Below are 144,179 nucleotides of genomic sequence, written 5' to 3' on the forward strand. Positions count from 1 at the left end.
CTGCTGTTGGTAAGTCATGTCGTGTGGTGGGTACTGGCAAGGGGTACCTGTGGTGTCCCTCAGCACCCAGCCCCATGGCTGCCAGGAGCAGACTTCAGAGGTCCTGCTGCAGAGATGTGCAAATGACTGAAAGGTTACTGTACTGTCCAGACCACAAAGAAGTATGCAGGAAAAAAAGAACTAATTATGTAATGAAACTCCCTGCTCTGTTATGTAGAGACACAGTCGTAGTGTAATCAGGCACATTTTACTCCCTTCTGATCATTTAGCCACTGGGGTGCGGTCCTCGCTTGCAGGAAACCAGTGAATTGCTGTGCTGAGTTCTGGAGGGCTGTCATGAGAGTGTGCGTGTCCCCTGGCAGGAGGGATGAGGACAAGACTCGTTTTTGAATAACCATGCTTTCCCATAGCCATTAATTTGATCATTATCCGACACTGTACTCAGTCTTCATGTTGTTGGCAGGTATTATCCACAGCAGAATATAATGGACTGTTTTTCAGTTTTGTATTACTTTGTATTACACTTCGGTATGATTCTGTCATTTTATGAACAGTTTAACCTATTCACTCATGTGTAAATGGACAATGGTTGAAGATTACAGAGGCTTCATTTGCTATGAAGAGCTACTATCTTGTCTCAAAGGAAAAAGAACGAGTTGACCTAGATGGTAGGTCACCTACTTCTTACTGTAGAGGTATCACAATATCATCACAGAGCTGGCCTATGTGTATAGTAACAAATACGCAATAGCACGGCTGCACACTGATTTTTAGAGGCTAGGAAAGTATAAACAGCTATTTCAGTACCTAAATATACAAATTAATATCCAGGATGATTCATAGGCACATACGATGTGTTTTGTGTTCTCTTCTAAAACCAGTGCTGTAATTGCTGCTGGTCAAACGTTGGACAAGATGTTCTTGTTTGAATGTGTATTTGGAAGAGGAAGTAAATTTTGTGTAACTTCCTTCTACATACATTTCCAGTATTTCTTCCATTGCCATATTCTTGGTCTCAGATTGTTCCATCAGACAGTGTTTTTCTTATAACCCATCAGGTCTTGCTGTTTTGTCAGTGATTTCACAGCACCCAGTCCCACATCCCTAACCCACATAAGCAGTATCACCAACTTCATAAAAGCAGATACACAGAAATGCTGAAACTACTTACTGCAATTCTGTAATCAGCTTTGCATGATTATTGAAGTGAAAGTCCTCTTCATAGAATCATATCATAGAATCATAGAATCACAAGGTTGGAAAGGACCCACTGGATCATCGAGTCCAACCATTCCTAACGCTCCCTTAAACCTTGTCCCTAAGCACTTCATCCACCCGTTCCTTAAACACCTCCAGGGAAGGCGATTGAAGGAAATTGTCTGATGATAGAAACTGAGGTATTTTCATTAGATGGCCAAGCTTTCTGTGACAAATAACACTGCCACAGCTTAATTGGCATTTATACAAATATTCAGGCCTGTAAATGACACAAGTGCAAGCCACAGCTACAGCTGGGATTGTCTGCTTATGGTTACTACACTCCAGATAGATAATTCCTTCCTTGGAAAAGTCTGTTTTCATAGTAACGTAGTTACAAAGCAGACTCCCAAGTGTCACTGTGTCGGGAAAGCACATCACAGACAGAAGGTAATGACTGCTGACACCAGACCAGCTTTCCTCTTGTTCCATATAAAAGCCAGCAAACTGTAAATCATCAGTGCAACCATGCTGCTTACCTGCCCCCATTGTTCGAGCATGTCTTTACAGCTGGGAGCTACATCTATCAAAACACAGTTTAACAAAAAAATTTACTGCACAGTGTATAGAAGTCTGGCTGGCTGGTCTGAGAAAAATTAAACTGGGATTAAGATTTCAACAACGAACAAATGCTACCTAAGGAACAGCGCTTTGAGAATTAATTCACAAAAACCACCAACCCAAATCAAACAGCCCTCCCTCAGAAAAGTCTGAAGTGGGATGGTCTTAAAATTGTGCATGTCCTGGGCACGCACCATTGTAAGCTTTATGGGAAAAAGAAAGATTACAGTAAACAAGTTATAAAATACTGTTTGTCTAACATTTGCAGTAGTTATAGCTTGTGCACTTAAGCCTGGAAATCCAGCATGTGTATGTAGAATGCCCTTTCTGGTATCTATTAGTTATCATTGGTTCAAATGACAGCTTGAATATGAAATGTTTGTGGGTTTTAAAATTACTTTCATTTCTCAGAGTTAGGATTAGGAAGCCGTCTCATTCTCATTGGAAGATCTTTCTGTGCAGTGGGGAACCAAACAGCAGCAAGCTGTTCAGGAAACAAGGATTCAATCCCTAATTTGGCCACAGGGCACTGTTGTGACTTTGGCTGATTACCTTAATTTTTTTCTCAAGGCTCCTCCAAGACTAAAACCAGTAAAAACCAGTAAAAACCAGTAAAAGCACTATCCAGCACACTTACTGTGCTGGATACGGAACACCAAGTCAAGAGGGTCTTAACCTTGACTGGAGAGCCACTGCCATGGAAATGAGAGCCACAGCTTTTCGAATCAGGTATTTGCCTAGTCAGTTGTTTGCTGTATGGCATTATACTAAGAACTTTAAATTTTATCTGCAACTATCTCTACTGTGCTTAAGTCTAACTGTTAACTGTAGTAGTTCCAACGTAACACTGGAGAAACTTGTAAGATTTTTTGCATATAACAAGTCGCATATCGGGATTTTTTTATATAATTCTAGATACCATAAGGTGATGGAATTAAATGCCACCAAAGTGATGAAGTGTCCAATAGGACTTTTCAAATGTTCCTGGCAATGTAGAGATATCTGAAAGCCTGGCCTGAGTTTGATAATACAAACTCAAGTCAAAGATGAAAATAAACCACTTGAATTTCGTCCTAAACTGAAATAGCTATTGAATTTCAAAATTTTACATCTAGTATAATTGATTATGAATAATAACCCTATGTACTTTGAAGTTTTAAGCCTACAGTAAATCCAATAGCACTTTGTACTAGAAGTTGTTCTGTTGATCAGGAGACCTTAATCAATACAATTTAGTTCCTCTCAGGAACTGCCACTCACCCAGCCTGAGTTGGGCTTGAGCCAGATGGCTTGTAGTGTCAATATAATGCTCAAATATATTGCCTCCAAAACTCTCCAGATACCTCATAACACAAAGCCAATAACAATGTGGTGTTACTGACAGCTGTATTCTGTATCTTACAGTAACGTAAAGATTTTGTACCCGCTGCAGACATTTTAAAGAATCTGTGCTAGTAATCATCCTCAGAGAGTTTGAACTAAGCTAGTTTATCACTTATTTGCCTGCTGAAGAAAAAGAAAAGATGTGCTTTAACACTTTAAGATGACACACAAATCTCTGTGCCTAGCAGAGATTGCTTGTTCTGTTACCAAGAGCTTGGTATTACCGGTTTACTCTCCCTCTATGGATTAAAAATGCAGGAATTGGCTTTGTTTTGGTTTTCTGTCTAGCTGGAAGTCTCCCCTGTCACAAGGCAGGCTGTGCTCCAGGATCCTGGGATGATTTTTATAGCAGCAGCTTTGTTCTCAGGGTAACAAAAGAATTGATTTATCCATGTATTTGCTAAACAAAGCATACAAAAAGTGTTACTAAAGAGCTACAACACTGCTCATGGGTTGCAGATTCAGTTTAGTATCATCTTAAGTGAATCGGTCACTTTTCAATCTGTCAACTCAAAAATTTGACACCTTTTCTCCTACCTTTTCAGCATCCTGCCTCTTTACGCTCAGCCTTACACAGGAGATCCCTTGTTATGTGCGCAATGAGCTTCCAAACAAACCAGAGCCATGCTGACTTTGGGCAATACCTATACTGACAATAATCAACTCTTCCTCCAATTGCAGTGACTCTTATCAGCCAGAAAAAAAAAAAAAAATTGCTGAAATACATGACACTGAATGTTGAAAATACTTGTATACAGCATGAAAAAAATTGAACTTGTTGTGCTGTTCCTCTTGTAACAGTCCATCTGAAAGCCCTTGGCAACAGACTGACACGTTTGAGCTGCATTAACAGCAACAGTAGCACAAAAGTACATTTTAATGGGATTTGAGGAAAACTTAAGCCTTCTGGTTTATACTTTTAAGTCTATACTTTCAAGTCTACTTTCGAGTATTTTGTGGTTTAAGGACTCTTATTTAAATTCCTAGGACTCTTGCAGCCCTAACTCCTCAGTTCATCAAGTTGACAAGTCCTGTTGTACCACTGAGCCATCTACCCAGATAAATACAACTCATCGTTTGAGGAAGAGATGAATGTTAGCCATTAACTCAGTCATCCTACACTGAAGTACATGGTTTTGTCTGACCTCTCCCATGAATGTAAAACTCAGGTACAAAATAAGTGACTAAACTATATAATAAGAATTGCATGGAAATGCTGTCTAGAAGAAATGGAAGACTCCTCTATTCTATAACCAATAAAAGTCAAATTGAGCCCAGGGAAAACTTGCTGATAAAATTTTAGAGGATGTATCCTTACAGCCACATCATAAATTAATTTTTACTAAACTCGCTGGCTCAAGCCAGAGATTGTGGTATGGAAAACTATAACTAGGCAGGAAAAAAATAAATCTATATGGATGACTAAAAAATGATTGAATGCACTAAAACTCACTCAGACTTCTCTTGCGTTTTCTCTTTATTAGGCTGAGAGGAACTTAAGTTGAAAATGTTAAATCTGACTTTAGTCTTCCATGTTGCACTTAGGCTGTGCTCATTTCTTAGTTCCCTTCTTTGTGCTTCTGTAGGTCAGACAGTGCTTTGATAGTGGGGATGTTCTGCTAAAGTGCACAGGGTGTCTTGCAAGGGCTGACTGCTGACTTAGTTGTCCAGTCTGGGTCATAATGTGATTTTATCCTGAGTAGCAGGTGAATGTACATTAGAAACAATGATGGTATAAGAAAGATTGGTTAATGCAAATAATGAATCATTACAAGGAAGTTAGGATCTATCTCTCAAAGCAGAAGAAAACCAAAATACACTGCTTTATGTTGCAGGCTTTGTTCCATGCAGCTTTTACAACGCATTTCTCTTTCCAATAAGAAGTTATCAGGCTGGGCAGGGGCAATCAGGATCCCTGCCTGTCTATAACTGTTAGAAATTAAAAAGTTACTTTAAAAAAACAGCGAGGAGTAAAAAGAAAATTCCAGAAATGTCATTCAACCAGGTGTGGTCAAAAGCAAGGTCTCAAAGTCCTTGGGTCAATTTAACACAGAATAGAAGGTCTACAGAGTTTGGAAGTCTCCCTGTGACTTAAATTATAGATGATTTCCTGGAGTTTCCTTAATAAAATTTGTCTAGGGAGGAAATATTGGTGTCAGTGAAGGGAAAAAATCTGATTCACGGAAAATGGAAAAGAGAAAGGCAGCTTCAACCAGGAGCTAGCCATCAATCTATTTCTTAGACAGAGTCTTGGCAAAACCCATTCTCCTGGTAGAACTTGCCTGGAGTAGACCAGATTGATTTGACAGTCTCTTAGCCTAATAAATGCTTGACCCCGAGGTCTGCTGAATTCACTAAATTCACAATGCAAAGAGGATTGGGAACCAATCACCTCTTGGGAACATCCTGTTCTGCAGCCCTCCCCCGATAAAGGCCTTGACTGCTTTCAGCCTTATCGAGATGACTAGATGAAAGCTGCTCTCAGAAGAAGAAAGGTTAATCGACTACGCTGCTGTTAATCAATCACTTGGAAAGATTCAGCACTTACAATAGGTAGGTCCCTCTTTCTGCCAAGAGGTTCTTGCATGTTAACCAGGGACCATCTCCTCCAGTTTGAAGGATGAGTAATAGACATAAGCACAATCCAGATAGATGCCAGGCGCCTGATCCAAAGCCAGCTGAAGTCAATAGAAAGACTCCCAGTGAGTTCAATGGGCTTGGATCAGACCCCAGAGAAAGACTTATTATCCACGGTTTATTCTGCATATAGATATCGAACTACTTTTAGTAGTGAAGGATCCTGGAAAAGAAGCAGATTCATCACACTTTTGCCTCCCTGTGAAATCAAATTTCTTCAAATCAGTGCATTCCATTTACCCTGACTGTCAGATATGGCTGACATCCAGCAAAGGGAAATTACCTGCCTGTGACAGCAGACACACACGGATACATTTCAAAATCTCTAAAGAGTACGGAGAGAAAAAACACCAAACTCCTAACATTTTCCTGGCCTTTCTGAAATTGCCACTAGTCAAAGTGATGGCTTTCTCAGAAAAAGGAAAAGTGAGATAATTTTTGGAAGGACAAAGGAAAATTGAGGGAATAAAATGAAAAAGATCCTGCCACGGGGAAGAACAAGTTCAGTGCTGAACAACCAGTGGCTTTGCAAGGTGAAGCTGACAGAGCAAGAGGGGAAAAAAACCACAAAAGAAAATGCATGCTTAGAAACTTCCCCTGAGAATTAGGCTTTTCTCTAAATTAACAGCTGTATTCAGCACCAACATCAAGTGATGACAAAGCAGTGGCTATCCTTGATGCTCATTTAAATGCAAGTAGAGAATCTTAGGCTGTTGTTACAAATCCAGGCCTGCATATCCCAGAGAAGAACCACTTGATAATGCACCTGCTGCACCACACAACCAAAAAGACGGACAGTTGAAACCAAAATAGACACACCTTTAGGATATCTACAGCTACAAGCACCAGGTTTTAGTTTACTGCTGAGTCTAGCACAGACTTTGCTTCTTTAATGCATTGCTTCTAAGGCATTAACAGCCTTATTCAAGGCAGACTCCTGGCTGAACTTATGCCAGTCTTTACTCATCTAGCTCCATCTGCTGCCAGAAGGCTTCAGGCTGCTCAAATCCTGGAACAAAGCTGCTGGCTTAACATTTATGCTTTTTCACTTTTATCCCCTTTTCACTAGAGGCAGATACCTGAAGTGGAGAATGACAGTGGAGAATGTATCTGTCCTACTTAGTGAAGATGTGCCAGGTCCTTCAGAAGGCCAGAGAGCAATCCAGATACAACAGCTAGTGTCTGCTCTTCTGAAGTGCATGGCACTACAAAGCATCCCAGGCAGTGGATATTTTCTCCTTATGCAGTGACAACAAGCAATAGATCAGTGAATGAGAATATCTAAGGTGCTCTATATATATGCTTTCTATGGCCTCCACAAAAACGCTTTATCTGATCAACTTCTTAAATGTAGCCACGTTCTTTGCCAATAAACAGCTGTGGTTGCCCAAACTATTTTCATTGTCTTCTCATCGCTGGCTGAAAACAGCCCCACAAGAAAGATCCTGCCTCTACATCCAAAAGGAAGGACTGGTATTTAGTGACTTTTTTACCTTTGGCTCAATGCATAAAATAAGCAATATTGCAAGCAAAGCAGGACAAATACCATTAAAGACTGAAGGTGCCTGGGTATTCCATAAGGGAACCTGACAAGAAATTCCACATAAAAACCAAGAACTAGATTTAAAAGAGAAGCCTTCTTCCCGGAACAGACTTTAGTATATCAGCCTTATGAATCTGAAAATTTCAGCCTAAGTCCATACTTACACGTAATGCACATTCTAAGTAGCTCTCTGCTCTAAGAGCCTAAAATCTGTTGTCTATAACCTTTGCATCAAAATAAGTTAACAACCTGCTAAGATAAATGGGGATACTGTGGGTTTCCAGGTCTTGCGTTGTGTAACTGCAGCTGCAAATTCATGAAAACAATGCCTTACCTTCTCACGTTTGAAACTGGATTTTCACAGCCATATTTTGAACAGGATTCTGTTATTATATAGTGCATTGCACAAAACAAGTAGGTCCTGTTGCGTTTGCCACACTGCTGGCATACACTGAACCATACTCCCCTGCAGTTCTCTTGCCAGTGGTGGATTCCGCTGGAGCCACAAAACTGAGAAGAGATGCAGATAAAATTGATATATTTCATCTTTGACTATTCATTTCTTAACCCATAGTGGATGAGCATGAGGTACCTGCAGTTTTTTACTAATGACTAAGTGAGGAAATACAAAGGTTACTGCCTAATTGATTTTTCCTCATGTCATCTGGAATAGCATCCTATAAGGCCTAACTGCACAAACTTTGTTGCACTGAATTATAAGATCTGAAGACAAAATCTTTTGTCTCTAAAAGGAATGGGAAGATGGATGGCAGAGAAATGGAAGGAGAAGTCCAAGTGCTTTATCTGACCTCCTGTGAATGGTAAACAATAAAAATTTAATGAGAAATAGAAAAGTCCTTACTTACCTATATCACTGCCCCCAAACTGTTAATGCCACAGAAAAATGCAAAATTCCCTTAAACCACATATTTAAAAATCTTGCAATTTTATTTGCATATAAAGGCCGCTAGATATAATATCACAATAAATTTAAAGAAACAACTGCTTTTCTAAATTCCATTAACAAGGTAACATAAAACAGAACAAAGCTCAATAGCATTTACAGTGGTAGAACAGAAGTAACTATCAATATTTTGTGCTAGCGAGATTGCATTTACACACAGTGCAAAATAAGAAAAAGGAAATAAAAAGACAAGAAGGATATTTAAATATAAAGGACAACTAAGCCTTATTTTAGTTAGGCTTGATTGTATCCATTTGACTCTATACATGCCTGAACTACGATACAAGATTTAACTCGGGCTCTTGAAGGCCTTGAGCACTTGGAAAATGTGTCACATCCTTCATAATTTAGATGTGCTGTACAGCATAATTTTGTAGATGCTATACTGGCAATATTAAATCCTAGCTTAGTTATAATGCACAAAAAATACATATATATATAAATTCATATTTAAAAGGAGTCCGCATTTACATTTTTTTACTGCATGAAATACCTGCTCTTTGCAGCTTTCACCCCCAGTCTTTTAAAGCTAAAATAATTTAAGAACAAACAATACAAGGCAGATATCACATACAGACTGTGACTATCTGTACCAGTCTTTAACGTATAAAGCAAGTAGAGACAAACAACTGAGAAGTCTATTCTCCCCTTGCTGCATTCTACCGTTTATAGAAACAAGTTGCAGTACATGCACACATATCAAGAGGTAAATGGACCCCAGACCATTGTTTGTGCCACTAAAAAAATATGATGTAAATGGAGATGTAAAGCTAACATTTAGATCTAGGGAAAAGACACTTTAAAACCCCAACAATAACATAAGTTGTGCAAATTTGAGTGTTTTTAAATGCTGCCTATTTTTTAGCTTATAATATAATATTAAAATAAGGTCTCTCACTTATTAAAAGAAAGCTTGGCTGTCCTTTTGAGAACACTATAACAATTTACAATGGCAAATTTATTGGAAAAGAAAATTCATTTTACAAATTCACAATGCTTTATCAATTTAAAATGAATGCTGCATTTCCAAAAAGCACAACCTCTAACTTCTCTTCTTGTTTTTTTTTGTACCAGCAATTTACAAAAAAAACCCCGAAAGAAAACAAAACCCTACCCCAAAAAAACACCCCCCAAAAATCAACCCCAAACACACCCCAAAACAAAAACCCCACAGTCCCCCAAAATTCTCATCCACCTCCCCCAATTTAGAAATAAACATGGTACAGTATGCAAGTTTTATAATTAGAAAATGGCAGTTTATCGACCTTCCCCCAGTTCCAAATGTGCAGTAGTGCTTCATGATCCTTGAGGGGTTGGGAGGTCAAATATAATTGGAGGGTTGGTTGGTTGAAAGCTGACTGTACACGTTGAAGCATTGATGTACGTTGTGTAACCGTCTGTCATAATGCCATAACCTGTAGGGAGAATGTGTCACACTTACTGTAACATAAACAAACAATACTGCCCATGGGCAGCCACACTGAAAGCTTGTTGTGGGATCAGTGCTTTGGAATAAAATTAAATTAATCCCTTCAAAATGACACAAGCTCTTAAAAGTTGAGCCAAATACTTGATTGAAAAAAATACAATGAAATAAGAACTGATGCTTTTGTTTTACGTACAAACTTTTTTCCCTCATGGATAACCCTGTTGCAATCAGATACAACAGAAACAGAGACAAAGCCACACATACTTCTCCCATTTACTTAATCAGTGAGATGTAGTTTGCATGTATGTCGTAAGAAAAAGACCAAACAGGAGCAAAAGATTTAGAAGTAACTTTGGGTTTGCCTACAAAACCCCAACTCTGGACAATGAACTGAACCCAATAAGCTTTCCTCATCCTAGCTATTTTCCTTTTCCCCTTTTTTCTAGGGGTGCACCATCCCTGGAGGTGTTTAAGGCCATGCTGCATGAGGCTATGAGCAACCTGATCTAGTGGAAAGTGTCACTCCATGGTTGGAGCTAGATGATCTTTACTAGATGATCTGGTCTTTCAACCCAAACCATGCATGAGTCTATGATCCAGTTCCTCATCACAGAACTCTCAAGCTGGTGTTCACGGTCAGAAACTCATTAACAGGTTAAAAATATATACACATAAATATTTACTTTATTTTATATATGTTATCTACCAGTGAAAATCATGACTACAGCAAGGAAATCTCCTGCTATAAACACAACAGAGCACTGGAAGTCAATGTATGACCCCAGCTTAAACAGAACATTGAGGTGAAGGCTAGGTAGATGACTGCTTTTCATGATGAATGAATTCTTATAAGTCATTCAAAATAAAGAAGCTCGAAGAAGCAAATATTAATCCCGTGTTTTTTGGAATGCCAAGGACTTTAACCGCTTAGCAACACTGTGGCATAATTTTCAGGATGATGAAGACTGTTCTTGACCTTCTGAATATCTGATCAGCAATACTTATGTTCAGAATGTGTCTGAGGAACTAGCAGCAATGCCATTTCTCTGCTGGCCTCTTCTCTCCCACTTGCCACACAAGAATAGGACATAACAGAGGATTGTGCAGTCCAGTAAATTTGGGCAAGTGGATGAAACTACAGCAACCCATGAACAGAGTCACACCTAAGCGTTCATTCATTTGCCATTGTTTTCAGCTGGCATCCACAGAAAGCTAACAAAGAAGCTAGAAAAAAATCTAGGAAGAATTTGGTACTTTTTTCAAAACAAAAAAGTATTAGAGTTTCATGGAGGAAGAGAACTTCCCGTTGCTAACCCACAGGGGCAAAATGCTTTTCTTTTAAACTATTATGATACAGTACAGATCACTGCTGACTGAAAGCTAAGATAAATACAGCTACCCACAGTGTCTATCAGAAAGAATAATCACTTCAGAATTGCTTCACTGTCCGCCTGCAATACTTCATTTATTTAGACTAGCAATTTTGATTTAGATGATCTCATGGTGGGAAAAACCTTGTTTGTGGTTGTTTGTGCTTATCAACCAGGAAAAAAATCCGCATCACCAAAATGTGTGTATAGCCTCTGCTGACTTAATGGAATGTGGTGTATGTTCATCTCAGCTGGAGTTGGATGAGAATTAATTGCACCGCAAGATAATGTTCTTAACACATGGCTATTTCTTTCTGTACTGAAATAAGCTGTTCTTATGTCTTCTGCATAAGCACTAAACAAGTTTTTAACTTTTTGCTAGCTGTGTTCTAAGAATGTCTTTGAATGTTCACTTTTAACATGTACTAGCATCTTTTCTATGAGATTTAAAGCTTAGGTGCTGCACATGGTTCCTCAATGCTTTCTCATAATAATGATCTTATACGCTAAAATACTTTCCTCACCCATTACTTAACACTCTAACAAACAGAAGTTTTGTCATCCAGTGTGTTTGCAAAGGCTGTAGACAATTTACATGTTTTAGCTGGAGGTCCCGCTGTATTAACTTATTCTTAGTATGCAAGGATTAATATTTATACAAAATATCCAATCTTTTCCTAGGTGCACTAAAAGACTGCTATTCATACCACTGTATAATCATGTCAGTATTTCCACCATGAACCCTTTGTTTACAGACACCGGGCATGAAACTCATTGAAGTAGCAAGGGCTTCGGAAAAACCAACACCACTAGTTGAGAAAGCTGTCCTTTTTAATTTTTTTTTCTTTTATGAAGTCCTCCAAATCTTTAAGCCTACAGAGAACCTAATTAGAGTCAATGGAGAAATCTCCAGAGGGGACAATATAAAGTATTTAATGTATAATTTTGAGTTCTAGGGTCACAGTCTTACACTCTCTCTCAGGCAGAACTCCTACTGTTTGTCTCAAAGCCATATGAAAGCACAAAATTGTATTAAATATTTAAGTATCTCCAAAATGGATTTAATCTCTCAGCCTCTTACACTGCCACAAACTGAGCTCATTGTTTCTGAAGCTTTACACTCTGCAGAACCTTGTGGGGAAATCTCTCTTCTAAAATATGAGACTACTGGAAGGTAACATACACAGTACAAACTGTATTACAGGACACTTTTAGAAATGCATGCAAAGTGAGTTCTGGCAATCTCTCCTCCTGATGTCTGATTCAAGATGCCCTCCTTTCTGCTTTTCCTTAAACAGTGAGGGAGGTGAGCTGAGATAGTAAGTTGTCTTCAATTTTTTTTTTCCTAGCACATTTCTTGGCTCCTGTACTTGGAATAATGGGGATAATTTTCATTTTGGCTTGCAGGGGTGGGGAATCTCATCTGTTACTCTAACCAAGTTTGTCAAAATTTGAATTGCTTTCAAATAACCTGTACAGAACAACCTTTGCGCAGTGAAACATGTAGGTGGCGAAATGTAGCACACGTTCCTGAAACAGTCTGTTTTAATTCTGGCATAAATTTACAAAGTGCTGTGCATGCCATCACTTCCCTCAATTCCCTCTCTACTTTAGTCCAACATGCCATTATCCATCCTCTGCAATACACCATTGAAATGTGCTCCTTTGACATCAGCCTGAGACCTAAGAGGGGAGTAGTGCTGCTCCTTACCTTCATGAATCCCACCGAAGACGTGGAGTTTGGGCCTTACTCGCCTCTGCACCGTGTTCAACAGTTCCACACAACCCACTCTCTGCAGCTCCTTTGGAACCCAGTCTCGAAAACCTGAAGACAAAATGCAATCAATACTATTAATTTTCTCTGTTCGGGTAAAGTTTCACCTAGTCTTTCAGGAAGTCATAATTCATAGAAGGTTTATTACATTATTTGTAGTCATAACCTCTCCATTAAAACACACAAAGGCTTTTAAGAAATGTTTCACTGTCACTTTGTCTTCCTTAAGATTTCCTTCCTCCACCTTCATTAATATTTTTCTGGGTGTGATTTGTATTTAAAACTATAGGTTTAAACTCACCTTCCACCTTGAAACCCTGGGACATTTATTCCCGGCACTGCTGCAGATTTTTATTCCCCCTCCCCTGGCTCTTACAGCACGTAGCTTCCCAAGCTAGCTAGGTGGTTACTCTCCAAATAAAGCACTTTGGGAAGATCAGCTCACCTACAGCCCAATACCTCTGCCACTCAAAAGATTTAAAATACAGTCTCCCACAACTTCCAGAGGACCACGGTCTGCAAATGTCCTGGTGCTTCTGAGTCCCTGGTCACCAACAACAGGCAATGCAGCAAAGTAGCTTTTAACAAGCTACCACTAATTGTCCACATTGCCATTCAGTCCTACAGATAATATGGAAAAATGCACAAAACTTGACATCAGCTATTATAGGTAAGTCTGCTGCCTGGACTAGCACTGGTTAGGATCACTAGGGCAAGATGAGCGAGGAGTAAAAGGGAAGTCAAGAGCCACATCCAAATAAGCACCATTCTTCTGACTTAAAAGTAGTTACATTCTGTGCCAAGTTTATCCTGGGTAGTAAAAACATGTTGTGACAGGAACTTGACTGAATTTTGGAGAGAAGAAAAGAGTCCAGTTACAGTTCTACCTCCTTTAATATCATGTAATTTAAAAAGCAGCAGTTTGTCAATATTATCATGCAGGCTGAGACATAGATCCTCCTTGTTTCAGGCACAGTACTAGAACCTAATCTGCACCTGTAGTTATAATACAGGGTCAACCTTTTGAAACTGAACTTCTTATCTCTATCAAATCCGAAATTTAAGTACACTTATTCAATTAAAGCACTCATTAGTGTCTGCAGCATCACAATATTTCTTTATGAACCCTCAGAGCACATGGATTAGCAACCCATTTAAAATAGCACCCATGAAACATTATAAACATGCTTGTGCAGTTTTTTGCTTCTTCAGGAAAATAAACAGATTAAAAGAGTGCCATTCTAAGCACTTTTCAACATCCAGTACGCTTCACTTTCAGTGGATGGTGTATCTCTGCTTTATCAATGCAGCACGTGCTGGTTGATCTAGTAAAATTAAACAGAATTTGCAGATCATCTTATAACATGCTTTAAGTAGTATTAAAAGAGTAACAATGCTATAAAAGAGCAGTAAGTACATCGCTGGTCAAAACTTTCTGTAATTCTGCACATCTGACCCTTTATATTTCAAAAGCTTACTAATTCCTTACAAAAATCACAGTCTACTAACAATAAGGGTACTGTAAAAGAGACTGACACTCTTTCTTATAAGGGCAGATGCTCAGCTGTATGGTCCTACACTGCTTGCCACTCGTCTTAGAGGAAAGCAGTACACAATAATGTGACTCTATCTTGGGGGGTATTTTCTTGATAGGGAAAACCAGTAAGAATTTTCATATTATTTTAGTGTGGACTTTAATTACTTTAGATATGCCAAAACTGAACACCCCTGCCTCTGCTGAATGGTCATCTTAGTGTCTTTTTGAGATCACCAAAACTTAGGCTAGAACTAAGAATTAAAGAGGGGATCAGTGAATTGCTTTCATTTACAAGACGTGCAAATTTTAACTAAAGAGAAAACCTCAACTACTTAATGAAAAAACAAATTATACATTCATATACTTGTGCTTGCCTGTCATTAGTTTGAGTAAGGAATTATCATCTGAGATCACAATTCTATTCCTTCACAAATTTGTCATTAAAAGTACTGTTACATATTCTAACTTTACAAGGACATTCTCAAGGAGAATATCTGACTACATACTCCTGAACTCCTGACTGCGTAGTTTAAAACCTTAAGAAAACATGTTATTGTAGTGGAAAATATTTTAAACTACAATCTCTGAAAAATCATATGGGATTGGAAACTGTTTTGTCAGATGAATACTGTCTTTAAATAAAATATCAACATATAATGGCTATGGAGTCAGATATTTGATCTTCCCTAGCTTGAGTTTAACAAAAAAACCCCAGTTTTTAATAAGAAAACAGCTGAAAGCTCAACAGATCTGCTAAGCCAATAATCACTTCACACTTCATCCAAAATGGCTTTTTAATTCAGAGTTTTGAAATAGGGTGTGATCACGGTATAGCTTATAGTACTATTAATTTTTGCTTATTTTGAAAGTAAAATTCTCATGCAAAAAATCACACACAGCTTTTGTTTCACTTACCAAGGGGAGGTCCATGTGTCATTAGTATATCAATTCCCTCAGGAATAAGGTTCCACTTGTCTAGCAAAGACTGACCTCTGGGTAGGTTAAAGCCCCATCCATTAAACCACGGTGTCCTTTGGGGAAAATAAAATGAACTGTATCAGTGTCATACAAAGATCTCTTCCCTTTTCCCATTTTTCTGAATAAAAATAATTTCTGTGCTTCAGAGACTACTGACAGACAGCTTTTGTCAAGGGGATGTCTTAAAACAAACTGGTTCACATACAGACATACACTAATCTGGATGTTTGAATACAGATTAATATCCTATGCCTTTCTTATACTTTAAGAGTATTCAGCCCTGCAGGTATTTATTTACCCACCAGAGAAAGGGGGAAGAAAGTTAAACCAACACAGTCTAAATCTAATATGTTTTTTTCAATATTTGGGAATTTTCAGACAGAACTCTTGCCTCATGTTACCTATCAAACTAAACAAAAATCTAAGAAGTTTTTTCTCACAGCCCAAGGCAGCTGGTGAGTAACAGTTCAACCCGAAAGGTGTGTGGTGCAGCGGTTATAAGCATCACCTGTACTACAGTGTTTCCCTAAACTCAAACTTGTTCTTCTAGCACTTTTAATATCGGAACATTGTCACATAAGTTGGTTTAGAACTCCTGAGCTTCCTAGAGGTCTTGATCACACCATGTTTGGATGCATAACGACTTTTAAAACAAATCTTATAACTTAAAATTCATATAGTATTTCTTAAGGAAACCTGAGATCCTCAGACTCCTCCACCATAGCAGAGCATTGTTCTAAGACATTAGTTTATCCATCAACCCAAGAATGTAGTGATGAAAGGTGGACCATTTATGAGTACTTTTTGTATAATAGCCAAATTGAATAATTTCGATGCAGGTGTATTATAAGAAAGCCTTTCCTTATCACGGAGGTTCACAGAACAATTGTTCTGAAGAGATAATGTAATATGTATGCCTGTTACTAACAATTTTTTATGCAGTTGTTAGAACTGTACTAATTTTAAGAGCTTTCATCCACACCTGTGTTTCCTAGAGCTCAAGCAACAAATTTAGACTGGACTGTTTCATCTTCTAGGTAGGATACTCCTGTCCTACCCCTAGGCATTTGGGACCATCTTTCTGAGAGCTCAAGCTACTCCTGCAGTCTTCTGTGTACTGCAGTTCTAAAAATAAAACCTAAAAATTTAGGGCAAAAAAACAACCCCAAACCAACTGTAAAGAAAAACAAACTTGTTAAAATGAGAGAGATCATTAAGTGTCTTACATCATTTCTGTATGTAATCTGCCTCCTGCACCCTTTAAATTATGCATATTTTCAACCTCAAATATGCATTTAAGTGGAAATTTCCTGCTGAGATTACATCTCTTTCTCCTTTGTTTTTTTTAAACTGAAGTATTATGTTTTCCAGAAATGACAATTTGACCAGTGAAGAGTATACACAGTCATATGTATGGTCTAAATTCCTGACGATCGGCAGTACTGAAAACAGCAGGCACTGCTAATAGAGGAGCAGGAAGGTCACTGGTGTCTTAGTAACAAATAATAGACATATCCCATGCCGTCCTACTGAACTAATTCTTATACTACACACATATAGGAACTTGTTCAACCTAGCAGATTTTCTGGATGCTGGATGAAGGCTAACAAGATAGCAAAATCAGATATTAGTTAAACATTTTATGTAAGTTATGGGTTCCTCATGTGCACAACAATGAAACGTCACTTTTCACTGCTGGCTTACTCTACACCCACTGAAACATTTAGAAAAATTCATGTGTTATAAAGTAAGGTCAGAGTACCTCACAGGAGGTTGGTAGTCCATGAATTAAAACTGAAGCATCTGTCTTAGCTTTAGCTAAATCACAAGTGTTTCTGCTTTTCTAAGACTGACCTTTCTGAAATACTTATCTAAATTTCCTATAATGTTCCTAGGCTTTAACATATCAAGATTATCATAACCTTCAGGGCTGCAGTTAAAAGGTAAAATATGGTTTGGCTAAACATTCAGCTGCTTAAAGAAACAAATACACAGGCATAGGTTGAACTTTTCACTGTCAATTAATGATTCTTTCCCCACTTGCCTTTCTCCTGCAGATAATACTGTAGTTATTACACCATAGTTAAACCTGAAACATGAAACCACATCTGTGATCTCTTTGGAGCTCTTTGGAGACTGCAACCACAGAAAAAGCTGGATTTGTCTGCAGGTTTTTTATTTTATTTTCTTCTGAAGCACTGTGGGAGGAGGAGGAGGGGAACCTGAGCTCCAATATATTCCTCATTCACCAGCCTCTGTAATTAGCTGTGACTAACAGGCACCACATGGGAATCCACTTGTAAGAAAACTTTCAAGAAACCTTCCCCATTATGCAGCATGTGCACAATAAAACACGGTCAAGTTCTTCTCTAATATACTAAATATTTTCATACAAAATGAATAAATCAAGGAGAAGAACGGGCATGACTGGAAGAACACCTGGATTACAGATTTAGGTTTCAGGCATTAAAACCTGAACGTGCATTGCAGATTCACTGCACCCTGACTAGGCAAACCTAGAGCTGTCGAACCCTGTGTCTCAGAGGTGGTTTGACCCTCATCAGAAAAGCCAAGAGGAAAGAGTATGTGTTCAGAACACCACCAGGAAGAAAAGCAGCTTTATGGCACAGATTCAGGTTTAGATGAGATCAGAAGGAAGGTCATCGGATGTTTGTGCTAGGCTGTGTTGCAGTGCAGACAAAACAGAGATGCGCCGAGAATCCCATGAGGGGACAGATGAATAGCTGGTTACCCCCAGCAAAATTTAAATATGTGTGGGGATGACAAAGCCTGCACAGCAGGCAGGTAGCATCCTATCAAGGGATGTCGGATAGGGATCTTTCACTCCTGTTAGTGCTCCCTTTTGCATACGTAAAAACAGACTCACTCTCAACTTCTAAAGAATATAAAGGAAAAGAATTGTGTGCATAGTTACATTCCTTCAGCAACATATTTTCAATCAGATGACTTACTGAGAGAAACCACCTTATATATAGGAAGAGACATCTATAATGAACTTTGGCTGCACCCACCTGTGGTAAGTTGCAATCAACTACAAATAATTAGTAAAGGCTACTTAGTCACTAGTAACCCTATTTAAGATCTGATTTTTCTTTCCTATGAAGTTCTAAGTAAAAGACTTCAGTTAATTCCTAAAACCATTATAGTATACTTCATTTTGAACTAGCTTGCAAGAAAAGAACGCTATCAGCTGTTGAATAATGCCACAGGGGAGGCCACAGGGGTAAGTAATAAGAGATTACAAATGATTTTGTCATTTTATGTTTGATGGACCAGAACACTTCCTCATACCCGATGCATAGCATGATGTGGGTCCTGCTTACCCAGTGTATCGGCCCGTGTCTGGGAAAACCTAATCGAGCCCCTGCTCATCAGGAACCACGTTGCATTTCACAGCATCCTTCACATGCCATCAAACCGTCATGATAATTCTTGATCCTCAGCTCACCTGACAGCTCAACCCTCCTCTGACTGCAAAGCTTCCTTATCATTTAGGGATAGCAGTTACGCTGGCACCAGATGTGACACAGGGAATATCCTCATCAAAGGCAGACACCTGGCCTATCGTTACTCTCTTCAGTTCTTCATTTCTATGCAAGAATCCCCAAAGATCCCCTTCCACCTGGCATCTTGGAAGTTACAATTTTTGGTAATTAAAATAATGCTTATGCAGTAGGCTGCATATTATCTTCACTCCTTGTGCTGCAGGAGACGCAGACATCACTTGACATAATACCAAGAAGGAGGGGATCTTAAGCTGCATGACAAAACTCACTTTCCCTTTGCAGGTGCATTGGGAGAACCCCCTGACAAGACACACAAATCCATCTGCTTTTAGAGGCAGTGCACTGCCTCTTGAGCATCTCTCTTCTTCCAAGTAATATTGCAGTTTTACTATTTTACTATTGCATTTAAAAAAGCCCCAACAACAACAACAACAACAAAAAGCAAGCACCGTTAAGAAGCATTATTTTGTGGCACAAAATCACAACTGCTCCATGGCGTGTACACCTCACAAGTGATACTGTCACATGGGGAAACAAGTGACGCAAGGCCATGTCGCAGTTCATCCAGATGATACAGGAATTTCAACTCCTTCTGGAGCTCAAACATTTTTAAAGGATGGCATCTCCTACTATCTGCTTTCATCTTTCTCTGTCTTGTTAATTTAATTACTTGATCCTTAAAGTTCAATACTCAAAAGGCAAATGTACAATGAGACCCTCCAGTTACAAGTTTTGCTTTCACCTTCACCAGTAAATCCTTTTATTTAAATAGTTACTTCTAAACAGGATTAGAAAAAATAAATTATCTCACTGTTTTTTAATCTCATTTATTCATTCATTTTTAAGGCTACTGTTTTAGAAAACCTTCAGTTTTATCCTTAATACAATGAGTAAAGCGCACAGTAGACAAAAATCTCAGTCTGTTTCCTTCCACAGGACAGCAGCCAAGGCGATGTCTAAAAGGCATTACGCAATTATTAACAATAATGAAATGCTCTTTATTTTTGTCAGCCTTCAAAGACCTGGCTTATGAGGGAGACATTTCCCTTAATAAAACAAAAACAGTAGGACAGGACACTGATGTGCACTCCAAGACTTGTTCTGTTACCAGACTGACCTACAAGCACATCCTCGAAGTATCTGTTACAGTGATGGCCGAAAGCTGCAGCAGTGCAGCAGACTAGCACAGAACAAACAGCAAAGGGGGAAAAAAGAGTGACCTTTGTGCGCAGCAAAGAAAAGCCTTTCAATCCTCCTGCCTCCACCCTGAACGCCGTGCACAAATGTTTGTCAGGGCAGAGCCACGCACACGTGTCCATCTCCATTCAGTCAATGCAGAGCGTGCCTAGCGGGAATACACAAAAAAGGATTGTAGTGTGGGGTGAGGGAGAAGGGGGAAGGAGGAGAGCATGTGTAATCATGGAAACAAAAGGCTGAGTAGGGCAAGTGCATAATGTATTAAGGAAGCACATTTTACAAGATAAGCTCTTACTTATAGTGAATATTCAAATGCTTGTTCATAATGTAACAGCAACCAGGAAATCTTAAAGGCTAAATGGTTTCCTAAACGTGCTCATTATATGCAATGTTGGGATATCAGTAGAAGGCATAGTCTGGTGGCTCGAGCTGTATTTCATTCCCACCGGCATTTACCTGCTGCCTCAGTGTCCCACTTAGAAACCAAAAGAAGCATCATGGGGTCTGGATCCTTGGGACTTTGCTTATTCTGCATCTTTACAGATGCAGAAACAGATGAAGCTCTCAGAAAAGTGGGTTACCAGTACTGTGATTATGTTAGCCATGTTGCTGCATTTATCTGCTTATTACTGACCTGCAGAAAAGGCAGGGAGTCTCTAAAATATAGTTCTGCTATTTTTACTGTTACCAAAACGTGAACCCTCAACAGTTGCTGGTATTTAGGGTTAGGGCTTTTTGCAGGTCTTAATGCTCTCTTTCAACTTACTACAGCATCTAAATACTGGTTGTCTGTCTAAATGAGAAAACATTAGAGAAACGCAACCCCCACCCATGCAAGGTTTGGAGAGAGAGCACACAGGTTGCCTTTTCTCTACAAAACAGTCCTTCACAATAAGAAGTTACAGCAATCACCTCATCACCACAAGCTATTCCAACCTGGTATACTTCTTGAACCAACCTGTCCTCAATTCTTCCTCAGACTGTACAAACTGTTCAATGGAGGTTTTAGCCCAGGCTCCCATCAGAGACCCATGCTTAGATCTCTGAGAGGTACGAAACAAAAGGTCAGGACCTCAGCTGCTGTCATCTAACCTGTTCTATGGATATGTTGTTCCAAGGACAGATATAGAAGTAAATGAAGCTTTCCGCATCCGTACACTGGGCAAACAGCACACAAAAAGAATTCCTTTGTGCATTTTGCAATTCTGTCTCCCACTCTCTGTGCATCTCTGCCTTTGCTGCTTCCAGCTTGCCCCCAACGTTTACTGACAAATAACTGAGCTCTGGTCCCCAAATCTAAAGCCTGCTACCACAGTGGATACCTTTCAGTGTTTGGTTTTCCCATACCAACCACTGGCATCTGTGCCTTGAATGGTTAGTGACGCATTTTGGAGGAGGAACATAAAACATCTGCTCAGTTCATATGTTTTCTGTTAACAATACCAGAGCACCACAGAAAGTATTTAATATCACAACTTGTGTTCTGTGGGGGAAGACATTTTTTTTAAAAAAAAGAAAACAGAAGGAAGTTGTGTAGAGAAATACATAAAACCAAGCCAGCATTTAAGAATCTTAAGGCCAAAGAAGCAGAAATGCAGGCAGTTAAAATACTAGCAATGTCATGGAGGATCACAAGATACTGAGGACAGCAGGATGCAGAGCATAGTGTCCCCTGAGGACAGGGGGAAAGAATATACAACAAAGCAGAGGAGGGGATGGTACCATGAAACCAGTGGATACTAGAAAGGAGAGGAACGGAGCATGAATTTTTAAAGTTTCTGACTCAAACAACCTTTGCTGAAGTATCTGAACTGCTCATCAAAGAGGAAATTTCCTCCGAATCTTCTGAGGTTTTCCAATCCCTAACTGTATTGCAATTATTTTATTTAGGGCTTTACTTAATGAGATCTGGGAGATATTTTAATATCCAAAAAAAATGAAAATAATTCAAACTTGACTCAAGGGCTAATTTCATTCTACTTTTAAAAAGAACAGAATTACAAAGGCCTACTAATAGAAGCAAGTATTAGACCTTGCATATTTCTGTACCGCATATGGTTGAGGATGGCTTGAGGACAGACCTGGTCTAAGCCAGCACCAACCTCAGCTGGGTTTCACGTACACTGCATTTTCCTGCACGGTGATGGGAGCATTGTGGCAGCACCTCAGGCCTAAGTACCATGCTGGACTGATTTGCAGAACCTCTTCTCGTACTACTGCAGGCACATTCTTCTTTTCATTCCCATAGTGCATTCCTCTGCAGGGTACATGCACCTTTGAAGTGTAAAAGTATGCTTTGGGATTAAGAAGATCTTGAACTCCTCTAACTGTTATGCTAGAATTTTGCAGTCTTTGTAGAAACATAGAGAATCATAGAATATCTGTCTCGAGGAAGGAGTTCTTCAGCCCAAGACCTCACCACAACATAAATCCAATGACCATTCTGATGGACAGGCCAGGGGGAAAGGGAAAGAAAAGGAGAAAAAAAAAAACAAAAGCCCAGCTGGCTGGAATTTTGGTTTGATTTTGCCCAACAACATGTTATGGAATGATGCTTAGTTGTCTGTTTTCTTCCAGTAAGTGTGATCATAATACACTAGTATTATGATCTTAAACTAATTTTCTGTGTGCCTCTTATCCGTGCAGGAAACGCAAACTGACAAAACTTCCACCCCAGGTAGATCTGGAAGAGGGATTTATTAGTAGCCTTATTTCTGCAATGACAACACACATTAAAGTAGAACAAAAGCGAAAGGGAAGTAGACCTCTCCAACACACACATATTTGTGCATATTTTTTATTCACCTGGGGAACGTGTGTGCCTGTGACATATAAAAAAGCAAAATCTGTACTTACGTCATTGCATCCTGTACCTTCTGTTGAATACTTATATATTTATGAAGAAGCATCTGGAAAATACTAACTGAAGATGGCTACCTTTAAAAGAAGCAAGCTATATTTCAGTGATTTGTGAAACCAGTGTTGAAAGGTAGAACTTAGTAGAAACCACTCAAAAGTAGTTATGCTTGCCTGCCCTATTGGTAGATTTGGTCCTTTTGCTCTAGAAATGCCATGTTTTTGAATGCTCCTCAGAATTCTTTAGAGTCACTGGGGAGTCTCTACAGTTCCTCTGAAAGGCTATGCTGGTTACAGAAAAACATGATTGCTTATTCATTAATAAATGCCGAAAAAATAAAACAGAGGAATTCCAGATAGATTATTATATGTAGTGTTTCAGCACCTTTATGTAACTTTACACCTGCACCCTGTACTGCTCTTACTATATGCACAAAAGGTGAATCTTCCCTCAGAGAAATAGTTTTCCCAAGAGCCACTGAACTAAAATGCAGAGCTCCCCCCCCACCCCCCACCCCCACCCCTCATCAGTCCTTGCTCCAGCTCTTGCAGAGCCTGTTTGAAGCCTGGCTAACAGATGAGGGACAACACTAGATGGTATCACTGCTTCTACAGGCCATGGCATCAAACCCAGCCACAGATGGAGAAAGAAGCAATAGCTGTGCTACCTGAGAGTACTTTTCTCATTCTGTTGTTCCCTGAATATAATCCTCTGAAGACAGAAGAGACTTGCTGTTATATGCTTACAGGAATACCTGCTAGAGATTATATCTATGTTTTGAGCCACCTCAGAAATGAAATCCATCGTTACCACTCTTACGCCCTCGCAGTTACACAAACTGTGGTTAGTACACATCTGAAAAAGGACTCTGAGTTACAAAGTCTCCCAAACAATGGGCTTACATCAGAGCCAAATTTAGCCCTTGGTTTTGCACTACTTTAGAGCTTTCCATAGAACATATTTCCATGCTCTAGCACATAGAATAAAGAAGAAAAGGTTTTGGTCTTTGTGCTCTTACATTCTGAATGTCTGGGCTACCCTTGTTTTTCATGATGTAGTTTTCAGAGTTAACACAACAGTTCGTTGTTTCTGAAAAGTAAAATCAACCAAGAATAAACCCACTAAGCACAAATCTGCATCACAATCACAGGAACTCTAAGACTTTCAGAAACTCTTTTCAACTATCTTGCAAGTAATAATTAATTTAGCCTCAGAACATTCTAGATAGAAAACTGTTTATAGGGGTACTGTGTAGAAAGACTGACTACACCAAGAATAAGTTTGCCAGAATATATGCCTAAGTGACTTTCTTAAACTCAATCAGATGGCAGCGAATGTCACCCTCCATGATTTTCACTATTACTCTTTAACAATAAGCCAATTATCCTTATCTACTCCAATGATTTAAAATCAGACACTGCGATTGCTTATTGCCAGATGGTGCTGTTTATCTATAAATACCATTACTATTTTTATTTATGTTTTGCTCAAAATGCTGCTTAGCATTCTTCAAGAAGAAACCAAAACTTTCTACAAGGTCTGGTAGGAAAACCAAACGAGTGACATGAATTAGTCTTCCACGCACACATAGCCCACAATATTTAATTGTAGGAACTAGTAACATAATCTTCTGAAACTTTACAAAAAATAATGCAGTTAGTTATAATTAGGCCATAAAATAATCCCAGCATTTCTTGTTTGTTTGAAGTCAGCGCTACTTTCCATTTCAGCTAAGTTGGATGTTGAATCGCTTATGCTCACTCACCAGATGAAAACAGCCAAAACAGGCTTTCCAGTGTCACAACACACACTAATCTGGCGTTTTGGTACAGTATAAAACATCATAGCTAGACTTTTAAGCAATGATACTGGTTTATTACTTAATTACAACTTTTAGGAAATATAATTTATTTTAAAGATATGCAGATTTGCTTCATTTTGTTCACTTATTACAGCCTTTGCTCTGGTACAGAGATTTGACATCTGACCTACTCATAATTTCACCTTTACTGAAAACTGTGATCCTTCTTTGGAGTCTGCAGGAAGGGAAAGTTAGCAACTCCTGTCCAATCTTCATCCAAAACCACTGCTACTTAATTTGTCAAATCTGTCAACCAAGATACTAAAAAAAAAAGTCATCTCGGGAAAGGGGTGATTATGGATCTCCAAATGCATATCACACCTCCTTCTCAGCTCAGGAAACCTCAGGAGACTTGTATGAAAACAAAGTTCACACGTATAAAAATCCTGTACCCAATATTACATGCATACAACGCGTGCATGTTTGTGAGTATATATATAAAAGTATAAAAATACATTTATCTCCTGTTGCTCTGCTTGTCACAAGAAGTCCATCAAACATCTTGAAGAAATGCTGCAATACACTCCCAAGCCAATGAAAACTCCAACTGCTGTAGCACTGAAGCATGACCCTAGTAATATAAGCTAACATTTTCAGGTTATTACATGGAGGAGCTGTCTTATGTATGCGCCAATTTAGCAAATCAATTAAAGTAATACAGTTACGTGATCACCAGATGAACACAAAGAAAAAGAAAACGACAGGAGACACTGAGGAAAAAACCCACAAGGGTCATAAAAGAAGCAGAAGCTGTTTAAAAGACTGCAGAGAGCATTTGGCATCACAGAGGTAAAAGGAGTATTATTTTAATTGAAAAGGATCTGTTTAAGCATGGGTCACTTGCTTTTGTTAGCTTCAAGATCATTAAACAAGGAGCTCAGATTACGTGCAGGTCAGTTTACACAACATTTAATTTTAGCCTCATCTACCTTCACATTGTCCCTTCAAAGAGGTTTGTGGGAGATGTAGATCACCACAGACTGAATAAGAGCTAGTTTGACTCCTTCCGTGAAAAAAATTAGCATGAAAACTTTAATCAGAAACAAACACAGTATATTTTTCATCTCAGTATCAGTGACTCCACTTGATTAACAAAGTGCTATTGATGCTCTTTCCACTTCTCACCTGGATGCAGAGAGGATTTTGACCCCCACATCTCTCCAAGGCAACACACAACACCTAATTCCCCTCAAGAGAGTGTTAATGGAATGTAATTAAGTGCAAGCAAGCAGCAGGAAAAATGAGGTAGGGAAGATATATGGCTCTCTCACTGACCACGAGTGAAAACTCCAGGATTTATTAAAAGTCTTAGATGCCTCCTACTTGGATTGCAACATTGTTCAACCCCCACTGCATAGCTGGTGACCAAACTGCTTCTGCTGGAAACACAAAGCACCAGCCCCAGTCAGGGGCACCATCGGGTGGGCAACGTGCCATGCTATAGGTTCACAATTACATATTCATCCCTTGGGAACACACGCTCTTGTATTTTAAAAATACACTTCCAAAGAAAAGTTGTGAGCTCATATTCCGAGTTTTCACCTGAAGTAAATTTTTCACTGATGAGTTACAAGACTGTGAACTGCTGGCTTATAATAGAAAGGCAGAGTGACATTTAAATAGAGTGGCACTAGAATAATGGCTTTACATTAGTATTTTATGGGAGGCTGAATAACCACAGAGTTAACACACTGTATTTTCTGGCAATAAAAAAATCTGTTGAAAACAAAAGGTCATTTATTTGTTAATGTAAACAAATTAGATTTGTATTGTATCAAGAAAGAAAAGGAAAGATTAATTCTTAGAGGAGAAGTCAATATATCAGGATAGATATCTAGGATTGGTTTGATTTTAATTCCTCAACCATGTCATAAAGCCTGCGGTTCATAACCCACAGCCGTACGTTGCTGTTCACTGTAGGTTTTTATACAGGCCCTGGACTTCAGTCTGATCTGATAAAAATCTGAAACTTGCAGAAGGCCATTATGTGGACAAACTATTCATTTTATATTCACCTCCTTGTCGTGTCAGTGCAGAGGTCATCTAAAGAGGGGGCCTAATTAATCAAAGTGTCAGAGCCAATGAGGAGGAGCATGTTAATAGGACTTTTATTTCACCCAGGAAAGCAGTGGTCTGACAGGAACCAGAAAATATGGCCTTGATGTTGCTGTTTATTAGCAATGCTGAGATCAGTGGTAATAGGTGCCAAGCAGCCTATGTTTGATAAAGCGCTGAATGTCAAGAACCTGCACCAACTAGAAATTAGACTGACAAGAGGCAAGAACCTCAGCATATTGATAGGTACCAGAGAACAGGTACAGTTGGGATGTGATCACAAAACCACTACCTGCACAGGGCACGTTTTCATTTCTTCAAAAGTAAAGCAAGAAAACCAAACCCCCAAACACCTCACCTCACTTCCAAATACCAAAACCTACCAGCGTGCACTTAAAGGTGAAGTCTTGCAATATTTAACTCCTATTTGCCATACCCAGCAGCACAGAAAAGCCCTAAATTTGGTACAATGGTGCTGAATGTAAAGGATTACCTTGATGGGCTCCCATGGTGGCTTAAGGTCCTATATCTGTGTTATCCTTTGAGAGAACAGGCAAGACTGCAAATGGTCTAGGCTTAATTTAACAACTCCGACTGATCCAGATCAATGCAGAGGCTGCACTGGCTGAAGGAAGCACGGCACAGGTAGCAGTTTGATCTGTGCATCTCTTGCCTATGTTAGATTGGGCACTCAAGGAGTTAAACCCTGGTCCCACAAAACACAATGATAACGCTAAAATAAATGCGGTGAAGATTTCGCTTCTTACCCAAAGCCTTTCCACAAAACTGATGCTCTCAAAACAGAGTGCATGCCCATAGTAAAGAAGAAAATAAGCACATCTAAAAGGGAGTGAGTGGGAGATACAAAAGATGCTCACAGTTTTTGAAGGGCACTGGACTCGTTTTAGCAGCAGCCATGGCATTTGCTGTGTGGGTGACATATGTAAAATCTTACATTAATTATTTTAGTAATGCACCCCTACGTGATTTCTCAGTCTGCAATGTATTTTGCACTTCAGGCCATGGTAGGCTTTATAATTAACTACTTTCTGAAGCTGTTTTAATTAATTTTTTTTCCCCAACACCATTATTTCCAAATGAATAGAGAGCTAGCATTAAATAGCCTTCTAAATAGAGAGCTGCAGGAATCTACTCCTGTAGGACAAAGCACTCAGAATCACACGCCTAGCAATGCCCCCAGAAAGCTTTAAGCAGAGAATGTAACAGCCAAAGGGAAATGCACTGCCAAAAAGGAACCTCGGACACTGACAGGGCATGCAAGTCCCTGACTAAGTCAAAATGTTTCTACAGGGAAGAGGAAAGCTGTTGTGTTTATGGCTGCTGCCATGGATCCAAATATCCTCATCCTGAATAATCTTCTTTGTTTTTCTTCCTTGAGAATATTCCATTGTCTGGATCTTCCTCTTAAAGCCAGCAATACTAAAATTGTAACCAAATGATGTAGAACTGAGTTCTGTGCCTCTCACTCAGCCTCCTGGGCAGCTCCGCTGCAACCCGGAGCTCATAGCAAGCTGTTGCAAATGCAAGAGCCCAGGGTTAGTCCTGCCTTCTGCGCTGTGGATAGCTGTCCCTTGTGAGTGGACTAGCACAAATCACTCCACAAAGACAAGAGAGAGATGCTTGCAGTTGGATATTATTCTTTGGCAGCAAAACAACTTGGGAAATCTCTCCTGAGCCTCCCTGCTCCTCCATGCCATAGGCAGCCCTCTCTTCTGGTAGTACTGCTGAGGATGAGATGGGGTCACTGAAATTAACTGTATTTAAAATAAATTGGAAGATCTTTCCAGGTATTTGGTTTTATAGGATTCAAATCTTCAACAGCACAAATACAGGAATGAAAAGTGGTAACACTGGGCTCAGGGCTGGTTATTCTGGGCAGGAACTGCTTCTCCGATAGCAAAATTCACTTAAAGCTTTACCATCAAACTACAACTTTAAAGATAATAATGCACCCCTACCATGAAGGAAACCTATGAAGAATAATTAAGATGCTCCTCCCTTCCTAATATTCTGCTGTTGACAATGTCCTTTTGAATGGTTAAAATTATATTTATTCCCCCTTACAGTTTCATACTTTCTTTTTTTAAATATAAGGCAGGGCCCCTATATTTCACAAAAAAAGTCAGATTGAAAATAAACGCACAAAGCTAAAATGTGGTCCAACCGACTACCTTATGGAGCTTTAGATGGTTGTTTTTACAGCTATAAGAAAAGTAAACGTTGGTGGGTAGAATCTTAATGGTTATGAGTCTCATTTTCGCATTTCTTATTGGCAGCATTGTTAAAAACATATTAAATTCAGTTCACCATTAGCATATGACGTAACACAAAGATCTGGAACTATGTTAAATGAGTATCTAAGTATTGAAGAGTGTTTTTCTGCCATTGATAAAATATTACTTAGCCATTAACATAGTATTGTATTAGTCTTGGGGTTTTATTACCCGTATATAGTAATATAGGGGGTAGAGGGGCAGTGGTGGTAGTCTTGATTTTTTTTATGTCACACCTTCATTTACGGTCATTGCAGAGTCAGAGTATGACCAAGCAACTATTTCTTCAAAGGCTTTGTAAAAGCATAATCTTTAAATTGCTTGCCTAACTTCATGGAGATATCGCTCCTATTTTGAAATAAACAACAAAAAAATATCTGCACATTGGTCCCAATGACATTGCTGTAGGAACCTTATTTACAGTAGGATTTAAAAAATGGTCCTTTCTTACAGCCTCATTAAATCTAAGCCTCATTTAACTACTAGGACATTTTTACAATGGGTTTACTGACATACTATGATAAATGTCTGTATAACATCCTTCAACAATAGCTCTGACTATAGCCATAACCACAATGTGTATAAACACTGCATCAGTTTTAACAATGCGCTGTCCTGAATAGTAGGAAATGAAGTAACACTAAACACATTTTTACTAACCCCTACATCTCCAAACCTGCGTTTTGCTTTATGTTTTTTTTCATTGGTTTCTGTTTGGTTTTGAGGGGCTGCTTTGTTTTGTCTTTTCCATGGGAAAAAGAAACATTCCCCTTATGAGAATTAAGATGCTAAGCTTTTTAAATATTACAGGATCCCTTTGAAATTTTGACCTAGGCAGAAAGGTTTCCTGAAATTTGATTCTTTAACAATAAAAGAGTTGGCAGCAGGATGAAAGCAGCCCTACCCTTTTTTCCATGTCAGAGAAATGAATGGAATAGCTTATGAATACATGTAATTCACCCATTCAGAAGCCATGCTGGTGCCTATTTGTCCTGGAATATCAGTGTTAGGTTACTGTGCAAAGCAGAATAACTGTTAGCCAGTATGAACTCGATCCACAAGAACAATAAGGGCCAGAACAAGGTTTTTAGAGACTTAAACTTTTCAAACTTCAAGTAACGCAAGGAATTAGAAGACATTTCTGGAGGAAACACTTTTATTAAATGGTTAGCCACCGTAACTTACACTTGCAAGGAACAGAGATCAGGAGTACCAGAACTGTGCAACAAACTACAAGCTCAACTGCTTTCAGGTTCATGGCTAGTCTCTAATTTAATTTCACATCAAATGATATTGCAAAGCCAGACACGGTAAACCTACAGTATTTTCACTGGAGACCAGGGTCTGACATTCTGTCTAAATGAAATTTCCCAGTTGTCCCAAACACTTTTTATCTTATTTCCATGCTAGCAGTTTGAAATGCCACTATGTATTGCCACAATGACAGATGAGAAAAGGCACAAGAAAGCAACTGAGCTAGTTTGTCCAACAAACCATGCCTGGCAAATGTGAAAATTTACTTCTGCCCCTAGGTCTCGGTCCACTCCTAGATACTAACAGGAGGAAGCTCTGCAATGCGATTTCATGCAGGCTGAATTACAAAGCACAGGTTGAGAAAACTTGGTATGCACGCATATATGTAAATGCATACATACATTATTAAAAAACACCACAAAGGACCAAATCTTGCAAATATTATTTACTTTATGACAACAGGTTATCTGAGTAAGGTTAGTGAGAGACTGACAGCAATAAACCACTTGCATTACAGAAGATTGAGCCAAGTGGCCATGATACGTATTTTATGTGGATTAATAAAATATTTCCTTTCAACAACAGTGGGAAGAAGACCACGGTAGCATTTATCATTATTCTAGCTTATGCAAGTATTTCTGTTAACTACAATGAATTGCTCTAAAGAGAACTTCCAAGATGAATCTTTGAACTTGGGTTTCTCTTCTCTAAATCTCTTTTTCTTGCTGTAATGAAATAATTAACTTCTGCCTTTAAAAAGCAACTTCTTTATACAGGCTTGCTGGTGTCATAGAGCTGGTAACCACTAGACAAAAACCAGATGGGTTTATATTACCAATTAACACCTAAATATTGCTTACTCTCCTTCTTCCACTTGAGTAACTGCTCACTCTGAATAATGCTTCTGTTTACCTCACCTCTGTGAGAAAGGAAGACTAGCCATTCATGGCAATGACTCTTTCTGAGCCACATTGAAAAAGAAGCAGTAAGCATTTCTATGCAGCAACCTCCATCTAGAAACATCCAGCACTCTTGTCAAAGTCTGTGAAATGCTGGTCTCATTGAAGTCAATGTTCAAAATTTCACCCATGATTTATTTTTCAATAAGTCATCACTCAGTGTTCTGTTCTTTGATATTGCTTTGCTTCTGAAAGCACAGAAGATAGGAAAAGGTGCATTTCTATTGGCAACATCCAATTTAAACCTTCACATTCTACCCTCTTTATAAGGCTCTGTTGCCATCTATTCTCTGATACAAGCTGCCATTCAGCCTTCACCTGTCTTTATACTTAGAAGAAATAATAATTTTGACTACCACAGTACCTTCTGTTAAAAAAAAAAAAAAAAAAAGGAAAAAGAAGAAAAGAAAAAAGAGGTCATAACGGTCTCTCTTTAAGCATTAGAAACAAACTTTTGAGGAGCAGAGGCAGGGTTAAAATAGAGTTCTGCATCACATTTTGCCTAGATTCCCCAGGAGATGTAAATCTATACAACTATTTTCTTTAACAGCACACAACTGAGGCCCCAAAAGATCAGAATCTTCCATGACTGAGATGATACAAGTGAGACATACCCTATTTTGGGGATATATTTTCAGAGCTCAATAGTGGGATGCATCTGAAACCTTCCTCTTCCACAGATGCAGGAGGTTACTTGTCCCCAGGAGACCCACAGCCCAAGCCGTTTCCTTAGCTTACCATTCCTCTGCTACAGCTGGGAGAAAGAAGGGGGAAGGGAAGCAGATGGTAACTTATTTATTCAATACTCTAGTTGTTCAAAAACTTCCTTGCCTCTGCCTCACCACTCCCTACCAGCAAGACCAGTAAGAGTACACATGCACGCGCACACACACACACACATATACATAAAATAGTCTATAAATATCTTTTCACTTACATATATGAACAAGATATGCTATCTTACATGCTATGCAAAGATCAAGTAAAAAAGAGTGCATAGAAAATGAGCATGATTTGGCACATTAGTTTGACTTACATATCAAAACATAAAAGTCCTTACTAAACTCCATCAAGTGTTACAGCAATTCAACTCCTGCCTGCAAATATTAATTTTTAAAAGGGAGAACAGTATTTAACTTACTTTTCAGCATCTAATTGCTTAACTGCAACTTGTATTCAGATAGATAAATTAGCTAAGTGTTTAAAACACAAGCGACTTCTAGACGTCATTAGGAATGAGTTTTCCACAATGCTTAACATTTTTCAGTGTCTAAATCTCTGTCACGATATCCTTACTGAAGCAAGTCCATCTCTGCTGTGGCTTTATCTCTTACAATGCATCAGCAACAAATACAACCTGTTATTGAGTAAAGTGAATGCAAGTCTATTAATATTGGGAGTCCTTGCCAGCTAAATTTAGCCACTCAAAAGTCAAATGTTTGGTACGACCTCGTTTGCTGGGCTCCTTTATAGGCAACGGAGAGAGACAAATCTCTGCAAAGGGTAATTCAGCTTGTGCATATGCTGATGTTTAAAGCTGCTGGTATCGTTTGCAGGTGCTGCTTTCTAGCCCCTTTAACTAAAAAGGGAGCTGAACTTAGTTTAAACTCTCAAATTTTAATAAAAATTTAAAAAGCACTTCCAACCTCCAAAAAAAGCCACAATCAAAAAAGCCATTTATTACACTTCAAGGAACATCATGCATTATGTAAAATACAGGTTCTGCAAAAAAGTAGTGAGAAAGGTGTTTTTGTTCACTAGAGCGTGCATGTATATATACAGCACATAAAATGTGACACCTAAAAAAATATATATATACCAACTTCTGGCAATATTGAAAACCCTTCAGCATATTTCTTCTTTGAAAGTGTGCAGTGCTTATAAGAAGGCAACTGTGATACTGCTTTTAAGCTATTTTAGTAAGGGCCCTTGACAAGCTTCACATAAAATATTCAGCATAGATGCTTTCAAGTCCACACAATTTAACTTAAAAAGCACTCTGTCTTCAGCCCACATTATAAACAGGGTTATTATAAAGGTGGTGTGTGAATTAGATGCTTTCCCTTAGCGTTCCCATCTGCCTTTCTAAAGTGTGACAGTATTGGACTGCATCACAAACATAAGCAAAAACTGAAAACTATTCCTTAGAATCAAAATTATTTAGTGGAAGTTTAGATACTTTTTAAGAAATTTAGAAGAATTTCACATACTATTTCAAATAGTTATGTTTACATCTCCAACAAGTACAGTACAGCTGAAAAGCCGCTGGAATTGTAAGGGTTTCCTATTTACTTAGTCTTCTACTATGAATCTACATTGGCCCTACCTTTTATTGGGAAGGCTTTTATCTTCTAAACTAACTTTTGGAATGAAATCCTGGCTTTACGGAACTGAGGAGTTAATGCTACTGATTGCAGAGGGAGGTGGCTTCACCCCTATCTTTTTGTTTTGTTCTGCATAATGGATCAATACCTGCTCAGTGTAAGGAAGTTCTTAAAATAATGCACTGAAATACTGGAAAACATCTATGCTGGAGGAAACAGCACCCACGTAACTTTTCAGATTATAGCTATAAAGGCATAGCTATAAGAAGGATTCTATGAAGGCATAAAGCAAAAGCCATCTTCAAATTCTTTTTGAGATCTTCCTTCTTTTTGATGCCTGGAGATAATATTTTTCTAAGCTATTTAGATCGCATCAAGATGGTATTTCCAGAGGTAAGTCTATAGTCCTTAATCAGGCAGAATTCCAAGTACAGTATTCAAATTTTTCTCATCTGTTGTCCAAGATCTTCAGTATCAAGCACATAATTTAGAGCCTACCGTGATAAGTGGAAAAAAATCCTATTGGCTTCAATAATCCTTGGATCAGACTCAGAGGACCACAGTCAGGAAGTTATCTAGGGCCTAAAAACACATCTGGTGAGTTTTCCGAAGTACCGATGCAGCCTGTCTGCAGATGCCGAAGATACTTTTATGACTGAGTGCTTTCTGCATTGATTTTGACTATGAACAGATTCCTAGTTACACTATGCCGATTTTGCTAGTGCAGTATCAAAACTCTCGTTATCTTAGCTTTCCTCTCTATGTTTCTAAATTCCTATCCCAAACTGTACTAATAAAACATTTTCTTTATTCCTTGCTTCTTTGGAAACCTGAAGCCTCTTTTTTTGTCCTCTTTTCTGACCTCCCACCCCTCTGTGTTTGGTGCACTCGAGAATTTTATCCTTGACAACAAAACATCATGGTAATACTTTTAGTAATACTTTTAACTTCTACTCATGTTATGCAAAGATATTTTAACTTGTCTTAAAATCAAGGGATAGGAAATGGTAATTTCAAACTGGACTTGATACATTATATGGTCACTGAAATATTTCCTATAAATATTTTAGATGGTAATTTTATTCTTCCTAAAGAGAAAATGACTTAATTATCAGGGCCTTTTGCTCACACTGTTCATGGAAACGGATACACTTTTTAAGCATATTTAAAGATATTAAATTATGAAAACCAGTTCACATAGGGTAACCATCAGAGATACTTATTTAACAGTTTATTATGATGACTACAGAATATTTATTTATAATAAGTGTCACATTTTATAACACGGCACCATAATCAGATACATCTTCATAGCCAAAAAAATCTCCTATGGCACTAGCAAAGTGAAAAATTACTGCAACCTGTCAGTCCAGTTCTGTTAAAATCCAGAGACACTTCTCTTTGCTCTATCAATATTGCACAGCCACTACAATCAATTTCCCTGTCCAAAGCCACCCAGGTCGATCTGCTCTCTTACAAGAGCTATGTATGCACATAGGTAAATATGATTTGCCATTTTCTGTGTTTTATAATCTCACATTTAACCTTTAAACATATGTTTACCAATGCCTGTATGAGTACAATGTCTTATTTGAGCTGAAGAATATCAGGCATACAAAGCAAGGTTTATACAGTACCTTCTGCTTCACTGCAAAATATATCAAAACAGAGCCCCTGCCTGTCTTGGAAGGAACAATGGTCCTCTGTCTTCTCATCTCAGATTTGACAGTCTTTTAGAGGGACTCATCTCCCCCTGAAATGAGAAGTCTGCCCAAATTGCACCAAGACTTAATTCCAGGTGACTATTGGCAAACCATTTACTGCAGAGTTATAGCAAAACACATTTCATTAATCATAATGATACTAAAATGTTGGAAACCCACGAAGGTGGAATCGAAGGATCAGACCCAATGCTCACTGAAGTCAATGGATAGATGAAGTGAGCTCTGGATCATAACTTTGCTGTAGAGCCAACAAATTTTTACAAAGGATTAGAGGCAGGTTACTGGTTATCTATATAAATTCTCCATAGAATAAAATGTAAAAGAGTGGTCATGAATGGTAAAAACATACTGAGGAAGCAGGAAGAGAAGACAGACTATGTTTCCCAAACACCCAATTACTGACAAGTATTCAACGGAGCCTCTGATAGCAAATGCATTTTTTTACACAAAAATTTGCAGGACGGACACTTCTGCTTACTTCCACCAGCCTCATGGCATATTTGAGAGATCAAGCATAGAAATGACAGTCTGTAAATTCTTTGCTTCGAGTTTTAACAGCAACTTTTTTGTCTTGAATCGTTAAAAGAGCAGTGTGTCTGACGGGGAGCCACAGAGCAGCGGCATGAGATGGATTTTCTGTTCAGAGCCCAGGGAGCAGCCTGTGCTGCTTGGCCATCTTAAAGAATCACCATGCTAATGAAAAAAAGTAGTTTCTGTAACAGAATATCAAGAATGAGCAATTTCTATAGCTTTACCAAGTCCGCCCTTTCATGCCGGCTTTTGCTGGAGTAAAACAAATTCACCTGAGATATTACCATTGGAGTAGGGAGAGGGGGAAGTGCAATATAATTAGAACCTGAAGTATTACGTGAAAGCTGTGATATGAAAGTCAAAACCCTCTCCGCTCCCACTATTTATTCCAACTAGAAAAACATTTTTTGCTCACGCTAATATTTATCTCCTTGTGATTTAAAGAGGAAAAAAAGACAGACCCCAACTTTTAAATTAACTTACATCCCATACCTCCAGAAATGATTAATACTTCTTGAAAGCATAGTTAAGAACAGCAATAAAAGAAAAAAACTAGATTATTGTAACTTCTTGCATTAAATGTACCTTCCTCAAACAGTAAGATTTAATTGCTCATGTCAGCTGCTAAAAAATTACACTGATTTAATATTTTTAATGCACATTTCAGCATGACATTTCTGAATGAAAAAAATGGTGCTTTGGACAGCTAGGCTTAAAAACATAAGGAACTTCTACTACAGAAACAAAAATGAGAGACAAGAATATCTGTGAGAGGTCTCGGGGAAGATTTCATAGAATTATAGAATAGTTTAGGTTTGAAGGGACCTCAAGTATCATCCAGTTCCAAACCCCCTGCTATGGGCAGGGACACCTCCTCCTAGACCAGGCTGCCCAAAACCCCATCCTGTGGGACAGGATCTGTCTGGCCTTCGACACCTCCAGGGATGCGGCAGCCACAGCTTCCCTGGGCAACCTGTGCCAGTGGCTCACCACTCTCATGGAGAAGAAATTCTTCCTGCAGGGCTTGCTTGCTACCAGCCCTGACAGCTTGAGTGCATCAGCAAAAGCACCACCCAACCCCATGAGCTTCCACAGACTTTGTGAAGAGCACTACAGCTTTCCAGAAGTTGCAGCTGAATGCAAGTTTACCAAGCTCCTCTCAGTTTGCATTCAGTGTGTTTCAGAAAGCATCACACCACTCCAGAAGCAGAGAAACACTGAAGTTTAGCTTACCACATACGCAGTTTTAGTTTGTAATGAGTGGGATGACTTCTTATTATTTGCTACTAATTTAGACTATTCATGATGGAGGAACGCTGATGCCTTCACTCTTTTATCACTTGCAAATTCAGTCACTTTCCAAAAATATTTTTTACTTTACTGATTGTTTGCTTTCAATTTATTTTAAATAAGTTTCCATGGGAAAGACTTCTGGAATACATGATTAGAATAATTAACAATTAAACTTAAAACACGGTGGAATGCCATTCAAAATCTTCAGCACACTGCCTATCAGCATTAATTTCATGTACTGCATAACTAAACAAACTCAAGTGTCACCAAGCAGCTGCAGACCCTAGCACAATAAGAGAGAAAAATACTCAAAAGAGTATCTTGACGTGTGGCTTCTCTGCTCTCTTCAGAAAGTTTATCAGACTTGTGGCAGAATTATTAAGATTCACAACAACAAATCGTGGTGTGGAGACAAACATATTTCCAATTTCATTAACATGGATTTTTGTTTTGGGTTTTTACATACTGAATTCTAGTTTGTATTAAGTACGTTATTACTATTTTGGGCAGCTAATTATTTTTAACATTTACCCTCAGCCTGTAACTACCCACATGAAATCTATGCTCACAATAATATATGAAAATCATTAATATCCTAAAAAGTAAGTAATGTTTAATTGCTCCTAAAGTTAAAAGTCAAGCCATCGAACTGACAGAAGTCCCTAAATAACTCTGAGGATCAGTTTGCTGAAATGGATTTCTTACAATACCTGTCTTTGCTTTTGGAGAAGAGAATATATTTTTTATTTTCACTCATACAAGTAGTTCCTAATTAAGTTTAATTAAAAAAAAAAGACTTGGAATCAGAAAAGCAAAGATGCTACCTGCAATTTATGACTAAAGACTAAGTATGAAAGCCTACGTCCGTTATCTGTGCAATCTAGAAAGACTAGCTTGACCAGGAACAATAGCTCAGTTTAAAAACTGAAACAAAGGTAAAACTTGGTCTTATAAGATAAAATTTGCTGTAATTAACTTATTTTTTCATTATGTATTTATAAGTTCTAAGGTGGTTTTATTCTGGCAAGAGAATAAAATTTAAACCATTCACTGTGTTGAATCATAAATTAATTCGCATCCAAAACCAGCTGAATGAATGACAAAAAGAAGAGTTTAAAAAGCATAAATCATCACTTTGTAACCAGAAAAATTTAAAATATACAGACAAAAAATAAAACCTGTAAAAATGTAAAATAAAAATGTAATTACTCTGACATATAGTGAGCTCCTCTGTTATTTAAATAAAAGTAGAACACCGTCCAAAGTTACACAAATGAAACACTGCTAATCAGCAATAATCAGCCCTCTTTAAATAATCACTCACAGATTTTTAAGAAATGCAAAAGCATTAAAAACTTAAAGGTTTTTATAAAAAAAAAAGTTAATTATAAAAATCACTTGGACTAAAACCGTACCACTACGAAAAGAATTAAACTGCCTTTTACAAATGGGTAACTTGGCAAACAGTAATATTTATTTTCAGTTCCTGAGGTCTTTCCACAAGTAGTACTGTCTACCTAATCTTTATGCAGCTCCTTTACAGTGCCATCCAACGCTCTACTTCCCACAGCATGTCCTCACTCTGCACCTTGCCCCTGTTTATCTACCTTATCAGCTCAGGAAGAAATTCCGACAAAACTCTTCCTCTGGTCACTGATATCTCTGGGAACTGAACCCATTAAGATATTTCTGACCCCTACTCATGCTATTTTAACTGCCTGTTGTACAGGAAGGAACTGATAAAAATAGGATTACAATGCCCTTACAGATGAACTAGCAGGAGGCTTGATTGTGATTGATGCCTGAATAAATATACAATAACAGGCTCTACATTTCAACACTGCTTTTGATAGAAGGTAAGAAGAAGTGTCGGTTTTCACTGCCTGGACAGCAGAACTCTTCTCAAATACCTGAGAAGTGCCTTTGATTGAAGATTGAAATCTTCTTTTAGTCTGATTTTAAATAAAGAGCAGAAGGTGGTTATTAGTAGGTAGGAATGAATATTAGTATGATTTTGTGAAGTATAAAGGTGCATTTCTTTCCACAGGTGCTTAAGTCTGTCTCGCCCTCATGTTCAAAAGAAGGTCTAAATTCCTTTGAAGTATAAGTATCTTCCCTACAGATACTCAGTGCTAAGGTGGGTCTATTGCAAAAATAAGTAACGTCCTAATAGCTCCATGGAAAACAAATGGGCTGGACTCAGAGTTCCGGGTGGAGAGAGGTGTGCTGGGACTGCCCAGATCATTGACAACTCATAACTTCCTTGGAAGAAATAGTTCTCAATGGCATTCGAGTACAGATTTAGTCTGGGGAACAGTTTCTATACTACTGACACATTAGCCAGCCCATTGCTGAGTTCAGATAGCAGTAAGAAAGCACGGTAAACAAACAATTTCAGACAGTTTTCCCTGACTCCACTGTACTGTGGTACAGACCGAAGCCTGCCTGCATTATTTTAATCTTTATTAATAAACTAATTTTTAATGAGTGATGCTCAGATTTACCATCCCAAACAGAAATTTCAGGAAGTAAACTCAATGCAGTTTTTATTAACCTTCCTCTTTTTAGGTGAAGAGGGCTTCAAGTGTCCTGAAATCACACGTTATCAGCTCCCTCTTCAAGTAACACAGCTATCTATTCCACTTCAACAGTATCTCAAATACGCCCTTTCCTATCCTGCAAAAAATAGACACCTACTTAAATTTCCCGTGCCATGATCCAGCCACACGCTTAAGCAAGTATACAAACTTCAAGCAGGCAAACCACAGGCTCCTCTCAAACCATTCATGAATGTAAGTCTACATCTGCTCAGCACCTTGCTGTACCATCTCACTAAAAATAAGTTAACAGTAATAACTGGCACTTTCAGAGTGCTTCACATGCTGAAAGTACTGTCCAAATAGCAAGCAGTGAAGAAAGCATATAACTATTATAAGCCTTATTTTGCAGATGACATTAAGGCAAAGAAACCAGTTACTTGCTGCTCCTTGAATAGTTAGACAGTGGCAGAGCTGGGACTCCCAGTCCCTGTTCCCTCACACATAAGCTCCCGTCCTTCCAGCACCCACGTGGCTCCCTTAAATGGAAGCACAGTCAGCGTGCGTGTCAGCTGTCTGGCAGTCTGCAAACAAACTTTAAATCCGTTCCACTACAGTCTGCAGCAATTAATATAGATCAAATACTGTAATTAAAAATAGTCATATCACTAAACTGTGATACATACCAGCACAGTATCATTCACTAACCAGAAGAAGGACCAGATCTCCTTGAGGATACATGTTCTTCTACTCACATAGTAACTGTACGAACTACTAATTTTGAGGGCATTTCTGACATGCATATGCAATAAGCTCTCACAAACTATGGACAGCTTCCTAGAGCACTCTCCTCTGCTGCAAGTACCCATGAACCAATAGTTTCCTTTCTGAAGAAACCAATACATTTATTGTATGTCCTTACCCACATATCATTTCGAAATACATCTGAATTAAAATTATTTCACAGTAGTCACCTATGTGAAATTGCCTATCATGTACATGCATAAGTGCAAAGCACATGCTTCTTGATGGGAAGGCACAGTAACTTCATTATGCATTTCTCCTCAAGGGTTAAACACATTAAGAATATACGCCAGCTAAGTAACGCTTTTAAAAATATGAAGTCCAACACAAACAAAAGAGACTGTGTCCATAAACTCTTTTTATTTAACAGTTTAAGAAATTTAGTTACGATCACCTTCAAAATAGTTCCCTTCTGAGTTGATACACAGCTGTATATGATGCTGCCAATGTTCAAAGCAATTCTGCAGATCAGTTTCTGAAAGGCTGTTGAGGATCTCCACTTTTGCTTTCACATCTTCTACCAATTAAAAATGGGTTCCTTTGAACACCAACTTGATCTTTGGAAAGAGGTAGTTATTAGCTAAAAACTGCTCCACAGGCAAAGTGTTGTGGGCTGGCACATTGCCTTCCCGTTCACTTGCTGTTCACTCTTGCACAGCAACAATTTCCAGCCAAGGATAAGAAAATATCTATAAATTTAAACACAGGTCCACTTATACTGAGTGCAGCAAACAAGTTGACCCTTCCTCAACTGCCTTACTGTGACAGGTTAGAACATGTTGTATAAGTGTCTCTTTGCCTCTCCCCTCCCACTGTTGGTTCTCAAACTAGAGGGTTAGTCTTGGCGGTTTTTTGTGTCTGATCTCATATATCATAGCCAATTTCCATTTCCTGCTTTATACAAAAAGCACTTTAATTCAAATGGGACATCCTTATGTACACAAAAGTACAAAGATACATACCAAATTTGTCACTCCATCTCTCACTATTCATTACTAGATCTTACTAAAGTGCTTATTCTGCTCTGAAATGTCTGTTCAACAAGAGAGTAAATCCCATTTTAGTGTAGCACTAGATCGAGCCTTGTTCAAAACCTCAAACCAAAGCACTACAGCAACAAGAAGCAAAGCATTTACGCAGTATACACTTGGCCAGTTCAAAATTTAGAGCACAACTGAAGGTGTACTTGTGTCCCTCCTACAATCAGCACACACTCCCCGTTTTATGCTCTGGAGGATGAACCAGAAACCCAGGTTACTTAGAGGAATTCGGTATTAATGTGTAGTTCAGCAGAGCTTAGACCCAATATTACAGATTGTGGAACTGAGATTACATTGTTTCTCAGCCTCCGTTCCTCAATTTCAGTGGGATTTAAGTACTTGCAGGGTGACATCAAAATTGCCATGTTCGAAATCATCTAAACCAGCATCCCATTCCCTAATGTCACTGGAGAAACTGCATCCTCCAGCAGGGAGAAAGAAGCAGTCCCGGGAAAAGAGCGGTGAACAATGCACGAGCACCATGCACCCCGTGAGTGATTTCTTTGTTCAGACCTCAGTCTTTCCCAGCCCCAACCAACCAAAAGCTAACAACGAGCGTTCTGGTTTTATGTTACTATAGTTCTGGATTACCACAGCCATAAATCAGGGCTGTGACCCATATTTTAATACCTTTTCTTCTCTCAGTTACGCAGATTCAGTTGCGGTTTGAGCAGGATGCCATTCAAACCAAGCTGTGACAAGTAAACTCTGCATACCACATTTTATAATGTAAAAATTGATTTTTGAACCAAGGTTGTAAAATCAAGCCAAATACATATAAAGGAAACAGAAATATTCCAAGATTGCTTTTATCCAACTGCTAATGACACAACTTGTTATTCGAGTTCATACAGATGCACACAATATAAATGGAAAAAGTAATGAAGCAAAAGATTTTTTTCCTGTTGCAACTTAAAGTATCTTTGAATTTGAATGAAATATAAATTCAGATAATTACTAACCAAATGATACATACCCTCAAGCTACACAGCAAGAAAGCACTTACGCCCACGTTGAACTTAAGCACACACATAAATCTTAAAAATCTCACAAGGGTGTAACTATGCACTTAAAATTTAGGCAAGAATTTATTGTTGCTTTTGCAAACAGGTGAAAAAAATTTCAAATAGGCACATACAGACAAATATATAAAATTACAAAATAACAGACCATGATGACTGCTGATACAGTTCAAATCTTGAAATATTAATAGAAAGAATATTGTCAGGAGGTTGTTTTTTTTTTTAAATTCATACCATGAAAAAGCACTGGGAAACTTGGTGATGATCTGTACACCATGAATTACAGAATGATATTGAGAATGATTTTCTAGTAAACCTAAACTCAGCACAGAACAAAATTATGCTGTAATTGAAGGGGGGCTGGGAAGGTGGAGGAGATGTAATTGCTCCAAGAAAGGAGAATTATAGTTCCTCGGCTGCTAAGATTTCAAAGAGCTCCAAAACCAGACCTCTATTTAATCACATTTAATTTTTGTAAATATATTAAATTCAGTCAAGTCAGTAAATTAAATATAAAATATAAAAATAATATAGTAGGTTTTATCACCCCAGACTTTAGCAAAATGGGATACAATCTCTTTAAAAAACATCCTAAAATTGGCTTGCCTGTACGGGCTATCATGCAGATGAATAGTGGCCAAAGGGCTATAAACAAATAGATTCCTACAGCACAAGGGAGGTGCTAGTGGATTGCCACAGGGACTGGTATTAGGATCACTTTTACTTAACATCTTTATTAATGATCTGGAAGAATGGGTAAACAGTACATTAATTAAATTCACAGATTTCAATATAGTGAGAGGTGTTATGACAGTAGGGAAAGAAATTATGCAAAAGGAGGTTAGAAACACTGAGAGAAGAAAACGGGATTCCTTCTGAAAAAATGCAGCCAAATACATCTGTGAAGAATTAAAAAATGTAAATAATCAGCATGAGGAAGAAACCTGCAAGCCATTACGCTAAAACAAAAGACCTCAACGCAGCAGCTGACAGCAAATTATGTATGAGCTTGCAACATGAATAGGAAAAAGAATAAAATGATCTGGGCTACACACATGGATGTATCGCAAGACATCAAAAAGACATTGTGAGAAAAGCCTGGACTTTCTGCAGAGGCAATAAAACAGACAGTTACCATACTATATCAACTAGCCAAGCATCTCTACTCAACCATAGGGTACATTGGTGACATCTATGCAGAATACTGGGGTTTGGGTTTGAGCCTCATCTGACTATTTTATTTTAAAAACCCAACCAACCAAAACTCAACACTCAAGAACATTAAAAAACTTCACCAGAATTAAGAAAGAGGGATAGAGAGAAAAGTGAAAAAGATTACAAAGACTGAATATATAATGTAATTAATTGACACTGCATCTGAAAGGTACAAGAATATAAATATCTTGAAAGGTACAAGAAACCTTTAGGCTCATCTCATCAAGAATGGTACAATTTTGATTTTTTTTAAAATGAAATGAACATATGAAGAATATAAGTTGAATATCGGTTCCCATTAGCAATACATACTACACTAAGAACAATCTCAAAAGGAATTATCTAAAACTCCTTTTCTTCATTCATTCATTAAAAATGGGCAAAACATTCAAAAACATAGCATAGGGAGACAATTCTGCAATGGCAAAATGACTTTATGGGTCTTTTCCTTCTCTAACTTCAATGATTCTATAAGAGACAATAAGCAGAGAGACAACCCTCTACAAAATTAAATCACTCGGAAACAACTGGAAAAGGAAAATTAAATCACAGTAAAGTATTTTCTTCTTTGTAAGCATTAGCATTAATCACATGCAAAAGTAAAATATTAGTTAATTTGATTCTCTGTGCCTTTCAGACTCTGGTCGAAATGAATCAATGCAGGAAGAGTGATTTCTCTGATAACGGGAAAAGATAAGGAGAGAATAAAAAAATAAGAAAGAAGGAAAAAAAAAACCCAGTACACATAGCTGGTGAAAATGAAATGACCAAAAAGGGTCTAGAGAAAACCATATTAGGGGGCTGATTTCTTCCGAATTCCTAATAGGAGCAATGTATGTAAAAATTCACCATGGCGGCTTTGAAACAGCATTTGCCAAAGACAGCTACAACTGGAAAGAAAATCACTTTGGACAGTACAAACTGTTACCAATTTGTTTAGGTGACTGTTACCACTAGTCTGCAACCCCTTGAAAAATGGCTTTACAACAGAGCACCTTCAAACAGCCAGCACTCTGCAACACCTCCAGTTTGCCACAGGGAGAAGACAGTGGTAATCCCACATCCCAGCTCCTCCTCGACAAACACAATAAAGAGCAGGCACAATGAATTTGCAAGCATGATACATTTGGGAATGCTTTCTCCTTGATTGCTGTGAAACAAGTTACTTAGGTGCGCATAAGCCGCTCGCTTGGTTATTCCTGTCAGGATCTTGTCAGCAATAAGGCACAACCAAAGGCATTACATCTGCACTGTGTCAGCCACGCTGGTATTTAACTCTGCTCTTTAGGCCATGGAAGGTCAAACTGGGCAAACCACAGCCTAATGAAGTGATTTGTTAGCTGGGGGTGAGGCAGCACAAAGCCTTTCAAATTAGCAGTTAAATGATGGCAAGAAGAGGTAAGGGACAGTTCTTGGCATAGCCAGCAAAAATTTCAGGGTGGACTTCACTGAAAGTCAAGACAGGGTCAGTTTTAAGGTTGTGCACCAGGAGAAACCAAGGCATGTGCCATGGGAACACAGAAAAAAACATGCATAGACAAAACGAGAGGCAAAGTAGTGGCTGAGACAAACCCTGCTGCCTTAGGGCCATGGATTTTTCCAGACAGCAGCCCAAGCTCTTCAGCTCAGTGACAGACTTTATTGAGCTGGCAAAGAAAACACATAATCAACATAACAAAAACTTTACAAAGTAAAATCAAAGGAACAGTACAGCAAAAATAACCAGAGGGGCTGGTTTGTTTCTACTGACACGTTTTTTAAATAGATACTTTCCTCCTACGGGGAGAAAATACTGTATTTAATTAGAAGCATAAATCATTATGCTTTTATAGTTAGTAATATCTTCTATAATGAAACTAGATGAGTTTTTCACTACATACCCTCTTTATTGTTCAAATTTTACAATAACTTCTAATAATGGAACTCTTACAGAACAGTTCAGTTTGGGGGTTCCTGTTTACATTTACCACCAATTCTTAGATTATTTTTGCTGTATATATACACACACCAGCTGAAATCTGTCTGGCTTCCCACCTACCGTAGGAAAATACACACCATCTTAAAAAACAACTCTTTTATGGACATAGCTATATCTTCAAAACTCTATACAAGAGTTTAAAATTTAACCCCCTATCTGTGATCAAAGCTTGAATTTTAATCCTTGCATATAAAGATGGGGCAGGCTCTTCTCATTCAGAAAATGGTTCTGCTGTGCCAGGTTTTGTCCTGCACCTGCCGGTTACTCCTCTATTAGTGTGCAGCCACAAACTTAATCAATTCTGTACAGGACTGCAATTATTCTTTTTTTTCTATTTTCCCCATCCTACAGCAACACAATCAAGATGTAAACACAAAGAAAGTGCAGCAGACACATCACTGATTTCATTGCCATTTCATACAACCCTAGCGGCTCTGTGCCGTGGACTGATGAGGAAAGCACATTAAGCACTTGCAACAGAACATCTAAGTAGACCTGTTTTGCAGCCTGATTAATAGAAACAACCTCTAAGGACTAATCACAAGTCGAGCCCTGTTTTGTAGATTAATAGAACAAAGGCACAAGAGAATAAGGAAGGTTACAGCACTGGAATATAAATAAGAAAAGGTGTACACTCTAGGTAGTTTGACTGCTAATAATTATCAGTGAAAGGCACAGCCTTATGGTGAGGTCTTGCTGTTCTGTGCCTAAAGCAGCTGACTTCCAGATGGACAATCAGCCTCTGCATCTCTGAATATTTTATCCATATTTAAACTCCAAAATTCATGAAACAGCAGCAGAATCTCTCTGAAACAAAGCACACTTTCACCTCACTCTCTAAGTATCACTTAAACTTCTGTTGATATTAGATCATAAAATTTGCTGAAACTATACTTTTCAGTTACATACATGGATCAGCAAATACAAAGTTGGCATACAAGGAGTGACTTAAAACACTGCTACAACTGCAATGTGGTAGCAGAGGCTAAGACCCAGAAGAGATCCCACACACCTCATCTGACCCCACAAGGAGGTGTGCAGCTCTCACTGTGCCATCCTGGGGAGCGCACTTTCCTTGCCCCGAGCAGGATTCCACCTCATGAGAAAAAGGCACTCAAAGTCCTACAAATAAAACCCGTTGAAACAGAATGCAAGATAATGTGCATTTCTTCATCAACTGGAGTTTTGCTCTTGTTTAACAACAATTAGAAGTTATAGGTGTACAACGTGGAGTGTCTACACAAACACCATATGGAAAATGATGGAACTTTTTCATGCCTCTAAGGAACTTCTCTGCTTTTTAAAGTATTCAATTTGATCGGCTATAACAAAATGTAGTGAAGATAATGGCAGAACAACTGCAGGTCCCACTTGCAGCCAGTGCTTCACCGAACATGTGGGATCTGCTGTCCAAAATCTTGAATGAAATAAAGAAGTCCTCCTAACTTCAGAGAGGACAAATATAATTTTCTATGTTTCAGAGTATCTATTAATCTATAGAGAGATTAAACAATACAACAAGCTCTACTGGAGTGGTTTATACTTATTTCCACATTTCATAAGCTTTCCCAAAAGCTATAGCTCTTCCAATGCTATGCAGACAAGAACGTAAGCAAAGTCATTCTTGAACCTTATAAATCTAGGAGTTTATAGGGATCTTCAGATTTTTATCCAGGTTTCTTAGCAAACAGAAAACCCTTGTTATATTCACAAATAGAAGAGGGAGTCAAACTCACTAAAACCAGAAAAAAACCAAATTCAAATATCCATAAAACCAGGGACTACAGTGCATTGGGGCATCCCATATCTAAAAGGGAAACACTTTAGACTACAGCTTTCAGATTAGCACTTGGTTTGCCTTTCTTCTCTGTTTTCCTGAAATGCAGGACATGGAAGTGTCTCAAGCAGTCCAGATGGAACACCAAGAGAGGTGTTAAAGAGAACACCTTTCTTGCAGTTTCTTTTTATTACATTTCCCATTTTGGAAACAAGATGCATTAAAATCTGTGCTAGGAAAAGGAGACTGAAAGAGTCATCCTTCCTTCTTACATAAAGCTTTCTTCACACAAAGTTTGAGGTGATACACAATCCGTAAGTATCTTCTCAGGGTACCAACCTGTAAATCTTACTCAAGGCAGCTGTACAGTTAGCAGCTGCAAATACTAGCTTTTGTCAGTGAGATACGCTGATTTCACGTCTACAGGACCAAAGTGTTCTTCAGAAAGAAAAAAACAGACCACACAACTTTCATGTCAATTCTACCCATCCAGCAAAAGCTGCTGAAGCATCGAAACAGAAGGCAAGAGCTCTCCAGAAGCAGAGGACAGATGAGCTGGCAGATCTGTAGATACAATACTCCACTACTCAGAACATTACTCATAAGATAAATACGATGACACGTGTCAGATGATGTCAAATCATCGTGAGCTCATTTTCTAGGAAGCTTTATTTCCTTTGTCAAAATAGTCATAGTCACAGGGTTTCCAAGCATAGCATGCATGTCAGTATGCAAGGGAACCAGTGCAGCACATACATTAAAGGATACGGTGTTTAGCGTTTATCTAAAATGCTAATGAAGAGCACAGAGTGGAGTTACTAGGTGGTGACTCCCATCACTTTCCCCTGGGTACACTGTGCATGCAGGCTGTAAAACAACATCCTCGCCTGTACAAAACTGTCACAAGAGGTAAAAAGGCATCGCAGCTTGTGAGGTGAATTCAAGGGTGAATGCAACTCAGCCACAATGATAACCTGTTGACATCTTCCTGCTTGTAAACCACTGCTTAAGCCTTCCCTCTGTGCGCATGTACACAAACGTAGCTCTCAGCCATATTAAGATTTGATATTTAACTCGCAGAGTCAGAAATGTCAGCAATTTTCATACTTTACATGCTCGCAAATCATAATATAGACTAGCGCCTAAACATTTTAGAGGTGGTTATAAATACCCAGCAGTCTCATTGATTTTCAACTGAATCCATGAGTGTTGAGCACTTCTGAAGTAAGGTGCCAGATCTATTCTACTGAATGGATTCTCATGAAAATCTGATGAATGCAGCTGTCACTCCTGACCTTTATGTCTATGCTCAGATTCATGATCAGTGTTCTCTTATTTGAAGTGCTTGTGCAATTTCTGCTTTATTTCATAGCCTCTGTGAATTACTTTAAGCATTTTATACACATGTCAGGGCAAAGTTAGCATTCTGATCAATAATTATTAGATAAATATGACCCAAATCATCTTGAAGGCAGTCATGAGAAGTCTTGTGTTCACTGGGAGCTAACAAAATCTAGTCACATGCTACCTGACTGACTTCTTTTGTTAAATCCAAATACAGGTTTTCAAACTTAATTTCTCTTCCACTTCTATTACATTTTACCACCAGTGTAGCTTGTCAGCTGTATCATCAGCTCTACCTGAAGCAATGTAAACTCTTTTAAATGTTTTCCTGCTTGTCCTAAAGAGATGAACTATGAAGCAAATCACCTGCAGAATATCACATTCATGACAGTACACAGGACAAGCCTACCTTCTTCAGCTGCCCACTGCCCCAGCCTCACGTATTTCACCACATCTTGTAAAAACAATTGAAAGTATCCCTATTTTCCAATTATAATCTAATTCAGCAAATTCAGATGTATATCTGTATTTAACCGATAATTATATATTTAATTAAAGGTTACTACTACTAATCTCACTGAGTCAGTGAAACCAGCCATGTCCCGAACTTGGCACGTTTAGGTACCTTGTTGGAGTGGGGGGATTTAGATGCATTTTTCCAGTACGAGTCAACACTTGCACTGCGAAGGTATCAGCTCGTGTAGTCTTTTTTTACTCAGGGTCACAACTCCTGACTTAGAAATGATTCATGCATCCAATGCTTTTAAACCAGCAGCACTGCTTACAACTGCCCACCAAATGCACTGATGTGATGTTTGGATGAAAATATGTTGCTGGAAACACACATGCATTCATACACGTTGGGCTAGATGGGCCTTGCCCCTCCAGTGACAGACCCCTCACGTTCTCTGTCTCCCCCTACAGCAAAGTCTTGGTCTCCACTTAGTTCCTCACTGGAGTCCTGAACCTCCTCCTGCTCTGTGGCCTGGCTGGCATGTGCCCACACCTCCAGCATCCAGCTGCTCCTTCTTCCTGCTCGTGATAGGCCACATAGGACCAATGAATGAAAGAAAGTAATAGGGCTTGACGAGCACTATCCAATGCAAACTCCATTCTGATGTCTGCTAGTCAAAGCTCAAGTCCCTCTCTTACTTCTCCACTCTCCTACTGAGAACGTGGTTGTCTTTGAGTGAAATAATTTTCCAGTTAACCTTAACAGCATGGTATTTGCAGTTCTGTCTTTCTTCTCTTTTACACTCGACCACCACAAAGAGCTATGGTACACTTACAGGTAGAACAAAATGGAAAAGTCGGAAATGGAAAAGCCTCATGGAAGAATTTGTTCAAGCAAATATCAACACAAAATACTGAGTCCACTCCTGTAAGGAACAGCCCACCTCCAAATTTGGGTTAAATCTCTCCTTCCCTCTTCCTCCCATTCTTTAAGGGGCTTCAAACACTCTCCTAAGGTGAAGTCTGTAGCAGCCAAGCTGAAAATTTCTGGACTTTAGTAGAATTCTAGTTAATCCCTACCCTTTCCAACCCCTCACTGGCTGCAAATGCTTTCTGCCTGCCCGGTGCACACGAATGCCACGTTGACCACTGTGCTATTCCAGTGTTCAGCAAAAGGAGAGCAAACTTCTTGTTCCTGGAAAGCTGGCAAATGAAAATATCCCAAACAAAGCAAAGCTACAAACACAAGCACAACTGTCGGTTTTGTATGCAAAACTTGTATATCAAAATCACCTCCTTGTTGAGCAAAACCTATGAACACCAGACCATCAGAAATAACTGTCCCCTCAACAGTACGGTGCACACTCATTCTGGCTCTTTGCTTTTTTGTACAGCACCTACTAAACTCCAGCAAAATGAAGCAGAAATTAGAGACACAGCAGATTCCCACTATAATCTGTTTGATACTGCTCTGAAGGAATTCAAATCTCTGTTTCCACACTAGGACAGATTCAAAAGAGGTAAGAGTTTTAACTGGCTACACTTCCACCAACAAATAGACACAGTTTGCGTGTTACACTAGTAATGAATACTCTAAAGTTCCTATTCCTGCTGAACTGAAGCCTGAAGGAAAGGTTAAGACTTCATGATTTGCTCCTCTGTCAGAATACAGAGCCTTCCAAAGAATTAGCTAAGACAGGCTAGCGTAATAGTATTAAAAATTACTCATGAGATAATGTATATAAAATCACAAACATTCAGCAATTTATTTTTTAAAAAGAAAGAAAGAACAGAAAGAAGGAAAACTTCTAAAAGTAAACAGGACAATTTTTTACTTAGAAGTGAAACTGTTATCAAGGAGACTGATGAAAAATCAGCGACTATCAACGTGGCAATAAACCACTGCAATTCTAGACCACAGGGAACACATTCTTCACCTTAAAATGAGAGACCTGAAGGACAAATGCCAAGAAAAATGAAACAGAAACTTGCACCTTTAAACGCAACCATACTACAGTGGTGATGTGTTTGTTTAACACACAGACAGAAAACTCCAGTCTTTGCCAATACTTTTCTTGTTTGCTGACTTCTACTGACTGCATAAACGCTGGAATTCCTAAAGAACACCAACAGTCTCGTCCAGTCTCCCTTTGGCTTCCTCAATGATAAACAGAAAGAACTTTATCGCTGAGCAGTCCAATTTCTATTCCTCCTTTTTTTAGGCACAAGCTAATTGCCAACTAAGACTATGAAAATAAAAGAAATGAGATCTATTCCAACCCATCTGTATATCTGAATCCTATCATGTGAGTTGCCAACTGGTTTTCCATTCCTCACGCTCAATATCTGCTGTTAATTTGCCTGCTATTTCAAGAACTTGAAGACTGTCAGCAAAATCCGTGATGCATTACAAAACTTATAATTGAAAAGAAAAAAAAAACAACGTCTGATGCTTTTCTGACAGGATAAACACTCAGTCTGAAAACACTAATCAGAAAAAGGGAGAGACACTATCTGAGAGCTACTTGTACTAAAACATGATTGCAAGTGAAGCAGGGAAAGAAAGGGTTATAGAAATAATTTTAAACTGATGCAAAACTATTAGATGAAATCCCCAAAATTTACATGGAGCTGAAAAGAAAAGAACAAAAATACACAAACCCTTATTTTGAAAGGAGATGAGTGAACCTGTTTATACTTTCTTAAGGCTGCATTATCTATGCCAATTAAAATTTTGCTTCTGAAAAAGAGTTAAGGCACTTCCTCTAGAGTTACTAAAAAAAGCAAATGAAAGCCTTGGCTTCACAGAGGTGAGCGGTAGTCAGCCGTTTGTTCTTGACCTCTGGATCACCCTACAGATCAAATTCTTGGACATAGGAAAAACCCACTAGTATTCATTAAAAGCAACTGGGAGGCCAGCTTTGTGCTTCTGTTCTGGAGACCTGAACAAGCTACAACTTGACAAATGTGCAGGATATTGCTGAACAATGCTGCTGTTCCTGTCAGAAGGGAAGAGCTTTATCCTTGGCTTCATTCAGGATGAATTGATTTTCATCACAATGATGCAAATCCCAGATTTCAGTCATTATTCAAATAATCAATTTTAATCTTTTACACTTGTGCTTTTCAGTTATTTCCATAAAGTTGATTCCGTTAACCACTAAAACACATTCATTTACATTGAATTAGTTTTTACATTAAACATTTTCTTCCCTCAAAGATTCATCTCTCCTTATCTAAACAAACATATATGCTGAAAGTCTCAGGTCTTCAGTTTTACTTTTCTTTCTGCTAGAAAGAAATGGGTGGTATTTGCCAATATATTTTAATAGCTAAAAATAATTTAAATTATTGCTTTATTAGATTATTTTGTACTGAAAGCTTGTGACTTTTTTGTGTTATTTTTATGGGAAACAGAATTTAAAATCCATAAATAATTCTACTGGCTTATTATTAATTAAATTAACTACCATAAATGCCTATGCACAAAATAAACTTTTATCAGATACTTTTTAATTTCAATTATTTATATCTTTCAAACAAACAAAAAAGAAGCTACCTGTAGAGTTGAATAGATGAACAAAATAAAACTGAGAAAAATATTTTCCCTGAACAATTCTGTCTGTCAAAACACGGTTTAAACAAATTCTGGCTCCAGTTAACCACAGTTCTCTGGTGGTTTGAATGCTTTCAAAGCTTCATTAGAAAACATACATTGCTAGAATGTTTGTATTCAAACTTTTATAGCACACTGTAGTAAATTCAATCCTTCACATGGATGAACAATTTCCAATATAATTTAAAAAAACACATGAATTTAAGTAAAACTTGTACGTATTTACTTATACATATTCAGCACCTGAAGCTGTGGTAAAATCAAGGCTCTCTCTCCTTACCCTTTTACACATAAATCAGTCCAAGTTATACCTATGTATACTTCACAAAGGGAGTTTAGAGATTTAAAAATTCATATATCCATTACAGTTTTTACGTTTTGTCCAGTTCAATACATAGGCTGAATCTCAAAATCTCAAAGGAGAAATTTTTTCCATTGGAAGCTCTGAGAGTTCTGACTGCATAAAGTATAAACTATCAACTATTTTCCCACCAAACAAGCCAGGTTCATAGGGCAAAGTCAGAAGGAAGAGAAAGCAGGGAAATGTTTATTTGAACAGTTATCTACAGACCAAATGGAAAATCTTCAGCCATTCTGCTTCTTCAAGGTACATCAAATAATCTCCTATTGAAGGTCTGAATATGTCAGTTACATTCTCCACCTCTGAAAATAAGCAGAGCTCTGAATGTGATTCATGTCCCACCTTTGCTCTTTTCTCTTTTAGGGGCTGATACTGTTGTTTTCAGCTCCCCTCCAGCTAATGCCATTTAATGCTCTCAGAACCATAAGGCTAAATTCAAATTTTCTGCTCCTTAGAGGCTGTTGATATGCACCACCGCACATTCCAATTGCAAATACACATGAATGCTCCTGTGTATTTTAAGTTATTTTCTACATACAAATTCTACAAAATTGTAAGTTAGGAGGCACTACTTGAATTCTCTTAGGTCTTTAGAAAGCTTTCAGATGTACCATAAGTAATAACATGTAACAAATATGGACTGATATTTCTTTTCTGTAGTTACACTGGGTTGGCAATTTACATTTTCTAAATAGATAGATGACTGATAGCCAGTTTTCCCAATATTCTGACAATTACTTCTTAGAAACCCCTGACAGGCTAAAACCTCCAGAATCACAGCTGTTATTCTTGGTTTGATCCCTCTTTTAAAATTAAAACCAGTAGTTTTATCAGCAAATGAGATTTTTTTTCCCTCTGGAAATACTTACTAAAATGCACATAAATTGAACATGCCAACTTATCTCATTTTAGGGCTAGAGCATCTTCCGGGTTAATGACCAGTGTTCCAGTTCTGTGACAGAACTAATTGGGGTAAGGAGGCCATAAATACCTACAAAACCCCCCGCAAATTCTCTTCCTTTGGGGCAATCTAAAGATTTATAATAGTAAAGTGATATGTGATTGGGGGCGAAGGAGAAAAAAATGTACAAAGTGCTAACAGGCTTGTGATCATTCTGTCTCAGTTTCCAGGCTCAGAAAAGATTTGGAACAGATTTTTCCAGTAGCTGATGTGACTTTTGCTTCCCCTAAAAGGCCAACTAAAATGCAGGAAACTGTCTGAATTTTCACATTTTCTGGGACCTGTCGTTAACAACAACAACAAGAATAATAATGCTACTAGTAAAAAGCGAGAGAGAAAAGATGACACCACACGTCTATGCTCCAAACACAGATATCTGATCTAAAAAGCTGCACTCAAAATTATAGCCTCAACTCCACATCAGAAGTTGTTCAGAACATGCTTTGACAACAGTTTCTCACAGCTGAACACAAATGGAACATCCTTCAAGAGGATATCTGCACTTGGTTGGAGTTCAGCATGCCTTCCCAGTAATCTAGCTTCATTTCCCATTGATTGCCAATTGGAAAAATCCAGTTATCAATAGATCATAAGGAAGAATAATTAAGATTTGTCTTCTGTGACTAGGTCAGAATACATATGCCATTCACTTGTCACAGTTAAAACAACTCAGTTCCTTGATGCGATGTCCCTCAATATTTCAGAATAAACATTCTAAATCCATGCGTATATCTGCAAAATGAAGGAACTTCTAAATGCAGCTGTAGACAAAAGGATAACAGATTGCCATTATGAATTTGAGAAGCAAAAGCCGGGGGAAAAGATCACTATGTTTTGCCAGTACATAAAAATGTAAATGTAAAGGGATATCACACAGTTCTCCATTGCACAATACCAAGTTCTCTTCCTTCCCAGAATCAGTCTACATTCTCCAGATCTCTCCAGCAGCTCTGTATCAACTACAGTTCAGGCAAATCTGCCCTGAGTAAATTTGAAAAGATGCCGACACTTCATCATCATTTGATGTCTGCAGAATACAAGCCTTCTGAGTCTGAGACATACGTATGAAAGGAGTTAAACACAGTCTCATTTTTAGCAGCTAACCTTCTAGCTCACACAGCTGCTCACCTTGCAGCAAGTCTCAAATCCATCTTACACTACCCAAGCCCTTATGTGCCCTGTCTTTTTCTGTGTTATATGCTGCTATTACTAACAAAATTATTTGAAATATCTTTAAGATTCCTAACCCGAATTAAGATCATTCTTCCCAATTAGCTGATACTGCAGGATTTAGAGGTTGTTTTTTATCAGCTAAGCAATGTCAGACTGGTGTTAACTACTAGCTAAAGGCTATGACTTAAATTTTAAAAATTAGTAGCCTAAGTCAAGAATGTGAGATAGAGAGATAGATCAGTTTTCTATCTAGCTGTAATGGACACAATATGACCAAAAAAAGCATTGTCAGAAGCATCAACATGTGGCCTTGTATGAATCACCAAGGCATGCAGGCCAAGTGAACAGTCAATAGGGATGAGATGAAGGGGAAAATTTCTAATATCTCTATAGTTTTGCTCCTTGGTTTGGTTCAATTCCCACTATTCCTTCTTCATCTCCTACTTTCACCTTTAAAGTAAACCTGACATCAAAATATGTTATAAGCTTATAATAAACCCTTCTTCTAGGTGTGCATAAATTAGCATCGAAGTACTTCAGCTGACAATTGAGAACATCAAGTAGCAGAATGATTATCACTATCACTGAAGTTTCTGGTACAATCTGAAAGGACTATGACTGTTGTAACATGAGAGTTTAAATTAAGTGCTACCCAGGACTCCACACAGAGATATCAGGCATCACAATTAAACAACATACAGAAAAGAACAAGGAAAAGTGTATTTCATACAAAATCAAACAGCAATTCTGCCTTCACATGCTCGGCTCAGAGGTGGAATGAGATCAGTACTGGCTTGAAATGTCATTACCACAACTTTACAAGCAAAAGAAAACAATGCCTAGAAATGATCAGAAATAACACGTAAAGCACCTGCTGCCTTGTACTTTGTGCTGTTTGGGTGTTAAGTGCTATCATACTTATCTATTAGCACAGCAGACATAAATATCTAAACAGCATACAATATAATGGAGCTTCCCTAATACGTATTAAGATGCCACAGTTAATCCAGAAGTATAGAGTGGATATTGAGCCCACCATTTTTTAAGTGCAGGCTGTATAGAAAGAATTACAATTCCTTCTGTCTTATTTCACACACACGGCTAAATATAGCCTATTTATCCACCAAAAAAATGTAGCAATTGTTTCAGGGCGGTTTACAGATAAATTTGACTCTGTTCTGCAGGGCAATGCAACAAAGCAGCTTCATGCATTTTCAACAGGAATGATTCCTGCTGTGGTTTAAATAATAAGCAGCAAAGAAAGTTTAAATTGAGACTTACCATGGGGCACCGTATATTCGGAATCCTTTAACTGTTACCTCTGAATCTTGTAAGTAAATACTATTTGTCAGGAGTGACTGAACGTTGTCAAAGTCCTCTGGTTTCAATTTGGACACAGAGGGAAAGCGGTAGTAATCTTGTTTAACAAGGTCTGCCATGAATTCCTTATCAAATGTCAGTTCATGATTCCCAGCAATCACTATTTTATATTCATATGGTAGGTTTCCTGAAATAACAAAAAAGAGGACTTAATTAGCACATTTTGCTCCCACACCAGCATTGCCGGCACAATAAGTAGACAGCTAGCGGTAACAGAATGAAATAGCCAAGATCTGAGTGCACCTCCTTGTTGAGGAGAAATCATTAATGCTGCTTCTCTTCTACTAAACTAAATGGTATTAAAATGTAAAGTAACAATATCATAATAAAAAGAGTGTGCTGCTGAGTGCAACAAAACAAGCCAGCAGGCACCAAGCCCCCTCCAAATATGGCACAAACCACCACTGCTCCTTTGCTTTCAATTGATGACACACTGATTTAGATTAGCCTGAGATGCCACACTGAGTTTCGCCACTGAATTGATGGGACTGGGACAGAGTCAGCAGTCCTGTCTCAGTCCACAGGGGTGACCTGCAGCACGATGCCTCAGGTGTCTGAGCAGGTGGGTAGACCAGAGACTGCAGTATGCCTCAAGTGTGTCATGAGGGTACCCAGCCATGGGGTACTCAATTAGGATGCTGATACTGCTGTTTTCTAAAGTATGCTATTATTTCATCTAATTTGTGCACAAGCAGCATTTATTCCAGACCTAGCCTGTTCTCCAAAGCTTAAATTCACTTGCAATGGACTTTCATTCTATTATTATTATTCAGTTTATAATAGTATCTCACTTCTATAAGAAGTACACATGTAGAAGAAACCATGAAACTCAGGCAAGTAAGATATAAGGCAGGAAAAAGGAAATGTGGTTAACATATTTACCATGAGGGTCAGAGATAAAGAATACAGGTTTGCTCACCCCAGTTCAGGGCAAGTATTCTCAGCTTTTGGAAAGAGGCGTAGATCAGGCCCACAGAGCCAGATTTTTTTGGAGTTCAGAGACAGATTTTCAAGCACTCGCTACCAACAATCAGAGCCAGATCTTCCAAGAAAAGATACTGGGTGCTGAGCTCCCTTAAAAATATGGTCCCATACTGTGGTGTCTTTACAGAAGTTAGGTTCTTTCACAAAATCTGTCCCACTGTGACTTGCCAAAAACTACACGCTAGTTAAGTTTGCATCAAAGCTAACTTCTACTGCCTTCGCCATAAGTCTGACTGCATAGTCTTGTACCAAATAATTCTTTCAGCATTTATTCCTAAAAAGAATTGGAAAAAGGCTGAGGTTTGTTTCTTTGTTTGTTTTTCATAAAAATAGCAAAATGTATGTGGAAATAAATCTATGAGTACTCCCAACATCTGCGCCGAGAAACACAGATTTGGATGCTTTCTTTTTCTCATGAATATAGTTCTCCTAAACAGATGTGGCTTTGCTAGTTTAAAACTTGTCTTTCAACTTTCATAACTGTTTGGGTTTGTGACATTTTTTTAAATTAAGTTTCAAAGTAAAGCCCTAAGTATTTACAATAAGATTAACTTTACCCTAAATAAGACTTATGGGGAACCAGTCAAACCTCTCTGCTTTTCTATATTTACAGCATAGAAACAGGAATTACACAAGATGTGTGTATAAACATCGCCTTTGCAAAATTAGTTAAATCTGGATAGAAAACCAAAAAGCTACAAACCCCCTGAAAAAATCAAGAAGACATCTTCATAGACACATCTGAACAAAATGCCGATCATACATATTCATAACTCTCTGCAGTGCTGCATTAGATTAAAAGCTGGGGAAGATGCCATAAATGCTTCTCTACGGTTTACGCCTCACTCCTTTCCCTCTTCTCTCCCCTTTCAAACCATACTACATGCTGCTCTGCAATCCGTTTTTATTTAAAAATTCGATGTGGCAGGTACCTACAATTCCAGCTCTCTGTGACTCCTGAGCACAAGGCAAAATTGCTATTTTCTCCTCTCTCAGGAAACATAAAAGATAGCACCAGCAGGAAATTTGATACACTTGTCATAACTATCAATCCCCCCCAAAACAAGGCAGATGTGATAAAATTCTTGAAGAAGTAGGATGGAGAGGTTAAATTCTGCCAATTATCAACATTTGCCAGTTTTAACAGGAAAAACTTCTCTTACTGGATAAACGTCCAAGTTTTATACTTTCTCCCATTTATTTTAGTAGACTTGAAAATCAGTGCATTGTGCTGATACTATGTCCAATTAAGCCTGAAACATTTTTGTTTGAAGGCAATAGTTTTATCTTAACATCTTGAAAGAGAGCTTACTTTGAAGGCATATAGGACACAACAAGACAAACCAATAATGTCATCAGTGGTTATGAAGATATAAACGTAACATTATACATGTTATATTAGCACCTGGAATCAGTAGGGAAAACCAAACAGTATTTACCGCAATTCGTGTCAAAACAGATGTGGAGTTTATTAAGACTAAGGAGGGGTTCTGCTTGGTCAGTTCTTAAGAGCCAGGAAGATGCCGGGAAGCCAGCAGGCCTGGGAGAAAACAGCCTCTTGCCAGTGAACTCACAACATGGCCTCACCAATGAAACCTAAGGACCAACATCAGGACTGAGGAATGAGGCAAAAAGGCTTCAGACGAGAAGCCCCTTAGGGACCAAAAATTCAGCAGCATCTACCCATAAGCTCTAGCTCAGATGCACTGTGTGCCTGTAGCCCGTGAGCCAAAGAGTAGACAGCGCTGTGGATGTAACCCAGGTGCCCCATCCAGAAAGGATATGAGATATGCTTTACTCTGCATCTGTACATGATTTACCACAGGATGGGCACCATGCTCTGACATGGCTTCCCAACTTTATAACCAGCCACATTTTGCTATCCTTTTCCACATCTGGCTCAGGACCTGGCGATGAGCAACATCAAAATGCAAACAAATCAAAATCCAGGCCCAAGCAAATGAGAGCAGCAAGAGGAAGTCTCATCTGTGTCTTTCCTCCTCCCCAAGGAAACAGTATATAGCATTAATCCCAGTGATAAATTACCTGCACTCAGATTAGATATTTATTTGTTACCCCAACATTTTTCCTTCCTGAGAAGCCCCACAGCAGCACACAACATCCATTCTCTCTGATACAGTTTATGAAATATTTTGGCGTGTTTTCTTTTCACAGTCCTGCCTTGTGTCTATAATCTGCTGACCTTCTGTGATTAATATAGAAACATAAACAGTCACATGCAAAATCTTCTACTCCATGGTATTTTAGCTCCATCTTGACCAGAGTAATCTCTGCATATCTGCATCTGTGCTGTTTGTACAAAGAGAGATGCTGTAGCACAATACATGGGTTAAAAGGCTTTTCCTCATTTTCCTTCGCTAAATTTTCATTAGCTAAATTGGGTCTTTATTAGTCTCATTTCCTATCAAATTATACATCATGCATCGGTAATATTCGTTCTAATTTATACTGTGAATCTGATAGAAGAATCACCATCCAAACCAGGAAAAGAGCTCAATGAGTTTGCTGGGATGAGCACTTCAGAAACCCCAGTCACCAATTCCCAGGATAATAACTGGGTTTAAATTAAAAATACTTAAATGTCTAACAGGTGAGATCAAAATCCTAAAATTACAGCTACTAAAAATGTTTAGAGCACCACATCTGTGAAGCAGTCACTTATCCTGGAGTATTTATAACCTTATAGATTTGTATATATACACACAGGGGCACATGTGTACCTTCAACATACGTTTGTATTATTTTGTCTAAGATGTTTTTAAATATCTGCCTTCAACAGTACAGAAGCGAGGGCCTGGTGTAATCATTGATTAAGAAAATATTGCAATTAGACATGTTGTTCTGTTCTGGAAGACAAAAGGTCAGTATCACTCTTGCTTAAATAAAAAGAAAGATAGTTAACTGTGAATAGCTTCTAAAAACTTAAATGTTCATAGTAAATTCATCAACTTGGGAGTCTCCCAATATTTTGGTGACTTCTCATTTAACAAGCCAACCTTTAAGCTACAGTTCCACATACCTTCGTACCCCTCAGTGCTCATCCTCACTCCCCTACCACCACACCACTTTGCCACCGCACGGATTTGGTGGCCACACAGCACAGCAGATCAGGAAACTGACCCAGCTGAAAACTGATGTAGTAAAAAAGGAACAAGGCTCTGTGAGCATTTGTAAGGCAGGACTACTTCTGCTGGCTGCAATCACTTAAGCATTAGCTGAACAGGCTGACTTTAAATACAACTATTACATGGGACAAAGGGGGAAGGGTCAGGGGGAAGGGAGTTGTGGTTTTTATTTTTAACCTACGTAAGTAGGTGTTCCAGTGTTTTTTTAAGTTCAACTTAAGTACTTGATCCTCCGAGTCCTTAATCTGTTGAACAACCATTCCCGTTTTAATGGCATGCTTCATATGAGTACAATTTAGTCACAACCCAAGTTCTGTAGACCTGCCGGACACAAAAAGGAGTCTGACTGGCAATGAATGTTAACTGCTGACTCCCTATAGAAATAGGAAATCACATTATTTTTTTGTCTACTGTACCTACAAAACCCACATGGAAGTAGGGGAATAAGAAACAATGTGATACTAGCTGGCTATATAGTGGTAGAAACTTCTATTTACAAACAAATGCTATGCAAGTGCTTTTGACATGAAGCTCTGAATATGCGTATGGATGCATTAACTATTCAAACCACATAACACTTCCATTACATGTGAAGTGTCTTCATGCCCGTCTTCATAGCCTCGTAGACCCTTTGGCCATATGTTGAGAAATGGGCTTGAACTACAGATCTTTGTCCCTTTAAAAAGGGGAAAATCTGTACAAGTGTGATGCCTGCACAAGTGAATGATCTTGAATTTATGGTATATCATATATGCTTCAAAAGTGCCAAACTGATCATGGAGCATTCACCCATAACCAACCATATACGCATTCAGAGATAAAACCCTAACGAAGCAGACTTTGTGTTGTTCCTATGGACTTGCAATCCCCATAGCACCACAGGTTGCCATCAGCTGTCTGGCCACAGCTGCCCAAGCTGCCCACCAAAGGGCAGCAGGTGAGGGCAACCAGCAGAACGTGCTACTGGTCAGGAGCTCTGCAACTCTTCGCAGAGGTTTCTCACGGAAAACCCACTGCACCTCAGGGAAATGGTTATTCTCTCCTCCAAGTATTTCTGGCACAATTGCAACACACAGGTCCCCTCTGGCCTTTTAAAAGACAGGCAGAATACTCAAAGGCTCCGATTTCTCCTTCAGCAGCAACAAATGAGTTGAACTGTAGAAGTAGTTATAGGAACTTGAGCTTTCAAATGGTAAGCTGGACTTCTCTCATCAACCAAAACTGGGTAGGAAAAACAAACGTCTTTTCTAGGATGAGACTGACCAACTGGCTGTGAAAATATTCTGGTTGTTTAAATCAAACTGCCTTCACAAAACGTCCTCAGTGGAACAGCTAAAACTGATGTCAACTAGCATCCTGGAAGAAAACATAACCCAGGAATTCCTACGCATTTTACCTCTCTGTGTCTGTAGAAATCTACAGAATGAAACAATTAAAAAAAAAAAAAGGCAGGCAAATAAAAGACAGAACATGCACAAAACCAGAACATGCTTCTAAAGAAGTACAAAGAATTAAAGGAAGATGTCTCAAAATCTTCTTAATGAAAAGTTTTCCACTGGCTTTTTAAACTGTCATCAGTTCAGATGCATCTTCCTTTTTGTCCCTCCAAAAGAAAATTTTGGAGAAGAAAAAATAAAGGCAAAACACACACGGGGTACGCAGCAAGAACACTAGATGAATGAAAGTTTAACTGGTTTGCCTTTATGCAAAGAAAACATCAAACCACAGCACAGGGAGAAGCAAAGGCTGAGACCCTGGAATTCCTGTGATAAATCTAAAGCTTGTACATTAAAGCTCCCCTTTGTTGGAAATTCTGTTAGACACAACAAAACAGAAATGTTAGGTAAGTGCAAGCTCTGCCTCTGACCTTTCACTCTGTAACCGTCAGGCTTCATTAATTTTCACAAGGCCTGACAGCTCTAGCGTTAATACTCACACTTGCGGATCGAGCCACACAGCAGGTTCAGACTGCTACCTTCTCCTCTGAAACTCATGCATTAGGATTTCTTCCATGCTGGCAATGGAAAACCAAGTCTAAGAAACATTAAACACAAAAAACTACGTTACAATAATGCCAAGGTTGAGTCATAAACCCATGAAAGCAAGGAAGTATCGAGTGAATCTTGCCTCAGTGCCTATAACTCAGCTATGTAGTGCCAAGATATTGCAGCAAACACAGTCCTCTCTGCGCAACCACAGATACAGGTGCTACTTAACCTACACAGGCACTTAGGAGAAGTTCCACACTGGAGAATCAGCAGTACCTAATACCCAGTGCTTCCATTTAGTCTCTCTCCCACAGGTAAATGTAGAGAATGTCACCCAACACTGGGCCGTAACATCACCAAGTGCAGCGTGAACCCTGCAACAGGGCCATATAAACTGCTGAAACTAGTTAATTATGAGCCTGATTGAAAGATGCTCCGCACTGGTAACGATTCCTTGCTTTTATGTATTTATGTCTCAACCGTAACATTATTCTAATGTAACTATTTGTGATTAATATCCTTCTCCTCTCGGTTAAAAGAAAAATGTGGCATAACACAAGTGACTATCTTTTGTTTTGCTTCAATGTTCCACGGCTTCCTTAGCATTATCCTGACATCACATGTGTCAGCTTTTGATCTCAGAGTTGTTTTGAATTTCATTGAGCTACTGTTATTGAAACATTTTTTCTTGAAACACAGAAAGCTTCACTGAAGTTTTATCAATTAATACATGACATTTATTTGTTTTGAAACAGAGAGACTCTGAAGTTTTTGTTTAGTCTAATCTCAAAACCAAAAAAGCCCCCAGATTTTGCAGCTCACAGCACTACCAATGTTAGGTGTAAAAAGTCTCTGACTTTAACTGACTTTAAAATTACGAGATTTGAAAAAGAAGGACCACAGATTTCTCAGATTTCTCTGCTTGCTAGTCCCTGGAAAAGTTTACTTTTCAGGCTTATAATTATGTAACCGAAAGGATGGAGTTTTCAAGTAAAAAAAAAAAAAAAACAAAAACAAACGGGAAAAAAATTTACCTAACTTAAAATTGAAAGAGCTAACAGCTATGAGGTTTCCCTTTAAATTTAGCAAATTCTGAGAAAAACACCCTCTCTGAAAACTGCAATAGCCTTATTTTTCCCTTTCATTTTTAAAAATCCTTCTTGCAGAATACTAGTTCCTGTTAGCATCCTCTTTCCCATAGCAAAGCAATACATAAAGGGCTACCACGACTGCTTCAGTGATGTGTGTGCACTTTTAAAGAAATCCTTTAAGTGAAAGAATGTTCGCTTGGAAAAATATCTAAGGTTTTCAGGCAAGAACATCTTTAGTACAGCAAAACCGAACGGTGTTCATCTAAACCCATATTTACACTTCTAATGAGATTTGCATTTAACTCCCTGGCATTTAAGGTCTATAGTGCACGTATACTGCCAATAAATAGAAATATATTTTGTAATTCCAACCAAATTTTACATTTTTGCTTGCAATCGAGATCTTAACGACCAGGACTGACAAGTTTTAGACCTATTTCAGTTCGATGAGATTTCAAATGGCTCTGATCTCAAACTCTGAATACCAGTGCTGAGAATGGGAACATAAACTCTGCCTTCATGGTGCCAGTGGGGCTAAGTAGAAATGTTCTCCTTGAACTTGATTAAGACTAAATTGAAAAGGAACTTTTTTGGTTATTATTAGATTAGGCTACAATACAGAAATGAACCCTAATACTATCTAAATCTAATAAGAAAAAGCCATCTCTATTTCAAAATTTTCAAAGTATTCTCTATAAATGCATCACAGATCAATTTACATGGTACTTCTGCCAATAAGCAAAACGAAATCACAGGTTCCAATTGGCTTAACTCATATTGGAAAGTGCGAAAGCAAATGCTAGAAAATGCAATTACTGCAAACAAACTCCATTTTCTCCACTCAGGAGGGAATTTCAGGGAGCATTTTATTGCCTTCAAATAATATTTCTAAAGGCATCAATACACAATTCTATTTTCTTTTCGGAGTCTCCCCACACTGTATAACATAATCTTCTATAAAGAAACTCACCAGATTTTGAAATAATATATTGGTTGTTGATATTACCTTGTGCACGCACATGTTGTATCAATTTAAATGATTTTTATCCATGAATCTTAAGAATACAAAAGACAACCATCACTGTCTGATACAAACAGATTTGAACCTACTTGCTATAACATACCCTTTGTCTCTATAATTTACAATTCCAATTAAGTCCTTTTTCCTAAAATAAATGAATAAAAGCCATCAAAAAGGAGGTCATCTAGAGAAACAGTTATATAGAAAGTAATTAAGCTAATCATAATTATCACAGACAATGTCTTGATGTTGTCATGGACATATATCTGAAAAAGGCCAGCAAATGCTGAGGACAAGATTTTCCAGACAAAGTAAAAAGTCTGGATATCTATTCTTCTCTTCTTACTGAAGGAAATGAGAATTACAAATACAGAACCCAGATTTTTCTGCCTTATTGGCAGGGACCTTTATATGAGCAGCAGAACTTCCTTTTCTGTACACACGACTGAAAAACACATCTCTATCAGGACATCTCCAGTATCTGCCTACCCATCTTAAGATAAAAAAATAAATAAATCAATCAAGAACCACATGAAATCACAAAAAAAAAATTTCTCCTGTTTCTGCCCTCTCTGAACTTGTTCTCATTGTTTGTTTTCTCATTTTTAAATGAAAGTCTTTGAGGCTCACAATGCACAAAGCAAGAGGCAGACGCCTCCCTCCATCTCATCGCCCGGTAAAGCTTGGTCACGATTTCTCAAAATATCCCTCCAAGTGCCTCCTTTTTTCTCTATCCCAGGAAGATGATCAGAGCGTTAAACTTCTGAGAAGAAAACTCTCAAATACATAAACAAGAAACAACTATTTTAATTTTCTTCCTATAATACAGTATATTCTACACAACTTCTCAATTTCTACACATGGAATTGAAATCCTTCCCTTTAAAACTATGATTTTTGAGAACATTATTGGTAAACTACAAAACATTCTGGGACTCAGACTTAACTGGCTACCAATGCTAATGTAACATAGATAAATTCCCACAATAGGTGAAAAATAATAAGTGACAGCAAGAATAATAACAAGGAAAATAAACTGAAAGGAAAAAGGTGTAATAAGCTAATTTCTTAAAAAATATCATAAAGGTTTTAAAAGCCTAGACTGCTGTCTAGAAGCAGTACATAAGCTTTTTAACAACTCCAAGACTGTAACATTCTCCAGTGTGCTAAAGACATCAGTTACTTTTGAAATGTTACCCTGTCATCATGTTTTGTGCTTTTACCTGTAAATATTTAAGTATAAGAAGTATGATATTCAAAGGTGTTTTAAAACATATTTTCAGATGGTGATACTGATGCTTTTTTGGAACTGTTTCTTCCTTTTCGTAGTTAGAAGAAGAGAAATCTCAAAGCTGAAGTGAACCCCACTTAAAAAAGATTTAGAGTGATAACTACAGAAACCGGTGCCAGTCATTTCTCAGCTCCAAATCTCACCCCTGCTACTATTTCTTGCCACCCTGTCTTTCCTCCTGGCTTTGAAGAACTTCAATTTACCAAATTATTTATATTACAGTATCCTAGGACCTCATAACAGATGGTTCAGACTGAATTTTTTTAGAAGTCCAAGGCACTGCTCTTTGAATTTCTGCGGGGAAGCCAATGTGCTGAAATACCTCCTAACTGTCCTTCCAAAGAAGGGAGGACAACACAAAAGAATGAAAAATAGTATATACAATGTAAACTCCATTTTGCAATATAGACTTTAACTGCTTTGTATGTGATGGAATTCAGCTGAAACTCTTATCTTTCCTATCCTTGTTACAAGTACGTGGGCCCTTTGCTGCAGCCATCTCTTCTCTTTATAGAGACAATATTAAGCACTTAATCTACTAAGGCAGTGAAATGTTTTTAAATCAAGTTAAATTGATATGTGATATTTATGGCATTTGGCATCCACGCATTTGAATTTACACTAACATTTTCCAATGTGCTGCAAAACCTGTATGATGCAACATCTGTAGTTTCCTTTTGTGTACAGAAATACACCGAGGATTTCATACACGAACAAATATTTCTCTGTAATTAAATGCTATCATTAACTGTTGAGGCATGCAACATTTGCAATTTTTCATCTCGTGTGCTTTCTGCTGAGTAGGGTCTCTCTTGACTTATACATTTTAGCCGTCATTTCTAGACTAAAAAAAAAGGAAAAAAAAGAAAAAGGAAAAAAGGCATGAAAAATTGCTGTTAAAAGGCATAACATGTAGACTGTAAGTTTAGCTGAATAAAACACCAACTATAGTTAAGCAGAGCTGGTCATTAGGACAAAGCACTAAGAGAACAGCTATTTCAGTCACTTGCACAAAGGTAACTATTTCTTATTTATACTCCTTTCTGCTAAGGTTTTGCCCTTTCACCTCAAAGGCAAGCATCATTGTTTTTGCAGCTGTCTTCACGGAAGCATTCGTTTAGGAACGGCTATATTGCTTCCACTATAACTGTACACACATCCTCTGTAGTAACTCGCTCAAATGCCAGGACCCATTTTGACACAGAGAACCAGAGCTGTCTGTCACAGTGGCTCTCCCTTCCCTCTATCCCAGGGCAGCCCAGGCAAGGGCTGCAGCGTGGTATCCAGGCAGCACTCCTTGCTCAGGCAGTCCCTCCCTGCCTTGCATGCTCCAGCTAATGGCACAGGACTATAATTTACAACCAGGAGACTGAAAATGGCAAACAGCTTTCCCTTCAGTGCTAGTCTGGGAATTACTTTGCATGGGATTTTATATGGGACGTTATCTGAGACCTTTACTCTCAGGACCACGTGTATGGCTACAACTACATTTTTTAATTCCCAGTGACTACCAAAGCTTGCAGCAGGGACAAAGGAGAGAAGAGGGAACTAACTCCTTCTCTACAATGCTCAGGAGACATCCTCAACACAAAAACGCAGGAAACTTCATGGTTGCCTTGCAGCTTTTCTGCTCATCTCTCCACAGCAAAGGCAAACGCCAAACGCTGCTTAAGAGAGTGGGGAGTCATCAGAGTAATGTACTGGGGAGAGAGGCTCAAATAAAAGTGAAGAAATGGGGGTAACTTTATCATTTGCAGCTCTGTTTTAAATGAAAACTCCACGTTTGTGTGGCTGGTTACACAGGAAAAAAAAAAAAAAAAAAGATTAATGGCAATATTCAGGAGAAAAAGAGCTGTTGCACTTTGATACCCAGCCCAGCCTGTAGTATTAAAGATTCTGTCTAGTTCATTAGAAAAGCCGAACAAAATTCTGAGGTCTTTAAGGTTCACTTATCAACAGTTACAGGAAATTCAAAGTACGGAGTGTTCCTGAGCTCTCATGTCTTAATTTTATTGTCTTGGGAAGAAATGAAGCTCTGGAAAAAAGCAGGTGAGTCTCCACTACTTCACATCCTTGTGCTCTCATTTGTCTCCCTCTTCTTTGTAGGCTCAGTCCCTCTCTCACTTTGATGTTATCTTGTTTTCTGTGCTGGTTTAGCATCTTCTTGCCTCTCTCCTTACACTGATCTCCCCTGTTGTGCTGCTTTCTTCCTTCTCTGCTAAATGTACCAGCAATAGCAAGTGAGGGTTTGGTAACTGTCACCTCACAGCTGGAGTGCTGGATGAAACCACAACAGTGAAGTGAGGCACTGAAGTGATCTGAGTCTCAATGGGATCTCAAGTCCTGAGAAACCTGGCTCCCAAAGCTATGGAAGGGCCATTGTGAACCAGTCCACACATCAGCCAAACACTGAGACAAGCCCAGTACCAAAAGACAAAACATTGCAGCAGAGCAGGTCCTCCAGCCTTTTACCAGGATTTATGAGAAAAGATGCTGCCTGTGGGTCTTGTAACCACCCTACAGAGCAAAGCACCATTATTCACACGATCATGCTCACGATGACAAAGCAGGACAAAGAAAAAGCAAATTCCTTTTGCTCTGGAAGAAGAGGTTCTCTTCCTTTTTCTCCCCACCAGTGGTATCAGATTGCCACGAATCCTCTGAAGTCAATATACTCCCTAAATACAGTCATTAAAGATTTCAAGTTCTTTTAACAGGCGATGAGGATGCATGGGAGAGGTGGAGTTGCACAGGTCTTTCTTGCAGCTTTTTTGTGCCAAGACACCACTGTTACCGATACATAAAAAGTATGCAGAATTTTTCCAAGCTCACATACTCAGCTTCAGCCTACTGCAACAAGAGGGTTAATTAAGAAGCTACGCAGGCTGGCTACAGCCAGCAAGAAACAACAATCTATTTAACAGAAAAAGAAGTCAGTAATTCTTGGAACATATATTAACCCCCCTAGTACAGGCAATTACTGTAAGAGAAAGGTCTGCCAGTCTCGCATTAACATAAATTGCTGCATGTTGCTTTTGTAAAGAACATTTGAGTTTTAAGCTTGAATCAACATCATGCCACATCCCCACCCGGCAATCTAACATTTTTAGCAGATCTTCAGTCTCAGTGGCTGGCCACAAAAAAAAAAAAAAAAAAAAAAAAAATTTATACAAGCCAAAAAAATGCAGGATGGCATTTCACTGAGATGCTGTTCTGTAGCTCAGTTTAAGGTAATCTCACACATTTCCTAACATGCAGAAGTGCAAAGAGGAAGGGGGGGAGGAACCCAAAGATCATTCCTGCTGCCTGCTAGGTTCTGTACTTGCATACAACATAAAAAAACCAGTGGTGATTAAAAAAAAAAAAAAAAAGCCTTTGTAATAGACAGAACACTGCCAACCAGCTTTAAATTGAATTACACAGCCTGCTAATCTTTATGATGAAATAAAATTTCTTTGAACACTACACATTATACTAAAATCTGCAGTGCTTTCTCCCTCCAGCTCCAACCTCTATCTGCTCAAAGCAACTCCTCCACTCTGAAACCATTGTTCTTTCTAAGCAGGAATGTGACGCTCTGCTAACAGACAGATTTCTTATTTTGATTAGGTATTGTTAATATTGTGTATGTAACGTGAAAATTTAAGGGAGGCATTTTTGCACTTTGTATTTCTGATACAACATGTAATTTATAAGCCGCAAAATAAATTCATGGTGTACAAAGAATACATAGACTGCTTTCCATTGAAATCATTCTCATGTTACAATGTGCAGCTGCAGCAGCAACACTGGAAAAGAATTTGATGACAATGTCTATAAAACTTGCTATTTGGGTGGCATTACTTGTTTCATGCCTGGTCAATACAACATCCATAAATCTTTGTTCTGTTTTAAAGTGGATTTGTGGGAAAGAGGGAATTAAAAGGAAGAATTAGTTTGGTTATTTAATAAATTTGTTTTGGTTATGGTTTGTTATTCAAAACCTGATCATTCCCCTCTTTCAATACAACAGCAGTACAGGGAAGCAGATCCAAGAAATGACTAAGCAATTATCGTGATTGAAAGTCCTGTCCAAGAACTGTGCAACACTTTCCAGTGCTCCTGGTTCCTTCCTTTCATTGAAAATTACTAAATGAATATGTTAGTTTTAAACATACAAAAAGCCACTCAAATCCGGGACATTATTCTCTTTGAAAGCACGTTTCACCTGAGCCAAGTTCTGTATTGGCTGTCAAACAACGCCTTAATGATTGGTTTGACTGATCATGGCAGGTAGTACACAACTTGTACAGAGAACGTTATACCATATCTCTAGGAAGTCAGTTTAGGAAAAAAAGATCAAAGTTTATCTGTGTGCCATGAACAGACAGTAAAAATAGGTTCCTGTGAAATTTCTTTATGAAAAGTTGTCAGGAATATAAGAACAAAACAAGAAACAAATGATCAGTTATGAATTAACTTACACTGTTCCTCCTGCACAAATTCCACCTTAGTCAGTGGAAATTTTACTATCATTTCTCTACAACTTCTTCTATTTTAACTTTTAATTTATAAATCTAGGATTCTGTTTTCCACAAAGAATCTAGCATCTGACTCAGAGCAGAGGATAAATATGAAGAAGCACCTATAATAATCACAGCACAAAAGCAGAATTTTGCACTTCCTTTTGGCTTTCACATTTCACTGCAGATTGCTAATTCAGGAAAACATTATTCAGCTCAATACCAAAAATCCAGGTCTGTATTCCCCTACTATTTTATAAAGATAATAAAATGCAACATTCAAATTATTTTTTTATTCTTCTGAGAAAAAAAAAATTAGTATTACTATATCTAAAAAGATATTTGAAAATAAAAGCTGAGCACTGATGATTAATTTAGCCAAGCCCTATGGGAATTTAAAACGAAGTATAAGTGAGAATTTAACAGTGACATTAAACACAGTTCAAGTTAGAACAAGCAAAGGAAATAAGTAAAGATACTGCAATAAAATCTAAATAAACGTGGAAGTTTTTAAAATCTTTACCAACAAGACAGAGTGAAATATATATCCCAGAAAACTAAATAAGCAAAAAAAAGCAACCAAACCAAACTTTCATGATCTAAGTGAAGAGGGTTTTCAAAGAAATTGCATCAACATGTAATTGCATCAATATTCAGCATCTACTAGCAACTATATTTAATAAACAAGTAGACACAACAAGGCTTGCCAGTGCATCTTCAGGTCTCCATTATTCTCCAGTTCAGAGCACCTCTGAAGCAGGCAGCCAGCCTGGTCTGGGTCCAGCAAATCACACCAAACTCCGAACAGGATCAGAGGGACAGCAGAACACCAACAGAAGAGTCAACTGCCTTCAACAGCCAGCTCAATCTCTTATTAATATAAGCATATTCCTTTTCAGTCTGAAGCCTAAGCAGCTCCTCACCAGAGAAGCTGTTTTCAAAATCAGACTAATGGATTTTCCAGTGAGTTGCTTCCCTCTCTCCAAGAACAGCTGTGCAAAACTCATACATACCTACAGGATTAAAGCTACCTCAGCATTTTCTTTCACTTGCAATGAACGCAATTTTTTTTCCAGTTCTAAGAATTTTGTTCATAAAAACATTATTTTATGTTTAGTCAATTATTCATTCTAGCTATAACAAGTAGAGCAATACAGAGTTCAAAATATGCTCCAGATGGTAAAAGCACAAATCAGAAATAAATCAATTTATAAAAATAGGAAGAGATTTGCTTTTATTGCCATAATTTAACTTTAAAATATTCATAAGCTTCCTTCTGGATCTAAATTAGTTCCAAATACTCTGAGATAATATCCCTCTGAATTTGGAGAAATTTACAGCTTACTGGTTTGTTTTTATAAAAAAAATGTCACGTCAGACGTTAAAATAATTCACATCACATATATAATTTTAAGGAGCAAAAGTTTTCAAGAACAAATATTTTGTCACAATGAAACTGTTTTCAGTGTATATCAGCAAAACGAACACACACACAAAACCCTAAAAGAAATATGCCTGGAGAGGAGATGAAGCCTAGATAAAATGAGGGAATAACTGAGTCAGAGCAGAGAGACTGAGAAAGGACACAAGAGGAATATGATCCTGAATTTTCAAACAATGATAAGAAAAGAGCTCTGTCTTACTATTATCTTGTTTTGCTACAGTTCATTTTTTTCAGATTAAACGATACTATCTTCAAGATCAAACACTATTTTGGCAGGTGTGTGGTTTACACTTTTGGATATAATTTCAAGCTTCTACAGTACTAATGCAGAAGTCTCTGTGTAGACTGGAACCAAGTGCCTGTCCGTAACTCCGAGAGCAACACCACATTTCCAGTGCTTTTCCCATTTTGTTATCTTCTCCCTCACAGCCAGCAATTCCAAGCATAGGCTGCTATTTTCAATAACTAAACATTCACACTGAAACAAACTCTAAAAGAATACGCTTCGGAGGACCACATTCATACATGCAGAGAGTAACAAGAAAACCTCCACATTCAAATAGTATAAACATTCTTTTATGGTCCCTGTAAGTAACATGACAGAAGAACTAAACCATAGAAAAAGCACTTAATTTTTATTTTAGCTCTATCGACACTGTTTATACTAAAGGCAAGGATATATTACAGGTAAAGAAAGATTTGTTCTAGTACAAACCCATATGTATTTGGCCACTAAACCATTCATAAAGTTCCTCAATTCATTATCCCACAAAATTAAAAGAAATATTAATTCAAAAAAGGCAAGACAAAAAAACCCAAAACATGAAACAGCCAAGTTACTAGATTCCAGGCCAACTCGGAAAAAATCTGACTGAATTCTACTCTCAGGTCCGCAGACGTTAACCAGCAGTAATTTCACTTATGGGATTGATTCATAGCTGTAGAGTTCTGCCTAGTTCGTCCAGTACTACATCTTATATTAGAAATCTTGCATGGAAAGGAAAACCTAAAATCACAAATGAACACAGTAAGAGATAACCACTAAATCAAAAAAGAACAAAACTAGCTATTTGAGAAAAATTACTAAACCAGATGCAAACTACTCATGCAAGTAAGGGTATGCACAACCAAGCCCACACTAATTGAGCACAATAAACATATCGCCATTTATTAAAGATTTATCTGCCTGGATTTATCTTTGCTTTCTCTTTGGCTCTTATGAGTTATTCAATCACTTCCCATCATGCTGGAAAGGAAATATTGCTCTATGAAGACAGAGCTATAATTAGATATTCCTGTATTTCATTTCCCATATACGACTGAATAAGAATGGATGGGAAAAATATGAACAGGGATAATAAGAGGATGTTGAAACATTCAGTAAGAAATATACTGAGCATAGAATAACATCTTAATTCTTTCTCAGCACATAATGCTGTGTTTACTGCAAGGTCAGTTAAGTTACTATAAGAGATTTTTAATGAAAACAATTATAAATTTAAAATAACTGTGTTTAAAGCATTTAACAGTCACTAAGGTCAAGTGATTACAGCAGTTACAAGACCCAAGGGACATGTTCACACCAAAACAAAGTGAATAAATTACCTCAGCCAGTGTATGTAATCACTAAGTGACCACAGAGGTTATTCAACGTATAAGCCCAGATGACTTTCATGCAAAACCAATAATGAAAATTTATCAGTCAAAGAGAGAAAAGTATAAGAAGTAGTAAACTTGCAGGAAGGGCCAAGAGCTAGAAGAAGTGGGAAAGAGCGTAGAGAAAGCATGTTCTGTGATCTTGCTACAGAGGGAATGTTAATGAAACGGATGAAAAAAATGCTGAACATTTTGCTTAGGTGAGATACCCAAAGACCTGCAAAGGGATGCACAATTTAAAATTGCAAGGCTGACAGCAGTGCTCCCAGTCCTGTGTAGCTCTTGCACATGTGACAACCAGTGAAGTGCAAGCAAGGCAGGGGTTCAGAATAATCACCTTTTAACTTTTCCTGTGGCTTTACTGCCAACAAAATCACGGACAGTTATTGCATCTTAGTTATCTCATTATATAATCCTAGAGGAGATGAGACCCTGATTTTTAAGCACAGAGTAGGTAAAATAAGCTGTAGCATGAAGCCTAGCTTTGATCTCACTTCTCTCCCTCAAGGTATAAACGATACCAATGCCTTGTCTTCATTACTGCTTTACAACACAACTGCCGGCAGAGGAAACCATGCACACAAAAGATATGAAAACTGCTTTCTATAAGGACAACATTGTATTTGATGGGAGTTCTCAGCACATTGCTTTGGAATAAGGTTCGTACCAACTAAGATAAAAAAAAGATGCCTCACGCTATATGGCAGAAGAAAAAGGAATCTTGTTTGTTCCTGCCTGCCACTGGTATGTATTCTTTAAGCTATTAAATGTCATCACCTCACAACTCTGAAGGTATTAATCTTCACAATATACAGAGTAAATAGTAAAACTGATTACTCCCATTTTGCAGACAGAAGCCTAAAATAAAGTGGTAGAAGGGCACGCCTGACTTCATAGTGGTTTGATTCCAGACGAGGTGCAGACGGCACTGGAGCAAGTATTCACCACCGTGACAAGATTCCACAGGGGAATCAATTTGCTGCCTCACCTTATGCCAGAAACCTAATAACTGGTATTGTCATATATATGAAAATGCAAGCGGGCTCTGTGCGCGTAAAAAGAATAAATAAAAATGAAAGAACAAAAGCAGTTTTCTCTGTACCTGAAATATGAAAGCCTGAGGCCAAAGCCTGTAGGTTCTCTCACAGTCAAAGCTTCCAGTTTCAGCGACAGTGACTGCCAAAGAATAGAAAATCTGCTTTCTCAGATAAATACCGTACTGACTTCTACACAAATCATACATATTCTAAGAAAGCCCCGTGATAAATTATTGAGACTGGAACAAGACCTATTGAAAGGGTTACAATTCCTGTTGCAAATGTTAAACCGAAGATCTGTGTGATAAAATATGATCATGAAATATCTCTCAAATACAAGGAATGCCAAGTGGCTACTGATACTGTAAGATTCCCCACAAAAGAGTGAAAACACAGTAACAGCTTACTTGTTTTGGCTTCCAGCAGTACTGACTGTTTTCCAATGCCAAGCAGTGGGCATGGGCTCCAGCTGTATCAGAACAGTACTTGTGAGACAACTCAAGGTCTAAAGAGGAACTTTGGTAGCCAGACACTGCTCTTAGCAGTTTATTCAGGGTAGACTGTAAGTCTACACCCTCCAGAAAGCCATTCCTTTCCTGGAGCTGCCTGGCATCTGCAACAACCAAACCTCATTCAACAGCAGTGCTGTCCAGCCTTTCCACAAGGACTGTAACACCACCTACTCCCAGGGAAGCCATGGAACTTCTCATTGCCCTCAAGTCGCTTGCTTCTTCTCCTGCCCAACACTAATGTTTACAGGTTACTTCCCCTCAACTCTGTGCCTGGGAAGATCGTAGAACAGATCCTCCTAGAAGCTCTGCTAAAGCACAGGAAGGACAGGGAGGTGATTCAAGGCAGCCAGTATGGCTTCACCAAGGGCAAGTTCTGCCTGACCAACCTAGTGGCCTTCTATGATGGCGTAACCACAGCAGTGGACATGGCAAAAGCAATGGATTTTATATATCTGGACTTCTGTAAAACCTTTGACACGGTCCTCTACAATATCCTTCTTCTAAACTGGAGAGAGATGGATTTGATGGGTGGACTGTTCGGTGGATAAGAAATTGGTTGGATGGTTGAATTCAGAAAGTAGTAGTCAATGGCTCAATGCCCAGATGGAGATCTGTGACAAGCGGTGTCCCTCAGGGGTCCATACTGGGAGCAGTGTTGCTTAACATCTTCATCAACGATATAGACAGTGACCTCAAGTACACCCTCATAAGTTTGCAGATGACACCAAGCCGAGTGGTGCAGTTGCCACAACAGAAGGACGGGATGTCATCCAGAGGGACCTGGACAAGCTGGTGAACTGGGCCTGTGTGACCCTCATGAGGTTCAACAAGGCCAAGTGTGAGGTCCTACACCTGGGTCAGGGCAATCCACAGTTTCCATACAGGCTGGGGGACGATATGTTTGAGAGCAGCACTGTGGAGAAGGACTTAGGGGTGTTGACTGATGAGAAGCTCAACATGAGTTGGCAATGCACACTTGCAGCCCAGAAGGCCAACAGTATCCTGGGCTGCGTCAAAAGAAGTGTGGCCGGCAGGTTGAGGAAGGCGATTCTCCTCCTCTACTCCGCTCTTGTGAGACCCCACCCGGAGTATTGTGTCTAGTTCTGGAATCTCCAACAGAAGAAGGATACTGAACTGTTGGAGCAGGTCCAGAGGACGGCTACAAAGATGATCAGGGGGCTGGAGCACCTCTGCTATGAGGACAGGCAGAGAGAGTTGGGGTTGTTCAGCCCGGAGAAGAGAAGTTTCTGGAGAAAGATAGTGGCCTTCAAGTACCTGAAGGAGGCTACAAGAAAGTTGGGGAGGGACTTTTTACATGGGCATGCAGTGACAGGACAAGCAAGAATGGCTTTAAATTGGAAGGGGGAAGATTTAAATTAGAGAGTAGGAAGAAAATCTTCACAATGAGAGGTGAGGCACTGGAACAGGTTGACCAGGGAACTTGTGGAAGCCCACTCCCTGGAAGTGTTCCAGGCCAGGCTGGACACGGCCTTGAGCAGCCTGGTCCAGTGGAGGTGTCCCTGACCATGGCAGGGGTGTTGGGACTGGATAATCTCTAAGGTCCATTCCAAACCAAACCATTCTATGATTTTATGATAGGTTATTACAAAGAACACTCAGAAGTTGAGGAAGATGACTTCTACTGTGTCTCATCCCTCAGCCTATGTACATATTTACCTACCTCTCCTACTGCTTCTTGCTTCCCTGTCCTGCAATTACATTCCTAGAAAAGGACAGTTTTGCACCCATAAAATCTAGTACAGCTTTCTAGAAATAAGAATGATAAAACTAAATTACAGTAAGATTGCAGTAACTGTAAGCCACAATCCCACATGCACAGACAATACAAAGAAGAAAAAAATTCTTTCAAATTGGGCCATGGAAATCAGAAAAGGTCAGAAGGAAGATAAAAAGAACAGTATGGAGAAAATGCAAAGGAAAGTGAAAAGATGGAGAATGTGGAAGTTCTTTGATTTAAAAATTCCTTTTATAAATCTAAATGTTCTTTACTTATCTCTTTAAGGGTCAGCCAAGGAACTCCAGTGGAATAAAATGATGCAATTAAAGGCACGTAGAGGTGTGGCCGTCATACAGCAGGCAAGAGAGAGTGTGGTGATGGAAGTAAAGCCTGATAACAAAGCTATGCTTTCAAAAGTTTTTATATAATGCTGTAAATTCATTTTAACGTTTCCTGAAGATCAGCTGCGAGCCACCTTCACCTCTGAGTATTTCTAGTGCATACAGTGACATGGCAGAACACAGACAGCCCACCAGTGGCCTTTATAACAGGAGCATCCTCCAAAAGTTCCCTCCTTCGTTTTGGTCTCCTGCTGTTGCAGTTTGGTTGCCTTCAACTGTAGCAACACACTATCAAGGCACTGCTATTAAATATAGCAGAATAAGAAACGTGTTCTACCAAAGGGGCACTGAGTGCCTGTGTTCAAAGTTAAAATGCCAGTACTCTAACTCAAAGAAGGAATCATATGAATACCACCCAAAAAAATTCTCCACTTTTAAACAGTATTATTGATATTGCCTTCCTATATTGTGGGAAGAAGGATTTTCATTGTTTCCAAATACGTTGTGGCTTTCAGCACTGCTTTAAATTATGGTAAACCCAAACTACAGCAAGCAATAGTTTTGGCTGTGGATATAAAACCCCACAGCACCAACTAAGGAGACATTGTGTATGTTCATAAGAGAAGCCACCACCGCCTCAGTGCACACAGAAGTCTACACAGTCCTTGCTATGGAATGACAGAATCTTTTCCCCCAAGATAATGCAAAAATACAGCAAAGTCTCTTATTTTGTCTTAATTAACAGAATCATACTGAGGCTAGAAACAGCACATCACATGAGGACAAGTGAAGAAAGGGTGGGGGGAGATTTTCAAGTGCTCTAATTCAATTAGGAGGCAGTGACTGACACTTGGACAGGAGGGGTTAATTGGGGTCACCAAAACGCAGTAATTCCTTACCTAACCAGTCATTAAACTTCTTAACCTCTGAGGGCAGTCCCAGTTCGGTGAAATCGCCCGTGTGGAGAAGGATGTCCCCATAAGGCATCTGGATGCCATCTGTTCTGGAGTGTGTGTCTGAGACGCAGACAAATCGCGTGTGGCCGGCTGGTTTTGGAGTGTCATACGGGATAGGGTCGACCCTAAAGCAGACACATAAAGATCTTGTAACAGTTACAAGGTTAAAACCCTCTCATCTATTATTTCAGATATCAACACAGATCTATCACTATAAAAGCGTGCAAGCGCACACACACATCCGTTTACACACAACACGCTGAACAAAATGACTGTAGTGCAACACTGCCAAATATGCAGAAGGCACCACACTGCTTCTCCAACACTTACCTGGCAAAATGGGGAGATTAAAAAATCCACAAGATACAGCCAGTTAGTGATACTAAAGTTAGTTTAAACATTGAAGAAAATGGATTTAAGTTACTTTGAATTCAGATATATCTTTCCCATCATCTGCCTTACATACGAACAAGCACACAGGCTGTTAAATAAAGGGTCTCACAGGCTGGCCTGCAACAGGCTCTCACTTGAGCTGAGCAGCTTAGCATATGATGTTCTTCAAGGGCATAGGCGCTCCTACAGATTCCAGCAGGAATTATTTTTTTCCCCACACACAATCAGGTACATTCAGGACTGCATTGATGAAGCCTGGAAATTACAGGACTGAGTCTAAAAACAACTTCATACCCTTATACAAAATTCTGAGCTCTTCTTCCCAAAATCTATCAGGTCAGAAACTGATGTGGTAGAGCACTAAGTAACCATAGATAAAACATATTTTCTACAGCTAATGATGTAATAACTTTAGTTCAATGGTTTATTGAACCTAAATCCATTACTTTGATCTTATTATCTATACGTGACCTAGCACAGAAGTTTGGGTTTGAGGTGTGTTGGGTTCTGTTTTTTTAAATTTAAGCAGAACACGGGAAAATAATAGGGGAGAGAAGTGCTTTACGCATACATAGCGGTTAGGAGTTCTAATTCGTAACAGAAAAACTTAAAATACAGTAGGCAACCCATTGTCTACTTTGGAATAGCAATTACTTCTCTGCAGAGTTACCATAATTCGATTTGCTCAACTTAACATTTGAATAGCACAGCATCAGGATTAACACAACAGAAAAACCTATCCCAACTCCACAAAACTTCAACCCATTCCATTGATGTGCCACTTTGATCATGGTTAGAGCTTAGCTTCAGCTTGAAATTTTGAGGTATGTAGGCGTTATGTCAGAAAAATAGTCTGCTTACGTCTCCAATTAGCAGAGCAGTGAAACCAAGCTCTAAATATTTTAAAGCATCCACAATAATGCTGCTCTAAGACTTACTAGAACAAACTGACATAACAGACATTCCAAAATTGGTGCCTGAAAGTAAAATTAAATAGGTTTTATTATTTGCTTTACACACTGAAAAGAATGTTTTTCTTAAAATTCCCATAGTTGAAATAAGACATACAATCCATAATAGAAAATAAATCACAAATCCTAAGAAAATGCAGACTTTTGAGTTAACCCAGGCCAAAGCACAAGGTATGATTGGTTGAGCCATACAATTGGAAACCCACTACAGAAAACCACTGCAAACATCTGAACTCTGACAATCAATGGATTCTTCTTCTCTGCAACAGTCAGAAATTAATGCGGTTATTATTACACAGGACAATTCACTTAACCATTGAAAACACAGTGGCAAGCTGGGCAGAATTGTAATTGTAGGCCATAGCGCTTTTGTATTTGGTGTCTTCCTTCCAATTAATGAAGGTAAGCTGAAACTTTTTTAATACTACGTCACTCAGTCAACATGAGGGTTTCCAAATCATTTCCACACTTCCACATATGTTCATTCCAGAACACCAAATGAACATCAGCTTTCATCAGTACCACATACCTTGTTCTGATCATCTCTGCTTAAGCTGTGACCAGCACTGCCTGGGGAGTCCAAATTTTGTTTGCACGCAGCAGCTATGCTCTTGCTATTCTCTGCAGTTTGCTTCCAAATCCTAATTTGCTTTATCTGATCTCTATTAGCGTATGACATCAAAATCTGATTTAGAATTTTTCTATTCATGCACTGACTTACAGAAAATTCTATAATCAAAATTCATTAAGTTCCTGACCCTTCTTTCTCCTCTTCACGAATACTACCATGCTGCCAAGTAACCTTTTTCTACAACTTAGCTTAATTTCTTCTCTTATTCACTTGTGCTTGCCTACTAAGTATTCGAAAGTGAGATACTGAAGGTTATTGTGTTCAATCCATCAATCTCTTACTCAAAGTAGTCCTTCAATGGAAACTTAATAAAAGTGGTGCTATTTCAAGTCCTAAAGGCTCAAGTTTTCTTTTCATCCAGAGCTACAGTATGGCAAACAATAATGCAAGATTTTTCTTTCTTAGTATATCACAAGAGGATTGGCCTCTGAACTTGTATGATCAGCGACCATAAGTAGGTGAAGTGCTTCCCTTTCACCACTATTAGAAACACACGGCTTGCTAGCAGGCTTCTGTCTGGGCTGTGAATGTCAACCCTTCTTCTGGCGGTCTGCTTACCTCATCACCCAACACTGAGGGAGATAACAGACCGGCATTTCTAAAAGCTCTTTAACAGTTATGCATCTGACTGTCATTGCAATTCAAGAGAAAATAAAATAATTATTATGTTTCAGCCCTGCTCACAACCAGTTCCTGCTGAATCAGAGCACATACCTAAGAAATTCAACATATTCTTTACCATTTGCTCCAAACACAGTGCATCTGACTTTGACGCTCCCTCTCATCACCAGTACTTCATTTTTTTCAGTATTCTTGATCTAGCAGACTGGAATACTTTACAGGTTATTTGAACACTGCATTTGGAAAAGTATGCTCATGGAAAGACATAGTAAATGTTATTCCAGATTAATAAAAATGCTCCTACGTTAGGATTAATCAGGAAATAGAAAACAACTTAAAAAAAAGAGCTAAGCATCAAAATGAATGAGGATTATTTTCCCTTACGTTAGTAAATTATTGTGGGCATCTAACTTCCTTTATGGAGAGTTGTTAATGGGTACTTGTCTACCCCAAGATATCTTGAACCTTAGAAAATCAGGCAGTCTGGTGTTTTTTTCAAAAGTTTATGTAAGACCTAGAATGAAATCCTGTAAGGCAGCTGAGCAATGACTGCTTTCTAAGATTGTGACAGTAATGTAAGATCTGTCACATTTAATACATTTATGACAAGGGTTTAGAAATCAGAAGGGACAATGTAATCTTCATACACTTCTAGATGGACCTTGTTTATCAGATAATTACTCAGCTTTACTAAACTGCCCTTACCACTAGTTGTTTTCTTTTAGAGTAAGAGTCCCTTAGGTACAAGCCTCAAATCTACAGTTCCTCACACATTTCTGCAGCCGAATCAAATGACAATGTAAACCAGGATCCAAGCTGGCTTGCCCAGCTATCACTGATAAATGTCTTCCTCCAGTTACCATGGCACTTCCAAGAGAGCAGGGACACGCACAGAAGCAAACCGAGTGCTGCCCCTTGCTCTGTTGGCTGTGTCCATGGCGGCCCACGTGTGGTGCTGTCTGGGATGTCAGCACCTGATGCTGCTCCCAGGAACTGAGAGCTGTATGCTCTCCTCATCCATCAGACAGCAATTTTGTCATGGCTTTACACTTTAGAAGCAAAGATTGAGTAAATAAGCAATAACGAGCAAGGCAGAAGTTATCAAGGTAGGAGGGCTGAATTCAGAAACTTGTAAAGGAGGAAAACATTGGGCCTTTCACATGCATGGAGGCAAAGGACTTGATATAGGATGTCATGCTATGGAACAGGCATGTTAGTTCTGTATTTCAGCCCAAGCTTATCCCAGTTACTCATAACGATGTTTTATAAATCAACAGCATTGGAAAGCACCTCCAAGGCAGAAAGGGCCGTGCACCTCCCTCCAGAGACACAGCTGGAGGCAGAATTAGACAGGGACTCTGCTTTCAAGAAAATTTAGAAAAGACACAAGCATAATATTTCTGAAAGAAATAAAAGGTTTAATTGCAAAGGATAATTCTGCATTGCTGAGTTCAAATGCTGCAAATACAGGGCTCTAGGTTAGCAGGTCCCTGGGAATGCCTATGCTTTGAGAGCCCAGTGTGGGTTCCGCCTTTTCACTTCCCTGCTCTCTTGTGTTTTGAGATATGCAGACCTCAAATCCCCTCTTATGGAACAATTCCCAAGAAACCAATTCATCCCTGAAAACTAAATAAAAATCTTAAACGTTAAGCCAGGAAGAATTTTCAGTTCCTAACAATGAATAAATCACTCAGACAAATGCAGCACCTATGGCCAGACAAAACATTTACAGATGCTGAAAATCCCTCCCCTTGCCCCAAACTCTACAATTCAAACCAGCACTACTACTGCTTACAGCCCACTACTTCTTAAGCTGGTTCCATTGGCTTTTGCTACAGGTGAGCAAGGCAGTACTTGGTGAGAAGACCACATAGTTTCACTCTTTTCCCAGGCTCCCCAGATGCATTAACAGTTCCATGACATCTGCGCCCTTGTCCTTCTCAGACCATGTCACATTGTATGATGCCTTTTCATCTCTTGAAGATTTCTCCATTGGGTTATATCTGTGAATGAATTTGTGGGTTTGTTTTTTATGACACCTAAATTAGCATTCATTCTAAATCCATTTAGGCATAGACCGCGAGTCTGTGTACCACATAAAATCTGTGCGTGCTGTTGCATGTACTCTACTGTTTTGGGAGTCATTTGGAGACATGCTGTCTTATAACTATTCTATATTAAAAACATATCTATATTACGAGCTCTTAAAAACCACCTACTCATACTTGCTATGAACAGTCATAGTTCTATTTATTTACAGTTTAGCTGCCTTCTTCAAAATCTTTATATTCTTCCTCCTTTTTCAAAGAGTCAGTTATTTCGGTATATTTATTTTGGATTAAAATACAAACATTTTCTGTAAAAACACTTTTAAAAGCTTGTTTCTAAGTACTGTTAGGTTCCTCTCCTCAGCTAAGGTAATAAAAGATAATTTTGTTGAAACTGAAAATGAAAAGCCATATATTTTCTATTATTTTACCTTTTTCTTTCTTTGAATTCATTCCTTTACCCCTACACGTGTTCCCTCTGGAAAGTGTGGTTCAGAAGAGAAGAATGGCGAGTTCCATGAAAACTCCTTGCTACAGTACTTAAACTATTTGCTACTGTATCCAAATCTCACAGCTTTGTTACATTGTGAAATTTGTTCTTTTCTTAAAGCCAGCCCCAAGTGCTGGGACTGGGGGATCATGCGAGACCTGTGCCTGAATTATTTTTGTCAAAATCTATGGATAAGTTTCTCAGTTGAAGAAAAATGCATTAAATGCATCTGTATGCCTTGCAGATGTTCAAGATATTGAATGAAGATAAAAGATGTGTAATTGTTCTCATTTTAGAAAACATTTCAGGACCATTAGTCCAAATTTGCAATTTTAGAACCAGTTTTTAATGCCACAAACCAGAGGACTATATCAAAAGCTAACTGTAAACATGCCCACATTTTGAAACAAAAATTTAACATCTGAATGTATAATCTCCAACTCAAAACATTAACAATTATTTTAAAGCATGTCTTTTAGTTAGTTATCAGGCTGATATGAACACAAACACATTACTAAAAACTTCATACACTCTCAGATTAAAAACCAGAACCGCAGCAAAAAAACATGGGGCAGACACAGTTCATTAGAACTTACTCACAACCTTCTGAGCTGCTTCACTCTCCCAAAACCATGGGGCAGGAGGCTTTCTGCCCCTGTACTGCTCTGCAACTGCATCTCCCACAGCTGCTCTGGATGCAGTTCCCCAAATTTGTAAGGCATCTTGGAAGATCCAGGCACTTTTTTTTTTTAACTGTACTGAAGCACTTATATTTCTTACAATTATCACCATGGCAGCACGCATCTCAACACCGAACATTGCAACTCCCCTACATGCCACAGCTGCAGGACGCTGGCAGTCAGAGCCACCACAGCAACAGCAAGCGTGGGGACGGCCTTCCCATGTATCCTGCCCAGCTGTGGCACCCCAAGGCTGGCCAGGCAGAGCAGACACATCTTCTCACTCACCATGATGAAACACCAGTGAAAGGGCCATTGCTGGGCACACATCAGAGCCAACAGCACATAGCCAAGACTAAGGCTCCTGGAGGATAAAAATCCATAAAAAGATAAATTACACTAAAGGAGGTTGTAAGACTGCTGAGATGGTGTCCAAGACCTTGTTTTTTTCCCAAGGACTCGTCAGGCCCCAGGGGTTTTATCCAGCACTCTCTCATTCACCACAAGCTCAACCACCTGTGCTTGGATCAATGCAGCCCCAGCATGCATGGCTGTGCCTCCCCAGATGCTCCATCCCGTTGGTTTTATTCCCTGAACTGGCTCAGCTTACTGAGTCCAACAGGCAACTTTAACTCCCTAAGTTATCTCACCATGATTACCAGAACAGATGCTGGTTTCCCAAGCATTAGCTGTGGATCCCAATCCTAAAGAGGACTCTACCAGATGAGTCATAGGAACTGATTAAAAGGGGAAGAAGAAGTGTGCATGGAAAAGGAGAAGGAGGTGAAGGAGAATACCACATTCAGCTGACAATAATATTTTTGATTTTCTTGTTCAATAAATCCTGGTATCCACGGGTAAAGCCAGACACCACGGGTTACTGCGTCTTTCTCAGCCAAGAGGGTAAGCAATGAATTGGAGAAAGAGCTAAGTGGGGTAGTGGGAGTGGAAGGAAAACCAGCGGGGTGAATGCTCCACTAATAGCACACCACAGATGTGGCAATGGTGGCTTCAGGCAACACTTGCCATCAGAGAGGAGTGCACCAGGCACCAGGCAAGAAAGCCAGTGCACCAGGAAAGAAAACAATGGCAAGTCAACAACTTCCACAGGACAACCTCAGCACCTCTGTCCCCATTTCTAGAGCTCCCCTCCCATGTCTACCTCACTGGTGGCCCCTTCAGCACTAATGCAAGGACATGAAAGCTCAGCACACATCACACCTGGCTATCATGTAGGAGACGGAACACCAGACCCACTGTGCCAACACTCCTACTTCAGGATCACAGAATCATAGAATCACCAGGTTGGAAAAGACCTCTTGGATCATCGAGTTCAGCCATTCCTATCTGCCACTAAACCGTGTCCCTGAGCACCTCGTCCACCCTTCTTTTAAATCCCTCCAGGGATGGTGACTCAATCACCTCTCTGGGCAGCCTCTGCCAGTGTCCGATGACCCCTTCTGTGAAAAATTTTTTCCTGAAACTGGATCTGTGGGCCTGGAAACATACCCTAGTCCATCAAGAATTCTTATCATTTTGTGACATGAATTTAAAACTTCCAAAAACCCAAGCATTTTACAAAGATTTTTTAAGCTGTAGGGACTATTTTATACATTGCCTTGGCAAACAGATTAACTTCTCAGTATTCATAATTGATGTCTTGATTTTGAAAGGGAAACTACAAAAACTTTGATGAAGGGGCCAGGCACGTTATCAGATCACATTGTACACTCGAGTGAAAGGTGGGTGACATGCAAATTCTTACAACATGAATTCAGTGCATCATATAGATACCCAGACATCTCCAGCCAGAAAAATATATCTATGTACATACACAAAGCTTATTTTGTGATACAACACATGCTGAATGACACAAAGCCAAGTACTCATTTCCTCTCAATAAACACAATGAAAGTCAAAATACAACATTGCTTTAGATGACCATTGTCAGCCATTAATTGTTTAAATCATAGACATCAGTGCTTTTGTTAACTCAACTCCATCTTTCAGTATGGTCAAACACCAAGAGTACATCTGGTTTATTCTTGGATTAAAAAGAAAGGGATGCAAATACCTTTCAACACTCTCACTGGTAGATCTTATTTATACAAGCTCAGGTATCTAAGAATAGAACACTGCAAACTAGCTAGAAAGCCACACCTCTTCTGGAAACCTCTGCGTACACGTATCACCTACCAAAACCTTACAAAGAGTTCTGGAAACTGTAAAACAGAGGTCTGATATTTTTTTCAGAAATTGCCTTAATTGCATATTGGTGCAATGTGGGAAAAAAAACTAAATTACATTAACAAACCCACAGGAGGACTCAATGCACCACTCAGCAGCTTAGTGCTAGCTCTTCCAGCAATTATAGCTGCAGGGAAATGATGGATCTTTTTATTACAGGTTTTGGAGCTGTTTCACTTCCAGTGAGATTTATGAGATTAAACAGAAAAGACCTATATTATCCACTGTCATCATTTGGTCAAATTTAGGAAAACCCTCCTTTCTAAGGCATTTTAATAATACACCTTTAATAATACAAATGTCAACTAATTAACAGTCCTAACTCTGCTAATCCCAGATTCTGATTAGTAATAGAACCAGAAAGAGGTAAAATCCAGATTTTCTGTGGTGTTCTTTGGGGGCAAATAATCACAAATAGTCCTTTTTCTGAAGTATCTAACCTCCTTTGATATTAATGGGAATTCAGAAACTGAATTGCTTGAGCGCTTTTGAAAATCCTATTAATCATCCGTTTGCAGATGAAATTTCTTCACGCTGGAAAAAATACCTTCTGAAATTTGGCTATAAGTGGCTTTCCAAAGGTTAGATAAGCAAAACAGAATTGAAAAGAGTATCAACAGTAGTATCAGCATCCCTCTAAGGCAAATGTCTACTTTAAATAAAACAGTAAATTGCCTTTTCTGTGCCAGTATGGTTTCAATTAAAAGTCATTAAGAAGTCCTTTTCCCATATTCTTTTGTTGTTGTTGGGGGACTGATATAAATTATGACTTCCCCCCACTCTGAAGATTCTTTTGTTGCCTAAACCACACCCACTAGGAAGGTATGTCAATAAACTGTCTACACCAAAGGCAGATTTTTATTTCCCTATTATAAACTCTACAACACCCACTCATTAAATATACTCAATGTATATTCTGGCATCCTAAGCCCCAAACTTTAATTTAAGGACAATGAGATTTGAAAAGTTCACATTCTTCTATCTCAGCAAGAGTGAGGCTAAATTAATGTGTGGTATTCCTCCAATTATTTCAATTGCCTAAGCCATAAAATGGGGTGGACTTATTTCTAGGGTGGAAACCAAAGAGAAGGCTTTAGCCCTTTCTTCGATAGTAAAACTTTTTTTTCAAATTGTAATGCAAAAATGCCCCAAACAGATAGAAGTAGATGTCCAAATTGGATTACATTCCATTTGTTTCGCTCTAACTTGACACACCAAAAATGCCATCTTTCTCAGAAATGAGGACAACTTTGGTCAGAAGGACATGTGAGAGGGCTTATAATGACAAGGTTCTGTCAAAAAAAAAAAGAATTGTGCAAGAGAAAATACAGCAGCATATACTCCCTTTCTTATGCCTATTTGTATTAAGAATGAAATCTGGAGCATCTTAAAACGCAGAGAATTCATAAGCACAATTCGATACTTTTTCTTGGAGATGATAAATTCAGCAGTAGACAATAACTGTAAGGAAATAAGGCAACGGGACAATTGGACTTGAAGGCATTCAAAATTTTTAGAAGAACTGATTGTCTTGCAGAATTTGTTATGAAATCTAAAATCTCTCTTCATGTTTTAGAAACAAATACACGGGACTGAGCCTAGAGTTTTTGCTGAGAAACACCTGAGGTTGGCTCTCATTTCCACCCTACTCTCTCACCCCCATAAATAAAGTACAGTAACTTCTAGAAATTTCACTGATTTGCAGCTCAGGAAGAAGTGTTGTTTAGTCCACAAGTTAACTATATAGTACAAGTAAGAAATGATGCAGTAGGCCTTCTCAATCATTTTCCTTTCTGACCTGCAGGTATGACCCTCTGCAGGGATGAGATGTGATCCCACCTCTATGCAAGCAAAGTGTTAGACCTTCCTAAACACAAGTCTCACTGCTACTCTGCCGTATGATTTGACTTCCACAGGGGTGATGAAACTGAGTCCAAAAAACCTGTACAAAGGAAGGACAATTCATGCTGGGCAAATGCCATCAGTTCCCATTTTTAAGTTACTAAGGGCATAGAGTGCTACCAACGTGCCTAAGAAATAGTCACTGATGTTAGTAGGAGATCGGTGAACAAACAGAGCAGAACATATAACTTTAAAAGAAATTCTCTACTATTCTGCAGCATCAGATTAAGGAAATAAACTGGCAGACACTGTATGTTATCTAAAAAATCCATTTGTGAATCTGAACCAGCACAAAAATCTGTCTCCCTTAGGTTGTATATTCTCTTCTGCATCTAAGCTCTTATAAACTTTTTAAAGATACGAATAATAAAATGATTCCCATTGAAATCTGGGCATCTAACACTGTCTTCCTACTAAATAAAACTTCATAACAGCTATGCTGTCTTAAAAGGCCACTCAGTCTCATGTATATGAATTATTTCAACCCTTCTCAAAGGTTTCACTCTCTGACTTCTCTTAAGATTTAAAAAGCTTCCTGCAGGGAAGACAGTAAAATACAGACAGCAATTTAGCCTTTTTTCTACAGTTAAGTCCTTGTTTTAAATAGAAATAGAGAGAGGACATTATTAACTAGTTTCTACTAACACCAAAACACAGATTCCTACTCAGCATCCAGGTTAGAGAAAAACTCGGCACAATAAAATGTTGATGAAAATTATGTAAGCTTTCATGCAATACAGTCAGGCAGCTGGCCTACTATTTCTCCACAGTTTTAGATTTAGACTGGTCTAAGGAGTTGAGTCTAATGAGATCTGAATCAATCTCAGGATGTATAGAAGAATATTAATACACTTTGTATAATTTTAATTGAAGCAGGGAAAAAGAATACTAAGTTCTGCTCTTAGGTGTATGCCCTAAATCCTTAACAGTAACTTTGTTGGAGACACAGAAACATAAAAGACAACTTTCAGCACCTACTGGAGAGAATTTTGCACATTTATCTTTCCGTTCTTTATCTTTCTAAACCAAGTGTCTTCATTACAGCTAACCATTTCCAACATCCATATCTAACATGGAACCCAGTCGCAGACAGAACTGGATTCAATCAACAAAATGCTGCAATTCCTTAGTGACTGAATTGGAGCAGGTTGTGGTGTGCTGTACTGCAGATACTGAAAGCAGGTTCTTTTATTTCTAAAAGATTGTGCCAAACACATTTACAGCTAAAAAGATTATACCAGATAGCTTTCTCCCTCTTTTCTCTCTCTCCAGTATTAAACAACTTATGACAAGAAAGCTGCAGGTCAAATACTATACATTCCAAAATAGTTTGAGAGAAAAACAGTATGAGGGAGAAAAAGCTTGGTAGATAAAGCTATAGCAGGGGAAGAAATAAAATCTCACGTCTGCACTAGCAGAACACTGCATGCATCTTCAGCTAGAGATACTTCTTAGAAATGTACAATTCATTCTGACTTAAATTCTTCCCCCCTTTATTTTCTTTTTCAAATCTCACTCATTATTTGAGGTTCTCATATACTTTCTCCTAAGCAATGAGTATTTACATACCAGACGCTGCTGAACTCAGCACCAATGCCCTCTTGTAGAAAATTTAAAAAATCCCATGGATAAAAAACAGCACTGAATATTTTTGCCACACCATCACTGTAACTCATCTAAGGCATGTATTTACACACATCCCATTCAGGCCATATTATAGGAAGCTCTACTGCATATATGATCAGGAGGTTTTATCAATAATGTAGTTAACAGGCAGAGGGTTTGTGGGCAACCACAGAGTTATAGGTTATCTAAGTACATTATTGTTTTGCTTATACTTCTATCATAAAAATTAATGACTTAAAAGTCCTCAGTGGGAATATCTGGGACGTTCATATTTATACGAATCGCTATGGACTTCTGCAGTTAGCAATTATTCTTACTGGGTCAAAGCATTTATTTCCAAATATGTACCCCCAAAAATCAAATAAATCCAAAAATGAATTATAGTCAAGATAGAAATCTACCTCAGGGATGCTTTTAGAAAACTCAATTTAAAAATGCATTTACTTTCATTTCTGTTGCAGTAACAAGGCATTGGAAAAGAAGGAAGAACCACTGAATTATTTTGATTTCAATACTATCTACAAGTCAATTCCAAAGCCAAATAATCTGAAATCGCTCAATATGCAGTTTCTATATCTGTATAATAGTAGGATATCATCACACATTATTCAGAGGTTGTTAATTTTACAAACCCACTTAGTAATCATTTAAAATGCAACAGAACACAAGACCCTGAAAGCTTTCAAAACCAACTGCTCTCCAAATCTGTGTGTTGAAACTAAAATTTTGGTTGACATGGCAGATATAAAAGTGCACTGCAGAAAGTCATTTCTATGTCAAATACAAAAAGAAAATGTTTTGTAGCTTTGAAATTTAGAGAAAGAACATCACTCTGAAAAGCTCCAGAAAGGAGGGAGACAAGCTGCACCACATAACATTTTATGATACAAAATGAGATGCAGGCAAGGTAATTGCATCTGCATTCTTTATAACCGAATCAAGTAAGAGCAATCTCACTGATTACACTTCAAAACAAAGTGGGAATTTCACTACTTCAGCCAAAGTAAAAATTATGAAACATCCTATCTGCAGCAGAATAAATAGAAACCATTATTAAATATTTAGATGGGAATAACCAAGATGGGTGAAATTCATCCTACTGTGATGGGTGCTGGTAAGGTATAAACTGAATAACAACATTTAAGCTCACAAAGTCAATGGTACCTAAGGTCTCACACACAGTCATGGATTCCACCAAACCTGTCATTAATGAGCTAAAGTCAGAGAAATCATACCTCTGACCCCCAAACCATGAGTTAAAAAAAAAAAAAAACCAACAAAGCTAACAAAATCTCACAATCTTACATATTTTTTAATGAAAAAAGAGTCTTTTTCACTGTTTTTATTTGTCTGCTCGTTTCTTCAAGCTTGAGAATATGAGGAGGTTACTCTGAGTAAGATAGGCTGTGTGAATTAGAAGTACCATAACATTTCCTATATGACTCCCCAAGGAGCCTAGTTATTAGGCACAGTCCTGCTGTCTGATTTAGCTTAAGCACTTTTCCTGGAGAATATGAGTGTCCACACCAAAAGGAATTTCAGAGTACCAGCTGCAGCTGTCTTTTCTACAGGAACTATCTGAATCAATTTTCCTGTATGGATACACACTTAGTCTTGGTTTCCATCTTCATACTCCTCTTAGTACTTAAAAAGAAAAGAAACTTTAATGTTCTTCATAAGTATTCCAATAATAAAAATTCAAGAAAAGCTTCAGCTACTTGAAAATTCACAGTAGAACTGACAAACTGGCAAAATCAAAGCACATAAATATATGGAATATCAGGGTGCACTCATTGTCAGCTATACTACTTTGTATGGGCTTTTTCTGTTTTAAAAAATATCTAAACCGTTTTTGCTCTGACTAAGAATATGTGTAAAATTGCACCTACCTACCCATCCACAGTGATTTTTCTCAGCATGCAAATGAAATGCTGGTTCTTTTCCCCATCATTATGGAACAGGAAAAGATACCTTCCAGGGGCAGACTGCGATAGAATTCCACAACACTTCTGCAAGGCTATGGGGAATTGCAAATTAAAAACAAAATGTTTCTTTTAGTTTTCAGAAAGAAAAATCATCACTAAACATGGTGTAAAAGGCTGTAACTTAAAACTTCACAGCATCTTTGGTAGGCTTGTCCCTTTTGGGGTATTTTCTAAGTAGGGAAACATGCTAATTCACTAAATCAGTCAAGGAGTCAAAAAGAAACCTCACAACTGTTAAAACCTGGGAACAAGTGTCTTAATCATTTTTTCCTTTACATGTGGATCTGTTTGGGTTTTAGTTTGTTGGGGTTTTTTTTTACATTTCTGCATTCTAGTGCCACCACTGAAATTTCCATTTGGACAGCAAAAAGGGCTTGTGCTTACTGAAGTCAATCAAGTCAGAGTTCACAGTGACAGTAATGGTACAGGAATGTGAGGGAAGTCAAACTATTTTGTGCACGTCAATACTTTAACAGGCATCTATATTAAACAAAATTAGCAGTTCAGATGCTTAGTTCTTTGACCGAAGTGACTAATTTCCTGCAACCTTTCTTCTCCTTCCTCCCTCCAAACTTTTTGGCAACCAAGAACAGACTTACAGACCGTTTCACAACGAATACTGCCCTTAAGGGCAAAACTGGCAAGATAGTTCAGTCTGCTCCAGAAATCCCTTCTGTAATTGATTGATCCATGCAGTTGTACTCGACTGGTTTGCATTGGCCTATATAATCCTGAGCTCTTCCATCTTCTGCACACTGTGAAGACCTGAGAATAACTACACCCTCAATGGGCAAAACCGGCTTTTTCTAGAATTAAAAGGTTCTGGTCAATCTGACACCTGGAAAATCCGCTGCTTTAAAGAATTGCTTTGCCTGAAGGCTGCTGTAGAAACCAAATGGTAACATGCTCAGAGGCTTTCTAGTAGCAACTACTTTTGCATAAGACACTAGCTCTAGCTCTTGCTTTTTTTCCACTGGTATCACCTACAGTAACAAGGATCACATACATTTCTCTCCTTGTCAAGCAACATGTTAGATATTTTAAAGTAATTATCATCTTTAACCGATAAAGTTATGCAGTTCCAAAGAACTATGCTCATCTCACCCACACAAATGACATTTTCTTGTCTGAAACGTCACAATCTTCCCAAAGACCATTTCTCACCAAAAGTAAGACCTTGCTGTTACTCTGATTTGATACCTGTATATTCTTTACACTATGTCACCAAGATAGCAGCAAATACAACTGTTTAAGAGGCGCAGCTGTATATATTTTTTTGTAAAACAGCTAATTAAAGTGGCTGGCAAGCACTTCTGTATAGATCAATGACATTCACTGTATCACAATACCCTTCCTTATAAGTCACTCTCCCTCTGTGCACACACCCCAAACAACATGATCCAGTAAGTCACTCTGCCCTTGACCTTTGCTAAACAACCGTGCCCAGAGAATAGCCCAAATTACAGACCTGCCACTGAACTATTTCTCAGCATGAGGCGACCTGCCAGGCGTACGTACCGCCGGACCCGAGATCTCAGTAGGCAGGGGCATGCCTTGCTGCGCTCGACTCAGACAAGCCAACTATCCAAAGGGAATCTAACCTCACAGGAATTTAACAAGGCCTCTGACTCGTGGCATGTGCCACTCACTTTTCAGTTCCCAGCCTCATGGCAAAAATGCAATTCCAATCCAAGCATGATGGGTACAGGCTTATATGTGGAGGGACAACTGCAGTATGGTACAAAGGGAATTCAGCCCTGAGACATTAAGTACAGCCTTGCCACCAGTTCAACAAGATGTCAGAGCGAGGACAAAACTGAGGATAACACTGAGGATAAAACAATGTACAGCCACTTTTATATTTTGAAGTACGCGCAGGGAAATGCTGTTGACTGTAAAAACTCTGCTGTGATTTTTCATACCACTAAGGAAAACAGAAGAAATTGTTAAACATGGAGACCTATTGTCTCCTCCTGGATTTTCCCTGCTGGTTCCTAGCCTGTGATTCTCTTTTTCATGAGCGTCCCACCAAGCCGTTTCATGGGTACTTGTCAAGAAATAAAGAAGAAAGGCCTTCAGCTCCCAGTAACCCAGAAGCTACACTGGAAGCCTATAGACAGGGGGGCTGGTCACATGCTCCCAACCATTCCTCATTTCCAGGCATGTTTTCAGTCAAGCCTCTTCCCAATCCCATTCACAGTGCAGCTGCACTAGCAACTGTCTTGAGCTAGGGCTACAAGTTAAGACATCTAATATTCACAGGAGAGCCGTTCAAACCCAGACTTGGCTGTAGCTGTCCTCCCACGCCCACCCTGCCACTTCTCATAGCATGACTATTGACTTGAACTATCCCTGGAAGTTGTGTAGCCCCTCCAGGAGCTGATTCAGCTCACCACACAGGCAGGACAGCATGAGCACAAGTGAAGAAACAGGACTATGGGGCGCAGCAGGAATGAAGGCAGTGGGCTGCTCCTTTCAGCAGAAGCTACATGTCAAATCAACATAGCAATTAAATGTTAAGTGGCGTTTTTTTCTTCCTGTTAAGACAAAACCAAGAAACTTCTCAGTCTAATGAGAGACGTCTCTATTTCCAGATACTGTTTGATCTTGCATCATATGTTCGACTTCTAGATGACTCCTTTTGTTAGAGACAGTATTAGGCTTGGAGGGGAAACAAACTTCCTAAACAGACAAATTAAAAGCAAACAAACAAAATGAATGAACAGAGAAAAAAAAAAAGAAAAGCAATTAATATATTGAGATAACAAGAGCCCTGACCAGAATTTCTTTATTGTGCTAAGGGGGTATATTTCACAACCTTCTTCATGCCTTTCTTTCCCAGCATCTCAGTCCTAACCGTGCAGGCTTTTTTGTGACTCCATTTTTTATATCTTCCTTGAACAAAACTGTAGCCTTACGTGGTCTCATGTATTTATTTGAATTTCAAAAGCAGCGAGTGACCATGCTGTATATGAAAAAGGGTTATGCTCTGCTCAGTTTTACAGACTTTGCTTTTTTTGTTTTTGTTTTCCTACAACCACTACATTCTTTCCTGAGGGACACACTGACATGAATGCCACATTAACTGCCAACTCTCTGAGAGGAACATTTCAATCACCCATTACAACTAAGAATCAAACCTCTAAAGTCCAACGGCCTGACACTGCTCCATGCCCTTCCAGTAACCCTGCAGCATGGCTATCACTGCCACTTCTTATCTTATCGCTGTTACAAACACTGTCTGCTATGGTCAGACAAAGAGCCAGACCTAAACAATGACGTTAAATGAGGACTTCCTCCCAACGTAGTCTTGAACTTCTAATGAAACACATGTCAGGGTTTTATAGGCTTTAAAATTGAAGTCAAAGGAATATCAAAAGGAGGAAAGCTTCCAGGGAATGGCAAAGCTATTACTGCATGTAAACATTCTCTCTAGGAAACAGGTAAGCACCAACTATACATATATGTACATACACACACACGTATAGAAACAAGTGTAAACCATATGGGTTTTTAGATTCCTTTGCTTTTTAATCACAGAAAAAAAAAAGATCAAATTCTCCTTTGTTACACCTGATAAGAAGAAAAAAAAAATTGAAAGTAGGCTTTTTGGTTCATTAGATTTTAAAAGGCAGATGAAGTGGCTGGGAGTTTTCCAGAGTAAAGAACCTCAAAGTTTTTAATTTCATTAAAATTCAGAGAGTTCTGCATTAGAAAGTGATGTCAGTTAGAGAAAATTATTTTTGCCATTGTTTTTTACCAGTAGAAGATCTGATACATATGAAACAAAACAAAAAGACTTAAACCCACGAAGAAGCAAGACTTTTGCTTCCGTATTTTTTCTCTATCTGGCTGCTTATACTTGCAAAAGTATAAGCTTTTTTACTATAATCTATGTCCTCATTGGGTGGATCTGTTAACATGATTAACATTAGAACTATACTAGCAAACTTATTAATTTGGCCTCTGTTCAGATTGACTGTCCTTTCTTCCAGGAGTCATAGGTAGGACCTCTACCTGAGGATTAAGGGTTTTCAAGGAGAGACCACCCTGCCCAAAGCTTGACACAACAAAGACCATTCCTCATTCATCCCACCCCATCAGCACAGTCTAAAGTAGTGCCATGCTGACTGCCCATGCTCCCCAGAGGCCTTAGTACCAGCGATGGTCCAGAGATGTTATCCTCCAGTCTAAATATCCTCCAGGTAGTTATTTTGAGTCCTTGCACCATCACTTGTTGTGGCAACATCAGCAGGACAGCTCAGCACTCTCCATGCTTTAAAGCACTACTCTGACCCTGCAGAAAGTTAATTTCCCACTAATCTCCATTGGTGCACTACAGCCCTTCAGGATGTAGGCATCATTTCAGATTATTCTTGTAGCTTTGAACAAAAAATCTTTAAGTCTTGCTTGGAAATCACATGAAAGTTTCACGTGGGCTCAATTTAGATTTGCAATTCACCTACACACTGAACTCTAAACCATTGACACCAAAAGACACATGATCCAACTTCATAGCTACATGTCATGATGTAATTCTGCAAACAAACTGCAAAGTCGCCAAATATTAAACCCAAGGCCATTGCTAGCCAGTGCAGGTAGTCTGATAACTTCACCTTTAAGCAGTAGTGCCAGCCTCCGCAGCTCCCAATCCCCTCTCGCTATGGCTGGTTCCTGCTCCAGCAGTCTCCAGTGTTGTGCCAGTACAACTGTCTGCCAGGATGGATGGCAAACACAACTGGAGAACTGAACTGGGCTCAGTTCAGAAACTGAGTTTCTCTTCTCTCACTCCAGTGGACTATTCTGAAGTCCCCATTACACATACAACACAGACGTATGGAAGAACAGAACAACAGAGCAAAGGAGTGAGGGCTATTCAAATTGGCAGTACCACCCCCACCCCCCAAAAAGAAACAGGAGGCAAAAAGCCACTATAAAACCACACCTTCACATGCATATTGTCATTACGACTTTAACAAGCAGTGGCTTAAACCAGCTGTCAAACCACAGCAGATGTTACAAGAGATGTTAGAGTTTGAGCAGCTTAAAGCAGCCCCACAGGTCTCTGAGAAACCACGGACTGCTGACCTGTTCAGGAGTGCAACATCATATGTGAAGGCAGGAGTGAGCCTTGACTAGGTATGCGAGTTAATGCTTTCCCAGCTGGGCTAGATCAGTGATTAACCCATATGAAAAAAGGTAGAAATACCACAAGAAAAAAAAAATTAAAGAAGATATTGTGCCCTTTTTAGCAATATTGCCCAGTTCAGGGAAGTATTCCACAGCATCTTACTGTTTCTGCAAGGATAAGTAAGTCTGCGCAAAGAGGTTGCACTTCACTATTTCAAAATACTTCCTCAGCAACAATTATAAACTGGCCTTTCAAATGTATTTGATGGAGTGTGTAGCTCAGTGAAAGCACAAGTTACTGAAGTTCTACCTTCTTATTATTTTCATATACATTTAAGGCAAGAAAGCTCTTTAAAGATTCACTCCAAAGGAGTCAAGAGCAGCCACCTTCTTACTAAGCACAGGGAGCGGCAGAATGAGAGCAAGTAAAGCTGTCAATACTGGGAGTTTTCTATATGCCATCAGCACTGTGGAACCGTAGAAGTCCTTTTCAGGCACGGTGTCTCTAACAACAGCTGATATTACAGGAAATGTTAAGTCAAATAGTATATTAGCCAAAACAACACCAATAAATAGTAAAGTTGCCAGGCTTAGCATTAAAATGAAAAACACTAATGAAACATAGCACAGTGTGTTCATACCATGTGCAGTCTAGAATCATGCATAATGTAACAGTGCAACTGCTAACAGCAGGCTCACAGAAGATAATTTACACTTGTTTTTATGGACATGAGGAACTGATCTTTGAAGTTGTCCCTAATGAGATTCTGCTTGGCCCTAACAGCATCCTGAGAGAATGTGCTGGGTTTCTCCCCTGCATCCGGTGCATATTTATAACGCAGAATCCAGACCTATTTAAACTGCACATGTGGGCTGGTGTCTCTCTATGCCATCACAAGGTCAGATTCTCACAGTGGGGGAAATACCTACTAAAATGTCTCAATTTACCTTCAGGTCTTTCTTGTAATTACCCATACCACCTTTACTAATTACCAAAAGCTACATGAGGGTTAATGAATAAGATTTCTTTTTTCTTTGTACAGTTCAACTCCTAACTTGATTAAGCTGCCAGGTCACTGGCAGCTGTGCCACACACTGCAGAAGACATGTCCAAAATACAGCTGTAAGGCTCCTCAGAGAAAACAGAAGTGTAGCTGTGTGAGGCATCAGAAGACTTTGTAAGACAAATAGAAGACATTTGTTGCTATGCCCTATGTAGTCATTGCTTTACTACTATACCCATCCATTTTCAAAAGCTCCTTCTATTATGATATCCAAGAACCACTGAACTAACCACTAAAATCTCAAGTTGCAAATAATGCAGTAGCCACATGGCTTCCTACAACTAGGAGATACTGTGAGACATCTACTGCAAACTGGCAATGGGTGAAATGCATGATGTCCACAGATCTCAAGTCTGTCGTGCTCAAGGAACACAGGTAGTCGCATCTGTAGTCAAACGTGCAGTAACACAATCCTTCTATGGTACTGGACCAAAAACGACTGCAGAAGTTAGACAAACATTTAAAACCATTTTTTTAAATGATGCCTAATGTAGCTTTGGTATAAGAGTACTTGGAACACTGCTGCTAACAAGAGTCACTGCCCAATCTGAGCCAAGGTAAAAAATTGGCAACAACTTCAATAAGGACAGCCTAGGTTTTGCTCGGTCTTCCATACTTCTTTCAGCCACCCATACACCACGGTTCTTGACTGTCACTGTTACCAGTCAAAGTATTCATTAGCACTGGTTTTCATTTAGAGTAATATACCAAAGCACAAATGAATGCAGTTCAGGAAACATTTTCATGCACCATTCAACTGTTCCTTCTGCAGGATAACAGCCTTCAGGAGGGTGCTAAAATCAGAATGTTGGGAGCGGCAACTCCAGCAGCCATAGTTTTAGCTGACACAAAATATACTTAAGCTATACTATCAGCAAGTCACCATTTTAACTCTTAGTTCTCTGCCTTTTTCTGCTTGGAAAATAGGAGAGGAAATAAAATCAATAAATCCTTTGAACATACTTGTCAGTGCTGTTAATGCCCAAGGAATGCACAGTATATTGTTTAATATTAGATGACTCAGGGGACAGATAGCAGGATACCTGATTTTTCATTTAGAGCTCATTGTCTAAGCTGACCCTAAACAAACAGAAATCCTACCCTCAACAGCTGTTTAATGCCTTAAAAAAGAAAACGACACAGGATTCTGCTTTAGTTCCTATAAAGACATTCATGTAACAAAGAACACATCACGGCAACTGGTGTCCCCTGAAGAAACTCTAGTTTGAATGTAGGCAGAGACTAATCTACCCTCCTGGTTCCATGTGAAGTCCCTACCTGGAAGAGACGACAGTAATTTGTGAAGAACTTATGAGGGAAGCTCTAACAGTAACTACAATAGCTCTGTGTGCATACGGGGGGGAAAAAGAGAATTTGTTCCTAGTGCACTGTCTGACACTGCTCACAAGCACACTAAGCCCAACAGAAGAAACACCGTAAAGAATAGACAGAAAGAAAAAAGAAAAAAAAAAAGTATGCCTTTAAAGCCGCGAAGTTCTGGGTACAGCACTGAAAGGTTCAAATGCCCCTGCTTTGGTAGGTTAAGGTACAACCTCTTGGCCAGCATTGCCAGCTTCCCTTGTGAACAACTACAAGGTATCAGCCTGGAAGCTCAAAATCTAAAAAAGCTTTTGTTAGGAAAATAATAAAACAGATACAAACCTGAAAGACTCTGATACTCCTGCTGCACTAATAACATGCCATATATTACTGCTATGCTTCACGCTAGAGTAAGATTGCCTCTACACACATATGCAGACAGTAAAATCGTAACAAATGAAATACAGCTGCAGGTGCAAGATGTGCCAAGAACTATAGTTCAGGTCAACATCTTATCTCTGGTTATTTCTGGGTATTTCAGATCATTTATCCATTTCTCATCTTCTATTTATTCTGTATTAGTCACCTCCAGTACATTCCTCCTGCAATTTATTGTACAAGTGTCTGGACCCTAAAGAAATTGTATTTCCTCTTTGGAAACCGATATCCAGAAAATTACCACTTCTTATACCAAATCTTCTATAGACCCCAACTTAATTTGAACTAATTAATCAAAAAATTTTCTATCGACTTCCTGACCCTATGCATTTCAGTTTACGCCTTTTAACTCAACATTGAATAAAATGATTCATAAAAGGTCTCTCTCATTTTGCAGAATGTCATAAAAAACTTGTAAGAGCAATACTAACTGAAAATAGTGACTCTTCTATACCATAGGATTAAACAATGGTATGAACAGACTATCAAGGAAACCAGGTGATTCAAAGTTAATTTTCAACTTCAATTATTCCACTTGACAATCTAGACAATGCAAGGATTCTTTTTCTGGAAAATGCACTCTTGTGTTAATGCTATCTAAAATGAATGAACTTGAAAACAAAACAAAATCCCCCTAAACACAGACCAACTAAATTCCTTGACAGCAATATCAGGATTTAACTTCTCTCCTCGCTCAGAGAAAATGAAGGCTCTACTCTACTTACAAATATTTTTTAACAGCAACCTGTTTTCTTGAAGGCACAGAATTTATGGTAATAGATAACTAGCAACAAATGATGAAAACACTAAAAGTTAAAGGTCTTCACTTTGTTGCCAAGATGAGGTATCAGGTTCTGAGAGGAACAGTATGTGTGACCCTCCCATTAACACAGCGACACTCTCACAAAGCAGCAACGCAAAGCAGTGGAGCAGAACATCGCCAAAGGTCACAGTGCAAAAAAACCCCAAAAAATCATACACCGCCCCAGAGGATTATCATCATCATTTTAATTCTCAGAGGGTGTCTGCAACTCGTATTACAGTATTTGATCTGTGCAGCCTCATTATACTGACAACATTTCTAGCAGAAAAACTGCCTAAGAACTTCATGCATGCAATTAAAATACCCTCCAAAAGATCTAAAAAGTTGCAATAGGAGTTGTAACTCTCCCTCCATAACCCAAAGAGCATGTCCTACAGTGGAAACTTCCAAAATATAGAATAATAATGATAGCAGAATAAAATTTGTTTCTCTTGTAAATATGCCTTCCTCACAAAGCTGCAAATATCACTGTGTAACAAGCAAATGATGAAATATCAAATTAATAGGAGGAAAAGTGAATGTCTGGCTGTTTTAAATTTTATAAACTAAACAAACCATAAGGATGAGATTTTCCTTCTCTTTAATATGTTAATTATCATAATTTTATATGTACATTGTTAACAACCAGAAATTAAGTTCCTGAAAGAATCACAGCTCAAATTTAAGGGAGCCACTTATCTGGCATCTCCAAGTGACTGAACCTGCCCCAGTGGAAGCAATACAAGCGTCACTAATCACTGCATTTAACAAGTACATATTTATTAAATATGCTAGACCACATGAAATTTCAATTCTGAACAATAATTTTCCCCAAACTACTACTTCACCAATTCATAGGGAAGAAAATAACCCTTCGGTAATTCTCACTGCTGGCCAAAAGTGAATGTGCTTTAAGAAACAAAGAAGCCTAGAGTAATTAAAAAGTAATGCCTTTTTTCTTTGTCCTCCCTATATAAAGGAGCCTGAGGGAAGATATACTGGACCAGTACCTTCTCTTTCCCATAAACTGATAAAATAGCTAAACATTTAGGAGTAATGTGGTGACCCTGAGGCTCCCCATCACTACACTCAATTCCTTATACCAAAGAAATTGTAAACGTGGTAAATAGCAAGTTTCCTGGCTTAGAAATACATCAGATAAAGTCCCTCTATCATACTCCTCCCTCCCTCCCCCATTCTCTCTCCATCTGCTGCCCTCTTGGGAAGGGAGTGCTATACTTAATGGCTGTGTGCTTTTAAGTCTAATGTGCTGGATATAAGTTAATGCCCAGTACAGTAAGTGGGGGCTCTGCTACGAGGGAGCCTCCAGTACTGTTTTTTAACTTGTCAACATCCAGTGGAATCTCTGTAGCCCTAATGCGAAGCAGCATGCAAGGAAAAGAGTCTGGGAATATGAAATTCACAACCTGTGACAAAAAAAAAATCTTGCAAGACACCACAGAACACAATCATTTAAATAATCTTTTGGTAAAAACAAGAGAAAGTTCAGATTTTCTTATCTGTCTCTCCCCTCAACGTAATGATTTAAAACTTATAAAATATGCCATTATAAAATAGGGCATATAAATACAAGGGCAAGCGTTTCCCTGTCAGTGGAGAGTACACAGGTGAATTCTGTCGACAGCATTCTGATCTACAAGACCAGAGAAAGAAGTAACATGAGTTTGATCCATCAGAGTTATGGAAAACTCTATTTGGGGATTATGGGTTGATTTGCTCTCTAGCTATCCTCTCTGCCCCCACCCCAAAAGCTTCAGCACCAGCACACAACACCAATGCTCATCCACCACCTGCATTTTGTTTCAACCAGCCTTCATGCAGCAGATCCCGCAGGATACATGCAGCTGATGTGCTGGCAGAAATCTCCAGGTTTATGGAGGTTAAGACCAAGCTTTACGGTTAACTCTTCAGCAGATAAATATAATGACTGCAACTCCAGGTACCTAAAGTTTATTGTCTGGAATCCAGACTTGCAGTTTTCGGCTCTAACCGCTTGGTACTGCTCCAGGCATGGTATCAGCTACTGTACAGGTTACTGTGTACAAGATTACCATACATTTTTTGTTTGAAAAAAGCATCCAAGTAAAAATCATTCCATGAAGTCTAGTCTCATTTATTTACTACAGGACAGAATTTGTTTGACTTCAGTGTTTCAAATATATATGTTTTGGCCACAGCTTCCTCATAATTAAAAACAACCACACACAGTATCACGAAACTTGCCCTCTGCAATCTAAGACCTAAAAATTGCAATCGTAATGGCCTACATTAAACTGAAAGTAAATGGGCAACACCTGAATTTCAAAATGCCATCAAACAAACTCTTCATATCTTCCGAAATATCTTCTACAAAATACGTGCATATAGGTATATATGCAGACTTGCTTACCTCCTTCCTCTATTTTGCACTGCTCTGCACACACACAAATTACAGAAAAATACCAGAAAGCCAGTATCAGGCCTCCTGCAAGCAAATGCAATCACCGTCAAGTCCATGAAACAACTGCATGTGCCAAGTATGATTTAAACCACTAGAAACAAGAAGCCGTTGCTTCAAGGATCAAAATGCATTGGAAACCTTTCTAGGTATTTGGAAAACCTGGCATGCATTAAGAGGTGAATGATTTTACCACGTAAGACTGAAGGACTTCCTACCCAAAACTGGCACACCACTTTCTCAGCTAGCACACATCAGTTTGGGAAACACAAGAAAAGAAACAAATACCTTCACCAAACTTTATTGTATCTTCAAAGAAGCAACTTTCTAGGTCGCTGTAAGAGATGCAGGTTTTAAAGAAATCTCCCTACTTTGCTGTATTTCTGCCATGCCTAAAAATATTAATTTTCTCAAGTTATGCCATGACATTTTACAGAATTCAAAACAAAACTCATCAGGTGATTTTTTTGGGAAGCAGACATGCTGGCCCTGCATTTCTAAATTTTTCCATCGATACCCATATTATCACAGAATCACAGAATCACAGAATCACAAGGTTGGAAAGGACCCATTGGATCATCGAGTCCAACCATTCCTAACACTCCCTAAACCATGTCCCTAAGCACTTCATCCACCCGTTCCTTAAACACCTCCAGGGAAGGCGACTCGACCACCTCCCTGGGCAGCCTGTTCCAGTGCCCAATGACTCTTACTGTGAAGAATTTTTTTCTGATATCCAACCTGAACCTCCCCTGACGGAGCTTCAGGCCATTCCCTCTAGTCCTGTCCCCTGTCACTTGGGAGAAGAGGCCAGCTCCCTCCTCTCCACAACCTCCTTTCAGGTAGTTGTAGAGAGTAATAAGGTCTCCCTTCAGCCTCCTCTTCTCAAGGCTAAACAACGCCAGCTCTCTCAGCCGCTCCTCGTAAGACTTGTTCTCCAGCCCCCTCACCAGCTTTGTTGCTCTTCTCTGGACACGCTCCAGAGCCTCAACATCCTTCTTGTGGTGAGGGGCCCAGAACTGAACACAGTACTCGAGGTGCGGTCTCACCAGTGCCGAGTACAGAGGGAGAATAACCTCCCTGGACCTGCTGGTGACCCCATTTCTGATACAAGCCAAGATGCCGTTGGCCTTCTTGGCCACCTGGGCACACTGCTGGCTCATGTTCAGTCGGTTATGCAACTCACTCGGAAATTAAGGCACCTCTGGTAGCTCAAGATTGGAAAGGTAAACTCAAAAAGTAACCATGCAACAATCAGTATGAAATCAATGTTTCTTATCAACACTTCAGCCCTTCTGAAATAGCCCTGCATCCAACGTAAGTAAGATGCATGTAGTAATTTAACATAGACTTCTAAAACCATATTGTTTACAGGGCTTTCTTTTGCTTACTTGTCCAACAAGATATTCAAACAAAGATTTGTAAAATAAAATAAAATAAGATGTGTGCTAGGTAGGTGCCGGGCATTCCTTGGGCTTGGAATAGTAATTCACCACAGGGGACAGGCTCTCTCATCACTGCTGGCAGGAAGGACCAGTCTCATTCTGCCACTAGGAGAAAACCAGGAGCCAAAAACTCTGCAATGAGATTTCCAGTATGGAGCCTGCAAACTGTGTAAAGTATTCACTCCTTGTATGGAAATCTATGCTCTAGAAGTTGTTTCACGAGATAAATTGCACTTTCACCCTTCAAGTATAACACAAAAGCAAGAATCTGCTGCTAACACAATATCCCAACCGCCCTGATATCTTTAAAAAAAAAGAAATTACAAGCTTCCAGTACAATATCTCATTGTAATGTATAGCCACTGTTTCTCCCTAACTACTTCATGGCAAAGAACTTTCTCAGTGACAGTCTCCCTCCAGCACAGGGCACAGTGGTAGGGACAGCTGCTGCAGAAGGTCTTCCTGCTCTGATCCCATCACACACCTCCTGGAAGATAAGAACACGCTGTATACTGTACACAGATATGAAACCGCAAGTCAACTGTCACTCAGTATGACTGACCATTAAATGACCTACATAGGTAATACTGTAACATAGATTCAGATCAAGTAGTGAAAAAACATAGAATCAGATCAAGTAATGAAAATATCCATTTATGGCATTGAGTTACTGAAACAGGCCTTACAATTAAAATACTCGTTACCTGAAGGCTTCTTTAAATGATTAATACAGCATAGGAGAACCTTAACATACACATGCATAAAACCTAAATGATTTTCGTTCTTTCTGCCTCTCTGGGCTTACCACAGGGAACAGACTGACTTCCACAAGGCAGTGTTTTAACAGCACGATTTCATCAATGAAGAAGATGAAGAACTGTCCCCCTCCTCCCATCCTCACTCGCTGGCTGATCCATCAATCCACTGCACTCCCAGCTTTGCTGCCCACCCCCATAACCCACTGCTGCTGAGGCTACACCAAGGAGGAGATCACTGAAAGTAACTCATTGGAAAATATAAAAACCACACCACTGAAAGGACATTTGTAACCCACACCATCTTAGCGGTATGATCTATACAGCAGCTTCACAAAAGACTCTGATGGCTCTACTGAGGAGGTGGCTAAGTGTGTGGCACAAGCAGAAATGAACAGCTGGGGAGCAGCAGGTTTAATGCTGATGTCCGTGTATCAGGGAATCTCCCCTCTTTCAGCCTTGCAAGTAACCTACAGGCACAGCTTTTTACAGTCAGACAACTCCTCACCCCACACTGAGGGACTGACTGATTGGTTTTGATAGGTATGGAGACTGCTCGGGCAGCCTCTTCCCACTAGCACTAGAGGTAAAGGGCTTTGTCACCAATTTAAACAGACCTGGCTTCCATCTTAGGACAGGGCATTCCAGAAATACAGTAAATAACAAAGCTATGGTGACAAAAGAATATTTTAAACCTGTCCTACATTTAAAATAATAATAATGTTGGCACTCCTACAGTATCAGCCTTCTAGGGATGTCAGAAGACTTTTTTAAAGGGAGATCGGTATTCCTTTTTACAATGACAAAAAGAAAGGTCAAAAACTTAATTTTTCAAGTTTAGTGTATTACGACAACACTGCTTAAACACAATACAAGGGCCTAAATTCGAGTTTTAATTACTGAACTGCAATCTCTGAAACTTATATCACCACTACGTGAACATTTCATATTCAGAATGCTCTACTCAAGCATTTCAGAAGGCTTTAAATATAAGTGTATCCTCATGAAAAAGTTTCATTCTCATTTAACGTGTAAAACTTAAATTTAGAACTTATTTTATGCTTAGATTTTGCAAAATCAGTAACTTCACTGTTAAGGCCAGTAGAAATCTTTCATTATTTAAACTCACATAGACATATGCACATGCTCCAGTAACACAGTTCTCTTAATGACAGTTAAAATTAGCATCTTTGCAAGGTGGTGTCTATTGTCCTTTTGCAGGAGAATCAGAAAATGCAATCAGTTAATGGCACTCTTCTTCAGTGGAGACTATTTGTTTTAGGACAGCTGTAAGGATTCGCACCCATGGCTGCCAGCTTCACCACCTTTCTGCTGGTATGCCCATGCCACCGCAGGGAGGGCTCAGCTGCTCCAGGGCAGCTGCTGAAGGACTGCTGCTGTCAAGTTAACAAAATCGGGTTTTACTTAACTCACCAGGTTGTAAACTGCTGCACTTTGGTAACCACCTATGCAGCTGAGGGAAAGGAGACTAAAACTGCACAAAGGTAAGCTGAGTGTGAGCCATGACCCCAGTAAAAATCCCTGTGTCTGAGAGTAAGGCTCAAGTTTTAACTACATTCGTCCAAGGTACTTACATTTTCATAATTAGAGCTTACATGTAACTTATTGTTTGAAGGAGTACTGGTTTTATTTTATTTATTTAGAAAAATATGTAGCGAAAAGGAACTTGGGTGGTCATAAGCCATGTACGCTTTCATAAGAAGTGTTCTTAATGGACTGAGCAACAATTTGCATCCAAACGATGATCCTCATCACCAGCATCAGCTGAAACAGTCTGCCCAGTCACAGTAGGTATAGCTAACCAGCTTCAAACTGAATCTCTGTAGTCAATCCACCAATATGATCACATGTACGAACTCCACTATTCTGTAAATGTCAAACGAGTCCCTATTCTACTAATGCCAGCTCTCTCCCCTCCCCCTAAATATCACACACCAGATATGAAACAAAAGTTGAGAATATTACAAATCAAATGCATGATTTCCCACTAATCTCAGTGGGAATTTATAAAACCCATCAAATGCAGTATGGTTTCCCCAAGAAAAAACATATGCAGGATCCTATTTCTCAAGGTTAGTAGTCTAATAAGATCTCTGGGGTTTACCAATTTAAGGCTTTGTCACAGTTGAAAATTTTTTCTTCCATGATTATTCAGTTATATTTTTATATTATTATTATTATATATACATATTTACACACCCTCATACATTTAAACACTTTATTCAACTATACATACATAGTTCTACTAATACAAAATGCTGTTTATACTCTTTGTTTTAAAATAAGAATATCCACATAGGGAATTACTCTAGTACAGAAAAGGCAGTAAAACTATATAGTTACAGATTGTTCAATGTATCTCCAGGTATGCATAAACTCATTTAGAAGACTTTTGCTCTGGCACAGAAACCTCTTTTTTTTCTTACTCCTCTACTACTGATTTAAACCATACCAGAATTTTTACTCCATGTATCCTAAAAACAAGCTACCAAGACTTTCTGGTGAGCCCAGAGGCAAGCTAATGAACTCCTCCAAAAGGCTCAGCCTGCAGCAGCTTAGCCTACAGCAACTTCACCTCCATCAAACTCCCTCACCTTCACCAGCTGGGCCAGTTGAAATGGGCATTTTAAAATGACAAATACACAAAGTTTATTTTGCTTTCGTTTTGGTTTTTTTTTTTTCCCCTGAAAATGAATAGTGTTTTCCTAAACAGAAAGATTTTTCCCTCTGGTTAAAACTTAATATTTTTCCATCTGGATTTGTTCTATTTTCTCCTCAGCTCCTTTCCATTGGACTACGGAAAAAAAAACAGGTGAGACAGGAAGGTTCCACAAAACTAAGCCTTATCAATTCCTGGTAAATTGAAACTGTTTAAAGACCAACCATGGAGGCTGTTGTAAAGCTGCAGAGTTAAAAGAAAAAAGAAAGAAAGAGAACACCCTTAGCAAATTACAGATATACCTGATGAATTCAATTACCTTCTAAGTTCAGTCATTTTTACTTTTTTCCTACTGTTTGCTTACAACAGTAGAAATTCTCTCTATCCTCTCTCCTTTGAGGCTGCAGTTTCACAGGATGAAGCCTCCTGTAGCTGAAAGAACACCTGCCTCTAACCACCAGCTCCTCCCGCAGTTGCTCATCCTGGCCCCAGGCTGCACCAGTCCATGGCCTCATCCAGAACATCTCAAGATGCCTAAAAAGGCTTACAAGCTCCTTTTTTTTTTTTTTAAATAAAAACCTAAAGCAAAAGAGCAACAAGCCTTTGCCTCCTGAAGTCACAATTCCTGACAAAACATGGGAAAGTACGAAGACTTTCAGAAGAATAATAATCATTAGGAAGCAAAGGCAGGCACACTACAATTGTTATTATTTTGCAGCTGCCCTTTGAAGCAGGGAACTAAGGTGATGCAGTTAATTAAAACTAACTGAAAGTAAACATGACTTACCATTCATATACAAACATTTTATAACATCTTCAGAAAATAAGTGAAACCTGTGGGTGGGAGCACTGCTTCAAGATGACAAAAAAGTTAACGTTATTTTCCTTCATCCAAAATAATTGTACAGTATCTTTAGAACACTTGTTCAAACATTAATTAGTAGAGAAATAAAACACAACGACTGGACAAACTGATTTAAAATTCGGTCAGAGCCAAAGTAACTGCCAAGACTGCTGTCACAGGCAGCCCAAACAAAGGGAGCTTCCACACGCTGTTATTTTCTGGATAGCACACTTCTACAGAGACACCAAGAAGTGCTGGTGTAAAAATACAAATAAAGATGATAAAAGAGAACTGTACCCCTGCTGCTCAAGCTACATGACACCATCATGTGAAAGGCACAAAATGGAAGCAGGAGGAAAAAGCACAGAACACGTGTCCCATGGAACCAGCAGCGGAACGCTAGTAGTACCTTAACCACCAGGTTTACACCGATGCTATTCTACAGACTCTCCATTTTACTCTGTATGAGAGTCAAGACCAAAGGATACTGGAATCAGAAATGGCTCAGTATATGCCAAGAACCCTGTTTTCACCTTTGCATGTGAAGATGCATATCCAGAAAGAAATTACTTTTAAAAAAATTATTTCCTTTCAGAAAAAACATTGCCCTTAAGCTGCACCCAGCCAGCGATTTATGACACGCAGCAGGGCCCTGTGGCAACACATTGCCCTGCTATCCACATACATGTTGTAACGCTCAGTTCTTGTGTTGCTTAACTCGTTTTTCATCAGCCCATGATTTTTTAAATAATTTTTTCACTAGATGATAAAGCCTCCTCAAACTCCTTCTTAAAAAAAAACCCGCAAAACAATGCATGCATTATTTTAAGACAGCAAAAAAGAAAAGCAGACTGTAAAACCAAATCAGATCAATCAATCCTGGCAGCTGCAACAAAGTGGCGCTAGCAAAGATACAACAGGGTACAAAGATGACGGTTTCCATCCTAACTGCTTTTGCCAGTTTTCTGTTGAGTTTTCATGCTTGATGACTGCATATTTCAAAAATATGCAGGCTTCCATTACAAAACACTTGCAAAACAAGAAAGGACCCCCTCTGAAGGCCCCACGCACTCTAGCCTCTCCTCCCCAGAAATAACTCTACTGTTCTCACCATAACACACACCCACAGCCATAGCTGCGTCTTCACTTCCTCGCCTTCCTCAATTTACAACTCTAGACACCTGGTAGGATCCCGTTATTTCTTCCTGAACAGGTTTTCTAAAATTCGTCATATGTTATCTGTCTAGATATCTACAGATGAACTCACCTCCTGCACGGCACCATTGTCTTCTTTGCTTCTAAATTAAATCTGAGACTAATTCCCTTCCAGTTTTTCTAAACTTTGACCTCCCTTTCACTATGCCACGCCCTTCCTCAAAACCAAATTACTTATTTTAAGAAAGCTGCAATATTCCAGTTAAAAATCCTTTAAAATACTGTCACTATATAGTAAATGACAATGTCAGTATTTGTTTCAGTTATACAATCCCTCTAAACAAGTAAAATATCTTCCAAGACAGCCGTCAAGTCAATGTCCTTTTGGAGATACACAAATTATTAGGGAAGTAGCTGTATAAATGTTTGAGAGCTTTTGAAACGAACCCTAAATAATCGTTACAGTGCTGAATGCCACAATTCCCTGGTCCTAACAGCAGACCCCACTGAAATGAAAGTCAATTCAAACTCTTTCAAACTGTTCTCTAAAGCTCTCAAGCTCTTTCATACAGTTCTCTAAATTTCTTTTGTTTGTTTGTTCAGAATTCGTTCTCTACATAGGGAATAGTCTAGAGTGCAAAACATACCATGGAAATTTTATGACGAAAGGTCTGAAAACTGAATCAAGAAATGGACGTATTTCTAAAAGAAGGGTTACACCATCATTATTGTACTAATAAATCAGTATAACCGATGAAAACTTTTTCCGCCTTGAAAGCTCACATGCACGACAGACACTCCAGCGTCTTTCCTAAAGTTGCCTTTAGGAAGATTGTAACCACACAAAATCCTATTAGAAGGTGCTGAACTCCGACATTGTGACTCTTCCGGCAGCCTTCTACATAACAAAAATGCAATGAAGTTCCATACAACTTTCCCCCCTCTTATGATGCAAAATCCTTATCAAATTCAATAGTGTGACATCGTTCAAAACCCTGAATAACAATGGCACGCAGGAGGTCAAGAGATGCCGTCTTTGTTTTAGTTCCACGTGATTTTCAGTCTATTAATGTAAAAAGAAAAAGAACCTTCACAGAAATAACCGATAAAGATCAAACCTAACTAAACAATGGGAAGGAAATTCAGAGTTAAAGCTGGTACTTAGCTCTCGACACAACCCATTGTGCCCAGGTACAGAGCAGCAGTCACACAATACCCAGGAACGAGAAGGTGAGGCGAGAAAGCCTTCAGCTCGCCACTTCTCGTGCTTTTGTTGGTTTAAGTTCGGGCCAGGGATGTCGTTTTAACGCCGTTATTCCTATTTCTCTGGAGGAACTGCTGGGACTCCTTTGTGCTGCGGGTTGCGAGTGGAATGCAGCATGCGGCACACGTTCCACTCGCAACCAGGAGGACAAAGGATTCAGTGATCGGGGGGACAATTAGTCCCAATTAGGCCTATTTCGCAGCTGAGTGTAAGGGCTGGGGGAAGGGAGCTTAAATTTTAAAGCAATGGGTCCCTCAGGCGAGTTCAAGTGAGATGGGTGAAGTGACAAGGCTCGGAAAATGCCCCCTTGGAGTCACCGCTGGGGCAAGTTCCAGGGAGAGCCTCCAGGAGCGGATGGAGCAGGGTTTCTCCAGCACCCTATTAAGAAATTCGAAAACCATCTCGCCTGTTAGCTAATGCGACTGACCAATTTTCCCAGTTTTCAGCCCTCTCCTCCAGCACCACTGCTCCCAGTTCCAAGGCACACTCAGACACACACAAAGGCAATGGCAGGAATACTCACATGTGCACGTGCGGAGGCTGGAACCTGCTCTGGTTGATGTTGTAGTGTGTAAACGCCTGAGTTGGGTTCGAGCTGTATTCATCCACCGTTATGGTAACTTTGCCTTGTGAAGGAATTCCATGAGCCATCCTTCCTCCTTATGGACATGAGCAGCTCACAACTTCCCAAGGCCAGGAGCGAGGTAGGGCATTGTGGTCCAGGCGGCTCCCAACTCCGAGCAGCTCGTCATCAACTCCACGGACCTCTGCCAGGAGAGAAAGACAGCACGCCACTATAAACTCAAAGGAGATGTAAGCATACACAGACATATTACTCCAGCCTTTCCCGATTTCCACGCAAAGTTCTTCTGTATTTTTGATGTACCCATCACCCAATTCTCTAAGCATTACTAGTCACATATTTTTTAATTATATCATCATTTAACTCAATCATCATTAAATACATCCAAAGGATGAATGCTTAAAATAAGGCTTTATATTCAGAGGGTGGAGAATATCTGTATCGAAAGCTCCAGTTAAATACTCGATGTTTACTAATCTTTATTTTAAAAACGTCTTATGCTAATGGCAACCCTGAAAATTAATAAGTGAACCCAGTTTCCCGAAGGACAAATGGCTTTCCACAAATGAGCACACTTGTCTTCAAGGCCGTGTTGTAGCTTTATGAAATAAGTTACATCTGAGAGACTTTGGAGAACCTGTTGCAAAGCAGAAAATCTTACGGTTGCACAGCCAAAGGAAAACCCAAATACCTTGGAATCCAAGTATGTATCTTTTCAGACCAAGGCTAGTATCTAGACAACGTTAACAGAACACCTACATACGTTATAGTGCACTAACAATGAAACGGGTTTGGATTCATCTCCAGACAGTAATGATTTATCTGACAGGTTTAAGTGCAATTTTATGCATAACTATTTCTGCATGAGATAAACGAGATATGCTCTTCCCTCTATGCATCCCTATCTTTCACTTCTTCAAAGCGCTCTTAAACATATTGTGCATCAATACTGGATGTGTTCTATAACACAAGCATAAACCCAACAGCCAGAACTTCCCAAACCTGATCTCTATTGACTTCCTTGCACAGAGTCTGAGCTTCAATTTCCTCAATCGATAAACCGAGGGTACCTCAGCTGCTTTCCTTTCAGAGGGACTTCGTAAAAATTGATAAGCTGATGCTCAAAGAATACTTTCAAGATGAGCAACTCTTTAAAAGCCCTATTTAGGAGACAGATGTTCAGCTGGGACAGGCTATCCTAGCTGCAAGGACTTGCATCCAAGTCATGACTTAGTCATCAGTTGATCCCCCTTTATTTGCCACACACAACAGTGAATTTTTCATATCTCGTCTGCAATTCACAAAAGTAAATCAGCGCTTACTGGGAAGACAAAAAGATAGGAAAGAGAAGAAAATTACTTGAGCCCTTAACATCAAACTAAGCAGTATTTTTCCAATGTGATTTTCCCAGACTTCTCTTAGTTTCAAGATAGAAATGTGTTTGCCATGTGTAACATTAAACATTTGGGATCTTTGATTTGTATTCAAAATATATTTTTAATAGAAAGACTAATTTCCAGTTTGGCATGAAGCACAATAAAAATGCCCTGCAAATGGCAGATGGCCTGCTATAGGCCATTTATTTTACTATTTTACAACCTCGGGCCTATGTAGGCTTCCATATGTTAGTTGGGTTAAGACATTCTGCAACCTTCATTACAGTAATTGGCTTCTATCTTTCCTCTTCTTTATTATTGGAAAAAAAAAAAAAAGAAAAATATGAAGATGAAACTAAACCATAAAGTTCCTATTTAAAAACAGAGTCACTAGTGAGACATTACATCTCCATAACCGAGGTTACAGTCTGGCCTTTGCACTAACCCTCTCTACTATGAATAAGCACAATAGTTCCAGGAGTAAAAATCAGCAAGGTGATCTTTACTAAGCCAAACCTTTGCTGTGTTAGACATGATGTAAGTTGTGTGCAACAACCACTTACAAACTGTAGTAGTTACCATACCAAGTCTGCAGCTGTTTCCTTAATTTCCCTTACAATTATATTTTAGTGTTATTTTGCATAACAGTAAAACACAACACCTGCTTCAAACTGCAGTCCTGTTCCAAGTACTGTAATTCTTTTGAGATAGAAACTACCAAGAGTGTGCGACACAGAGCAGCATAATTGCCCAGCACTGAAAAGTAAATACAAATGAAAACATCTTCCTGCTAGAGAAATGACTGTCATTAACAAGAATGCTAGCCATCAAAGCTCCTAGGAAAAAAAAAAAGAAAAAAATCCAAGTTTTTCTTTTACACAGCAAGAACTTCAGCATCTGCATAATTTAAGTAGTGTGAAAATTACATGCCCAATGTTATTTTTTTCACAATTAAAAGCTACAATATAAACCAACACGTTAAATCAACAACAACAAAAATGCTTGGGCTTTCAGAAAAGCTAACTCACGCTATTTTCAGTAATCTAACATAAGCAAGGTCAGAACACTACATTTCATATTATAGTTTACTCTTGGAAAAAAAATCCAATTTGTTCACAAGAGTGAATTATACATAAAGATAATAAGCATTTTATACAAGGTTTATAACAATTCATGTTACAGAAAGAAATTACAACTAACTGGCATAAAACGAATGATAAGAGGATACTTGAATAGCTGCATTAAATACTTTAAAGTTGACTTTCGGTAAGATTGTAAGTATATAAACTGCGAGTGCTTCCCACTGTTCCAATCTTTAATCTTAAGAACAAATCTCTACGCTTCAATTAAGACAGAGCCGAACAAAGCACTCTTTTAAAACGAAATTCAACCACAAACGACGGACTTTGAAAAAAAGTAAAATTTGAAGCTGGCTCCTCTGTCAATTCCCCAGTTTCCATTTAGCTCTCCATGGAGTTCTAGAGCTCACCTACCACCACTATCTAGTTTTTCACTTCTTTACTGGGAACTTGTCGGAAGAAAACATCTAAAAAGGAGCCGAACAGTTCAAGATTTTAAAAACAAATTTATTTTAGGCCCCCCAAAAAGACTACTTTGAATCACTACTGCTCTTCTTTCTCCAACTGCAGTCACTCTCCGAGGATTACACGCAGGAGATGAGTAAAAAGAGTCAAAGTTGCGCTATTTTTCACATCTACCAAGTAAAACAAATTGCAAAAACTGCTACGCAAGACGTGGAAGATGCAAGCATCGTTGCATTAAAAACCTAAAGGAAGATTTATTGCATTTTTTCCCAAACATAGCTGATATCCTGGGAGCAACAAACCTTTTCCAGCGTGGCTCTGCACCGACAGCGAGGCAGGGGATGCGCTATTGTCGACATCGGCTCAGTTTTACAGGTAGAAACCGGCACTTTTTCATAAAAGGGCTGGCACAAACTTGGGCGCAGCCGATTGAACAGCAGCCTCCTCCTGCCGTGTCACAAAAACTATCTCAGGATACGCACCGAGAAGTGATTTTAAGACGCGACGTTCCATTTCACGGGGAGCCACACACCCCCCCGAGCCCTGTGTACGCACACGCACACCCAGGCACGCGGAAAACGCATTTCCTCCCCCCCAGATAAAATATTTACGCCTTCCTCATCTGAATTTCAAACATTTGCCTTCTGGCTGGTTTCGGGTTGAAGAAAGAAAGAAAGAAAGAAAGAAAGAAAGAAAGAAAGAAAGAAAGAAAGAAAGAAAGAAAGAAAGAAAGAAAAAAAATAGATATGAAAGGGAAGGGGCGGAAAGGGTTAATTCCGTGTCAACACCTCCCGTTGACACATCCACTGTCCCGACACTGTCAGAGAGACCCAACGCGCTGCATCCCCCCCGCCCCCCCAGTATCACACACACAAACCTCCCAGCATCTCACAGCGCGGTTAATCGGCAGCTGCCCCCCCGGCCCCCGCGGCGCTTCCCGCAGTTTGGGGGCAACTCCGGGCTCCAGGCTGACCCAAGGGGAGCCGGACACCGACTCCCCACCCCCGTTCTTTTTCCCAGCCCCCCCGGTACCTGGTCTCCCCGCCGCTCCCACCTCCGCCGGCTCCCCGGCCGCCCCGGTCGCGGCCCCGCGGGGCGCCGGGCTCGCCCCCCCCCCGGTGATTGATGGCTCCGGGTGGCCAATGGCCCCGTCCCGGCGTGTGCCGCAGCCCCCGCCCCGCTTGCCACCGAGGGGGCATTTCTGCCACGGCCATACCCTACGTGCCACGGCGCACAAAGTTCTCATCACCCCCGGCTGACACACAACAGAAATTATTGGGTTTTTTTAAGGGGGGGGGAGCAGAGGCTTGCGGGAGGGATGCCATAAACTCTGCCGCGGGCGAGGGGTGGGGGGGATGCCCGCTGGGTTCTTTATTCCGGCACTGCCAGCCCTCAGCACCTCGCCCCCAACCCCGGCAGCTTTGCAAGTCCTTAAGGCCTCCGGGATCAGGGTTTCCAAGCGAAACGGAGAGGGGAAACTCCGCCGGGGAACGGCGAAGCGTTACCCTCATTACTTTTGCAGCGTGTGTTCCCCCCGCCACATCCCCCATACACCCTCTCCCCCCCCCCCCCCCCCCGGAGCCCCGTCCCCCCGCCGGCGCCGCCGCTCGCCCCCCGGTCCCAGGCAGCACAAAGCTCGCCGGCCTACGCCCCCCCGGCCGCTCGCAGGGCTGCGAGGCGCCCCCCGAGCTGCCCCAGCCCGGCCGAGGGGCGCGGAGGGCAGCGGGGGCACGGCCGGGGGAGCAGGGCAGGGCGGAAAAAGCCGCGCGGGTTGCGGGGAAAAGCCGGGCTCGGTCACGCCGGAGAGGAGCGGGCGGGCAGTTTTTTATCCTTATTATTGTTTGCAGAAGGCTGTCCCCGGCGCCGCCTCCCCCCATGACACGGCACCTCTCACCCGGCGCTTTGTGCTGCCCCCGCCGCGGGCACCGACCCGGGGCCGCTCACCTTCCTTCCTTCGCTCAGCGGGGCCGCTCCATGGGTCTGCGGGGGCGCGGCCGGGGCAGAGCCCGACCCCGCGGCGGGTCCGGGTGCGGGTCCGGGTGCGGCGAGGGCGCTGCAGTGAGCGGGGCTGCCACTGGGGTCAGGGAGCAGCAGACACCGCGCTGCCTGCGCGCACACACACACACGCACAGCTCCTCCCGCCGCCTCGCACTTCAACCCCCCCGGGCAGGGAGGGAGGAATCGCTGCTGCGTTTCGAACAGCCTCCCCCCAGCCTGGCTCTGCCGCCCAGACGGGGTCGGGGGAGCGGGGAGAGCCGTGCCCGGAGCCCCCCGTGGCTGCGGGGCAGCGCCCGGGGCGCACCCGCTACGCGGCATCGCTGCTCGGCTCTTCCCCTGCCCAACGCCAATAAGAAAATAAATAAAAAACAATTTATTTTTTTTTAAATCCTCGCGACAGGTTTTCGCATCTTCCCCACCTTTCATCGTCAGGTATTAATGCAGCGCTGAGCTCCTTCTGCACCTGAGCAACCAGAGAAAACATAAAGAAACACCGCTGTGGGGTCAGCCTTTGAGGCTGAACATTGTCTCAGGGTAATTGGGGCTTTTCCATAGAGAGGTAGTGTCGGCGAGGTTGATGATGTCCCTTTTTGCTGTTGTTTTTCTCTTTTTTTGTTGTTGTTTTTGTCTTTTTTTTTTTCTCCCCTGAAATCCACAACTGTTCTGTCAACAGCCACAATAGCAACAAAGTAAAGATTAGAAGTATTTGTTCTTTTACTTTCAAGATAGCAAAAGGAACAGACTTCCACAATCAGACACTTTGAGGAAAAAAAAAAAAAAAGAGAGAAAAAAAAAACAAGAAAAGGAAAAAATTACAAATAATTCCGAATAATCGAGCTGACAGAATATAAAAGCTCCTAACAGGCCTCTAAGAGTAAGTGGCATCCTACATATTTTAAATTAGTAATTTTGACTTTGGCCAACCTTCGGATATGCATGGCAACTAAGCAGGTTTTTCTTTGTTGTTGAAAACAATAAGAAAGGTCTCCGGTATTGCCAGACAGAAGTCTACGAGGATGGATTATCCTGTTTAGAAGCATGACAAATTAAGAAAAATCAACCTGAAAAAGATTAAACAGCGTAAGTTTTCTCCGAAATTGATACTAGACCGTTTAGCATGATTTTTTTTTTCCACTATTGCAATTGGCGATTTTAGTAGAAGCAAGTGCTGTGAAGCACCAAAGGAAATCCCCGTTTCAGACAAAATGGCCCACAGATGAGTCGTCCTCCTCACCAAATCAAAGCAACATTTCCAGGGAATCTTTGCCTGGAATGGAGTCTGAGACCACAGGCTCATAAATATTTTTAGCTGACTTACTCTGACACTGATGCTTCTGCTGGAACAAGGCAGGGAGCAGGGTGAGCAAGTGGGGACACAAAGAGGACAGGATAGCTTTGCTGGAACCACTGCCAGCTTAAATGTAAAAACATGGAGAGGGGGAGCAAGGAGGAGCATGTTTGATCCTGAACCTGCAGTTGCAGCAGACGGACTTTTCTTGTATTTGTGTCTTTACACCATATCTAGATCCTCCAGCACTGCAAAAATGAACTTCTAGAATAGAGGGAAAAACGGGGCGAAAGCCTAGATAGGTGACTGGACTGGGAATTAGGAAGCTCAAAGACTTTCTTTCTGATAGCTTGTATGGTGAGAGACAAATCAAATGTTACCCCAGTGTCTTGGTGTCCCAGTAGTGAAATAAGCATTTACCTAATTCCCTAGTTCTTATAAAAAGCAAGTTATGTGGCCTAAAGTTACGGGTACTTGAGGTTTGCTCAGAGGTTTTAACCCAGAGTTGGACACACATCTGTATAATCTTTTTCACAATACTAAATGTTCAGCAACAACACCAAGCTATAATACTGTCACCGAGAGCATTGCTTTTAATATATGACTTGAAAAACTGAAACATTTTCTGTCACAAGCACATAACAAGACTTTTTACAAACTGTTTTCTGCTTCCCTGAGAACAGTATGCTTCCCAAAGATGTACCCACTTTCAGAAAGGGCTGTCCTTGGAGCTGCTAAAAGAAGGAAAAATATTTTTCTTTAATTGATTAAAGACTTTTCTAAGGAAAAGAGTTGTATCTTATTGCCTTCCTTCTCTATTTCACAAGAGCAGTATCAAAATGCAAGTCTGTAAGCACAGGAAAAGAAATTGTCTTTATTTTGGCTGGAATGTGTATTGATTAATACACACTTGACTAGAGGATTTCAGAGATAAATTTGAAAATTTAAAAAATAAACAAGCTGTTTCTTGTGAGTGTCACAGGACTGAGTTTTCTAGTTGGATGAAATTCAAAACACTGAACAAGCAGCTTTTGTTTATTTTAATGCTTCCTATCAGTAATGTTAAAAGTGTATGTTCTACACAAAACCTTAGTCATATTCAGAGTTTGCTCTGGATTTTGTTTTTTTCACTTTTATAAATTCCAAGTGTGTATCATCAAACATGCAGATGCAGCAGATGTGTGTTAAAAATTATAAGACACTACAGCATCACAAAAAGCACACAAATTCTTGGACATCTATTATGTCATCTGTGATACACTTCATAGGTACCACTGTCTCCAGTTTCTGCAAAGCAGAAGAAAGAGCTAACAAATTTTGAGACACACAGAGTAGTCCAGAGTGAATGAACCATGGACAATCATCTCATTTTACTTTTTACTTTGGGAAGAATCTTCCTTCGTATCTGTGAATCAATACAAGAAAGTAACATTTGAAGTCCATCTCTGAGAACTTATTAAATAATAAGATTTTCTGAGTGATCTTTTATACAGAGTAGAATTCTAAAAAGCCCTAAAAACATTTGAAACTGTGTCTCATGGCATCGGTCTGTGGTTACAGTACTGTCCCGATATGGATCCTACCTGGTCAGGAAGTACCGCATCATGCTGTGCATTACTGTGCTCCACAATTTGCTGCATTTTGCTCATTGACGGTACTCTCAGAGTAAGCAATGTGAAGAATATTCCATCATCTGACCAAAGGAATGAAGACATGATTACAAGGCAATGTCTCACCATATATGATGATCAACAACGCAACTTTAAGGGTGTTTCCACAGCTCCCCCACTCCTCTGCCACTTCTGCTCCCAAACCTCAAGGATACATACACCACCAGAAGAATAAATTCTGTTTTTGAAAAAGCCTCCTTCTAAAAAGTAAAAAAGGGTTTTCAGGCAGATTAGTTCCTCAGCCTAGTCCATAGCACAGTCTCTAGAACACTTACGCTGCCATAATACAGAGTGCACAGTCTGCAGTGCAGGACCAAGACCCACACAGGCTATGCCACAGTTTCGGAAAAAGTTAAGCCAATGTTCACACTGTCTCAGTTTGGACACAGTAGCACAGGGGGGTTGTTAGTTTGTTTTAATATATGTATTTTCTCAATTTTTAGTCATTTTAAGACCAGAGCATCAAGGCTTCTCATTTGCATTGCAGAGAGAATTCGCCTTCATCCTGCTAGACTGGGGCGTGCTGGCGGGCTAGTAAATTACCTACAGTACTAGACAATATACATTTTGATATGTTAACATTTTAAGACAGTGAAGTTCGATTCAGTGGTAGCAATCTCCACCAAAAGTCACTGAGCTCACTATATTTCAATCTAGACCTCTGCAAATCTGCAAGAAACTGTATCTTAACAGGCTTGTTCCCCTCATTAAAGTCAACATTCCTCTGTAACCGTGGAACAGAAGACAACTGGAGAAAAGTGTGTTAGTTTAGGCTTCATGCCCCGCTGAGCAGATACTGCATTCCAAAATTGCAGAATATAGTTGGATAGAGTAAAAATTCTCCGTTTCTCTCTTCTTCCTTTTGTAGCCCCTAAGTCAGAGAGCATTTGGTTTGCACACTGGGCATCAACATGAAAACAACAGAAAAGTGGAATATTAGATATAAAACTCCATGGAATATTAGACATTAAAAACCAAACAAATAAAGAAAAAATAGGATTCTAATTCTAAACATACCAACTAATTTTTTAGCTGTTGGAGCTTCTTTCCCTTTTGAAAATCACAGACTGGACCTAGTAGCTCATTGAATCCTAAAAACTGGATTTAAGAAAACCTGCCTCTTTGCTTTTGATTTTGTGTAATCTCTATGAATTTTAATCTGACTTTTTCTCTCATAAATATGGCCCCATACACTAATCTGTTCAACACTTCAGCAAACCCTGCATCTTCAGGAAGAATCCATGGTCCCTCCATAGAAGCATATCACTTTGTTGAGGAAAAGGACAATCACCAAAAGGAAGTGAAACTCGGACCCTGTGTCAGAACCTGCACATTAGAGGAGCACGTTATTATAATGCTGAGAGTGCATCAGGTAAGTTTACTGAAGGAAATATCACTAGCTGTCCTCTGGGCATTCTTTTTATATTCGATGGACCGGAACATTGTCACAGGATAATGGTTGTCTGCTGCCTTGCCCCTATTAAATTAAATTAAATATTTGATTGGAACTTTACTACTTGCTCTCTGTAGAAAAAGAAAGTGACGCAAAAAAGCTGTAGGTGAATCATTTGCCCTTCTAAAAACTCCCAGCGCAACTGCTCATCAACGTTTTTGGTTTTGAAAATTCCACCAAATATTCTTTTTTAAGAATTGAGAAGGATGTATGGGTGATTTATTTCTTCATAATGGAATATGCAGTGACTTCAGTTTTTTATGCACAAAAAGATGCAAGTATTGTTTGATGCACAGCACTTATTGCAAAGACATTTCTGCAGGAACTCCCAGACAGTGAAGGCTCAGGGCACAAAAGGGTTTTGGTGGTCACCTTCTGGTCAATGGGCTGTGGCAGGGAATACACTACTGTGGAAGTAATGTGAGGTGTTAAAATGTCCTATTTATTGTATATCAGTTTACCTGCTTAGAAAAGGTGGATGCCTTTTTCCTCAAGTGATCGTTTTATCACTTAATTTGTCTACAATGCATTGAAGCCCATGCATGAGAAAACTTTCAGTTTAATTCAGCTGCAGTTCAGGCACTCAAAACTCCTTGTACCAAATAATTCCAAAAACTGAAGTTCTGTGAGGAAACAGGCACCTAGTACTACAGTGAAGAGCATTAGAAACCTCTCTTCTCCTTAAACTTCAATTTATTCAACAACTTCCTTCCCTCTTCATCAAATAGATAATCTTACCCTGTGGCAGACACTGCTCACACTACTTTTCCATTCCTGGATATGAGATGAACTGTGTCCCCATGAGTTTTGAGAAGTCACAGTAATATCAGACAGCTCCCTGTCTATGCTCTCCCTCTACCCAAGTCCTTCTGGCTTTAGACAGAAGATTCTGTGAAATCGGTTTGTAACGCATTGAGCACATTCTGCAGCCTCCATGAATTGAAATTCCTGCAGATGGAGAAAAATTCTTCTTTTTATTCCTGAAAGAAGGTCAGGACTGAAAGTGATGTACAAAATTCTCAACATCAGTTAAAATTCCATAAGCAAACTGCAAAACTAAAACGGACCTTAGCTCACCATGCAAGTAAAGCAATTTACATGGTGGAACAAAAGACAAAATATTACCCCTAAGCTAACTTGAAGGGGGGTTTTTGAAGTCTACAGATTTAATTGCAATTTGTTCACCGATAGTGATCATTGTCAACAGTTACTCAGGGTTAAGCTCTTTACATCTAAAACAAGTGATAATTCCATAATTAACTTTATGCTTTTGGAAGACATTAAGAACCATGGTCTCTACATCTACTTTCAGATTATAGACTCCAAATTACCTTTGAGTTAGGCGTGTAGTCCCTTTATAGAAAATTGTAGGGAATTGTAGGATGAACATAATGGAAAGTCTTTAAAGGGGTCAGGCATTCCAACATGGAGATCTTTCCAATTTGAGCATGAAGTTAAGAACAAGAGTACCTAAAGAAAGGAAAAGATTTTTGCAGTCATTCTTAGGAGTCTTGGCACTTTGAACGTCCCCAGTAACCCTGCTGATCTGAAGGTACAGATAAACCCAGAGCCTGAAGCCAAAACCTTTTTTTATGTGCTATCACAATTATCAAGCTCTCGTACAAAAAATACAGTTCAGGATGCTGATGAACCCACCCATTTTGTGATGAAAGAGCAAAGCTTGAATTCACATGCATTCTAACGTATGATAGGCTTCTGGAAAGAAATTGATAAAATCTTACTGTATACTCTCTGGTTAATGTTAATTTTTATTCCTTGATTTGACATTTTAAAGTCAATATTCCATTATTACTATTATTACTATTTTTACTAGTTATCGTCTAGATTTTTAATGCATACTGGCTGGAAAACATTTGCTGAGAACTGAGGGATTCTATACTCCTTGTCTCAGACACTCTAGGAAAAAAAATCCTGTATTCCAGTTATTGTCTAGCATTTGAGTTCAGTGTTGGCAAACTGGTCCGTGCAAGTCTTTGAGGCATATGGAAATTGATGATGAAAGTGTCTAGTATAACTAGAAGTATAATTTGATGAAAACTGAAGCAGTGAACTGTGAGAAACTGCTAACTCAGTGTCATCAAACTCTGCTTGAAAAATAATGAAACAGAAATACCACGAGGACGCAAGAAATGTAGGATGAGGACTGTGGCACTGAAGAGTAAATAAAAAAATTAAGGAAATGTAAGACATTATTTTAATTGTTATTTTTGAAACACAAGCCCAAAATACAATACAACATTCCTGTCCAAATTCACTTTACAGAAACAGTGACATCATGTCTCCTCCAAATTGTTCAAGCTCAAATCTTGGCACAAGCTCTTCTGATAGAATACCATGTTTGGCCCTGGCACTCTCGCCTGTCTGCCTGTAACCATGTGCAGAATAAGAACAGCACCGTGGCCAATGCAAATCCTAGTTATAGCTCGAGTCCCTTGGGGCAATATAAAAAGACCAAAATAGAAAACATATTACAGTTTTAAAGCAATAATATTGCTAAGGAAAATAAAACAAATGTAACCTCAAAAGTAAGATGACATTTATTGCCTAAAAGTTAACAATTCCTGAAGCTGTAAAAGTACTCTATAAATAAGACCTGAAGATGGCAGTGAAAAGATCCTGATATTGCTTTATTCATACATTTTGCATGAAAACAAAACAAACTGACATAGAAATCTGAGAGCAAGGGGACAAAGGAAGAAGATATTGTATGTTTTAAGGATTTGCCTACAGCAGTAAACACACTTAAATTACTGAAAAAAAAATCCATTAATGATTCTATTCAGTTGTACCAACATTTTGAGATAGCAACATGTGTATGTATGCTCAAGAAAGGGCTATAAGCTTGCATATTCAAAGTCTTGCTAGAAAATTTGTACAAAAAGATCACAGGGAGACAGAGACAGCTGGAAAAATTGGACTGGGGCTCTGATTTTCATCCCAGTGTTACACCTAATGCAAAGGGAATGCAAATGATGGACTGCAAGCTATATGTTATTCCTCCTGCCACTTAGCAGTGTGCTTGTAGAGCTGAACAAGAACTGGAAGTAACAAAAAAATACCCCAAACCGAACAATAAAACAAAACAAAAATACCCTGAAAGGATACAAATTTTGCTATTGTAAAAGAAAACGTTTATGTCAGGATATTTATTACTGTCACATCGACATTTTCATGTACAAATGGTGATCATCAAGATCAAACAGTGTATACTAAGCAATAATTCCTTTAAAGTGTAGTCTGATTTGGATATTTAACTAAAATATACCCACAATCTCACCATGGCAAGCACATAGCAGAAACCATGAAATGGAGAATATCTATAAACAAGCATTTCTTAGAGGTGCTATATCATGCTTTAAAAGAATGATAAGGAGATGTTTCTGTTTATTGATTTATCCAGATTAATTATCAATAAGCCTAATTAGAAAGTTGTGCTAACAAATATCTAGAAGTCTTCTTTCTATTAGGGAATATACAGATAGGAGGCTTAGTCAAGAAAGGGTAAGTGGAATCTTGAGAAGATTTTCTAGTAATACATTCGAATTTCTAAACTAATCTAGGCATGATTTCCATGAGTTTCAATATCATCTTTTCCCATGAGGTAATCTCAAAACCTATGTGTTACAAAGTCATTTTCTCTGTCAGTTACTGTTAACCCAAACTATGCACTTGAGGAGATCTCTTCTATCAGTTTTCCCACCCCCGCCTCCAGACCTACTGACCTCAATTCCATCTTTTGTGATGTTATTACTGCAAATTTTGCACTGTGATCTTACTGTAATAAAAAAAAAAAAAAAAAAAAGCCTTCAAAAAGAAGACCAGTTTATAAAATCACTTTGTAAATCTCAGTTAGAATTTAATCAGGCTACCTTTCCGGTACACAGGGTTTCCATGGGTTCCTGTTGCGCAATCAGGTTTGCACAAAGCAAAGCCTTTGACAGTAGCTGAGAGAAGCAGAGTCACAGAGTCTGTAGCACCTTCAGTGTCACAGCGACCCATCCATTGAGATGTTTCACCACTGGAAAGGTGACAAGGGAAAAAAATTAAAATGGCAGAGTAAAAGATAAAGGAAAAAGTAGGGGTTTGGATCTCAGCTTTCCACAAACGCAGTGGCATAGGCAATACGGGGCTAAGCCTGCAAAACTCTATAGCTTCTAAAACAAACCCAGACACAAAACATTCCCAGATTAGCTGCTGTCTCTACCCAGATACAAGATAAACTAATAGTCTGACAGTTACTCCCATTTAGAACAAGCTGTCAACCTTAAGAAGGTCAAAAACTAGACTAAACCTGGACAAAGGTATATTTAAGCTACTGCCCAAGCTTCAGACAAAGGGCTACACTTTATGTCGTTGGGTCAGAGAGCAGAAACTACAAAATCACCTGCATCCCACTGAAATCCTTGGCTTCACTTCTAGCTAAATTGATAAAATTGAAAGGAACAGATGTTCTGCTCTGCCTTGAGATCAGACCCTTGGATTTGAGATGAGAAATTAGCTTTTAATATAAAACCACTTTTTTTTAAATATGCCAACAATTTTTTAAGCCAACGATTCCAAATTAAAAACTACTAAACCATACTGTTTCATCCATTGATGTTTATTTCTTTCTATTCTTTCAATCATAAGGCTTAAAAATAAAATTTACCACCTATGGGAGTTTTACAATGAGCGAATGACTTCTTCATATCTGGGTCTATTAAAATGAATAGTGTGAGCCAATGAACAGTAGAGATCACCACTGTCAGTCCACACTTTAGTACTTTCGGCTCAGAGTCAGACTATGTACACTCATGTTACTTTGAAACTTTCACTTATCTTCTGATGGATTTTCATCAGTCTGCTCTTTTCCACATATTTGTCAGATCAGAACCCTGCAGTTACCTGCGTTCAATACTGCCAAATTAACAAAGCAAAAATCAATGATTAAAGCCCACAAGCCACAAGATTGCAGTAGTCTGCAAGCTGCTTAACTTCCTTCTTTTTAAATACTTTGTTCTTATTACATTGTTGTAAGAGTCCCTAAGCTATTATTCTTTATTTATATTAGAATATGTGTATGTACAGCATGTGTACTTGTAGAAAACTTCTGTGGCATTGCTGCTGGCTGAGTTCCAGTCTCCCAGAGATCAATGTGACCCAAACACTGCACCCACAGGGAGCTCTGCTGACTTCTGATATATAGCTTTTGATAGCAGATGTTAGAGCCTCTGATGGAAGAGAACTCCAAGGTTTTGGACTCTGGGCTCTGCACATGTTGTAATTAAAAATTTATTTCTTTGTCTGACTCATAGGAAAAAGTGTCACACTTTCAGGATTTTAGAAGTCTGGCTTTAAAAATGGAAACAACAGGAAAATATCCTCCTAAACTGTTCCAGAATTAATCCAACAGCCGCTGTCTTAAAATACCTCTGGCTGTACCGATACTGATTTATTAGTATTGTTTTGTACTTCCGTACGAGGACTGAAATGACAGGATGAGAGTAATCTGATGAGATGTTTTATCTGACTTATCAAATACTTCATAGTGACAAACTGTAGTTAGAGAATAAAGAGGAGTTGGAAGGGCTTAAAAGATTCTTTAAGCTAGGTACACACTCTATAGACTAAAATTTCTCTTTTAAACACGGGGCTGAAGCACAGGCTTCTGGAAGAGCCAAAGGCTCCCTTCAGGCCTAGCACGTGCACACTTTATCAGGTCTCCTCAGTAGGACTGGAATAGAGTTTGGAGAAAGAAGAATTGGATTTATGTCTAATGCCTAAAAAGCATCCCTCCCATCATCAGCATCAGCATTATCTCATCACAAACCGGGGCTTAATCTTAGATTTGTTTCCTCCTATCAAATACCACTATTTTCAGAGACAACTTGAGATTTACAAGGAATAGAGGATCAGTGTCCTTCCAGACGCTAACTAAATATTTAAAAGTCAATCTTGCTGCTACTGAAAGAGGTATGAATTTTATCATTAGTTTAAACAGAAGTGAAATCAAGTTGCAGATTTACAAACCTGCATCAATTAGACTTATTTTTAGCTTGGACTTTTATGTACAAAAAGGCCACTTCAAAAGCAAACCCAAATGCACTATACTTGCAATGTAAGATCCCCTAACACTGACAGACCAGGGCAAAGGCATCACTCTGTAACAGTGGATGTTGATAATAGTGCCATCTAGGCCAAAAAAATCTATACGGATTCTTTTATAAACAGCAGCTAGTGCTAAATTCCAAGTTCTTGTTTGTGAGTTAAAGACAGACTTCATCAGCACTCAATGACTTATGTTGCCCACTCCAAAAGCCATGCAGATTTGGGATTGGTTTTGTTTTGGTTTTTTTTTGGTTTTTTTTTTTTTGTTAAACTCCTCTTCACTCACCAGGCTGAAAGTCTCATCCAACAGCTATCAAGGGAATCCCAGACAGCAGTTCATCGGTACACAGCCTCCTTTACGGAAGCCAGGAATCGCACTTTCTGTTTTGAGAACAAGGCAACTGTGAAGCAGTGGACCTAGACATATCTTATTAACAAAAGTCTCCATGTCCAATAACCCACTTGTCACTATTCTAAATTGTGTCTTTCATAGCATTTATTTGGTACAGGAGGATGATACATGCTACATTTCAAATATCTACACTAAAAATTAGTATTAGAAAATCCTATATTGTATTTTACCTGTCAGAGGTCATCAGAAGCTGTATTTCAAGGAAACTGAAGGCATTAGATGTAGTTTGCCCAGTAGATTAATACTGAGCTGTGAACTTTCATCCTCTGCAGCAAGATTTCCATCCAACTGACATAGAACTGACATGCAGTAACACTTACAACCAGGGGGATCCAATTTAGACGGAGTTCAAATGGTTTCAAGCTACTCATAGGTCACAGAGGTAAAGTATGCATAAGAGAGCTGGCTTTAATCAGCAGGTTTTCAGTAATGTCACACCAGAAGTGATAGGCCACATTGAAAATGAACTGCATGTTAGGCTTGAGAATTAAATTACCAAATATATTTAAATATTCTGAATATATTCTTTAAGACATTTTCACCAGCCCAAAATGGTCTGGGTTTTTTGGGGGGTTTGGTTTTTGTTTGGTTGGGTTTTTTTTTTTTCCCAAAGCAATAGAAAAAGACAAAGAATTTTGCACAAGCATTAAAAAAATTCTTCCCCGTGTGGCATCATATATCTGATGTCTATCTTTGAAAGCTTTTGGGGAAGAAACGTGATCCAAACCAAAAACAGAGCAGCTCCATTGTGGGTGATGGTCTGGAAATAATCTGAAAAAAGACTCAATATTTTCTCCATAGTGAAGCATTAGAACATAGGAAAATTGAGAGGGACGGGAAGGATTACAGTGAGAGAGAGCACTTAGGAAAGGCCAATTTTAATGCAGTTATCAAATGCTGACCTACTTGTGAAACAGGCAGGTGGAATCTCCATTTAACATTTCATACTAAAGAACAATGTGAAAATGACAGGATTCGTTGAAAGACATGTCATTGAAAGACAACGTGTTATTCTCTTGAGACTTTAAAAGGCTATATTTCACCCAGAAACTGCTGAATCTGGCAGGCGTTCTTATTTCAAGTTTCTCTGATCAGTTTGGCTGTATCCAAATCAGTCCTGTGCTCTCCTTTTCATGTAGATAGGCTGTGAGCTTTCTTTCCACGCCATCAGAGATGCCAGGAAGTAAACGGTGAACAGCTCAGTAATACAATGGAAAGCATCACACATTCTGTACAGTCATTCCTACTGGTTTGCACTCTGTTTAAGAACTGATTCTCAGAAGAAATAAAAAAGCAACTACTGCACAAAGTGTAGCAGACAAGGTACGTTGAGTTTCTGAAGATTTTCATTAAGTTTTCTTATGAAAGGATTAAAAATCCTTACTGCTATGCCTGTCTACAATATCCTCTCAGCAAAATATCAAAGCAATACCAAAAAGAGAAGGAGAGACTTGAAGATTTCATGACATAACAGCAAGCATGTCTCAGCTCACGCCAGCAAACCAAAGTCAAGGAACCTAGCAGAGTGGGATGCAGGGTTTTCTTACTGAATACTCACCCAGAAGCAGTATGACAACCAATAAAATTACACCTTCATAACCAATTAATTTAAGTGCATGCTGCACTGATGATTTAAAATTTATGAGCATGAAAGAAAAACTGAGGAATTCAAAACGAACCTTTTCTTAAACAGAATAAATTAGGGCTTGAAAAGTTCCTTACTATTAGAAATCAGCTTGTTTCCAATACCTGGCTTACTCATTCACATCTATTTCAGGTAGCTCTTTACGGAACTCCCAAGTTGTGTAACACAAGCATGATTTTAAACACTGGACTAGCTGACGTGTCCCTATATAGGTTATTAAAATACATATTTTTTTTCCCCCAAACTAGGAAGCATTTAAAGACCGATTCAGCACTGCTTTTCCAGTCCATATAATTTTTTCTTCCTTGCACTGAATGAACAAATGGTTGATTACTGTCAGAAAATCATTCATCTTATGAAGTTGTGTTTTACATTTGTTGCTGTCACTCACTGGTCAGACTAGTATCACAACATTAGATGAGCTATTCCTCAATTCTAATTACATTGCACAGCTCAATTTCCTACATATTCTCAACTTTGTAAGAAAAAGAGCTGTACTGCATGAACAGTCCACACAACCCAAGTATTAAGAGATTCTTTCTTTTCTTCCAGCCCTACTAGGTCATGTAATTCTTGAGTTATGAAAAAAGTTATTTTTCTTACTTGTCATTGGCACCTTGTCTTACCAAAATAAGATTCTAAAATAGCAAGAACTAGCACATGTCTGGTCACTCCAAATCCTCCACATAACCCATTCAGCCCTTTCTCTATTCACCCTGTGTAACTCCAAAGCCTTTGATTACCTGTGTTTCCATTTTCACGTGTAATTGCACAATTCTAAGCTGATGGATTTAAGATCACAGAGATTGCACCTAAGTAGTGCAGCATAGTTCTATAATTAAAACACTTTACAACTAAGTGTAGTGCAGCTTTTTGTCTTAATTTTTGCTGGAAAACCATATTACACTGCTTTTTGCCTTTTAATACATTCTAATGACTCATGGCATTTAAAATTGAGTTAAATTTTTCTCTTAACACAGCTGTGTCTTATTTCATAGTTTTGCCAAAGTTCCTCATATACTCTTGTAAGTATTACAGTCTTCCTTTCATGTTTTTAATTCTTAGTTTTCATGGTCTCCACCATTAAGGCACTGTCCAAAGTTCTCTTATCTTCTCCCACTAATCATTAGTTACTTCTCTCCTTAGAAGCGCAAAAATGGATAATTTAGCAGATCATCCCTTTCCCACCAGAGAACAGTTGACACACTTCAGTTTTTCATCTTTTTTGAAGGACTGTGTTTCTTTTACATAATGAAATAGAGAAAAATAAAGTATTCTTAGGATGCATGTCAGATCAAGTGAATGTGAGATGGGAAACAGATATAGTTGTACTGGCTAGCAGAATGCTGTTATATGGCTACAAATGGGGCTTCCTCCAATCTGCCGCTAAGTGACTCCATCCTATAGCGCTTTTTAATGATCTGGCTTCAGTTATTCATCTCTGTTACCAGTGCAACACATCTGGCATGAAGGCTTTATGTGCTGAAGAAAATCCAATTAGTGCAGATTGCTTCAGTAGATCCCTTCAACAATGCAAAACATCATGCACTCACCATCATATTCTTTGCTGTCTACACTGGAAAGCGTGTGAATCCTAAAGCTTTGCAATGAACTCCTTGCTCCGCCAGCAAAACAGATTCTTAAGCAAGAAGGTAGGGCTCATCTGGAAGGGAGCAAGAACTTCCATGAAGTCTGACCTGAAAATGTGTAAGGAACTGCACTAGAAAAAAAAGGGATGATCTCAAATCTTCCCCAGTATCTGCTCCAACCTCAAGGCACATTATAGGAATTTGCTTTAAATTTAACTTTAAAACTTTAACAAGGATTCCACACACATATTTAAAAAAAAACCAAAAACCAAAAACCAAAACCAAAACCCAACAAACAAACAAGCAACACACCAACCTAAAAACCAAACCAAACCTGAAGAGAAAATAAAAACAAACTCCACCAGAACAAACAGCCTGCACAGCAGATTATTCCGTTGCAGATCTTCAAAAATAATGCACCCCCCTGAAGCCTACCGAAGAGGTGCTAGAACATGGACATGAGATGAAGAATTTCTACCCCTTCCAAAGGGCTGCTTTGAATGCCATTTAAGGAGCCAAACAGTGTAGCACAGAGCAGTGATTTTGTTGTAGAAATATAGATGACAAAATGGAAACAACTATACCTTAACAACAACATTTTATCCACACCGAGCATTGCTCACAGATTTCTCCTCACACTACTTGCACTCATTGTCTTCCCAGGCTCTACTCACACTTCTCTCCAATTAATTGCTCAACTTATTTTATGCCAGCTGAAAAAACCTCATACCAATTAAGACTAATGTCTTTCTCATTGAATTAAAAAAATACTACACACTACCGATTCCATTAAATTGGCACTGGATAGTGATGCTACATAGTATCTTAGAAGTTTCACATTTCTGAAATTACTGACACCAAAATATCTCTATAAAAATAAAGTATGACAATTGTAATTGTTAAACAATCTCCTCTGTGTAGCTGCACACCATCTTTAAAAAAATCAGCACAGGATTTTTATTTCAATCCCAAATACGATTTCTCCGTTGTTTCTTTGGCATTCGTATTTCAACAGATTCCATATCACTAAGCTCTCCCATGAGACACATCTCCAAAAACCATTTCCAGGACAACAGAGTATGTGGATCTGAACATTCTGGTTAGCTGGCTCATAGTGACCAAAGGGTCAATTGCCAGGGAAAGTAAAGGAACTATAAGGGTTAACTTGTGGGCTACCACAAAACACACACATATTCTTTTGCAGTAACACATCAAACTTAATGACCATTAAATAATGGTTGCATGATCTGAGATTTGGAAAACCTTGACACATTCAATTGCTTTCTCTGATTAGGTCTGTAGTTATTTGGCATTACCAGAGATATCTCAATCCGTAAATAATTAACCTACAACCAATATGTATGAAAATGCCTCACTAAGCTCACTATCCAGCACTGTTTGCTGTTAAATTAGTAAAATAAATAATTTACGCCAAAAAAGTGTGCACAAGATTGTGCCAATAAACCTGGGGGTACTTGTTCATTATTTGCAAGAAAATTGGATGAAACACAATTCCCCAAGTACAGACCATTCTGTAGAGTAAAAGATATGTTGGTATTATTGCAGCATGGAAGGAACAAATGGAGTCTCATGATTGTTCTCTTCCAAATAAGCTCTCTTCATTAGCCTTTTCCCCAGAGCTATAAATACATGCAATGTACTGTACGTATGAGAAGAGAGGAGACCAAACATTCCTTATAGGAAAAAAATAATCACAAAAGTATTGTAGATGATTATTGAATAAGCAAGGAACTAAAAGTATAATATTTAGCACTGAAATGACAGCTCTGCATAATTTAGTAAATCCACAAATAATATTTTCCAGTGGCAAAGGTTACTATTGCTAACACTAAATGCTCAAGAAAATTCCTTTGTCAATTTGTACTTCACAAGACTTTTATAATTTTAAGATAATTCCCAAATGAGTTGTTGATAGAAGTTACGTCTTATGAAGTTCTGTGCAGTTACTCACATACCACTTGCTCCAGCACACAGTGAGTTGGTGAGCATCTTCTCACTGTCATTGGAAGCTGAAACACGTTCTGTCAGTGAAAAAAACCAATACTGACTCTTGTTAAAACTTCAGAAATTGTTTAAAAATAGTTATTCTAAAGGCACGTTCAGAATTCCCAACTAAAAAGTCACATTTAAAAGTAAATAAAATTGTTCAGTTGTGTTCAGTTCTGGGCCCCTCGCTACAGGAAGGATTTTGAGGCTCTGGAGCGTGTCCAGAGAAGAGCAACGAAGCTGGTGAAGGGGCTGGAGAACAAGTCTTATGGGGAGCGGCTGAGGGAACTAGGGTTGTTTAGCCTGGAGAAGAGGAGGATGAAAGGCGACCTTATTGCTCTCTACAACTACCTGAAAGGAGCTTGTAGAGAGAAGAGTGCTGGCCTCTTCTCCCAAGTGACAGGGGACAGGACAAGGGGCAATGGCCTCAAGCTCCACCAGGGGAGGTTCAGGCTGGACATCAGAAAAAATTTTTTCACAAAGGGTCATTGGGCACCGGCAGAGGCTGCCCAGGGAGGTGGTTGAGTCACCATGCCTGGAGGTATATAAAAGACCTCCAGATAGATGAGGTGCTTGGGGGCATGGTTTAGTGGTTGATAGGAATGGTTGGACTCAATGATCCAAGAGGTCTTTTCCAACCTAGTGATTCTATGATTCTATGAAAATTCACTGAGAACAATTTGGCATTGAAACTAATGAGACTTAATGACCTTGGTGAGGTATCCCATTAAGTTCCTGAAAACTGCAAGCTCCTATACTCAAACTGTAGTGCTTAAAGTTATGGCTTTCCCTGCACAGTAAGGTATAAGAAAGAGACTCCCTCTGTCCACTACGGTTTGAGCTTTTGTGACAGAAGCACCTCTTTCCTACCCTTCTGGGATTACACAGCTCCCTAAAGAGAGGCCCGGGCAGCGAATGCCTTTGCCTGAAGAACAAGCTCCAAGCAGCATCCCCTCTTTAAGCTATGTTTTTCCTACAGAGAGAGATGGTTGTCAGTCTTATGTTCTTGCTGCAACCCAGGGACACATTTACCACATCCTGGGCAGGTGCAACAGAGTCTCTGGCTGGCTCCAGCCTCTTGATTAAGTTTGAATTAAATGTTTGGTCTCAGTTTTATTTGTGGTGGTTTGTTGTTTTTTATTATTTGATAGCAAATATCCTGGGACATGTTTCCTGACTTTGCCCTGTATTCATGCTGAAAACACAACAACCTTCTTTATAAAAGAATAAACATTTCTCCCTAGATTACGAATCATGTAGTTGCATGACCTGGCTCCCAATGCTTCCCGCAATCTATCTTATTTAATACTGAAAGAAATCACAGATATGACTGCCAGCTTACCTGCTCTTCTGGAAAACAATACCGATTTTACTCATTTCACTCATCTTATCCCAAAAGTACAACAGCAACAACAACAGCAAAAAAGGTTAGCCCTGTGGAGTAAAAGGTGTCCTAATGTCATTGTTGCATGCAAGGATCAGATAAGCACCTGGTTTGTTCTGTTTGTGAAGACAGCTTTATCCAAATAAAGCATAGTGCATTTTATCATTCTGTAAAGGAAAAGACCTGTCACTCTTTGAATATCATCATATGGTCGGTGGCCAGCAGATAATGGACTGTTAAGTGTCAAGGTGACTGGCTTTGAATGTGCACAAAACTAAAAATTATAGACCTGTCATTCCATAGGCAGGCCACAATTAGCTGTCTATGCAACTTGAAATTTCCATTTTGCCAGCTGAATAATCAATTGGCTACAGTTTCTCAATATAGATGCATTTTTAGGCTCTTTGCACTCAGGATTTTATCTTTTTTTTTTAAAAGGTTTGCCAAATAACTGTGCAGTGCACTTAAGCAGATGGGGTTAGGAGTGAACTGTGCAGTTATCTCCTCCCCGAACACATGCACAAATACATTCACCAATATTTTACAATCAACACTTTTTACATTAATTTCCTCTAGCTGTGCTCTACCCTGTAAGGTTTCTGCCAGGAATGGGATGCTAAAGAACACAAGCTACACAAAATTCACAGCTTCAGACTTCACAGCTGTTTGTTTCCATTAACAACATAATATTCTTTTTCTACATTTTGCCATCAATCCATCCTGATATGAGTTAATAATACAACATGACTTAGACATAAAATATTTTCAATGGTCAACTCCAAAAAAGAAAAGTATTCTCTTTTTGGAGATTTTTTTCTGCATTGCTTACTAATACAATTTTAAGATGGTTGGAACAGAGACCTTATTTTATGCTGCTAAAACAGCAGAAACAAATGCAGTGATGTATCCATAAAGATTCTTACAGCCAGCTTTGAAACTAAACGAGCAATGCAATCAAAAATGTTTGTAACTCCATGACATACATTAATATATGTTCTGTAACCCTTTTCATCCTGGACAAGCAGCAATTGTATTCTGCCTTACAGGCTGTCTGCATTTGATAAAGAAATTGCTTACCATGGTGCCTGAACGTGAGAACAGCTTTACAAAATGGGGAGCTCAGTAACTTCTGGGTTTATAAACAACACTATATCAGGACAAGTCTTTTTGATGTGGAAAAAGTCCCTTAGAGATATGTTAGTGCAAATCTGCTTTTTTCTTTTTCTTTTTTAGCTCAGCCTGATTTGTAGGACGTGATGGTCAGAATTCCTCCCATCTGGTGTGGAAATGCTACCCACAGGTTCTGGTCAAAGCCACTAGGAATAACAGAAAGACATCTGGGATCGTCACTGGACTTTGAAGCAGGCTGCAAAAAGTAGCCTTCCATTTTTATAGTACTTCATATATCCATAAAGCCTCATATGCAGTCCTGGGAGGTATACGGTGATACTTTGATAATTTGAAGAGGGCAGCTGGTCATCAAAGTCTATGACTGAGTCTGTAGTTATATGTCATACGGGCTTTAGGGATGACTGGCTCAAGTGGTAATGGCTTTAGGGGCTCCTAGGCTTCCCCCATGCTAGACCCATGCTCATTCCCTTTCCCACAGCACAATTTACACTTCCCTCAACTGTCCCGTTTAAGCGCTCCTCCCCCCTGCATTTTTGATGATGAACGTTTAACAGCAGTTATTTGAACAGTATAATTGACAGCAAATCATAGAAGTAGCTGTACGTACAAAGCTGAGGACGTGGCAAATTACAGCAAGACAGCAGGAAAAGGAGGCTGGAGGGAGCAGAGGCGAAAGTTCTTAAATTCACATTGCAGAACTACACTCTTAGCCTGAATTTCCTCCCTGCACTTTCTCCTCTCTCCCTCTAGAAATAGAAGGTTAGGCCATTAGAGAATTCAATTGGTTCCAGATGGACCTTTAACCCAGCTCTTCTAATAAAAACATTTTCCTGTTAAACAACCTGTATCACATGGAATAGATGAAATTCATCTTTAGTATACCGCCACCAAAGCCTGGAAAGACAAACCTGAAGTATAAGTACCTGTATCTTAAATATAAAAGGGAATGCAACAATGATTTATCTCACAATTAGGCAGTGGTAATTAAAAAGAGTAATACTGTAGCAGACATACAATACAAGCTTCTAAGAAAAGTTTTTACAGGCAGCATTCCATTTGTATGTTTTCTATTAAATTCTTCAGAAAAATGGAAATCTAACACTTGACAGTATGACTCCTAAATCATCTCTTTCATGGGCTACTGCCATTGTTAACATTTTTTTTTTATTTTACTTCTACATTTTCATATATAAATCAGAGAGCCAGTTTTGCTTGTACAGAAATCACGGAAAAAACCCTCCAAGTCTTCTCATCCAACCATGGTCAATCCTTTTTGCACATTAGAACAAAAATTGTTCTAGATTAATATTTAATGTACTTGGAAAATAAGAATAGACTGTGATTTCGCATTCAGTGGCAGGTTGCTTAAGTTGCTCCCATCTTCCTTCCTCCCAGCCTTTGTTCCACCCCGTGTGCCAACCAGTGTTTTGGCTGGCACAGACATTTGTGCAGCCATGTAGCCAGCATATATTTTATGTTTTACCAGCTGGATCTATTCCTTGATCAAGTTCACTGTGCTGCTGTGCAAACAGTTGTGGCAACAAACACAAGAGCTGGGAACAACCTGACAGGAGAGGGGATGGATGCCTGAGCTGCTTAAGCTATAATTGCTAGTGAATGAATGCCCTCAGTACCACAGCCTATGCAGCCTGTCTCTCTGTCCTAAGCCCTTAAAGAACTTCTGTGTCGTTCTAGTTTCTTCCTAATGTATTTGTTCACGCATCCCCTTTGAAAGAAGTGCTACAATTCCTGATTTACAGCTGTGGAACTGAACTGCAGCAACGTTTTCAAAAATATCTTTCAGAGATACTTAAATACTCAGTGCTTACAATGCTATCAAAACGAGTTTTTAATTGACCTAGATGCTTTTGAAATTGTTTACTTTAAAAACCAACAAAGAAAAAAGGTTCTAAGCTAGCTTCCTAACCAGAAAGCTGTCCTGGCACTCTTGCTTTCTGCATTTCCTTCCATTTTCCCACCAGAGATGGCTGTGATATAATTTATTACAATTGTAAAACTGATTATGCATTCTGAAGTCAGCAGATTTACCTTAAAACAACACAGTGCCTCAGTGAAAACTATTACATGTTCACAGTGGAATCTGTCTGGGCAAATGAAAAAAACAGAAAATACTACTCGCCTCAGATTCTGCCCACCCTCCCCCAAATCACACACACACTTACTTATTCTGTTACTATTTGAAATAAGAAAAAATTGAGTGGTTTTGTCCATCCTAGAAATTAAAAATCTTGTGAAGTTAGGGTTACTGGATTTTTCCTCCATGTTTCTGGAGGGATCTGCAGTCAGAACAGTGTGCTATTTGTTCTTTCAGCACTTTGAGAAAAGGGAAGAGCTTTTATTCTGCAGTTAAGAGCTTTTGTGTGGTGTTTCAGTCCATACAAGAAGTCTCCATACTTTGCTCTATGCTAGCAGAGGTTTGAAAGAAAAAAATTGCACCTCCACCTTTTTCTTTCTAACAGCTCTGTATCTCAGAAGACAGCTGTGTTGCCAGACCATCCTCAAAAGGGTGAAATAATTCCAAAGTAAATCAGCCTTTGGTCAGACCAGAGTCACATGTACATGGTTATGGGCTGCCCTGTAGAAACACGCCTTATTTTCGCTGAACAATACTTTCCTACGGAGCTTTCTTAGCCTCAAAATAGGAGAGCCCTACAACCCTGCAATTCTGGTTTAGAGCATATGAAAACATCTTGGATCTGTGTTATAGGGAAACTTAGGAAAAGGGAAGGAAAAGGTAACTGGCAAAATGAGGACAGGGCATTTGTACAGAGGGCTATTGCAGAACTGAACATGCTCCCCCCACCCTTCTGTGCTTTTGCTTCTATGTGTAACACTGCTTCTGCACCACTGTTTGTGATCATCTTTTTCCTGTTTGTACTGGTAGGTCTTTCAAACTGGAAGGGGCAATACCGTGATGCAAGTCATTCACCAGGGGAACTGCTGCTACTCCTAGTGGATCCACAAGGAAAATAATTGCACCAGCACCCCCCTACTGCTGTCTGAGGTGCTATGAGATGCGCTGCCTCTAGCAGCACCGGGTTTTATGTACAGCTGTACAGATAGTTGGAGAAGTTACCATGACATCAAATCACCCCCTCCCTCCATTTCTCCACATGGCATTTACATCTCCCTTCGAGGTGAAAACAGATGAAGCATCAAACACAGCGCAAAATAAGCCTGGATCTACCCTTGGCTCTCCTGGAGCTTGGCCATTTGCTTTGCTGGAGTAGGGACCAGCCCTTTACCAGCAACAAGATCAATATAATTTTGAACAAAAACAAAAGAATATCTGTTGACTTTTGGCTGTTACACATACCTTGCGGCTGAAGTCCAGCCATTTAAACTCTCAAAGCAGGGATCCTGTCAAGACATCCAGCTGCTAAATGAGATGCAGGCAAAAGATTTTGCTTAATTTCTGAGAATCAGAAAATATTTGCTAAAAACTATCACACTCTAAATTCTGCTGCTATTTCACCTAGAAAGCATCAGGTCTCCAAAAGCCAACTGCTAAAGGAATGCAGTTTTCTTTCTTACAGCCAAGGGTACATTTAGACTCTGCACTAAAACAACCATAAATAATATAGAGCCTGCACGTGTCAAGTTAATATTAAAAACAGGGGCTGCGTGATGCATATCAAATACTACCATTCTTCTTGTGCTGAACAAAATACCAGTGGGTTTCATCTCGGGAAATTCTCACAGCTTGTTTTGGGAGGGGACCGCAGGAAGACTCTCTACTGAAAAGGACTGTGTCACACTGGGTGGACATGGCCGGCCAGCTGCCAGGGCTGCCGCTGAACTGCAACCGGCCCGCAGAGATGGCCATGGGTGGCTGGGGCATGCAGTGGCTCCACAGCCCTTGTGCCTGCCCATGCTGCCGTGTTCCGACTGCAACCCGACATGCTGACAGACTCCATTAGCATTAATGCTGCTCTCTTATCTCCTGGTGGCCGGCCGGTGAGGGCTGACTGCCACCGCCACCAAGGCCGACACCGCCAATCGGCTCTGGCACTGCAAGGTCACCGTGCCAGCCGGGCTTGGGATTGGCTCCGGCGCCTTGGCGTGTTATTACTGTCTGATTTGATCGGAGGCAGGGGGTGGTCTCCAATCAAACAGAGAAAAGGTCCTGGAGAAGGTAATTAAATCCTGTCAGAGGCAATTATCAGTTCCAGGGCCATGACTCTGGCACTGAATGCAGATGATCTGAAGCTCTATTCTTGTAGAAATTCAAGAGGGCTTCTGGCACGGATCAGTTAGACATAAAGGAAACAGCAGGCTTTTTGCAAACAATGCGGCGCTGTATTTTGAAGCTTTCTGCACATCTTTTTTCCTCCCTGTTCTCAGAGTTTGGTTACCACTGATCAAAAATATTTCCTTCTCCTCACATTCTCATTAATTTAATAGATAAGATTTACTTACATATTATACACATAATGACAAGTTACATAAGAGAAATTTTGTTCTGTAGCACTGCACACTTAAAATGTCTTTCATCAAGACAAAACCGCTTTAGACAATAGAAACATATCAAATTATTGATGTTTTACTGGAAAAAACGAAAGCATAAAAATTGGATTATGTGTCCAGAAGGGCAATGTCTCATCTCTCAATCCTATGGAAGCCAAAAGGGAATAAATAAAAAAATGACTTTCTCCTACCACAGTATAATGATGCCAACACAAGTGTAACAGAAGGCCCCTGACATGTTGAAAAAGGCATGCATTTCACTGATACAAACAACACACTGTTTACATTTAATTCCACAAAGCCCAATGCACTATTCACTATATACTGCTCTTATTAATTCTGATGTGACAAATCTGCCTGCGAAAAAACTCTAGTTTTTGCCAGAGATAAAAAAAAGGGAAAACAAAATATAAAATAAAAATCTTACAGTCCTTCTTTAACAAAAGCATTTTTCTGATTTTACATAAGATCTTTTTCCCTCAAGTGTGCATCAATTCATTGCTTCAGAGCAAGATTACAAGCTCAGTGGTGCCACAGTAAATCAGGATTGACACCATTAAAGGACATGGAACTACTTTAGCTTTTACAGTGAGCAGAAGCAGGGCCTCTGCCTGCCTCAGTCAGGGCTGCAGTCACTTCTCGCAACCAAGCATAGGGAGCTGAAGGGAAAAAAGAGCTGGGGTGTGTGAAAGGCTGTGCGCGGAAACACATCCACAGACTAACTGCAACTGTAGGTCTTCCTGAATTGGCTTCATTCACTGGTAATGTGTTCTGGTCCAAATTAGTTTTAATTGTCTCAAAGTATCATGCATTCAATACAAAATAAGCTTTTACTAAACCTTTCCTTTCACTGAGTTTTAATTTGCTGAACTGACTTTGTAAACTGCTGTTTAAACATAAATATTGCTGCTGCTGAAATATTTCACACATTATTGGTGTAAGTCCTCTGTTATTTCTGTGAGGGCACTGGGTTTTTTTTGTCCAGTTGGTTCTCTGCATTTCCCCTCCAGCCTCACAGAGGCCATGCACTTGCATAGCATCATTTCATTTCATATGAATGCACACCTGGAGAGAGAGGATTATAGCTGCAGTTTCACAATTCCTTATGCAGATAAATCATAGGGCTGACTGAAGACATTAATTTAAGCTTTTTTTCAAAGTTTCAGTCACCTCATAAGAAGAAGATGTGTTTGTGGTGGGTCCTATAATTACCAAGGAGGCAAAAGGTTATTTCCCTTCATAAGCAAGCACAGCAGAGGGAAAGACCTTTTTTCTCTCAGGCCACGCCTGGAGGCAGGGCCTTCTGTCAGCCTGACCCACAGCTGACTTGGGCTCCTGCACATGGAGTCTCATGAAGTGTCTCCTTTTGGCCAGTAAACCCACATTATGTAAACACGAGAAAGAAAATAGCACAGAGAAGCATAAGGGGAGAGACTCGATTTTAAGCCTAATAGAGCTAAGGTTCAGATTCCATGAGGCTTTACAAATCCATGCAGATGCTTTCAGTTGCAGAAAGGGGGGCCACTACAACTTAATTGGTAAAGGAACATCTAAGTCTCATAATTCACTCACTTTCGAATTTCAGTGTGAAATTACTGAAAAAGGCACTGCAGTTGGTGACAACCACCACAGTAGTTTCCAAAATTCAAGGCATTTGTCAACTAAGAATTGAATGAAGCATGACCTTGGTTTACAGAACTATCAAACAGCCATCAGAGAACGACTAATTCAGTCACTACCAGCTTCCAGCAGTTTCTAACCAGTGACACATAGCCCATGACCAACTAGTCAGACCTTCCCCTCCTTTTTCTGGCCAACATTGATCAGTAAATTGGTAAATTTTTCTTGTAAACTATTTTGGAAAAGGCAAATTTTTCTTCTGACTAGTGTCTGTGAAGGAAAGTACTCCTATTTCAAGTTTTCAAGAGTAATTTTTAGGCATAAAATGGCGAAACCCCAAATATCAGATAATATTTTCTTTGGCTTTAGAGTTCTATCTCTGTCACTGTGCTGTAATGACACAGACCCTCACCCATCTCGATTTAGATTCTTAGCCTCGTCAACATAAACATATTGTAGGCATATTCCTGTACCATTTTATAAAGGCCTCAGAGTATTTGAAAGAGACTTAAAAATTTACTGATGGTTCATACAGAATTGAAAACTATTATTGAAAGAACAAGCTGTCTTACAGAAGCTCATTTGCACTGTCATTATCGCATAATCTAGTATTCTCTATAAAGGCACATCAAAACCAAAAGATTGAGGTAGCTCCTTGCACTATAGCTGTCAAAGCTGACTTCAGGATTCCATACATTTCTTGTGAAGTTGATACAATCCTGATTATGCAAATACTTGGCTATTAGAAGATAAGCACAACGCCTTAAATTCATATTTGTATTTTAAAACATGTTCATTCATCATTTGACTCTCCTCCTATATATAAATCTGCGTGAGAGAGAATATATTTCTGAATATTCCTTTATACTTGAACATCACATACTCTTGCCTTGCAAAGGTTATTAAGTACTAATTAGGAGAAATGACATCAATCATTCTTACACCAAAATATTTAATTTTTGATGCACAGGCAGGACATGTGATTAGTTCTTATTTGCATAAAACTGTACCTTAATCATCTAAGTAAACCCAGTATTTTGTTTATGATGCAAAAAGTGTTTTGTCTCAGGGATGCTCTGTAACATTAAGTTCAAATCTACTGTTTCACTTACTAGGAAATCTGAGCAAGTGTGATAATAAAACTTGAAAAAAGCAGAAACAGTGAATATCAAGTTGCTTATAAACAAATATTTCTTGAACTTTTTTTTCTGTATTTGTTTATGTCATTAATATTAATACTCTTTAAAAGATAAAGCCAGAAAGGTCAATAAAATAATTGATTCTACCAGTCATGAATGGCTAGATTCTTTTAGACAATCCACAGTCATCACATCACGTATGTAAATTTCAAGGAGCCAATATCCAATTTTCTGTGGTTTCTTTCTTCCCACACGTCACACTTCAAATTTGTTTTGACAACTAAACAGTCTCCTTTATTTCATTATAATTCCCTAATCTAGAATCAAACTTCATGACAATTTCATAAAAAGAAGCATAAAAAGATAGGTTCCTTATTTTAAAGGTTCCTTACAAATATACATTGGTAAACAATCCAGCTGCACCAGTTTTTGGAGACAATATCTAATTCTTACCCTACCTCAGAAATCCCACTGTAAAGCAATTCTTATGATTAATATTCAACTTCCCAAAAAAACCTCACCCACCCCCAGATTATTTTTCACACCTCATTTCTGTATGCATTTTTTCTTGAAGCTGAAGCATCCGTGTTAATACTCTACCATCATCATACACATTTTTAATTTATTAAATTCAATAAAAGAAACATGTTGTTGTTTATGTAAGATGTAATCACTCATAGTCACTCCAGTTTGTGTATAAACGTAATTTCATTCATTAAAGCATATATATTTCAGAACAGAGATACCCCCGCTGCTTACTAATGCACCATAATGAAGTGAATTAATGCTTAGCCAGGTATCTATCACCCAGTGACTGCAGAACAACTGAAGGCTCACCAGAAGAAAACTGTGAAAAAGAATCAGCAACACAACAGCTTTTTCATTCTAAGACCAGATGTCATGCCACTCTTGAGTGTGAACATGTCTCAGAAGGAGCCACAGAACTGCCTGGCTGCAGTTTCCAAAAGGGATGCCCCACCTCGCATTGACTAGTGAAGATGAAGAGCACTTTAGTCATTGTCCTCTGACTTCCACATCATCTTCTGAAGTGTAAAAGGTGTTATGAGGGTTGTAGGATGCAACCCCATAACCTGAACAGAGTCAGAAAATTCAGACCTA

The 144,179-nt window shown here is 39.1% G+C and overlaps 1 protein-coding gene across 3 annotated transcripts; it reads right to left on the reverse strand.

Annotated features, from left to right (window-relative positions):
* Window positions 1-8,330: 8,330 nt before the first annotated feature.
* Window positions 8,331-117,274, reverse strand: MPPED2 (metallophosphoesterase domain containing 2). 3 transcript variants are annotated; one of them, XM_054068850.1, is made up of 7 exons: window positions 117,073-117,274; window positions 112,149-112,392; window positions 78,620-78,801; window positions 56,872-57,097; window positions 15,371-15,486; window positions 12,856-12,969; window positions 8,331-9,760 (listed from the first exon to the last, which is right to left on the reverse strand). In XM_054068850.1, exons 2-7 carry the CDS (start codon window positions 112,274-112,276, stop codon window positions 9,642-9,644), a joined length of 885 nt encoding a protein of 294 aa, XP_053924825.1. In that variant the 5' UTR covers window positions 112,277-112,392; window positions 117,073-117,274; the 3' UTR covers window positions 8,331-9,641. The 3 variants fall into 3 exon arrangements, with proteins under 3 accessions (XP_053924825.1, XP_053924828.1, XP_053924826.1); XM_054068853.1 differs by lacking the exon at window positions 117,073-117,274 and adding an exon at window positions 116,161-116,257; XM_054068851.1 differs by lacking the exon at window positions 117,073-117,274 and adding an exon at window positions 115,431-115,681.
* Between the last annotated feature and the right edge of the window lie 26,905 nt (window positions 117,275-144,179).

Source organism: Cuculus canorus, chromosome 5 (genome assembly GCF_017976375.1).
Source record: "Cuculus canorus isolate bCucCan1 chromosome 5, bCucCan1.pri, whole genome shotgun sequence".
Lineage (NCBI taxonomy): Eukaryota > Metazoa > Chordata > Aves > Cuculiformes > Cuculidae > Cuculus > Cuculus canorus.

Excerpts from the sequence above, each read along its gene's own strand:
- MPPED2 (XM_054068850.1), bottom strand. The coding sequence starts at position 112,276 with ATGGCTCATGGAATTCCTTCACAAGGCAAAGTTACCATAACGGTGGAT. Across the intron at positions 78,802-112,148 it reads CAGCCTCCGCACGTGCACAT|GGTCGACCCTATCCCGTATG; the intron begins GTGAGTATTCCT and ends TGTCTGCTTTAG. Across the intron at positions 12,970-15,370 it reads GACACATGGACCTCCCCTTG|GTTTTCGAGACTGGGTTCCA; the intron begins GTAAGTGAAACA and ends TTTTGTCTTCAG.